The following is a 144,179-nucleotide window of genomic DNA, read 5'->3' as shown; positions in this document are numbered from 1 at the left end:
ACTGATCTAACAGGTCTAATGGTTAGTCTTACAAACTAATCTCCAATGTTTTCACTTTTATCTCTCTAGTTTGCTAAATTTTTTTGCCACTTTCTCTCTAAAATTTTGGTGAATTTTTTTGCGTGTTAGGGTTCAGTATAAATTCTTCCTTCATTGCAACTTTCCCAGGTAAATACTTTGTTACTCTATATGTTTGCTGATTTGTTTCTCCTACTCTCTACGTTTTTGTTGAATTTTGACCTCTTAGGGTTTAGTGTGATTTGAGTTATCGTTGTGTTGTTTTACTACCATTTTGGCTTTTCGGGTTTTAGTTAAACTTGGGAGAAATCAATGTAACTGATTCAGACTTATATTACGCTGATTTTAGGGTTCAAAGAAAGTGTTAGTGAGAACAAAGCCGACCCAACTAAATTCACAGGTAATAACACGCTTCTGTACACAAATTTAATTCCGCCTCTTGAGTTTGAGTTTCTAACATGAACAACTTAGAGGCGAAAGCAAAGATTTATAAAGATGCTTCTTTGAGCTCCTACTATGCGTTTGTGGGTAGTGCCTTGATAGATGTCTAGAAATTGACCCGGGCTTTTTCGAGGCTTTTCGAACCATGAAATCGGACCATCATTCGAGTGGGAGTTTTTGCCAAATTTTCTTCCGATTCCAACCAAATAATTCCAAAATTAATCTGGGCCATCCGGAAGGCCAAAACGGGTTTCTCTTTAAATTGATTTATGAAATCATTAAGAATCGAACCAATTTTTACTCGAAATTGACCGGGCTTTCTCGAGCCCAAAACGGAGTTTTTCTTAAAATTGATTTTAGAAATCATAACAGATAAATCCGGAACGCACCATTAGTCGAATTCTTCGAATTTAGACTTAAGGTCCGTAATGTGACATATGATGTCGACAAAAGTATCTCCCAAGATCATCATGCATATATAATTCTTAGCCTTGATATATTATATGAATGCATATGATGTGAATGCGGGAAACTAGTATGGCCATAGATTTATTTTTTATTCTTGTTTTAAGCACGGATGAGTGCATGCTTTGTAATTAATTTTAATTTCAAGTTTATACGATCTGCGAATCGTTAGAGTCTTGTAATTAGAGTTTAGGGTCAATTAGTCCATTGAAGAAGCTCGAGGAAGGAATCCAAAGGCGAGTGGGAGAAATCAATAGAGGTTCAAAGATGGCGATCTAAGACGAACCAAAAGGCGAAACAAGAAAAAAACCAAAGGAGATTAGATCTTCTAGGTTAGGGGCCATACTAGGATCCATGTCTGCTTGATTTACTTTCTCGCGCGCATTTACTTACTTATTTACGCTTTATGTCGTGGATGTTAGTTAGGCTAGATGGTTCACTATAACAAACGCCAGACTAGCGAAAGTCCCTAAAAGTAATCTTGTGTAAAGTGCCTGTCCAGATTAAGACACCCTTTGCGCCCTTGTTCGAGGAAGGTGGGTCGGCCTTCGCAGAGTACGTCCTCTACCTTGGGACAATGCGGGTAGGTCTATAGAAGAGGCCTACATGTCTAAATTGTTCTACTCAACGAGATCAGCAAAAGAGTTCTGGATACTCGAGGCAAAATGATAGATTAGTCATTCATCAATGAAATCTATCAACCAAGAGTCATAAGGGTGTGATCAGTGAAGTAAGTTCACTCACCTAGAACGACGGAGTCAAAGGGTAGGGCCCTAGTCCGCTTTACTCCGAAGAACTGGGGTCTTGGAATCACTTATTCAATCGGGGACGATTTTATATTGAATTATGTGTGAAAACTAATGTTTTTCAAAAACGATAACGAGTTTTAAAACTTTGTCATTTCTTTATGTAGAATTAAGATGACAAAAGAGAATTTCAACTTCCGCTCACTCCTCGAGAAGGAGAAGTTAAATGAGCATAACTTCCTCGACTGGGAGAGGAATCTGGGAATAGTTCTCAGGATGGAAGGCAAGCAAAGTGTACTAGAAACTCCAATTTCTGTATTGGATGCTACTTCGACTCAAGAAGAGAAAGATAATGAAAAGAGTATTCGGAAGAAGGCAGAGCCAGTAACGTGCTTGATGCTAGCAACCATGGAACCAACTCTTCAAGAGCAGTTCATAGACATGGATGCTTGCTCCATTATTCGACAACTTCGAGAAATATTCCAGAAACAGTCGAGATTGTAGAGGTTTGAAACCTCTGAAGCACTTATGGACATGCACCTCGAGAAAGGAAAACCAGTAGGGCCTCATGTTCGTCACATGATCAGGCTCATTGGCAAGCTCGCCAAAATGGGTTTTCCTTATAGCCAACAGACGGCTACCGATACTATCCTCCATTCCCTCCATAGTGGTTTCAACCAGTTTAAGATGAACTACAACATGAATGGATGGGACAAGACATTGGAGGAACTTCATATCATGCTTCTAACGACCGAAAAGGATGTAGCAATAGTGGAGAATAAAAAGGATGTTCTTATGGTACAAAAGGACAAGGGTTTCAAGAAAGGTGGGAAACAGAAGAAGAAAACTGCGTCAAAAGGAAAAGGCAAACGAGTTGCCAAACCTAAAGACAAAGGTCCTCCTTCTGACACCAAATGTTTCTACTGTGATGGCAAGGGCCACTGGAAGAGAAACTGCCCTAAGTTCCAGGTGAACAAGAAGAACGGAATGGTAGTTTCCGGTTCAGGTATTAACAGTTAATTTTTCAAATACTGTAAAATTCCCAATATGGTATTGGATACCTAAAATGCCTTATTATTGTGAATGTACAGGTGCAGCTGGGAACTGAGTATTTGGCTAAAGGAGACAAGATCCAAGAGGGAGCAGAAGCCTAGACTGCTAAGGATGCTGAAAGGGATCGGAGTCTACTTTAGGCACTAATCTAGATTAAGTGTTTTTCTAGTTTTAACATCATCTCTGTACTAAGTATTATGGAGAATCAATAAAGAAGTTTATTTCTATATTGAGATGTTATAAAGTGCTAATTTAACAATACATACCAAAAGATTCTAAACTTGGTTAAACCTGCAAAGAGACTTATGACTCTCATAAACAGGTTCATCCAAATCAAAGAAGGATGAGGACGGTATGTCCAAAATAACCAAGAATGCTTAAAGAAGCAATGAATCGACTGACAAGAAAGAAGGTCTTGAGTCAGAAAAAGATGGTTGATCGTCGGTGTATTTCTAACATATCCAAATTTGGAATGTCCAAAAGGGATAAAGATGAAATAACACGAATCAAACCCTATCTTCCAAAATCCACTAAGTCTAGACATAGCTTCCTACAAATTTACCGAAAATCCGTCTAACAGCTAAGCTTGTAAAAACGTTACAAAATTTAGCTAAAGTCTGACGCAATTTCTTTAGAAGAAATTTGGGCTTTTTCCACAACCGATCAAGAGAACAAAAGTGTTTGTTGCTCATGATAGTATTCTTATATTAATTAGCATACCTAGTATTCTGGGAGAAAAGTACTAATTATTACAAGAATAAGTGGGAGAAAAGTACAAGTCGAATTAATTCGATCATGAGAAAAATCATGAAGAGTCATGAAAAACAATTATGAAAATTGTACAGGCCGATTAAGTTCGACCAAGAGCAACAAAACTGTTAAAAGACAGTAAACCGCGGTTCCTCGGAAAAAGGACAAGGTGGAGATTGGATCTTAAAACCTACCGCACAAAAGCGAATGTAATTCGCAAGAGAACTCTCAAAGTAGTTGAAAGTGTCTCTAAAGGAAAAATCTCGAAGTAGTTGAGAATATTCCAAATTGTTGTTCAAAAGCCCTAAAAGGTCAAAAGTAAAATCTCAAAGATTCAAAAGATAAAGGTTATTTCTGAAGAGATAAAAGACCTGCGTAGAGACGGAAACTGACTCTAGATTTTGGCTAGAAACCAAAAATCATCATGGAATCCATATCTCATCAAGACATGTAGCTTGATAATTTAAGTCAACGGAAGACCTAAATTAGTTTTCTAGAATAGAAAACTGAGAAGGATGGAAACATTCGAGTTTCCCGAAACTAGACAAAAGGAATTGGATTTACCCAGTCCAGTTATGTCCATACGCATGCTTAAAGAATCCATCGACGGATTAAAGCACGCAAGAGTCAGAATCTTTGATTCATAAAGGCAATCAAAATGGTTTTGATCCCTGAGGAATGAAGAAATTCTTGAATCACGTACTTCAAGAAGGTAAGTGGGAGCAACAAACCTTCCGGGTCCGTATGCAGAGTACATAATTGAGTACGACATAAGATGTTGTGTAACAGTAAACGTACTGACTCAAAAAAAGGACCACACACAAGGATAAAATGCTATTTTGGACATCTAAAGGTCTATAAGCGTAGATCATGAAAGATGATAGGATTAGAAAGACTCATTACGCTGAGACGCTTGAGATCCAAAATCGAAAATCTAAGACTCGAAAAGTCTAAAAGAATTTCAACCCAAAAACTCATGACGAAGAGCGTTGCAAAACCCGGAGTCTGAAAAGACACCGATGAGCAAGCACGCATGAGAGAGACACTTATGTTTGAAAACATAAAGTCAATCATGTTGGACATGATTAGCATTTAGACATCCAAATTTGGATTGGAAAACCGAAACACTACTTATAACATCCTAGACCGCTAAAGGATGAAGTAGTACAAGAGTTGAAACAAGTCATCGTAGCAAACTTCCAGAAATGGAAGGAAAGTAGGCTAAAAGTGTTTAGGCCGGGAATTGTTGCAAATACTACATGAGAGTTAAAAGCCTTAACTCTAGTAAAGGTTACTAGAAATTATCAAGGTTGAAGATAGCAACTTCAAATTAATCGATAATTAGCAAAGTTTAAAACGGACTACATCGGTAGTCAAACTAAACTGTCACTTAAGACAAAGTATGAGACTCATACACAAGTCTAAAGGCATGGGGTACATTTAGAATAGACCTTGACAAGTAAATTGAGCGGGTAAAAATGAGTTTTATGGAAGAGGCTCAAATTTACAGATCAAGTTTAAAGTTAATTATTTCATAGTCGTCTAAGTTTGGTTTAGTACTTAAACGACAGTCCACAGATAATAAAGCATTGCGAATAGGTTTGTCAGATACGTGATCTGATGAATGAAACCCTATTAAGTGAACTTCAAATATTTATTATCATCTCCCTAGTCGAGGTTGTTGCATGGACAACAACGATTAAGGAAGACTAACACGGGATGTTGATGAGATAACGCAGTTTCATGGGCTATAGAATAGGAGTATTCAATTCGACTACATGGGTGTGTAAAAGGTCATACACTGGATAACCCTTGATGTGAGAAGTACATCACTCGTGATGAAACGTCAAAATACTTCTCATAAAAGACAATTGGAGAGATTCCTAAAAACATGAGTGCTCCACTCATCTTATGTAAGGAATGTCCGACTTTGGTTCCGTTAAACGCCGCGCCATAAAAGGAGGTTATAAAGGCGGATACTGGAAAGGACAGGATAGACATGAAGTTAAGTGGGAGCGCAAGAATGGATTGTGTCATCCTAATCACATTAGGTACAAAGTGTCTCAAGGCCACTTGATGAGTAGCAACTGAAAAATGCGTGACCACGCTCAAACGGATTAGGAGTTAATCGTTTGTCTTTTACAGTTGTACTCGGATATCAAGAAAGTCTGGATGACGTGACGTATCTGATGGGATACTAAATTGACACGAGAATCGAGCATTGCATTTCTTCTAAGTCCAACTGGGAGTCTGAAGGAGTTGAAGGAGATGTCCTTCGACCAAGGTGGCAATGCGACAAATTTGTCTGCTAGGACAATTGATGGAGAAGATCATCAAGTCCGGTTGATTTAGGGGTCGTGGAGTTTAAGCTAGAAACCAACCACGATCGTCGAATTACGAAGTAATTCGAGGCTAACTTCGACTGGATCCTACGACGGGTTACACATAAGAGTGTCAATTTGATCTAGGATATGACTAGTGGGAGTGAGATATAATAATGGGAATGCACCATAAATATATCTTATAGGCCTAAAGAGAAATTAGGCAAAGATAGTACAAAAGGCCCAAAATGAGGTTTTGGGCCTAAACCGATTCGGGCACTTTTAGGGCTCGGATTGGGCTGATTTTTGAAGGGACGTTTTCTTATGTTATGAACATTAAATCTGCCAATTTTAGCTGGGTTTGGACGTCATCTCCTTAGGGAATTGAGAAAATATCAACTAGTTGATATTTTCGATAATTTTCCTAAATCTTATTCTAAATGGTGTTTTAGGAAAACTAAAAGGAGGTGTATTCTTAATAGGGTTCTATATAAACACTCTTAGGGAAGTGAATAAGGTGTGAGATTTATCTCTAAGCTTTCTTACTCTACCACATCAAGTAGAGAGGAGAAAGTGAGCTAATTCCTATTACTATCTATCTAGTCAAAGAAGAAAGGTGTTCTTCTTCCAACCACCATTGGTGTGCTAGCTAACAACAAGGTGGGAGATCAAATTGATTGCTCGTGTCCCAAGTATAGGAGCTACGTTTGAAGCTCTTGGTCTTCTCAAAGGCAATTGGAAAGGTTCGAGGGAAAAACTAGCAAATTTGGTATTCATCTTCTAGTTTTACTTAGTATTATTATGGGCTTATGCATGTGATCCTGGGAATACTACTGTAGACATTAGATGTCTTATTTCCGCCATTGACATTAGTATAAGGGTGTAAAACCCAACAATAAAGTCATCTCGGCTAAAGATCTGGTTACCATTTCTAGTATACCAAATGAGGAGGAAATTAAGCAAGTGGTAATGAACATGAACGCATCCAAGAGTCCTGAACCTGACGGATTACCATGTCACTTCTACCAACATAATTGGGACATATTGGGAGCAGCATTCGTAAGTCAGATTTAAGATATCTTTTCTACAGGTACTTTCGAACCTTCTCTTAATAATACCACTATAGCGTTCATCCCTAAGATCAGATCTCCCTCCAGAGCCACAGACTTTCGCCCGATTGCTTTATGCAATACATTATATAAGTTCATCACAAAAATCACAGCTAATCGCCTTCGCCCATTCCTAGAGAATTGCATAAGTTGGACTCAGAATGTCTTTGTTCCCGACCGTCAAATTCTTGACAACATAATCATCACCAAGAACTCTTACATTCCATGCGGATTTCTCATGCTAAAAAAGGTGGTCTATCTCAAGCTCCACCTGTTCCCTATGATCTTCCTGCTCCACCTGTTTACCAACACCCTCTCGAGCATCTAAAGCGTTACCTTCTGAGTTACCATGGCTAACTCATCAAAAGTAACATCTCTACTTATGAGAAACTTCTTCGATTTTCTATCCGAATTCTACAACAGATAACCCTTAACTCGAGGCCCACACCAAAGAAATATACATTTCTTAGCCCTCAGATCAAGTTTACCTTCTTTAACATGTGCATAAGCCGGACAACCAAAGATCCTCAAGTTTTCATACTTAGCAGGATAACCAGAACACACCTCATTAGGAGTTTTACATTCAATAGATGTACAGGGTGCAATATTTACCAGATACGCTGTCGTGTTCACTGCTTCAGCCAAGAACACCTCCGGAGCCCTGTATTCGAAAGCATACAACGAGCTCGTTCCAATAGAGTTTCGTTCATACGTTCCGCCACCCCATTCTGCTGTGGGGTCTTTGTGACAGTATGCATCAAATTTCCTATATTAATTTTTTTCTATATTAATTTTTTTCCTATATTAATTTTTTTCTAAAATATATATCATTATTTCCTATATTAATTTTTCTAGAATATATATCATTATTTCATCTCAATTTGTATTTGTTAATTATTCCATCTCCACCTTGACTTGAATATGCTCCTCTTGACTTAGATCTGCCACCATCATAGCTCAGCGCCTCTGAGCCATCGTCGCTCCAGCCCCGGTAGGGCTCACATCTGGAAATCCCAACCAAGTCTAAGCAATGCTTAAACTTGAAAGTTGTAACTTCCTTGGTCAGCATATCCGCTGGATTCTCTGTCGTAGAAACCTTCTTCATCGTGATCTTCCCTTGTTCAATCACGCCCTTGATAAAGTGATACCTGAAGTCAATGTGTTTAGTTCTCTCGTGATACATTTGATTTTTGGTCAAATGAATAGCACTCTGATTGTCGCAGTAGACCTCTGTCACCTCCTGCTTCAGGCCCAAATCCCGAACTAAACCACTCAGCCATATTGCCTCCTTCACCGCCTCTATTGCTGCCATGTACTTAGCTTCCGTTGTAGATAGAGCTACTACCGACTGCAGCACTGCTCTCCAACTAACCGCCTTCCGCAGAGTGTGAACGTATAGCCTGTCAACGACCTCTTCCTATCAAGATCGCTTGAAAAATCTGAATCTACAAATCCAACTATCGAACCAGAAGTGTCAGCCCTTTTGTCGTAAACCAGACCAAGCTCCGCAGTTCCTCCCAGATATCGCAGTATCCATTTCACAGTGTGCCAATGACCTCTCTCAGGTCTGCCCATGTATCTGCTTACTACACTAACAACATGTGAAATATCAGGCCTTGTGCATACGATAGCATACATAATGCTACCTATTGCATTTGCATAAGGCACCCGAGACATGTACTTCGTCTCGTAATCAGTTGTCGGTGACAGTTCCACCGAAAGCTTGAAGTGGCCTTCCTGCAGTCAAGGTGGTTAAAGAAATGGATACATCTTATTTCCTATATTAATTTTTTTCTAGAATATATATCATTATTTCATCTCAATCTGTATTTGTTAATTATTTCATCTCCACCATCATAGCTCATCGCCTCTGAGCCATCATCGCTCCAGTCCTGGTAGGGCTAACATTTGGAAATCCCAATCAAGTCTAAGCAATGCTTAAACTTGAAAGTTGTAACTGCCTTGGTCAGCATATCCATTGGATTCTCTGTCGTAGAAACCTTCTTCATCGTGATCTTCCCTTGTTCAATCACGCTCTTGATAAAGTGATACCTGACGTCAATGTGTTTCGTACTCTCGTGATACATTTGATTCTTGGGACAAACTACATTGGCAAAAAATCCAAAAATCCAAAAATGACATATGGACTTCACGTCAACAAAGATTGAACCTGGGCCTTAGTTCGTGCACCCACCCGAATACAACAAAGAGGTTGTCCCGCTAACAACCCGATTAGCTTAACGAGGAAGCCCACTAAAACCTCCTCGCCTAACAACCCCAACATGCGTAGCAGGCCCAATAAGAATGTTGTGTTTGCTTAAGCCCACATTCTTAGCATGCCAATTCTAGTCTGCCACGTCAACCCACTCGAACTCCTGCTAGCTACCCACCCACATAAGCAGGTAATTAGAGGTTGAATAAAGCCAGACCCATAGCACTTCGCCACACATTGGAGTCATGGTAGAACATTGAATCTCGCGCTAATTTAAAGGTGGTAAACCATTAAGATATGAAACAGTGAAGACAGTCTGAGTGCAAGATCTTTAGTAAAGGAGTTGAACAACCCCCCATGTGAACGGAGTACATACCGTATATAGATGATTAAATGGTTCCCTTGTGAGGATAGGTAAAGGCAGAGCAGGTTGGATGCAAGAGCGTAGTAAATGAATTGAATCACAGGGATATGATACATAATATAGTCGCCCATCCTTTTGGGATGCAAAAAAGGATTATAATTTTTTTTATTGAAGAATTATAAGTCAACTCTATGCTTGAGCCTCATGTGCTGGGAAGCCCCGTTGGATGCCCGCACTAAAACCCCGCCACGCGAGCCCAAAAATTTAATTACTTTTAAGTTAAGAAACGACAGACACAGAGTAAAAAGGCCTTTTGGTTAAACATTATCTAAAATTTAAATATTTAGGCTCTATCTGACAATTTAAACATTAAATTTAATGTTTAGTAGGAAAAAAAGTAACTTGTATATGATGATTTTGAAATTGCTCTGACAAGAAATCCATAGAGAATGACATAAAAGCTTACGTGATATCTTCTAAACCACATATTTTTATCAAGTATTTTTTGGAAAAATCATATATCTAAAGCCAAATTAAGATACCAATTGTACCATCAACGAGTTGAGTAAGTCTCGTGGGCAACATTAAGTGCTATTATAGCATTTCTCTTTTTCTAAATCAGCGGATGGAGTTTGTGATCTGTACTTTGATTTCTTTAGATAACTGACACACTAAAATCTTCTTTGAATAGAGAGATATGACTATATATAATCATTCATAAATATGAATTTCACCACAACGTACAAGTATGTAGATATCTATAAAAGTAAACATTCGTAAGACGAGCAATATGGCGCTGATTCTTTTTAGATACAGTTTCCTTATAATTAATTATTCTCTCCACCTCATATTTGTCAGTTTCATTAATAAAGTACTAAGAACCAGGGGCGGCCCCACGTAGGGACCCGTGGGGTCACATGCCCCCACGGGCTCATGGTTTAGGGTCGGTTCCTAATGGAGTTGTAACGATTATATAAAATCAACTCCTGCTATCTTTCATGAAACAACACTTAGCGTGTTGGTAGCACCCCAAGCTGTCCGTCTCCTTGACCCATGTTCGAATCCCACCGGCTTCAACCTTTTTTTTGTAGCTTTCCAATAAGTAAATTAGGATATGCCCCCTAGTTTGTAATTAGTTGTGCTTCTAGCCCTATATTTCTTCATTTTGGCCCCTATTTACTGATCAATTCACTTTTTAGTCTTTTTACATTGTAAATTCAATGACTCCCATTAACATTGTTAGAGCTATTTTTCTCCATGTCATTCTTATGCTTTCTTTTTATTTCATTTTCTTAAACACACACACACATATATATATATGTGTGTGTGTGTGTTATTTTCTGACTATTTTTCTAAAATGAGTTTGCCTACCCTCTTTCCTTAACCTCTTTATATATAATTCGAATGTGTATGATATTTATATCGATTTCAATCAAAATAATTCACAAGACAATAGTGGCTGAATTGGATTCGAATGTAACGGTAATGTGCATAAATTACTCGCTTTCACATCACATTAAAAAATTTGGACGATTTTCGGTCTAACTAAAAGTGCCCCCACAACAAAAAGTTTCTGGGTCCGCCACTGCTAAGAACATTCGTATTATTATATAAATATATTGTAGGCAACTAGGCATGTTAGCAAAAGCAAAGAAAAGGACTGAGTAGAATGATTGTAGCAGAACGCGGATCTGAAACCTTTACTGGATTCCCAACTAATAATCCTAGTCTCAAGATTTCGCATTTCCTCTTTGCTGATGATTGCATAATCTTCGGCCGTAATTCTCTAGATAATATCCATATCCTTAAGGATATTCTTAATACTTTTAGTGTGTCATCAGGTCAAATGATCAATTACAAGAAATCTAATATCTTCTACTCCAAGAATTCTCATCCGAAATTCAAGCGTCTTATCATGCGCTCCCTTAAAGTTAAGAATGCGTCCACCTCGGATAAATACTTAGGGGCGCAACTTTTCATTGGAGCAAATAAGACTAAAGCTTTCAATGACATCCTTCTTCATATCAAAGCCAAATTAGAGAAATGGAATCACTCTTTCCTTTCTCAAGCTGGGCGCACTGTTGTTATCTCAACAATAGTTGCGGCCGTACCCCGATACCAAATGCAATGCTTTGCCATTCCTAAAGGCATATGCAAGAGCATTACGACTATTCAAAAGTCGTTCTGGTGGGGTAAGTCTAGAGGCATTTGTACGAAATCTTGGTCTTCCATTTGTATGCCTAAATCCATGGGAGGGCTTGGTATACATCTTCCTGAGCTAGACAACAAAGCTATGCTCAGTAAGCTCGCTTGGAGGATTAAATCGGAGCCCAATGCTATGTGGGTCCGTTTTCTAAAAGCTAAATATTTTCCTCATACAGAGAATCCTGGTCCAGTCAAGCCACATCACTCGTGGATATGGAAGAATATTAGAAAGCAATTACACCAGATTGAAGATTTCACTACTTGGGAGGTCCACAATGGAGAGAGCATCAATATTTGGACTGATAGCTGGATTCCTGACATCAAAACTCCTCAAAGCCATAGTAGTGAGCCCACGGTAACAAAGGTTGCTCAATTAATCAGTAATAACAAGTGGAATGAAGAGGTCCTTACTAGTAACTTTGATAATAATACCTATAACCTTATTAAATCCATCCCCATCGATGAAATGGGGGTGGATCAAAGAATTTGGACGCTTACTAAATCGGGTAAGTTTACAGTTAAATCCATGTATAACTACCTTTGCACTAGTATGAATTCTCCCCCTCCACTTAACCCTAACTGGAAATTTATTTGGTCACTCCCTACTATACCCAGAATACAAAATTTTATTTGGAAAATATGTACTAAATCCCTTCCAGTGAGGAAAAGAATTGGTAAATATATTAACAATAACCTGGTTTGCCCTAACTGTAATGAAATTGAATCTATTGAGCATGCGCTCCTTCACTGTCCTCTTGCTAAAAATATCTGGTTCTATTTCAATATCATATCAGCGAATATTATGAATGTTATAGAATGGATTTTTTCATGGGAGCACACACCTCCTTTCAATGAACCTACTTACCAGAATCTGTTAGCCACTATCATGTGGATCATTTGGAAAATCAGATGTGATCACTGTTTTCAATATGAAATTACTTCTCTATCTCAGATTATTAATATGATTCAGGCTTTTCCAAAGAATATTATTACTCTTCCTTGTATGAATGCTCAATTGCAAGGAAAATGGAACCCTCCAGAACCAAACTGGCTGAAAATTAATGTTGATGCTTCTTTTATCAATGTGCATGAAATTACAGGAATTAGCCTTATTATCCATGATTCTGAATCAAAATTCATAGAAGCACATACGAGTATTACGAGAGGCAGAAATAGTGAAGAAGGAGAGGCAATTGCAATTCTCGAGGGCCTAGTATGGGCGGTAGAACATGATTATAATAATATTATTATTGAAAGTGATAATATAAATATCATACAAAACATTCAGAATTCTAAGCATGAGGTTCAATGGCAGTCTAGAATCCATCTTCGTAAAATCCAGGAGGTAAAACGCAAGATTCATATGGTGAAATTCAGTTACACTAATCGTAGATTCAATTCTCCGGCGGATAAGCTTGCTAAATGGGCCAGAAAGAAGAATAAATCGAAGACTTGGAGCAGAATTCCTTATTTTATGCTTTCTTTCTATTGTAATGACACTTTATTAGCTTAATAATATTTGTATCTCTTAACAAAAAAAAAAAGATATTTTATTGCTTCGATAGGCTGCATGTTCGTTTTATTTCATCCCATTGACTGATCACGTAAGAAATATGTACTCTTTTCTCCTTATCACCTCCTCTAAGATATCGTGAAAATCCTCAATGCAAAGCTTTATCCGTGTCATATAATGCTCAATGTACTAACTGTTCCATACGGAGGTTTCTTCTTGCGAAAGACAAGTATAAAAAAATATGCAAAAATATCTTATGTCAGCCATTTATTTGTGAGAGTGCACGGGACGACGCCCTGACGTTAGCTGCGCAATTCTAACTGATATCAACCAAGATGACTCTAGGGTGTGCAACCGATAAGGCCAACATTCCTCAAACCCCTCCTAGCTGGGAGGGATTAATTGTTGTTCGAAGTGAAGGATGCACGAAATTCGCAGATGTGTGAGTATGTTTGTAGGCTTTTCTTTCACTACCTACTTAGAGAAGTTATTTTGCTTTACTGACTTTTCTTTTAGTGCATAATGCACAAAATTCGTAAAAAACTTTTTTTTTGTTGCAAAAAGTTTGTTAGTAAAGCATGGAAACTCTCTAAAGAGCTAAAAAAGAATAGCAATAGACATACTTACATATCTACACATTTTGTGCATCGTACACTTCTAACAAAAACTAATCACACCTAGCCAAGAGATAGTTGAGGATTATTGGACTTATCAATTGCCGATATCCCAGAGTTGTGTCGATTGATACAGTTAGAACTTCACAACTAACGTCAGACGCCATTTTCCTAACACTTTCACAAAAAAATAAAAGGCTGATGCAAAATATTTTTTCAAATTTCTTAAAATCTTCTTTCTCTCCACTTTGTTCTGTGTGAGAATGTAGATGCATATGGTTCAGTATTTATAACAGTTTTGAGCCCCTCACTCTCATCACTCTCTCGGAAACAATATCTCAAATTTATTGCCCTTCAGATTTTCTATTACAATACAATCTTAAAGATTATGAAAATAAGTCATTGTTTCCATAGATTTCTTTTGTGCTATCATATACTCCATTATTTAATTATAATACTAAACATGGTTACAAATAATCTCCAATTCATGCGTTTGTAAAAGGAATTTTTTATCTTGCTTCCAACAGGAACCGTAATGAACTTGTTTCCTTTTAATTATGCGTTTGTAAAAGGAATTTTTTATCTAGCTCCCGACAGGAATTTATAATTGAACTTGTTTCCTTTTAACTTAATTTCATGTATGACCAAATGGTCGTTTCCAATATCTTTTTCGGAAAAAGAACAAGAATGATTTTATTAATAGCTAGAAAAGAAAGAATATATCAAAACAATGAAACAATATCGACTAAGTCACAGAAAACATGACCTCTCAATTTTGCCTAAAATTGGTAAAAGAAAGACGTAGATGTAGATTCTTCTGTCTTGTTCACTTTTCAAATTTCTATTTTTTTTTACTTTACACAAGTTTCGCGTATTGAAATTGCGAGGATATCTCAAAGTGTTAGATCATTTTAGTGGTGTCTAAAAGGTCGGGCCGGACCCAGTCAACAAGGATTGAAATAGTCCTGGGTCGGATTTCAACCCGAGTTGGCTAAACCTGATCCAACCCGAGATTGGAACCTAAACTGGGCCGGACTAGTAGATCTTTTTTTAAGAAAATTATATTAAATTATGAAATAAAAAATATATAATCTATAGTTTAAAATTGATTTTTTAAAAGATTTTCGACAATGATTTTGGGAATGAATTTTTGGAATAATCAATAAGGCTTTATTTACTTAAATGACTTTAGGAATGATTTTTTAGAAAGATTTTTTTAATAACTAATAGGGAATAATTTACATAAATAAGTTTAGGGTGTGTTTGATATCTCCTATTTCCATGGAACTAAAGGAATTTCCATGGAAATAGGTATTTCCACAGTTTGATACGAAGTATAATTCGATGACTTTAATTCCATAGAGAATCTATTCCCATGAAATAGTCCACTTTTAATTCCTTACTCTCCCTTTAGAATTAGTTTTCATGGAAAGTCAAAACTCAAAATAAAAATATTTTAATACATTCGGATATTTGAAACCTAATATTTATCTCCATATATGTTCAAAATGACATTTTTACCCATAAAAATTAGCAAAATAAACTTTTACTTATATATTGGACAAATGACATTTTTGTCCTTCTTATCAAATGACATGTTTACAAAGTTGTCAAAATGAAATTTTGGCTTTATATAATCAAAATAACATTTTATCCTTTTATAGTATCAAATTCGCATTTTATCCTTAAGTTGTCAAAATGACATTTTTACCCTCGTATAATATCAAAATGACATTTTATCCTTATATTCGTAGAAGTTAGTTGTCAACCAAATGACAAAGTTCGTGATTCCGCAGAATAAGACATGACTACCAAACGAAATAACTCTTATTTTCATTGAATAAATTATGTGGAAGACTTTCTATGGAACTCTTTTATTTCCGTGTAATAATTTCCCTGATATCAAACACAACCTTAGAAAAGATTCTTTAAAAATATTTTGTGAAAATGATTTTAGGAATGACTTTTGGGAAAATATTTAGAGTTAATTCCTATTTGGCCCCCTACTTTGTGACCAGCTTCCTTTATGGCCCCCTATTTTCTGTCAATTCAAATATGGCCTCCTATTTTGAATTAAATGTTCTGACTGCCCTTTCTATATTTATTTTTTTAAAATAAAATCAAAAAGAGAACTTCAATTCCACCTCATTTCCCTCTCCCCCACACATATCTCTCCAACTCACCTCTCTCTCTCTCTCCAACTCACCTCTCTTTCTCTCCAACTCACCTCTCTCTCTCTCCAACTCACATCTCTCTCTCTCTTTCTCTCTCCAACTCACCTCTCTTCTCCGACGAAGGTCGTCGGACGAAAAATTTCCGGCCGGCGACCTTCATAAAAAAAAAACTCATCTCTCTCTTCGTCGGAGTTTCTAGAGAGAGAGATGAGTGTTTTTTTTATGAAGGTCACCGGAAAATTTTCCAGTCGGCGACCTTCGTCGGAGAAGAGAGGTGAGTTGGAGAGAGAAAGAGAGAGAGAGAGAGAGGTGAGTTGGAGAGAGAGAGGTGACGTGGAGAGATATGTGTGGGGGGAGGGAAATGGGGTGGAATTGAAGTTTTCTTTTTTATTTTATTTTGAAAAAATAAATATAGAAAGGGCAGTTAGGACATTTACTTCAAAATAGGGGGCATATTTGAATTTACAGAAAATAGGGGCTATAAATGAAGCTGGTCACAAAGTAGGGGGCCGAATAGGAATTAAATAGTGCATGATTTACCAAAATAAGTTTAGGATCAAATAAATTGTTCCTAAACTTAAAAGGATTTTTTTTAATGATTTAAATTTTAAACTAAAAAAAGGATTTCTTTTGGAAAGAAATCTTAATTCAATATCTCTTAAACTTCAAAAAAATTTTGCTTCAGAAAAAGTTTAAAATAGTTTTTTCAAAATGCATGGAAATTGTTTTTTAAAAAAGGAAAAAGCAAAAAAAAAAAACCGAACCCGGACTTTTACCGAGTCTGGTCCATCGGGATTAAAACAGAGGCCCAACCCAAAACAGGTAGGGAACCCGAGTCAACATGACCCATTTTCCGTGCGACCTGGGCATGCATGTACCCGGTTCCAAGACGACCTTTTAAACACCATTAGATTATTTCAATATGCTTTCTTCTCGATTTACAAGCGAGGATAATTTTTTAAAAGAAACTCTACTGGCATTTGTGTTCTTACAACACACCTACTAAGGTCATGACATAATGTTTAATTACAGCTTAAGTATCCGAGCCTCATCGACTTAGAGAGTGAGAGACAAATTGTATGGGTGAAATTCCATAAACTGACTAATTGTTGGGTTCGACTGCAAACGAATATCAAGGTCGAAGACACATGGCCACTACACAGTACACCGATTCTCCGCCACATCTCCACTTGCCATTCTGGTAAACGCTACCATGGCAATGTAAATATAGCCAACATCAGACTGTCATCGAGCAACATCCTAGACATCAAAACATCCCCTGTATCTTATCAAATGATTAAATGACAACTTCCAATGGCTCTTTCGTTGTTAGTTGTTACTTACCTCGAATATGCACATATGTTATGGAAAGACCCATTTAAAGAGGGAGTTGACCTCTCTAACACCATAGAAGAGGGAGTGAAGCCACTAAAGAAATCATCTAATTTTGACTAAAAGAGTACACATAGCCAATATTTCCATCTTTAGACGGGTAGTCTTGTGAGTAACCGTTCCTTCTCTCTCTCTCTCTCTCCTGAGGAGTGGTTCAGACGAGCTGTTGTTTTCTCTCTCTACATGAGCAAATCGTCTCTTTACTAGTAGATCTACAACCGGGGGAAATGTTTTTCAATTTAGAAGACAAAGCGATCAATTTTCCGGAAATGATGAAGATCATCAAGTATAGTTGTTTTAGGGTCATAATATTTAGCTAGACACCAAGTAAGATTTGCAGCTCATTTGGATGGTCGCGCGCCTAACAATGATCGAATCCTACAACAGATTACACATAAAAAGCGTTGACTCGATCAAAAGATATGACTAGAGGGAATGGGGCATAAGGCGCGAATCGAAAGATATGACTAGAAATCAAAATACTCGGTACAATTTCATTGATACCTTAAATCAAAAGACATAAATAATCAAGCAGCACTGGAAATAATTTATATATAAATCAAAGAGACAACCACATAACTAAAAAAAAATAGAGTAACAAGGCCTTACTCTGTACTGCCGACTATACGACTCTCTAAGAAGATATGAAATGGTGCAGGATGTAAGGATGGTTAAGCTAGTCAAGAAATCTTTATTGCCCAGGGATATGATCCTCTGTGTTGTCAACTGGGTGGCTCCAACGGTTACTGATTACTGCAAAGACTTGAACACACTTGAGATTACTGCTATCAGAAGGAACATGAAATTTGTTGGTTACTGATTGAACATAAACGGTAATAATGAATTAAGATCTCAGACACACAAGTACACGAAATTGTCCATTTGTTGGTTAATCCAAGAGTTATTCAACATCAACCACACAATGTTAAATAAGTTAAGTACTTGTATTGGTTTACTGTTTTCAAACTTGGCAGAGACAAGAAACCAAGTTTTCCACTAATCAAGGGATCGATTCAGTTGAATAGTTTAATCTAAATGGACCAACAATGAGTCCGTGATCCGTGGTTTGGGTTCCTATAAAATTCAAAGACACACCAAAAAATTCTAAAAAAGATATCCTCCCTCCTTATTGTATAGATCTACATATATAAATATCTATATAATATGAATAAAAAAGAAGGAAAAAGGCCATAGGCAAAGCACGATCTACGGGTTGTGCCCTCGGCAAGGCAGGAACATCCTGCCCTTTCATAACCACGATGGGCAAAACTATCTTGTAGGAACTTCCTGCCACGACACGCAGCCAGGAACAACATGCCCTGTGCACATCGATTAGGCGGGATCTTCCCTCCATGCAACGCCTAGAGGAGCACGATGCACCCGTCTTACTGTGCCGTTGACGAAGCTAAGAACGTTCTCCCTACCTTGCCCAGGACAAGGTCGGGTGTCACGTGTCGACCCGCCGACTCACCGAGTCTCGACAACAACCCAGCGTTTTGTTACCCAAATGGGCATGACCCCCACTCGGTTACGCAAGGCACCAATGGCGCATCTCCAGGACATCGGTGCTAGACACGACACATGGCACTACATGGAGCCCTTTCTTTCTTGACTAGACGTATTTCGATCCAGAAAATTCCAGAGTCTCTCTCATATGGGATGTCCCGACATACCAAGCATAACATACAAAACGACAACCATACAAGCCGAAGCTTTCCAGACAGGCTTCCATAACTTCGAGTCCTTATTATTCTCTAAGTTAGCCACTTGCTAACTCAAGGAGTGTGGGACAGATTGCTTAGGTCAAAAATTGGGTATGGGCTTTACGTCAACAAAGGTTGTACATGAACCTTAGTTCGTGCACCCACCTGAATATGACAAAGGGCTTGTCTCCTTAACAACCCGATTAACCTAACGAGGAAGCCCACTGAAAACCTCCTCGCCTTACAACCCCAACATGCCTAGCAGGCCCAATAATCATGCCGTGTTTGCTTAAGCCCACATTCTTAGCAGGCCAATTCTAGTTTGCCACGTCAACCCCCTTGGACTCCAGCTAGCCGCATACCCACGTAACCAGATAACTAGAGGCTGAGTAAGACCAAATCCATAACACTTCTCTACACATCAGAGTCATGGTAGAAAGTTGAATCTCGCGCGAAGTGAAAGGAGAGTAAACCGTTAAAATATGAAACAGTGAGGCGAGTTCGAGTGCAAGATCTTTAGTAAAGGAGTCGAACAACCCCCTTGGACTCCAGCTAGCCGCATAGGTAATGGCAGAGCAGGTTGGATGCTTGTTTGTACGAACATGTGTTCCATCTTTAGCTTCCATTAGCCATCTGGCGAACACGTGTCTGTTCAAGGAAATCCCACTTTTCAAGACTATTTTTGCTAAACCGGATAATCTCTTGTAAGTGGGCTCTCCTTCTCATCAGCAACTATTTCGGACTGAAGCCCACCAGGCCCAATCTTTTTTCTGTCTTACTATGTTTTTTTATCTAGGCGGTCTATCCGGGCCACTTCAAGATTTGGATTCTACGCGATGCAATATTGGTACCTTCCCCCATACACCACAGACAACCCCATTGAAAATCTATTGCAGACAATACAAATTCGGGTTTATTCTCACACTGCTTCAACTTAGATCGTTTCAAGGTTACTGCGTGTGTTGGACATATAAGCTTGAACCTCAATCTAGTTATTTTACAATGAAGGCGTCAAACAACATCTACTCATCGAGATTTTCAGATTCTTATCTCGACTTTGACTCACTTTCACTTCCCTATTTGTACGCAATTCTTTTGCGTTCTTGTGTTAGCTTCACTCAGTACTTGTATGTAGTTGTAGCTAGCGGCCTAAATAACTAAGTGTGTCATCATGGTCTTATTTATAAGCCTTTGGGATACATGATTTCTCTTTTCAAAAGAGATATCTGGCGGGCAACCTTGAGCCTTTCTGGTTCTTCTTCACTGACTTTCCTGATCTCAAATGCATATTTGGGTGTCTATTTCCATCCGTTTAGTCAAGAGTTGGGTACTATGTTGTCTTTGGTCTTCTTTGGTTGGATGTATCTTTCGCTTGCAGGCTTCGTATGCTTAGTCGATTTGTTCAAGGAAGTTTCAATCTGGTTTTTTTGTTGGGAGATGGATCAGTATTGGCTTTTTTGGTCCTTTGTGTTGTCTTCGGAGTATCTTTCTTTTCCTCTTACTACTGCGGAGAAGGATACCAGCTTTCGAGGACACTGAATAGAGAAAATTGGTTTAAATTTGAATGTTATATTTGTTTCTTCATGTCTGTATTTCCATTTTAAGTGATGTAAACGTTCTTGGCTTATAAATAATACTACGATTACCACTTCATAAAAAAAAAAATTTGTTGAAGATTATAAGTTCAAAAATTCTCCCTTCCCTAAGAGGTGGGTAATGGTTGAGTCTCATGTGTGGGAAGGATACCTTAGACGCTTGCACTGAAACCCCACCAAGTGGGGCTCGAAAATTTAAATACCTTTTAGTTAAGAGATGATAGGTGTGGAGCAAAAAATACGTTTTGGTCAAACATTGTCTAAAAATTTAAATGTTTCGGTCCTATCTGAAAATTTAAAATTTATTAATATTTAGTAGTAATAAAAAAAAGTTACCTGTATAGGATGATTTTGAAATTGTTAGACAAGAAATCCCCAAAGAAAGACATGAAATCCCCAAAGAATGACATAAAAGCTTATGTGATATTCACTGGACCACATATTTTCAGCTAATAGTGTGTTTGGTTGCAGGATTCCTAAGTAGGATTCCTATCAATAGTAAGATTTGGTAGAATTCAAGAATCTTTGGTCTATTTGGCTACAAAGAATCTTAGGACTCTTGAATCCTAAGGATTGCTAATTCCGAAATTTGTATTGGACTAAAATCCCACCCTACCCTTACGATTTGCTAGGATTTTGGAATTTAAAATAAATAAATAAAAAAAAAATTTCCTTCTACAAAATTATTATTTTTTTCAGAAACAGCTATTTTTTCCAAAAAATGTTTTTTCCGAAAATCATTTTTTCCTTCAAAAATCATTTTTTTCCCGGAAAGCGTTTTCTTCTCCAAAACTCGATTTTGCAAAAACTGTTTTTTTTTCCTAAACCGATTCTTTCCAAATAACATTTTTCCGGAAATCCGATTTTTTTTTACCCGAAAACATATTTTTCCTTGAAAACTTTTTATTTCTCCAACGCAGTTTTTTGCTTAAATTTTTTTTCCTCGAAAATCGTTTTTTAGATAACCGAAATTTCCGGAAAACTTTTTAACTTTATGAAGACTGTTTTTCCTAAATTATATTTTTCAAGGAAAAAAAGGTTATGGAAAAAAAATGTTTTATGAAATCTCGGTTACCGAAAAAATGATTTTCGAAAAAAAAAATCAAAAAACCGTTTTCGAGGAAAAAATGGCTTTCGGGAATTTTTTTTTTTTAAAAATGGTTCTCGAGAAAATAATTATGAAGAAAACGGAAGATTCTCGAATGAAACGATATTTGAAAATTGAGTTTCGAGAACAAAGTTTCTTCAATATTTTTTGTAAAGAAGTGTTTAAAAATTATCAAATCATAAGATTCTTATTAGTTGCCAAACAAATCAAAAAATATTACTTGGATTCATGAATCCGGAGGACTCATGAATCCGCGGATTCACGATTCCGTCATCCAAACACTTAAGTATTTTTCGAAAAACTCAAATATCTAAAATCAAATTAAGATACTAACTGTACCATCAACGAATTTAGTAAGACTCGAAGGCAACATTAAGTGCTATTATAGCATTTTTCTTTATCTAAATCCGGGGATTGAGTTTGTGATAGGTACTTTGGGTTCTTATATATTCAACGACACACAAAAATCTTCTCTGATAAAAAGACAACGACTATTTATATAATGACTCATAAATATGAATTTCACAACAATGTACAACAGTACAAGTATATAGATATCTAAAAAGTAAACATAATAAGAACATTTATAACACGAGATATGCCATAATTCATTTTAGATACAGTTCCCTTATAATTAATTATTCTGTGCACCTCATATCTGCCAATTTCATTAATAAAGTTGAATAATATTCATATTATTATATAAATATATAGGTGGGCATGTTAGTCAAAGCAAAGAAAAGGAAATAAATAATATTTGGGGTATTCTCATTTGGGTTGACTAGGGGTGGGAATTCTACCCGAAAGCCCGATACCCGTCACGTTTACCCGCGCCCAACAATGTCCATGGACGCCCGCGCCCGAAGATGGGTACTACCCGCCCAGCCCGATGATTTTTCGTGGGCGGGCTCGGGTGAAAAGCTCTGCCCGCCACCCCGCCCATACCCGAGCCCGATATGCTCACTCGACGGGTGCCTATATATGCCAATCACTTTGAGTGTCGATTATACTTCACTATAAAGCCCAAAGTAGATTTAAGGTTTCTCCCAAGATATATAAACAACACATTGAAGCAACCCTAATAATTTACCACATTGAATCTGAGAAATTCGGTAGCATAGAGAGAGAAAAAGAATCTACGTTGTCTCTCTAGCCGTTTCTCTCTTATTTACTAGACCTTCTTGTGCCAACCTTCTTCTCTATTAAATAAGTTATTGGGATCATCTTCCACCTCTATGTAGTGGTCAAATTTTAAAATTATTTTGATGTGAAGGAAGAACAAAGAAGAACTAATGAAACATACAAAGACAAGAAAAAAAGTGGAAGACAACCAAGTCTCATGTTTACATATATAGATCTATATCAGTTGTTGATTTCTTATGTTACGGAATCTGAGTATTTCTTTCATTCTTGATTTATAAGTTTTGTAAAGATTTGGTATCAATTTGTTTAGAGAAGCTTATTTGAACAATATCAAATTACTAGAGTTTCCTGATTTGGTAAAAAAATATCAGATAAAGAAACCCGATGCCCGATCTGCCCGAAGCCCGACTTGCCCGATGCTTTAGTGGCCATGGGCGGGCTTTGATCATAGGAGATTTCAGAAAAGCCCGCCCGAATCCGCCCGAGAACCCGAGTGGGCAGAGGAGAAACTTACCCGACCCGCCCGAGTCCGACTCAGAATTACCCGCGGGTGCCCATACCCGCCCGATTCCCACCCCTAGGGTTGACAGTCTTTTGATCAAGATGTTTTATTGCTTCGATAGGCTTGCATGTTTATTTTATTTCACCCAATGGACTGATCACCTCAGGAGTATGCAGGGGCGGACCCACCAAGGGGCCCGTGGGGTAACCCCCCCCCCCCCCCCCCCCCCCCCCCCCCCGCAGCACAAACGTGATTTTCAAGGAGCAAAGTGTGTTAAGAGAAATAACATTAGTAAGCGATAGCCTAGTGGTTCATTAGCTAGCCTTACACTAATCAGGGTCTTAGGTTTGAATCCAATTGGCACCCTTATTTTTTTCACTCTCATTTCTTGAACTAATTTGGTGTTAGTCCTCTATATTTGTGTATTTTAACTTTTGGCATCAATATATGCCCCCTACTCTTGAGAAGAACTCTTTTTGGTCATTTTTTTGCCAATTCAATTTTGACTTCCATTTTGTTAGACTCCATATAAGCTATTGTAAATACCATATTTTTATCCGAAAATTATCTATGACTTCTATTGGCAAAAAAACATTATGGTTAGTTTCATGCGTTTCTATTATATTCTATCACAGAACAATGATAGGGTAATATTATATTCACCAAAAAATGTCTTCGATTTATAGTTTATAAATGCATACACTGATTTACACTAGCAATTTTAGTCAGGGTTGACCTAAAATCCTGGTTCCGCCTATGAAGGGTTTCTTTTAGTCGATGAGTTTATGTTTATTCTAAACTTAACTCATTTAGTCGACCTTTATTTCATGGGAAGTTAAACATGCACTTACTTTCTCTTTCCTCATTTTGCCGTATCACTCACATTTCTTTAATCAACAAAAAAAATATTTGGTATAAGTTTTAGTTTCCATTTTGTTTAGTTTTTTATTCATATTTTCTTACTTTTCTTTCATATTCTTGTCCCGAATTAGTATTTTTCATACTCACATAAAATAATTAAAAAATTATTCTAAATTTTTACAAATTTAGAACATTTTATGTAATTTTTTGTCCGGAAATGAAATCTCACTATAGTCCAACTTTAATTTTTATCTATCACTTCTAAAATGTGCCCCCACAAGCAAAAATTCCTGGTCCGCCACTGGGAGTATGTTCTTTTTTTTTCTCCTTATCACCTTATCGTGAAAATCTTCAATGTGAAGCTCTCCGTGTCGTATACCGCTCAATGTACTGACTGTTTCAAATGAAGACATGTTGTGACGAAAGAAAAGTATGAAGAAATACGCAAAAATATCTTATGTCGGCCATTTATTTGTGAGAGTGCATGGGACCGTCGCCGTGATGTTAGTTGTACAGTTCCAACTGATATCAACCAAGATGACTCTAGGGTGTGCAACTGATAAACCCAACATTCCTCAAACCCCTCCTGGCTGTCAGCGATTAATTACTGCTCGAAGTGCAGGATGCACTAAATTCGTGAATGCATGAGTATGCTTATGGACTTTTCTTTCACTAACTACTTCGAGAAGTTATTTTCTTTATTGTCCTTTCTTTTTGAAGTGCAGGAGGCACAAAGTTCGCAGAAAACTTTTTTTTTGTTGCAAAAAATTTGTCAGTAAAGCATGGAAACTCTCTAAATAGCTATAAACGTACTCACATATCCACTAATTTTGTGCATCATACACTTCTAAAAGAAACTAATCACTCCCAGCCAAGAGATAGTTGAAAATATTGGGGTTATCAATAGCCCAGATCCTCGAGTTGTGTTGAATGATGTAGTTGGAACTTCACAACTAGCATCAGTCGTCATTTTTCGAGCCCTTTCACAAAAAAATAAAAGGCTGATGCAAAATATTTTTACGTATTTCTTAAACTCTTCTTTCTCTCCACTTTCTCTTGTGAGAAGATGTATAAGCATATGGTTCAGTATTTATAACAATTTTGAGCCCCTCTCTCGTCATTATCTCTCGTAAACAAGATCTCAAATTTATTGTCCTTGAGATTTTTTATTACAATACACTCTTAAAGATTAAGAAAATAAGTCATTTTTCCAAATCTACTTCTTTTTTCATATATTTCTTTTGTACTATCATATATTATTTAATTATAATACTAAACATGGTTACTGATAGTCACTAACTCATGCGTTTGTAAAAGGAATTTTTGACCTTGCTTATGAATTTTCATGTATGACCAAACCGCCGTTTCTAATGTCTTTTCAGAACAACGAACAAGAATGATTTTATTAATAGCGACAAAAGAAAGAAAATATCAAAACAATAAAACAATAACGGCAAGTCATAGAAAACATGACCTCTCAATTTTGCCTAAAATCCGTAAACGAAAGAGGTAAATGTAGATTATTTTGTCTTGTTCACTCTCAAATTCCTATTTTTTACTTTACACAAATCTCGCGTATTGAAACTGCGAGGATATCTCGCAAGTGTTAAGATCATTTTAGTGGTGTCTAAAAGGTCGGGTCGGACCCAGTAAACCAAGGTTGAAATAGTCCTGGATCGGGTTTCAAACCGAATTGGCTATACCTCATCCAACCCGAGACCGAAACCCAAACTGGGCCAGACCAGTAGATTTTTTTTTAAGAAAATTATATTAAATTCTAAAATAAATGAAAATATATAAATCTATATTTTAAGAAAGATTTTTTAAAAAAGATTTTTCGGCAATGATTTTGGGAATGAATTTTTGGAATAAGCAATAAGGCTTGATTTATTTGGAAAAAATATTTAAATAACTAGAGTAATAGAGAATGATTTACATAAATAAGTTTAGAAAAGATTCTTTAGAATGATTTTGTGGAAATGATTTTAAGAATGATTTTTCGGAAAATAATTAATAGTGCATGATTTACTAAAATAAGTTTAGGATTTTTTTGAAAAGCAATATTAGGGATTTCTTAAATAAATTATTCCTAAACTTAAATGATTTTTTTTAATGATTTAAATTTTAAACTAAAAAGGAAGAAATCTTAATTCAATGATTTTTATTGCTTAAAAAAAAAAATTTAAATAGTTTTTTCAAAATGCATGAATTTAAAAAAAAAAAAAAAAATTGAACCCGGACTTTTACCGAGTCAGGTCTATCGGGCTTAAAACAGAGGCCCAACCCAGAACAGGTAAGGAACCCGGTCAACATGGCCCATTTTAAACACCACTAGATTATTTCAGTATGCTTTCTTCTCAATTTACAAGCCGAAGATAATTTTTTAAACGAAACTCTACTCGCATTTGTGTTCTTTCAACACACCTATTAAGGTCATCGCATAATGTTTAATTACTGATTAAGTATCCGAGCCTCATCTCCTTGGAGAGTGAGAGACAAATTGTATGGATCAAAATCCATAAACTGACTAATTGTTGGGTCCGTCTTCGAACGACTTTAAAGGTCGAAGACCCATGGCCACTAGACAGTACACTAATTCATCCTCCACATCTCCACTTGCCATTCTGGTAAACGCTACCATGGCAATGTAAACATATCCAACATCATACTGTCATCGATCAACATCCTAGACATCAAAACATCCCCCGTATCTTATCAGATAACCAAATGACAACTTCCAACGTCTCTTACGTTGTTACCTACCTCGAATATGCATATATGTTAATGATTCAGAGGTAAGACCACCCCATTTAAAAAGTGAGTTGACCTCTCTAATACCATAAAAGAGGGAGTCGAGCCACTAAACAGATCATCTAATTTTGACTAAAAGAGTACCAATAGCGAGTATTTCCATCTTTAGACGAGTAGTCTCGTGAGTAACTATTCCTTCTCTCTCTCTCCTGAGGAGTGGTTCAGACGAGCTGTTGTTTTCTCTCTCTAGATGAGCAAATCGTCTCTTTACTAGTAGATTTACAACAGGAGGAAATGTTTTTCAATTAAGAAGACAATGCGATCAATTTTTCGGAAATGATGAAGATCATGAAGTTTGGTTGTTTTAAGGATAAAAATATTTAGCTAGAAACCAAGTAAGATTTGCAGCTCATTTGGATGGTCGCGCGGCTAATAATGATCGAATTCTACAACAGATTACTCATAAAAAGCGTTGACTCGATCATAAGATATGACTAGAGGGAATGGGCCATAAGGCGCGGATCGAAAGATATGACTAGGAATCAAAATACTCCGTACAATTTCTTTGATACCTTTAATCAAAAGACATAAATAATCAACCAGCACTGAAAATAATTTATATATAAATCAAAGAGACAACAACATAACTGAAAAAAAACTGAGTAACAAGGCCTGACTATGTACTTCCTGATGGAAAATTCATTACTAGTGCATATAAATAACAAAACACAAATAATGAAACTAACCAAGATCTCTATTTGATGAATTAAAGAGATGTAAAAGGTTTTAGGTACTTACCCGAATCCATAGCTTGAAGATACTTGAAGATACAGTAGATTTCCGTGTTACCCCTAAGATTTAGACAAAATCTTCTAAACCTTGAGAATGGACGTTGTTTCTGATTTCTCAAAAATGGGAGTTGGGAAAATCACGTCTCTCTTCTCTGGTTTAGGGATTTGCCTTGAATAATATGGGAACTGCCTAGGTAGTTACTAGCAGTTACCCAAGTAATTATTAAAGAGCTCATTATTCTTTGATAATTACTTTTGAGGGCTCTACACATGACATATTGCTAATACGCTCCCCACACTTCAAACTGATATTTTATGGTCCATAATGTATAAATTGATTAGATCACATTTTGGGACCCTTAAGTGAAATAACATGTATTATGTAATTAATATATATATATTAGTCCACATTAGTCATTAGTTAAAATACTAACAATCTCCCACTTGGACTTTATATGTTTCTCGAATTACATAATACAAGAACCTTAGTGTGCACAAAAATTGTTATTTCACGGCTTCAAATATCACGTACAATCTGGTTCATTAACCACATTAGCAAGGGATCAAAACGGCGTTCGTCGCATTTGTTCATGACTAAACCTTTAATGGTCACATTACTAACGTAATTAACAACATAGATCAAGTGTGGATGTGTAGCATGGAAATTGCATGCAATTGTGATCTAAAACATGTCTATTTCCAACTAATCCAGTGACTCTACAGAGTCCAACTTTCTCCCAATGGTGTCCTCAATAGAAAGTTGATATCCTTATGTTCAGAGCACCAAAAATAATACATAATTTCAGAAGCTACGTAAGGTCAATACAAGAAACCAAACATTTCCAATGAGCACAACCAAATGGATCCAAAAAATTAAGACAACAAACTCCCACTAATCAATGGGATCCTAGAATCCCAATATAAACCACATACTTGCTGAAAACTTTAGGCGGTAAACCTTTAGTGAGTGGTTCACCATATTGGAGTTTGTGTTAATGTGCTCAATGGATACCAAAAGACTCTTAACGTTACCTTTTACCGCAAGGTACTGCACACCAATGTATTTGGACTTTGAAAAGCTTTTGTTGTTATTTAAGTACAACTCAGCTGCCTAATCGTCATGTTAGATCCTCATTGGTCATTTTACGTATCTGACCACTTTCTAACTTAAAGACAAAATTTCAAAGCCAAATTGCATGATTGATGCTTGAAAGCATGTTAAGAACTCTGCTTTCATGATCGAGAAGGTCATAGGGATTGTTTTACACTTTCCAATAATTAACCCTTCAATCACCACAAAAATGTAACCTGATCTGGATTTCTTATGATAAAGATATCCAGTAAATCCGTATCGGAGCAACCCATGATCTCTCTATGATCGGTTCTCCTCAAAAGTGAGCATGTAATATTTCGCTCTTTTGCAATTATCACGTTACCCATCATTCCTTCAACAAATGTCAAATCTTGGGTTACTTGGATATCTACCCAACATTCCTTCAACAAATGTCAAATCCGAACATGTACAAACTTGTGCATGCATGAGACTTCCAACCACAGACGAGTTTGGGATTGTCTCAGTTTCCTTCTCAAGATCGAACTTCACAAGTTGGAGCAAACTAAACTTGCCGTCATTATTCACTGACGTATCTCCTAGCGAATATTTCTCGATGCCATAGAGAAATTTACGATATAGGCTTTTGGGAAAGACCAAGAGTGTCTTTAGGGTGATCTTGGTCTATCTGGATACCCAAAACATAAGAAGCATTTCCAAGGTCTTTCATTTTAAATTCGCTTGAGAGAAAGTCCTTGGTCCAATGCTACAAGCCTTTCAATGTTTGCTAGTAGAATCATACCTACATATAGTTCTAGGATCATAAATTCACTCCCACTGATCTTGAGATATATGCACTGATCGATGATATTTTCCTCATAGAACCGAAAGAGGAATGACCTCATCAAAATTTTGGTACAATTTGTTTGGCTTAGAGAATACTTCGTAAAGTCAGGTGAGAATACCTCTTCGAAGTTTAATCCTCCCTTATGAGTAAAGTCATTGACGACTAGACGTGCTTTATATCTTTCGATGTTACCTTTTGAGTATTTTTGGTTTTGTAAATTCATTTACAACCAATTGATCTTACCCAACAGGTAACTCGACAAGATCCTAATGTTAATGTCGTCCATAGACTTCAACTCTCCTTTCATGACCTCAATCCAGTCATCAGATTTTGAGCTCATTTTGACTTCACTAGGAGAAGTTAAATACTTCAAACCTTAAGTCACAGTTGTGCTCATTAAGATAGACAACAAAGTCATAGTGGATATCTCCTAAGTGGTTCCTTAATTCAAGGCCGTTAATGTCAACCATAATCTCTCTAGTTATTCCTCTGTTTCTTTTAGAAGTTCTTTATTAACTAGTACGAGAAAAGGTTGTTCACTAAATGTGGGATTAATCAACATGGTTGTATCTGCTTAAATACTTTAATTCACAGGCTGAACAATAATTGTATCCAAAAAAAATTTAGTTATTGGCAGTCATGACTTTAGGACGAATATTTGTATACTCGTCTTCAAACACAATCTCTTTATTTTGATTACTCCCACTGTAATTAACATCCTCGACGAACATGAGTTCCTTGATTAAAAAAAAGGTTGTTTGAGCGATCAAACTGTTTCCAGTAAAGGTATTCCTAATGCGATGAGTCATTATTGAAGCAGACAAGACAATGTTTGTCATTCCACGATACCTAAGGGAACGAACCCCAAATATCTTTGTCTGACTCCACATTCGCCTTTATGGTGTTTGATTATATATCTTTAATCAATTTAAGTACTAGAACCCACAATATTAGAATTTAGAGAAGTACTAAATGATCTATTTCAATTGAACAATTAAAACCAAATTTGTCCAAAAGGAAATAGAAATTAGTTCCGTCTGAATGACGGTACATAAAAAGTTTCATCTAAATTCAAATAACAATCAGTACATAATTGAACTACGAATAAAACAAACACTGATTGCTTCAACTACAAGGTTGTTCTACAGCCCACAAAGATGTATCTTTCACCATCAGTCGGCTTTCAATAGTGGAGGCAAACCTTTCTTAGCACGCCAAACGGCGTATTCATAACACATTTTCTTCACGATAGCAGTCCTTTTGCAAAAGAAACAGGAATGCCTTGAATCCAAATTTCTCTTGCCTTTGACTTGTGAAGTTATTGTGTTTGCTATACCTTTATCCTTCTTTTGCTTATCCAGCCTTTTTACTTCTGAAGTTGATGCTAGGTGAGCACTTTCTGCCTTTTCCTGGTTAATCTTATCTTCTTCCTGAACACAACGTGCAGTGAGCTCGTTCAAGCTCCACTTCTCCTTTTAAGAATTATAGGAGATCTTATGTGTGTTATACTGGAGAGGAAGAGATATGAGGACCAAATGAACAAGTATGTCTTCAGACAATACAAGTCTTAATTCCCTGAGTTTGGTCACCGGGTTAGACATATTCATAATGTATTCCCGTATGTTCCCCTTACCGTTATACCGCATGGTGACAAGCTTAGATAATGCAATGCTTGTCTCCACTTTCCCACTCGCTGAAAAGCGATCAGAGAGTTGCTTGAGGAACTCCTTAGCACTCGACTTAGTCAGTCCACTGCTTATCGAGTCTGGAATTGAGTTTTGCATGATCATCAGGCTCATCCGATCAGATCTCTCCCATTTTTCCATTGCAACCTTCTGTTCAGTAGTACTTAAGCTGGACAGAGGCATTGGGCGATCCATCCTAAGAGCAATGTCAAGATCCATGCAACCAAGCACAGTCATCACGTGCTTCTTCTATTTCTTAAAGTTAATGCCGTTAAGCACCGGAATGTTGTTTATGTTGGCAGATATAGATGATACTAAATACAAAAGACAATAAAACACACATGCTCATATTAGAGTTCAATAAAATCATGCATAAAAGTTAGCAATTAACCAAATATTGCAATTTGTGGGCCCATTTCAAGATATCAAGTGTAACATTACTACCTAGTCTTTGGACAGAGATAATAACTTACTAGTGATACTCTCTGATATTGATACAAGATCTGCCAAGTGTTGTGCCTTTCTTTGGACCGACACAATACTCACATGACACCTAAATATATCACATATCTTAGTCATAAGGAAATTTAAGGCTTCCTTTAGACCTGTCAAAATAACCTTCCTTTGGGCCGATCACTTCACATGGACTAAGACATGTTTATCTACACCAACTATGGTATTTTACCCGACAGAGGTCACTTTGGCGACATGTCAGTTCAGTCCCATAATTAATGCAATACCATCTAAGTTCTTGACAAAAATTAAAATCATAATATTTTGTGCAAGATTAATCAATAGCCTAACCTTATGTTTAATGATTATTGACATATAATCACTTAATCATGTTTCTTATTACTTATTAAGTAAAATATCAACATAGATATTATATCCACTAAAGGTTGATAATCCAAAGGGAAATTTTAAAAGGCCCCCCCGTTTTTGTTAAAAGGCCTCCCCGCTAAAAGCGCCTCTCATTATAACCCATTTGGTTATAGGGCCCCCTCTAAAAAAGAGCACCTCCTTCATCAATATTTGACGTAACGGCAAAGTTAACGCCGTTAGGTCAAACTTAACCCAAGACCGGTAATGTGGACCACGCCACATCATCATCTTCTCCGGCAGGGTCGCCGGCCGGCCAAACTTCCGGCCGGCGACCTTCAAATTTTTTTTTTTTTTTTTTTTCTTTCTCTCCTCTCTCTCTCTCTAAGAACTCCGGCGAAGGGTTCCTTCGCCGGAGTTCTTAGAGAGAGAGAGAGAGAGGAGAGAGAGAGAGAGGAGAGAAAGAGAGAGGAGAGAAAGAAAAAAAAAATTTTGGTTTGAAGGTCGCCGGCCGGAAATTTGGCCGGCCGGCGACCTTGCCGGAGAAGGTGATGATGTGGCGTGGTCAAATGATGTGGGTGAAATACACCCTTAAAGGGGGTTTTTTTCACCCATTCAAAGAGGGGGCCCTTTAACCAAGCCAAGTCAAACGTGTTTTACCAAGTCAACGAAACCATGGGGAGGCCTTTTAACAAAAACGGGGAGGCCTTTTAAAATCTCCCTAATCCAAATTACACATATGCATGAAATCATCGTCAAATTACCATAATTAACGATAAACCAAAATCATATGTGCATTATGTAGTAGTAGAAACATGTTGTGGTACCTCAAACACCCAATTAAGGCACTCAACAATAACTCACAATTCATGCATTACAAATAAAACAAATGCATTGACGTGAGATACATACATTACTCCAAATGAGTAATTAGAGGTCTACAAGTGCCCAAATATGATGTTGTATGCATCTAAAATTTCTGTTACGAGCACCCAAACTAACTACTAAAGGCACCCAAAACGATCAGCACCAGGTGCTATAGGCGCCCCAAAACTATAGGCACCCTACAATTGCTAAAGGCACCCAACCAATGGTACAGGCTCGCACAACACCCTAATGCTATAGGCACCCCTGCGAATGCTATTGGCACCCGACAACGCTATATAAACCCCCTGTTGCTATAGGCACCGAACCAAATAATATATGCACCCTAGTTCCTCTACGAATCCTCGGTAATTGCTATGGGCGCCCACACTAGAAACTATTTTATTTATTGTCCGATATATAAGTATGATAACGTTTAATACCTCTAGTACTAAAACAATTGTAATGGTATCAAAATTTCTCTAAACAAATTTGATCTAGTGAAAAATCATGTCAGGAGTAATTAATTGATACCCAATTATCTCTCTAAACAACCGAATAAGAGAGATTATGGAAAGGAGAAATTAAAACCTAATCAATATTTCTCTGACCCAAAATATTTGAACCCAAAAAGTTGACAGAATCTTAAAAAAAGAACAAAATTATACTAACCAATATTTTCTCTGTAAAGAACCTAATCAGAGAAATAAAACTTAAAATTGGTTATGGTGTAATCTGCCAAAAATATCTGTTAACCAATTAATATTATTCAACGGAGAAATGATGGGAGAGGAAATTAAGGAAACGGGAATTTGGTCAAAACTCCCTAAGAAATTATGACTTTGGTTAAAAAGGATTCATCAAAGTCTTTTAGGCTTCACCTCCCTGATGGCAATTTTGTAATTTTCAATTTCTTTAAAAAGACCAACCTAACCCTAGTCTAAGAAAATACCTTGCAAACACTTTGCACTGCCTTGCAAAGCCTTGCAAACACCTTGCAGAGCCTTGCAAACACCTTGCAGAGCCTTGCAAACACCTTGCCTGGTTTTTGTAAACACCTTGGATAGCCTTGCAAACAAATTGCAGAGCCTTGCGAACACCTTGCAGAGCCTTGCAAAAACTTTGCAGAGCCTTGCGAACACCTTGCACGACTTTTGCAAATACCTTGCACGACTTTTGCAAATACCTTGCACAACCTTGGGAACACCTTGCAAAGCCTTGCAAAGCTTTGCGAATACCTTGCAGAGCCTTGCAAACACCTTGCAATGCCACGCTAATGGTTTGCAAATTAGTTTTTGAATTGATTTAACATGAAATTTGTTACAAATTATTATATATTGTCTAATAGAATGTGTATCGAAAAACTCGCTAAAACCCCTAGAAATTCATAATAGTCATTTATTAAGCTCTAGCACCATCATTTTACATTTCTTCGAAAAACTTCCAAAGCTTTCATGAAATTCTCAATTTGAACATAAATACCAATCACGATTGTCCAAGAAAAACTATTTCTCACAGGCATTTCATCTAACAACTTTATAGCTATTTCAACCAACCTAAGTCTTGTATAACCAACTAACGTTGCATTCCAAGCAACAACATCTCTTTCAAGCATTTTATCAAACACATTGCTTGCATCAACTATACTTTCACAATTTCCATATAAATCCAACAAATAAGTTTGAACATAAACATCAAAACTAACAAATTGTCATCCATCATTCATAACTCAATGAAAATAAAGCAATGAAGCAGTTGGATTATACCTTGAAACACTATCAAATTCTCCTTCCATTGAAAGTATATAAAACTTTCTCTCTCTAGAATTTAGAACCAAAAACTAAGTCAAACCCCTTAAAAGCCTCTTCAAACAACAAGCAAATAGATTAAATCACCAAAACCTAAAAACATCAACCTATCTTATAGCCAAAATCGATTCAAACCCCAGAAATTCTAATCGGCGTCGACAATCCGACTCGGTTCGTTCATGAGAAAAACTCAAGTTCCTGATTTTTTTAGTTAGATTATTACTAGGTATTTCTAATTGAATGAAGGGTATTTTTGACTCTTGAAAAGTTGGTGCTTTTAAAAATGTCCTTCAAGCCTATTTTTATAACTTATTTGGGGTCTAGCTAGTTAAAAAGATGGGTTGTCTTTTTAACAAAAAAATACAAGAAATCCTGTTAAGGAAATAATAACTACCCTAAGATTTAGACAAAATCTTCTAAACCTTGAGAATGGACGTTGTTTCTGATTTCTCAAAAATGGGAGTTGGGAAAATCACGTCTCTCTTCTCTGGTTTAGGGATTTGCCCTGAATAATATGGGAACTGCCTAGGTAGTTACTAGCAGTTACCCAAGTAATTATTAAAGAGCCCATTATTCTTTGATAATTACTTTTGAGGGCTCTACACATGACATATTGCTAATACGCTCCCCACACTTCAAACTGATATTTTATGGCCCATAATGTATAAATTGATTAGATCACATTTTGGGACCCTTAAGTGAAATAACATGTATTATGTAATTAATACTTATATTAGTCCACATTAGTCATTAGTATTAAAAATACTAACACTGCCGACTATACGACTCTCTGAGAAGATAGGAAATGGTGCAGCAGGTATGGATGGTTAAGTAAGTCAAGAAATTCCCATTGCCCAGGGATATAATCTTCAGTGTTGTCAACTGGGTGGCTCCAATGGTTACTGATTACTGGATTTACTGCTATCAGAAGGAACATGAAATTTGTTAGTTACTGATTGAACATGAACATTAATAATGAATTAAGATATCAGACACACAAGTAACTAAGAGATCGATCACACAAAATTGTCCATTTATTGGTTAATCCAAGAGTTATTCAACATCAACCACACAATGTTAAATAGGTTAAAGTACAATGGGTTTTCAAACTTGGCAGACACAAGAAACCAAGTTTTCTACTAATCAAGGGATCGGTTCAGTTGAACAGATTGATATAAATGGACCACCAATGAGTTTGTGATCCGTGCTTTGGGTTCCTATTAAATTCAAGGACACACCAAAAAATTCTCTGATAGGAAGACAAAGATTCTAATCACATATAATACTAGTTGAAGTAGTATCAAATAAACAAGAATTTCTTTTATATACCTTCAGTAGGTTCATCACGGTTAGAACCAGAGGGTGGTACAGACCCACGCCTTCTCACATAGTCACTCCTCAAGGGTTTTGGGCATTTGAATGAAAACTGGTCCAAGTTTACTCCTGGATACATTTCTTGATGCTCAAGAAGGTACCTGAAGAACAAGAAACATAAATCTTTTTTACAAAGAGATAGGACACTCACTGGAAGATAATGAACTCACAATAAAAACTAATTTTGAGGCATTAGGATGGTTTTCTTTATAAACAATTGTTTTCTACACCTCTCGTCTTAATATTAGATATGGTGGTATTTTATAGTCCCAAGTCCTAGCACTATTTTTTAAAATGCAGTACACACAAGGTGAACTGCATTTTATAGCCCATGTTTCCCCACACTATTGACTTCGAGAATCTGACAAGAGTATTCTATTATCCGAGTATTTGAGAAGAAAAAATCACGACAAAAATGTGTAGCATAAAAAAAAAAGTAACTAACCTGATAATATTCTAGGAGTATTCTATTATCCGAGTATTCTAGGAGTATACATGTAAATAAGGAAAAATAAGTAATGAAGAGCATAAAAAACATACCTTTGGGTTTCCACAGTTGAGCGCAGCTTCTTTCCCGATGGAGAAACATAATACCTGATAATATTTAAGCTGATCAGACAACTAGTTCTAGAATAGAGAAGCTTAAACAACAACTTTGAAAGGTGAAACATGGGCCAGAAAATATATTTACCTCGACAAGTATATCGGATAGCATACAAAACATATGTACAACTTATACTACGAAAAGGTATTGAACTCGTATGAATATTCACATTGTCAATGAAATTATTTTTGAACATATATAACCCAAACTAGGGGTGGGAAATGGGCCGGGCTCGGGCACCCAGACTGATAGGATTAATCAAGCCAGATAAAATAAAATGATTCAGAGAAAGACAAAGATGGGCATAAGGAAACTTAGTCAGTAAAGCAAAATAATTTCTCTAAGTAGTTAGTGAAAGAAATACTCACACGTCCGCAAATTTAGTGCATCCTGCACTTCGAACAGTAATCAACCGCTCCCAGCCAGGAGGCGGTTGAGGAATATTGGGCTCATCAATTGCCCACACCATAGAGTCATCTTGGCTGACATCACTAGGAAGTGCACAGCTAACGTCAGGACGCCAGTCTCGAGCACTCTCACAAGTAAATGGCAAACCTAAGGTATTTTCGCGCATTTCTTCCTACTTTTTTTTCGCCGGAATAAGCCTCAAATTGAAACAGTTCTCGCACTGAGCAGCATATAAGAAAGCAGTGGACGCTCTGGATCTTGGGTTTTCTCCATTTCGTAATGAAGGTGAAGATGAAGGGAGGTATTCCTGAGGTGAGGTCATCTGTGATAATAAGAAATGACAAAGCAATCAAAGATTAATACTCTAACCTTCATGCAGGAGACTTACGGTGTTTTAGAAAGAAGAATATGATCGTTTATTGGATCCAGATACTTACTTGATCTAAATATCAAGAAACTATATAAGCCTGTAAGAAATCAACATGTGATACTGGCGACAGAAACAACAGATAAGAAAATTGAAAAAATAAATAACGAGAACAGGGTGTGAAGGAGGATCAAAATTTGTATTGCAAAATGGGTGGCCCTTTCCTTACATGTTAAGCAAAACTGTCCGTATTCCATATTCCCATACAATTTTCCTAGTAAAGTATCAACTAAAATGGTTGTTCTTAAAGACGGAAAAAAGGGGATCGAACATAACGAAGAATTTCAACAAAGAGAAATAGCGTACAGGAGAAGCCTGAGAAAGTCAACATAGAAACATCGAAAATCATAACAATTGTAGAGCCTAAGTAATACCCAGAGCCGGCCCTCGCCCAAAGCGCACCAAATTTTTAGGGTCACATTTAAGATGGTGTCACATTTAAGATGGTGTCTATAGAATTCAGCCAATTAAATGTCTTACACCAGGCCCAGTCCGTAATTAATTAGCTTAACTTTAAACTTTTGTAACAAGTGGGCCCCACCAATTAGGTGCTTGTTGATCTTTTGCACATATGGCCCCTACCAGAATTTTGATTACACGTGTCTACTTTTAACAAGTCATCCTTCTCAGGCCCGGCCCTGGCCCAAAGCGAGCAATGCCTCGCTTTGGGCCACCAAATTTTGGGGGCCACATTTGAGACGGTGTATATATAACGTTTGTCAATTAAATGTTTTCAACCAGCTTTCCAGGTCCAGCCCGTAGCTAAAATAAAGGCGCCCATTCAAGATGCCTTGGCGGCTGGCCTCTTTGTTTCATTTTCAAAAATGGGCCCCACCAAAATTTCAAACTTTTTGAACGAGATAACCTGCGTCACTATTTCTCATCCTATCCCCATCTTCATCTCTCAATTTTGAGTTAATTCCTATATGGCCCCCTACTTTGTGACCAGCTTCCTTTATAGCCCCCTTTTTTTCGTAAATTCAAATATGGCCCCCTATTTTCAAGTAAATGTCATTACTACCCCTTAATTCTAAATTTAAAACATTTAAAAAAAAAAGTTATTTCCACCTCACCCCTCCCTCTCTCCACCTCATCTCTCTTTCCAACTCACCTCTCTCTCTCTCTCTCTCTCTCTCTCTCTCTCTCTCTCCAATTCACCTCTCTCTCTTTCCAACTCACCTCTCTCTCTCTCCAACTCACTCCTCTCTCTCTCCAACTCACCTTCATCTTCTCCGATTAAGGTCGCCGGCCGGAAAATTTTCCGGCCGGCGACCTCTAAAAAAAAAAAATTTCCTCTCATCTCTCTCTCTCTAAAAGCTCCGGCGAAGGGGGTTTCCCTTCGCCGGAGCCGTGAACAGACCAGATCGGTCTGTTCACGAGCAGACCTCTAAATTTTTATCTAGTCTCTTTTTTTTTGTTGAAAATTTTTATTATCTATTCTAGAACTGGTTATCGAGTTTCGAAATTTATACAAAAAATATAATTTTTTAGTAGATATGTAGCTTTACCTTTTCATCAGTGTTGGATATAGTTATAATATATTAAGGTTATCATAGTATGAGTTTCACTTATTAATTTCGGCATACCTGTAGAGTAAAATAATTTAGGTACCGTTATTGGACGGCTTTCATATTTTTTGTCCTGCTAAAATTACATAAAACGCGAGTTGGTGAAAAATTAAGGTTTTTCAACCGTTCCAAATAGTACACTTCCTTATAACCAAATCGGATTATTCTCGTCATGAGAGGTCGAGAAGTTTGGCCCCGTGGCATGGTACTTTATGGTCGTCCCTTTAGTGTGTAAAACATAAAATAATTTTTATACATAATGTAGTTAACAAAAATTCAGAATTATACAAGTTAGATAAACTTTATTTTACCATAGATTAATCTAAATGATCATCTTTGTTAGGGGGGGGGGCATCTCATTCTGATTTAATATGAGATCTCAAACGCAATTTTAAGAAGTCGCTCGAGGAAGATAACAAAAATACATCACTAAATCTTATTGCCACTTGACTTCCAAATATGTTATAACAATAGGTCCTGTTTCTAGGTACAAAACGTAGTTTGAGAACTAAAATTACCTCATGCCTTAAGTCACCGAATGAAGCCCTAAAATTTTGATGCCTAAAGCAAGTGATCTAGAAAACCAAAGACAAAATCGTCAAACTATTCTCTAGTCTCATTTTAATTAGCATCGCAAAAAAAGTACACCTATGTCTGTTGGCTAAATATTACGATGAATCGAACCTATATTAAATGGATAGAAATTATATTGTGCAAACATTTTTAAATGGTGGGAAAGATGTTCGGCTTCTATATAATACGAGGGGCCTCATTTTTGGACTTCGCTTCGGGCCACCAAAAAGTCAGGGCCGGCCCTGATCCTTCTGTACCTCTCGGCTCAACCTCTCCCTCTAATCTCTGTCTTCTCTCTAGGTCACTATTTCTCACCCCATTCCCATCCCCATCCGGCCAACCCCATGTTCATCTCTCTACATTTCTATCTATTTGTGTCTTTCTTTTTGCTGTTGAAGATCATCCATATGTGTTTATTAGTATGTTACTATGTACTCCATTGCTTATCATTTTCTGGAATCCTATAATTTTATTGAAAATATGTGGCTTTATTTTTTAGAAAATATTTTAAGGTCATTATATGGTGAGTTGTATAAATTATCTTGTCATACTTTTAATGTAGAATTAATTTGAATATCGATTTTCCATGGTTTCTTTCATTTTTCGCCCTACTAAAGTTGTGTCAAATGAAAGTTACAAACAACTAAGTTTTTTCTATCTTTCGAAATACTACACCTCTTTATAAATATTTCAGATTTTCTCTCATCCAGAGAGGTTGAAAGTTTTGGCCTTGTAACGAAAACTTGTGTGGTCTTCTCTTTGGTAATCTAAAATATAAAATGGTTTTTATCTGTAAAGAAGTTGACAAAAGTTCAAATAAATTAAGTTGAATAAATTTTATTTTATCTTAGATGAATCTAAATGACCATCTTTGTCGGGGTACATCTCATTCTGATCTAATATAAGATCTCATTCATCTCAACTCAATGTTTTAAGATGTCATTCCAGGAGGACACGAACACATTACTAAAAATTTTGTTGCCACTTGACTTTCAAATATGTTATAAACTTATAACGATAGGTCCTACTTTTAAGTGCTAAACGTAGTCTAAGAACTATTGCGATGGATCTAGACACGAGTAAATTGATAGAAATTATGTTATGTAAACATTTTTGAATGACGACAAAAATGTGTAGCTTTTATATGGACTCTATAGAATGGACTCTTGATCGCCTATGATTGTAGAGACGTAAGGTAAACTTTGAATTTGCGGATAATACAAAAGGCCACATTTTTTAGTTTTACTTCGGGCCACCAAAATATCAGGGCCGGCCCTGAAAGATGATGAAGAAGATGATGATATATTTGAAGATGATGCTATATTTGAAGAAGATGATGATGATACATGCAAAGATCGATGAAAAATGATGTAAATGACTGATTTAAGAAGCTCCCTTCACATGAGTATAGAAGAGGATTGGGTGAAGAGAGAGAAAGGTTTGGTTTGTGGTAAGAAATAGCAAAAAAAAAAACTCTGCTATTAGAGAGAGAAAAAGAAAAAGAAAATTGGGTGTAGAGAGGAAAAATAAGATTAACTTTTTTTCGATGAGATATAAATAAGATTAACTTTAACTTTTCAAATATCGTTTTCTCTCTCTGTAATTATTAAAGGACCAAATTTGTATGAAGAGGATATTTAAGGCGATATACACAAAGGACCAAATTTGTATAGATCTTTATGGTTGGGCTTTGGGCTGGATTTTTTGTTCTTTTTGGAATTTCGACCCTTTAAATTTAAGGATTTTTGAATAATTTAAATTTTAAAGTAAATGAATCAAAAATAGTTTTTTCAAAATGTTAAAAAGAGAAGAAGGGAAAAAGCAAAAAACGGAGTCGAATCCGGGCTTTTGCCAGGCCGGGTCTGACCCCATGCTCAAAACAGAGGTCTAGCCTAGGATCTAGAAGCAACCCGGGCCAACCTGGCCCGTTTTCCGTACGACCCGGGCATGTACGGACGGGGTCGGTCCCGACCCGACCTTTTAGACAACACTAGATCATTTCAATATGTTTTTTCTCGAAGCGATCCAGGATAATTGTTTAACCGAAACACTACTCGCATTTGTGTCCTTAAACGCACCTATTAAGGTCGTCGCATAATGTTTAATTATTGTTCAAGTATCGTAGTCTCATCGACTTAGAGAGTGAGAGATAAATCGTATCAAAAATCTATAAACGGACTAATTGTTGAATCCGACTGCAAACGACTATCAAGGTCTAAGACACATGTCCACCGGACAGTACTCCGATTCATCCTCCCACATCTCTACTTGCCATTCTGGTAAAGGCTATCATGGCAATGTAAATATAACCAACATTGGACTGTCATCGAGCAATCCTAGACATCAAAACATCCCCGCATCTTGTCAGATAACCAAATGACCAACCTGTCTTTCGTTGTTACCTACCTTGAATATGCATATATGTTAATGATTTGGAGGTGGGGAAAAGTACCCCATTTAAAGAGGGAGTTGACCTCTCTAACACCATAAAGGTGGGAGTCAGGCCACTAAAGACATCATCTAATTTTGCCTAAAAGAGTACCAATAGCCAGTAAGTACCCCATTTAAAGAGGCCCATGGCTTTGGGGCATCAAAAATATTCTCTAGGGAATAAAGATTTTGGTCAATTAGTTTTGACTTGGGGTAATCTTGTTTTAAGTCCAAAAATTAATCTGTTTGTTTTTTAATCCCTAATCTTCATCTTCCTTCATGTCTTTCTCTCTCTTCTCTGTTCTCTCTCTCTTTCTTACTGTCTCTCTCTAAGAAAACCCTTCCACCATTTTCTCTCAATGAAAATAATGAAACAAAAATTCTAGTTTTGTTTACTGCTTCATCTACTCAAATTGATGAAGAAATGGTCAAAGCCATTGTTGGGTTCGAGATCATGGTAATGGGGTGACTTTGAATTTCGAAATGTTGGCTTAGATTAAATCTGGAGCTTGGGGAATAAGGAGTCATTTGATTAGGGTTTTCTGTGAAGATGTTAAGATTGGAATTTCATCAAATACCACTGCACATGAAAAATTTTAGGTCAAACAAAGGTGTGAGAGATTGATCCATGAGTTCTTCTTTGTTCTTCAAAACAAAATTTGGTTTTTCTTTTCATTTGATTTCTGCCTGGTCATGAGATAATTTGTGGAAATTATATAAGTTTAGGTTTGTATTCAAGAATCCCTCAATGGTAGCGAGATTTCTATTGATGTATCATGTATGATAGTGGATTTTATGAATTCCAATTGCTAATGAGTTTCTCTCTGCATCTTTTTTATTTGAGAAGTATGATAAACTAACGATGGTAAACTGATGATGATAAACTAGTTGTGGTGGCCAGAAGTGGTAGTTGTTGAAGATGAAGATAATAGAGCTAATCGTATCTCTACATATGACTTGGTCATTATATTTTTAAATTTGAAAAGTGGTTGCATATCTGATGCAATCTCAATTTGAATCCCATGTATATCTCAGTCAATGTAAATCTAGTTGTAACTAACAATTCAAATCATTATAAATATATCACTCCCTTGAACAGAAAACTCAAGGGAGAATTCTCTGTTTTCATGGTATCTAGAGCCCACGGTTTCACTTCTTCTCTATAGTTCACCACAAAGCCGGTTCCCATGGCTGCTTCTTCCCAATCAACCACAACTCAATCCCACCTTCCCACCCTTACTAATCTGGTACCTCTGGTTTCTGTCAAGTTGGATAACACTAACTTCCTTACATGGAAGAAACAGATTATCCCTATTATGAAATCACAAGATTTGTTTCATCATATTGAAATCTCGGCTACTCCTCCTCCAAATCAGATCTTTGATGAAGCATTGAGTATGAATATTGTAAATCCGGCATTCATTACATGGACAAGGATTGACCAGACTTTAATCAGTTGGTTGAATACCACACTCTCCCCTTCGGTCTTGGCTCAAACTCCAGAATTTGGTACTGCTCGTGAGTACTATTTATACCTGGATTCTACTTTTTCGGCACAAAATAATGCTCGGAAATCTCAACTATTGCTTCACCTTCAAACTATTCAGAAAAATGCTATGTCCATGTCAGAATATGTTGGAAAAATAAAGGAGATCTCTGATGCTATTGCTGCATCTCATGTTCCTGTTCCTGATATTGAGTTAGTACTACATACATTACGAGGTCTCAATGTTGATTACTCGCCCTTTGTTACTGCAATAGAAACAAGGGAAAATCTTCCCTCCTTCTCTCAGCTTCTACCTCTTCTATATACTCATGAGATGCGTCTTCTTCAACAACAAACACCAACTTACCAATCCACTGCTCTATTGGCCAGAAGTAACTCATCAACTGGTCGAGGAGGGCGTGGTGGAAGGTCTGGATATCGAGGTCGTGGTCGAGGTCGAGGGGGTTGGAATCGGAACAATAACAATAATCAACGTCAGTCGATTCTTGGTTCACCATCTCACACTCTTCCACAAGCACCCTGTCAGATATGTGGCAGAAACGGTCATACGGCATTTTACTGTTATCATCGAAATGATCAAAACTATCAGCCCAATGACGTGCCTCAATCATTTGCTGCCTATCACCAAGGCAATGAATATTCAGATCCTAACTATTATGCTGATTCAGGTGCCTCAAACCATATGGCGCATGATTCAAGTCAAATGGTAAATATGAATACTTTTAATGGAAATGACCAGGTTTCTGTTGGAAATGGTTCGCTTTTGCCTGTTAAGAACGTCGGTAATGTTATCTTATCATCTCCTTCAAATACCTTGACTTTACGTAATGTTTTTCATGTCCCAGCAATTACAAAAAATCTTCTTTCGGTTTCACAACTGACCAAGGACTTAGATTGCTTCGTTGTGTTTGACAAACATCGTTTCTTTGTGCAGGATCGGTTAACGGGGAAGCTGGTCCTTCAAGGTCTTAACAAAGACGGTTTATATCAATGTTCTGCTACAGCTTTTCGTGATTTTCATAAGAGTCTTAGGAAATTTCATTCGTGTCTTTTAGGGTCCAAGGTAGTCCATAATGTATGGCACATGAGGTTGGGACATCCTCATTCTCGTGTCTTCTCCAAAATTATTTCTAATAAAAAGATTGTTCCTTCTGTTCTAAATTCTTTGTGTGCAAATTGTATTATGGCAAAACATCATCGTTTACCTTACAAACCATCAACTACACGCTCTTTAGCACCCTTCTCAAAGGTGCATTCTGATTTATGGGGGCCATCACCAGTTGCTTCTAACTTGGGTTACAAATATTTTCTAATTTTAGTAGATGACTTCTCGAAATTCACTTGGCTCTATTTTTTGAATTCTAAATCTCAGGCCTTTGATTGCATAAAAGACTTTCACTCCATCATACAAACTCAATTTAATGCAAAATTGCAAATTTTTCAAAGTGACAATGGTGGAGAGTTTACCTCTCACATCATGAAAAAGTATTTTCGAGACCATGGTATTTTACAACAGTTTTCTTGTCCTCATACACCACAACAAAATGGTGTTTCAGAGCGCAAAATTAGACATGTTGTCGAAACCGCACTTGCACTCATGCATCAAAGTCACCTACCCAAATCCTTTTGGCCGGAGGCCTTCGGTACAGCCACTTACCTTATAAATCGTATGCCAACAACTGTTCTGAAAAACAAATGCCCTTTTGAAATTCTCTTTTCTCGAAAACCAGATTATGAATTTTTACGTGTTTTTGGTTCACGTTGTTATCCTCTTTTAACTCCTTATCGTAAACACAAGCTAGACTATAAAAGTCTACCTTGTATTTTCTTAGGATATAGTGAGTTTCACAAAGGATAGAAATGCTTCGAGCCAAAATCAGAAAAACTTTTCATTTCACGTGATGTATTATTTGATGAAACTCTCTTTCCATTTGCTTTATCTGATTTACAAGATCATAAACATGAAGTCACGGTTGATGATGCTCCTAATTGGATACCCTTGGTGTTGCCCTCTCCTCATGTTATATCTCCCCAGATCTCAAACCAATCGCAATCCCCCTTACCGGATTTAGATTTACCCACACCATCTCCTTCCACATCAGATTCAACATCTTCTCCTTCAACTAGTGAATCTGTCCAGAGTATGTTACCATCTGTTTCTTTGCCTCTTAATGAACATTCAGGAGATGGAGCGAATATTGATACAAATACATCAATGGCGGGATCACTTGAAGAGTCCACTTCTCCCTCACCGGTCCGATCACTACACCCAATGATTACTCGGTCGAAAGATGGAATTGTGAAGCAAAAGGTATTTAAATCATTATTAGCTACACAATATCCCTTGAATATTGCTTTACTATCTACATTACCATCTTTACCGGCAGAGCCGACTTGTTATAGTGATGCTAAATCTAATCCTAAGTGGTGTGAAGCAATGGCAGATGAATTCAACGCCTTGATGCGTAACCAAACTTGGACATTAGTTCCACGTCATCCATCAATGAACCTGATTGGGTCGAAATGGGTCTTCCGCATAAAGCCCAAAAGTGATGGGACAGTTGATCGGTACAAGGCTAGACTTGTCGCGAAGGGTTTCAATCAACAATATGGTCTTGATTATGATGAAACCTTCTCACCCGTTGTCAAGCCAGCAACGATACGGTTGGTAATTAGTCTAGCAGTCAGTTCAAATTGGAAAATAACACAACTTGATGTCAAAAATGCGTTTTTACATGGCTTCATTGATAAGGAGGTTTACATGTCACAACCTCCTGGTTTTACGGATGTGGTATATCCGGATCATGTATGTAAGCTAAATAAAGCTTTATACGGCTTAAAACAGGCACCAAGGGCCTGGTTTCATCGCTTTACTACTTACATTCGAGAACTTGGCTTTGTATCTTCGAAGTCGGATCACTCATTGTTTATTTATCGAACTTCAACCTCTATCACAATTTTATTACTATATGTTGATGACATATTACTTACAGGTTCGGATTGTTTAGTTATAACAGAATTGATTACCCGACTTCATGAACAATTTTCAATGACAAATTTGGGTGCCTTACATCATTTCTTAGGGATGGAAATTAATCGTTCTGCTTCAGGTTTGACTCTCACTCAAACACGGTACACACTTGAGCTTCTCAAGAAGCTAAATTTGGAAAACTCTAAACCAGTTAGCACACCTTGCACTGTTGGTAAAAGGGCATCAGTTCAAGATGGTGTCCTGTTTGAAAATGTTACTCTATATCGTTCACTTGTGGGTGGTCTCCAATATTTGTCTCTTACTCGTCCAGATATCAGTTACTCGGTGAACCAGGTATGTCAATATATGCATTCACCCACTGACATGCACTTCATTGCTGTTAAGAGAATTTTTCGTTACTTAAAGGCTACCTTAGGTCGGGGTCTGTTTTTTGGCACCAATTCAGTTAATCGTCTTCAACATCGTGAGATTTCAGACTCATCAATACATGCCTTCTCCGATGCCGATTGGGCAGGAGATCCAGACACTCGACGCTCTGTTTCAGGTAGTTGTATTTTTCTGGGTACTCACTTAATCTTATGGTCCTCAAAGAAACAGCCTACGGTCTCACGTTCAAGCACCGAGGCTGAATACCGAGCTATGGCAACTACGGCAGCAGACATTGCTTGGGTTCAGTACTTACTTCGTGATTTAGGAGTTCCAATGTCTACTCCACCAGTTCTTCATTGTGACAATGTGAGTGCAACGTATATGGCTCATAATCCGATTCTACACTCGCGAACAAAACACATGGATCTTGATTATCACTTTGTTCGGGAGCGAGTCACACGAGGTGCGTTATGTGTTCGCTATATACCCACACAAATTCAGCTTGCAGACATCTTCACCAAAGGATTAGTCAAAGCTAGACATCAAGTGTTGTGCTCCAAACTCTCACTTCGTGATCCGAAGCTTGAGCTTGAGGGGGGGTAATAGAGCTAATCGTATCTCTACATATGACTTGGTCATTATATTTTTAAATTTGAAAAGTGGTTGCATATCTGATGCAATCTCAATTTGAATCCCATGTATATCTCAGTCAATGTAAATCTAGTTGTAACTAACAATTCAAATCATTATAAATATATCACTCCCTTGAACAGAAAACTCAAGGGAGAATTCTCTGTTTTCAGAAGATTAGGGATTGAAAAGCAAACAGACTAATTTTTGGACTTGAAACAAGATTACTTCTAAGTCAAAATTAATTTACTAAAGTCTTTATTCCCTAGAGATATCTTCAATTCCCCAAAGCCGCGGCCTTAAAGAGGGAGTTGAGTAACACCATAAAGGAGGGAGTCAAACCATTAAAGAGTCATCTAATTTTGACTAAAAGAGTACCAATAGCCAGTATTTCCATCTTTAGACGAGTGGTTCAGACAAGCTATTGTTTTTTCAATTAAGAAGACAATGCGATCAATTTTTCGAAAACGATGAAGATCATGAAATCGGGTTGTTTTAGGGATCATAATATTTAGCTAGAAACCAAGTAAGATTTCCAGCTCATTTGGATGGCCACGCGGCTAACAATTATCGAATCCTACAACAGACTACACATAAAAAGCGTTGACTCAATCGAAAGATATGACTTGAGGGAATGAAGCATAAGGCGCAGATCGAAAGATATGACTAGAAATAAAAATTCTCAGAACAATTTCATTGATACCTTAAATCAAAAGACATAAATAATCAACCAGCACTGGAAATAATTTATATATCAATGAAAGAGACAACCACATAACTGAAAAAAAACCTGAGTAACAAGGCCTGACTCTGTACTGCCGACTAGACGACTCTCTGAGAACATAGGAAATGGTGCAGCAGGTACGGATGGTTAAGTAAGTCAAGAAATCCCCATTGCCCAGGGATATGGTCCTCGCTGTTGTCAACTAGGTGTCTCCAATGGTTACTGATTACTGCAAAGAATTGAACACACTTGAGATTACTGCTATCAGAAGGAACATGAAATTTGTTGGTTACTCCAAGAGTTATTCAACATCAACCACACAATGTTAAATACGTTAAAGTACTCGTATTGGCATACTGTTTTCATACTTGGCAGAGACAAAAACCAAGTTTTCTACTAATCAAGAGATCGAGATTCAGTTGAACAGATTGATCTAAATGGACCAACAATGAGTTTGTGATCCCTGCTTTGGGTTCCTATTAAATTCAAAGACACCAAAAAATTCTCTGGTAGGGAGACAAAGATTCTAATCACATATAATAGTTAATACTAGTTGAGGTAGTATCAAATAAACAGGAATTTCTTTTATATACCTTCAGTAGGTTCATCACGGTTAGAACCAGAGGGTGGTACAGACCCGCGCCTTCTCACATAGTCACTCCTCAAGGGTTTTGGGCATTTGAATGAAAACTGGTCCAAGTTTACTCCTGGATACATTTCTTGATGCTCGAGAAGGTACCTGAAGAACAAGAAACATAAATCTTTTTTACAAAGAGATAGGACACTCACTTGAAGATAATGAACTCAGAATAAAAACTAATTTTGAGGCATTAGGATGGTTTTCTTTATAACCAATTGTTTTCTACACCTCTCATCTTTGCCAAGTTCGTTAATGAACATGTCATTTCCCAATTATCAAAAATTTCTTAATAAAGCATGAATAATCTTAATATTAGATATGGTGGTATTTTATGGTCCCAAGTCCTAGCACTATTTTTTAAATGCAGTACGCACTGTTGACTTCGAGAATCTGACAAGAGTATACATGTTAAGTAAGGAAAAATAAGTAATGAAGAGCATAAAAAACAAACCTTCGGGTTTCCACAGTCGAACGCAGCTTCTTTCCCGATGGAGAAACATAATACCTGATAATATTTAAGCTGATCAGACAACTAGTTCTAGAATAGAGAAGCTTAAAAAACAAGTTTGAAAGGTGAAACATGGGCCAGAAAATATATTTACCTCAACAAGTATATCGGACAGCATACAAAACATATGTACAACTTATACTACGAAAAGGTATTGAACTCATATGAATATTCACGTTGTCAATGAAATTATTTTTGAACGTATATAACCCTTACTAGGGGTGGGAAACGGGTCGGGCTCAGGCACCCAAACAGACTGCTAGGATTAATCAAGCCAGATAGAATAAAATGATGCAGAGAAAGACAAAGATGGAGATAAGGAAACCTAGTCAGTAAAGCAAAATAACTTCTCTAAGTAGTTAGTGAAAGAAATACTCACACGTCCGCAAATTTAGTGCATCCTGCACTTCGAACGATTATTAATCGCTCCCAGCCAGGAGGCGTTTGAGGAATATTGGGCTCATCAATTGCCCACACCATAGAGTCATCTTGGCTGACATCTGTAGGAAGTGCACAACTAACGTCGGGGCGCCAGTCCCGAGCACTCTCACAAATAAATGGCGAACTTAAGATATTTTGGCGTAGTTCTTCGTACTTTTCTTTCGTCGGAATAAGCCTCCAATTGAAACAGTTCTCGCATCGAGCAGCATATAAGAACCCCGTGGACGCTCTGGATCTTGGGGTTTGTCCATTTCGTAAAGAAGGTGAAGATGAAGGGAGGTATTCCTGAGGTGAGGCCATCTGTGATAATAATAAATGAAAAAGCAATCAACGATTAATACTCTAAACGTTCATGCAGGATACTTACGGTGTTTCAGAAAGAAGAATATGATTGTTTTTTGGATCTAGAAAAGTACTTAATCTATATATCAAGAAAATATATAAGCCTGTAAGAAAATCAGCATTTGATACTGGCGACGGAAACAACAGATAAGAAAATTGAAAAATTAAATAACGGGAACAAGGTGTGAAAGAGGATCAAAATTTATATTGCAAAATCTGTGACCCTTTCCCTACATATTAAGCAGAACTCTCAATATTCCGTATTCCCATACAATTTTCCTAATGAAGTATCAACTAAAATAGTTGTTCTTACAGACGGAAGAAAGAGGATCGAACATAAGGAAGAATTTCAACAAAGAGAAAGAGGGTAAAGGAGAAGCCTGCGGAAATCAACATAGAAACATCAAAAATCATAACAATCGTAGAGACTAAGTAATACCTCTTTGTAGCTTAAGAAAACTCTCTCTGCGGCAGCAATCCAGGGGCAGAAAATGAGTTGCAGAACCTAATGTTGTATTTATATAGCTAGTCAAAGGGAAAAACCTAAAACGGATCTGTTTGGCATACTCCATCTTCCCGATACATGCCCAAAAAGATTCCATATATAACAATTGTCATTAACTCGCGATAATTACAATGCAATTAAACTTGGAACCAAGTCCTGACTAGGCGAGTGTCAACCTGAATAAGTTGATTCCGATCCGAGTTAAATCGGAATTTTGGTTGAATATATTAATGGTATATTATGTAACACTTTGAGAAAGAAAATGTTATAAAAGAAAAACTAAGAGTTCATATCCGATTTCATCTTAAAATGGAGAATCAATGGAGCTTATATTTTTTCCTTTTCCTTCACATTCTTGAAACAACTTTCTCTTATCTAAAATCAGTTGAAGTAAGCATATACAAGAGTCACGAGACCACTAAATATGTTTCCTCTCGCTCTCTTATCACTTTCAGATTCTGACTTGGTGGGAATCTCAGAAACTGAAATTAGTGGTGTTATTTTCGCGTGTGAAAGAGATGACATCTCAAAACTGAATACTTTACCAGGCTATAGAAGTTAGCATCAGTGTTTCTTAAACTCCTAGATCCAAACAGATTTCCCAAAGATTCAGCATTTAAGGTAAAAAAGAATAGACATTTACATGCTCTTGTCTCCAAGGGCAAGTGAAAATTGTAAAGCAAGCAAATGAGAATCACTATTATCGCAAACTCACTAGGATATTGATTGCATTTATACTAGGAAGTCGACCATTTTTTGTTTGAACTTTTTTTTCTTCTTCACATTAACTTGTTCAATTACTAGACAACTGAGAAAAACAAGAAGAAATAAGAAATTATGCTTTCCGAAAAAAAAATTTAACCAACAAAAAATTGGCATAACCAGACACAGTCACACAGATAGAAATAAACAATCAAACTTTGTCTCTAACACTAGATATTTTTCATTTTGAATTGATTAAAACCTAGCAAAAAATGAAATCAATCAATGAAGTATTAGTTGTTAAAACTGCATAAGTTATTACAAAAATTGAGTTGTAGTAGTACTAACCTTGAAGATGATTTTGCATTCCTAAATTGTGTATGGCGAGCTAAATGAACCAGAAATTAATCGTAATCCAGCTGGAATAGGTGAGTCCCCCGATATGAAGTAGTTCCATACAGAAAGGGGTGGGTAAGTTCACAATTATTTCCCCGCAATCTAAAGCCAAATTATATAAGGACAAAAAATATCATGTATAAATACTAAAAATTTACTAAATTTATATAAACACATCATAAGGGGTCCACTTGCCCGCGTATGGAATTTGGAAGCATGAGTAGTGTTTTCACAACAAATACAATTGATACCTCAACAAAATCATCTCACTCTTACCTCTAGTTCCAATGCAACAACTCGCTTTGCTTTGTCTTGCTCGGTTTGTGTACAAGATACAAAAGAATCAAAATGAGAACCCTTAAGTACGAGGAGAACGTTTCCTTGTACATCAATAAAAATCACATTTTGCAAGGAAATGTCCACCCCAAACTTCATTTACTTAACCTGAAAAGTTTCTTAAACCTCTTTTTTTTTTAAGTTAGTCAACCTCAATCGAGGTTGTGGAAGGGAAATAGGGTACTAGAGAAGGAGAATGTTTTTTTTTTCCATTTTTTAATAGTGATTATAGTTTTTTGCCGAGATCTTTGCTCCAATTCGAATTGCATTTATATTTTGTTAACTGAAAATAGAAATAGAACCTGTTTCGATATGAACACATGGACAAATGGAAATATATGTTCCAATTTCAATGAAACATGTGACTTAGCTGTATAATGTATTTGTTACATACTTACATTCAGTACGTGGGATGTCAAACCAATTTGAAACTTGTAACACACATTTAGACAGATTTAAGTGAAATAGATTAGTTCCACACTTTTATTGTTTGATAAATTGTTCATAGATAACGTCTTGTGGTGTTTCTTCATAATGACTTAAGTTATTCCACGAGAGGCTTTTCTCTTTATGGTTGGGCTAGGTATAACACGTGCTTACAACACAGGCAATTTTGGCGAGTGTTCTACACAAGTGACTATGCTGCACCCAAATCACTACTAGTCCCCATAATAGAGTGAACTTGATCCAGCTCACTGGCATTACGAGGACTATGTGCGGTTTTGGTGTGTCGCTTGCTTACCTGCATGGCAACATAACATGCTCAACTGCAATATATTATGCTCGACGGATCGGCCCATACGTAGGAACGTGTTCAACCTAGACCTAGTAATGTTGTTATAAATCATAATTTTCAAGTTCAAATCAACCCTAAGCAAATACTACATTTCTTCTAATATCTGATTCATCCTTTTCTGCTGTCAGAGCACAGGACTAAGCAAATGATTTGATGATACTAACATGAACACCAAGATCCGATTAAAAGTAACAATTATGCCAATAAGATCAAATTCCACACTTGCCAATATCTCAAATTGAAACCCCAGAGCTAAAATTTTATCTGTGGTCTGATTCAAAAAATGAAAAGTGAAATGATAAACAACCATAGTCTTTCAAAAATCAGAATATGTTTTAGATTCAATCAAAAATTGAAACAAGATAAACAAAATAATAATAATTTAAATAAACTTCATATCTATAAATTCGAGTTCATAAACAATAACTCAGATTACAATAAAGAACGGAATAGAAAAAACCTAAAACAAATAAAGAACCTGAAGTGGTAGTTTCGCCGAATGAATGCCTATTCATAGTAAAGAAGAACCGATTAAAACGCCATTTTTCGAATTGTATAAACGATATGTTGCTTCAGACGGGGCTAAGGAGTTGAGAAAGATGTGGTTTTGGTTCAGAATTCATTCCGATGAAGATCACAAGTGGGATGAAACCATAATGAGTTATTACTTTCGCTTTCTTCAAACCCCAAATACTCCATTCCTTCAAGCACTTCGCAGTTGATTGTTCATCAAAAGCCTTTGAACACTTTGCTGTTTTGCCTTTCGCCTTAGACGCCATTGATAGTATTTTTTACTCCTCAAGAAACCCTAAACAGCGTTTTCTTCGATTGTGGGTTTGACGTGAAGAGTATAAAAAGTTGCAACTTGCAACACGCCCTAGACTTGCATCTTTGCTCGCTTCCCAATAGCCAACAACGAGTAGCGGGCTGGAGTCGGTAGTTCAACAACTGGTAGCCCAGTTGGAAAACTGTTTTATATGTTGTCTGTTACTTTTTTTTTTTTTTTTTGAACGGAAATACCATAAACTAAAAGTATTACAAAGTTGTCCAAGAAAATCTAAAAAAATTAAAACAGGACTACTTAGTAACAAAGTTATCAACTATGGGTCAAACAGGCACCAATAACTTTACGTAGGACTAAACCAAGAAGCGGCTAAGTTGTGTGCAAGTTGGTTTTTCTCACGTGGACAGAAAAGGATTGCCACTCTTCGGTTTGAGATTGCTGTTGTTTCTCTGGTTATCAATCGAGAAGTCGATTTCTCTCTGTCTTGGCTTGATTTAGACAGAGTTTCCTTTCTCTAACTTATAGAGAGATGAACTATTAAAGAATAATGATTTATCAATATTCCTTCTTTCGGGCTAACCGAGATAGGTGTTAATGTAGTCGAGGCAAGAATAAATTATCTTTCCTTAAGACATTTTACACCCCCGTAACAGTACCAAACGTTAGGGTGTATGCCTTCGGGATACAACGACTTTCCTTTCAGAGTTTTAAGATGGTACTTCTTTATTCTGAAAGCGGACGAACCTTTGTCAGTATTATGAGCTCTTGGACTAATGCGGATGATCTTCTAGATGCTTCAGAAATTCAAATTTCACTCGAAACTTCTTTCTTCCTTTTTCCAGATATTCTAGTCTAACCAGAACTTCTAAAAATACTTCCTTAATTAGATATTCTAGGCTAACCAGAACTTCTAATTGTTAGAAGGGAAGAGAAGAAGAGAATGAATTGAATTGATGAAAAATGAAGTGGGTTTGGTGGGTTTATATAGGAATTGAATAGGTGCATTTGCCTTTTGGGTTCAAAACACATAGTTGTTCGAAACTAGGGACTTTAACTGAATATTAAGAGTCGGTTCATCTTGGGCCATCAGATCGAGCTTGAAAACGCGGACGGAACGCTGGTCGTCAGAGGCGGTTCGCGCGTGCCCGAGAGATGCCCAACAGAGAAGAAGCTCGGTCGTTAGATGATGATCTGGTGGGATCCCGAGCCTTGCCCGACACGGGATTAGCGCGGACCGTTGGATCCGCGAGGATCCAACGCTTCTGCGCTCGGCCCGAAGCTATCCCGCCCACTCATTTGCGCGACCGTCGGATCTTGCAAAATCCCGCGCATTGAACGCCATCCGTCCAGATTAGGATGTGCGCGCTTCGCTTGAACGGTCCCTAATCTGACTTGTCCTCTTTGACGATTTAGTCCCTATTTCAACCGATCTTCGTTCAAACTTTAACCTTGAATTTCTCATTCATCCGGAATCGGATTTGAGTGATTTTTGGCTCTAAATTGTAGAGCTCGACGAGATGAACGCAATGGCGCGTTCCGTTTCTGAGTTTGACGAGTCGGGTCGAGCCAAAATTGGCTCCGATTCCAACAATCCCCCACATGAATGAAAATTTGAGGTTTTATGCTATGATATATGCAGACTTACTATACTAACAGACTGACACTGACAGAGCTCATAAGCGGAACTTCGCTGCATCGGAAGAAGGTAGTCTTTCGACTTTGAACCTTTCCTAGTGAATAACTACAAGGTCTACAAGGACGGCAGTGAACTTTTCGTCTTGAACTGAGTCCTGGGAATTGTAATCCAAAATACCTATCACACAGCTAATCCCTTACTTACTTAGGTTCTCGGTTGTGTTCATTTCGGTCCTGAACAATCCCGATTTCATGTGTGCTTTAGAGAAGTCGGCCTAGACGACCTTCTCACGGAACCGGCATCAATTCACACACATATAGGTTATCCGTAATAAGGTATCCTGCTATACCTCACCTTAGAGTCAAGTTCTAAGTTTTCGGATTCATTAAAAGCTTAATGCTTAACCTCTCAATGCAGGCAACACTGTTGTCATCCTAGGAATGGGTAAGAGATAGAAATCTCTTACAGTGTTACTGTCGAGTCAGGATATAGCTTCAGTTGCCCTTTGAACCTAGATCGTGGGATCTCCAGTCATCTAGGTAGGGTTTCACCATGCCTTTACTCATTTACTTTAGGCGTTAGCCTCATTCCCCTTGATGATGCAACTACTAACTCTCTAGATAACCCTTTTGTAAATGGATCCGCTAGGTTATCTTTGGATCTTATATAATTTATAGTTATGATCCCTTCAGAGAGAAGTTGCTTAACGGTATTATGTCTTCGACGAATGTGTCGAGACTTACCGTTGTACATCTTGTTTTGTGCCAGTGCAATCGCCGCTTGGTTATCGCAGTGTATGTTGATTGCAGGCACCGGCTTTGGCCATATTGGAATATCTTCAAGGAATTGTCGCAGCCATTCTGCTTCTTCCCCTGCTTTATCTAGAGCTATGAATTCTGAATCCATTGTCGATCGAGCAATGCACGTTTGCTTCGAAGATTTCCAAGATATAGCAGCCCCTCCAGTGTAAACACATATCCACTGGTTGACTTAGTGTCGTCGGTATCTGATATCCAATTTGCATCTGCATATCCCTCTAAGACTGCGGGATATGTGATATAGTGGAGTCCGTACTCCTTCGTCTTTCTTAGATACCGTAGCACTCTCGTTATGGCGTTCCAATGTGTGTTATTCGGGTTACTCGTAAATCTACTTAGCTTACTGACTGAGTAGGCTATGTCGGGTCGAGTACAGTTCATTAGGTACATCAGACTTCTAATAATCCGGGAGTACTCTAATTGTCTGACTGCGTTCCCTGTATTCTTCATTAAGTGAATACTTGGATCTATCGGAGTATTCGCCACTTTTAGGTCATCTTTGCTGAATTTTTCTAAGATTTTCTCAACGTAATGCGTTTGAGATAAACTTATCCCTTCAGCCGTCTTGGAAACCTTAATTCCAAGAATGACCTCCGCCTTCCCTAAATCTTTCATGTCGAAAGTTTTCGAAAGCATCTTTTTAGTTGTATTAATGACATCTAAATTATTTCCCATAATTAGCATGTCATCTACATACAAACATAGAATAACACATCCTTTCGCAGTGATCTTTGTATAGACACATTTATCACATTCGTTGATCTTGAATCCGTTTGATAATAATGTGTCATCAAACTTTAAGTGCCACTGCTTTGGAGCTTGCTTTAGCCCATATAGTGATTTCACTAACCTACACACTTTCTTTTCTTGACCCGGAGCTATGAACCCTTCTGGTTGGTTCATATATATCTCTTCTTCGAGTTGTCCGTTTAAGAAAGCGGTTTTCACATCCATCTGATGAATTTCCAGATTATATAAGGATGCTATAGCTACTAACACTCTTATTGAGGTGATTCGACTAACTGGAGAATAGGTGTCGAAGTAATCTAAACCTTCTTCTTGTCGGAATCCCTTTGCGACAAGTCTCGCTTTATACTTGTCTATAGATCCATCTGTTTTCAATTTCCTTTTGAAAATCCATTTGCAGCCTAGAGGCTTACAACCCGGTGGGAGGTCTACTAGCTCCCATGTATGATTTTGCATGATGGATTCTATTTCACTATTAACAACTTCTTTCCAGAATGGAGCTTCTGGAGTAGTACTCATTGCTTCTGTGAAAGTTTGAGGTTCATTTTCAACCATATAGGTTAGAAAATCAGGACCAAATGTCTTAGCTTTCTTTGTCCTTTTGCCCCTTCGAGGTTCGAGTATTGTTTCCTCGATTTCCATATCATCTTCTTTAGATGTTTCTGGATTTTCCTCTTCCTCATCTCTTACACGTTTTCTACTTTCAGATGAGACTTCTGAGTTCTGTTTGAAAGGAAAGATGTGTTCAAAGAACTTAGCATCTCTCGATTCCAGAATGGTGTTTACGTGTATATCTTCAATTTCAGACTTCTGTACTAGAAATCTATAGGCGCCACTATTTATTGCAGGCCCTATGTATACACAGTCCACAGTTTTAGGTCCTATCTTGACCCGTTTAGGAGGAGGAACTAATACCTTCGCTAGGCACCCCCACACTTTCGTGTATTTAAAGGATGGCATCCTTCCTTTCCATAATTCATATGGAATTTTACCGGTTTTTCTATGGGGTAACTTATTTAATAAGTGATTCGCCGATAATATCGCCTCCCCCCACAAGTTCTGAGGTAAACCAGAACTTATTAAGAAAGCGTTCATCATTTCTTTTAACGTTCTGTTTTTCCGCTCTGCTACACCATTTTGTTAAGGTGTATAAGGAGCCGTCGTTTGATGAACTATGTCATTCTTCGCACATATCTCGACGAAAGGAGATTCATACTCTCCACCTCGATCGCTTCTCAAAGTCTTAATCTTTTTATTAAGTTGAGTTTCCACTTCGGTTTTATAGAGCTCGAACTTATCGATTGCTTCATCCTTACTCCTTAGTAAGTAAACATAACAAAACCGAGTGGAGTCATCGATAAAGGTGATGAAGTACTTTTTACCACCTCTGGTTTGAACCATCTTTAAGTCACAGAGATCACTGTGAATTAAGTCTAGAGGTTATGTGACTCGTTCTATTGATTTGAATGATGTCTTAGTCATCTTTGATTCTACACATGTTTGACATGTTTGTTTTGAATCAATTTCGACTTTCGGAATTAACTCTAAGTTCATTAATTTCTTTAATGACTTGTTATTCACATGTCCTAGTCTTTCATGCCAAATATTAAAACTCTCAGCAATATAAACGGAATTATTAATTTTATTAATAATAGACGCCTTTGGCGTTACAGAGGTTACATTTAGTTTAAATAACCCCCCACATAAGTAGCCCTTCCCAACATACATCCCATTCTTAGACAAGACGAAGTTGTTTGACTCAAAGACTAGTTTGAACCCATTCTTACTTAGAAGAGAACCAGAAACCAGATTCTTTCGGATATCTGGAGCATGGAGTACATCGTTCAAAGTTACTTCCTTTCCTGAAGTGAACTTTAGTATGATCTTCCCTTTCCCTCTGACCTGGGTGGTTGAGTCGTTTCCCATGAACAGGGTTTCTCCTTCACCTACTTCGTTATAAGAAGAGAAGAGGCTTTTGTCACCACAAATGTGACGAGTTGCTCCGGTGTCGACCCACCACTCTCTCTGGTTGTTAACCAGGTTAACTTCAGATACCACTGCACAGAGGTTCAAGTTCTGAAGTTTCTCAGTCACTTCTTCGGCTTCAGTAATCATAGCACATAGATTCTGAGTTTCGGTGTCTTCTACCAGCGAGGCTTGGTCATTCGCCTTCTTATGTCTTTTGCCGGTTTTGGAACGACACTCCTTAGCTAGATGACCTCTTTTGCCACAATTGTAACATTGGCCGAACCTGGTCTTTTTCTTCGTCTTTCCTCCGTCTTTAGACGGATGCTTACGCTTCTTACTTGGACCGGTCTCTACGACGTTCACATTCGAGAGTCTTTCAGAGTTCTTCTCGGCAATGCGACTGTCCTCTTCGATTCGAAGCTTTAGGATGAGTTCTTCAAGGCTCATATCCTTATTCTTGTGGCGGAGATAATTTTTGAAGTCTTTCCACCCCATGGGTAATTTTTCAATCAGAGCTCGGACCTGGAAAGGTTCATTCGTTATCATGTTCTCTGCCTGTAGTTCCTGTAGGAGACTCTGCAGTTCTTGGACTTGGGTCATAACTGGTTTTGAATCAGTCATCTTGTAGTCCAAGAATCGTCCTACGATGAACTTTTTGACACCCGCCTTTTCAGTTTTATACTTATTGATAAGGGTGTCCCACAGTTGTTTAGACGTTTCTATAACCGAATATAGATTATAGAGTCCGTCATCTAAACTGTTCAGGATATAGTTCTTGCACAAGAAGTCTTCTTGTTTCCATGCATCTATTTCAGCGGTACGTTGCGCCTCATCCTCTATTTCTGCATGGGCGGGTCTCTCTTCGGTTAAGAATTTAACCAGACCCAATGTCGTTAGGTAGAACATCATCTTCAACTTCCATCGGTTGAAGTCAGTTCCCTTGAACTTCTCTGGTTTTTCCCCATTGTTGGTGTTAGGCGGAATGACTCGTAGAGTAGTTCTTGTTCGTGTCATTTCGTTTTCTGAAACACACAGAAAGTAAACCAAATTAATATCTTATAACCAGAGAAATAATCGTTATAAAATGTCTTAAGATTGTTGTTTCTCTAGTTATCAATCGAGAAGTCGATTTCTCTCTGTCTTGGCTTGATTTAGACAGAGTTTCCTTTCTCTAACTTATAGAGAGATGAACTATTAAAGAATAATGATTTATCCATATTCCTTCTTTCGGGCTAACCCAGATAGGTGTTAATGTAGTCGAGGCAAGAATAAATTCTCTTTCCTTAAGACATTTTACACCCCCGTAACAGTACCAAACGTTAGGGTGTATGCCTTCGGGATACAACGACTTTCCTTTCAGAGTTTTAAGATGGTACTTCTTTATTCTGAAAGCGGACGAACTTTTGTCAGTATTATGAGCTCTTGGACTAATGCGGATGATCTTCTAGATGCTTCGGAAATTCAAATTTCACTCAAAACTTCTTTCTTCATTTTTCCAGATATTCTAGTCTAACCAGAACTTCTAGAAATACTTCCTTAATTAGATATTCTAGGCTAACCAGAACTTCTAATTGTTAGAAGGGAAGTGAAGAAGAGAATGAATTGAATTGATGAAAAATGAAGTGGGTTTGGTGGGTTTATATAGGAATTGAATAGGTGCATTTGCCTTTTGGGTTCAAAAGACATAGTTGTTCGAAACTAGGGACTTTAACTGAATATTAAGAGTCGGTTCATCTTGGGCCATCAGGTCGAGCTTGAAAACGCGGACGGAACGCTGGCCGTCAGATGCGGTTCGCGCGTGCCCGAGAGATGCCCAACAGAGAAGAAGCTCGGCCGTTAGATGATGATCTGGTGGGATCCCGAGCCTTGCCCGACACGGGATTAGCGCGGACCGTTGGATCCGCGAGGATCCAACGCTTCTGCGCTCGGCCCGAAGCTATCCTGCCCACTCATTTGCGCGACCGTCGGATCTTGCAAAATCTCGCGCATTGAACGCCATCCGTCCAGATTAGGATGTGCGCGCTTCGCTTGAACGGTCCCTAATCTGACTTGTCCTCTTTGACGATTTAGTCCCTATTTCAACCGATCTTCGTTCAAACTTTAACCTTGAATTTCTCATTCATCCGGAATCGGATTTGAGTGATTCTTGGCTCTAAATTGTAGAGCTCGACGAGACGAACGCAATGGCTTATTCCGTTTCTGAATTTGACGAGTCGGGTCGAGCCAAAATCGGCTCCGATTCCAACAATTGCAACACGTAGCTCGTTAATAGCCGTCCATAATCTCCACGGGATTGAAGGATCCACGGTTGTAAGAAGCTCCACCATAACCCTAGAATCAGTCTCCAATATAAATACTTCCACCTCCAGCCGATTATCCAATTCTAATCCTAAAACTATTCCAAGCAGTTCACTTTCAAGAGCAGTCGCCGGGGATATGAGTTTAGTTTCTTGTTCGATTACTTCGCCTAAGCTGTTCCTCGCAACCGCAGCACAAGAACCAACCATGATTGATCTAAAAGATCCATCACAATTAATTTTTATTGTGTCCTCAGGAGGTGGTAGCCATTGTTGTTCCTGCAAGAGATTATTAGATTCATTAAGAGATAAGTTAGGGATCACAAACCTCAGAGACTCCTTCGTTCTTCGCCAACATCCAGCTATGTCTAAGGAAGATAAATATCAAATCGTTCCTCATCTTCCACCAATTCCAAAGAAGATAAGTAGCTTCCAACCATGTATTGTACCATTTTTATCTTCTAATAGCATAGATCTCAAAGATCCAACTAAATCTGTAGTTAAAATGTTTAAGATCTTGATTATTTGTATGCCTAATTAAATCTTTGAAACTATTGCAGCAAGAGAACAAGTGATCCCTGGTTTTAATCTCCCTTCTGTCGTACATGGTACACAGGTTAGGTATATTGGGTATTTTACTACTGATGTTGGTTCGATTAGGTAAACCATCATGAATTAGTTTCCATATAAATATTTGTATATTAGGATTCATTTGTTTCTGTTTCCAAAATTTCTTCCATGGAAAGTTATAAGCTTGATCAGAAAGAATAGGAGTGGTTTTGATCTGTTGATAATAAGATTTTGTAGAGAATTTGCCACTCTCTACACAAGTCCAAATAAGCCTATCATTTTGTGGGTGTTGAGGAAGCACTATATTGGAAATAGCCTGTACTGTTGAGTCTTCAAAATATGTGTTAAGTATCTCTATATCCCACTGTTTAGCCAATGAATCACTCTTTATTAAATCTGCTACCCAATATATGTTGTTTGGAAGTTGTTGTTTAAACTGAAGCTGATGACCTTGTAAATCAGGGATCCATGGATCTAGCTTAATTTTAATACTTGAACCGTCCCCAATTAACCAAAGACAATTCCTGTGAATTGTTTCTTTAGTATGAGTAATAGCTTTCCAAAAATTAGATGTCGAAGTTGGACTAGAAGAAGACTAAAAGTCATCACCCATAATGTATTTTGCCTTTACTAACTTGACCCATGTACTATTTGGATGAGTTAGTAACTTCCAAGTCATTTTAGCTATTAGAGCTTCATTGACCTCCTTCAATGACCTGATACCAAGTCCTCCACTTCTCTTTGGACTACAAAGTATATCCCACTTTATGAAATGTAATTTCCTCTCATCGAAGTCATGCCCCCACCAAAAGTTCCTTTCTACTTTTTCTAACTTTTGGATAACAATCTGAGGTAGAATTTGGAAACTGAAAGGATATGTACAGAAAGAGGATAAAATTGTTTTGATGAGTACCGTTCTTCCTGCTTGAGTAATATATTTCATTTTCCAAGTTGATAGAGATAACTAGGTTTCCTCCCCGTCCTACGAACGGGGAAGATCCCTCTTGGCTAACGCCTAACAAAAAAATAAATTTAAATTTCTTGTAAAGAGGAAAATGAATAGGGAAGAGATATTAACCAATAAATCGATGACTGAAAATCGTGAGGGAGAGAGATATGTGGGTAGTTACGTAGGGATATCCTAACCAATTTTGGTCGTTTTACACTACTACCCTTCTATTTTGACTGGATTTACACGAAAGAGATTTTATAACAACCGTCAGATTGATCTTTATGAAAATCACAATAAAAATGGACGGTCAGACTTATCCCCCGGATAACCGACTGAGTTGTTTTAATATAATAGAGTTCATGACTGCTACAAGCTTATTTTAATCTTATGATGTATTGAAATCGTTTAATTTATGATGTGTTCAAATAAGAAAAAAAATTGTTGAGTAAATTTATCGGATCTTGTTGTATTTGACTTTTCATTTTGATCATTTGTTTCCTTATTGGGATAGATTGAATTTCTAACCACCCAATGTCTTGCATGCTCGATTCGGCCCTTAAAATACCAAATTCAACATTAATCCAATTAGAAAGTTTAGACCCCCAAAGAAGCAAGCCCAAACGCAATATTGCTACCTCTTAGGCAATGAATTTTGATCAAATGTTACTTTGGCCAAGGATGGGGTGGACCAGCCAGACAGAGATCTACTAGGACATTTTGATAGATGAACTACTTGAAACTTGTAGATCAGGGAGTTCGAGTAGATGTCGAATCCCCACGATTTTCTCAGAGTTGTAGAGACAGATTCATGTCTCTAATACTACAAAATGGACTAGCAATTCTGGAAAGATTAATAAAAATTTGCCAAAACAAATGAGAATCGGTGAATAGGGTGGGTCATAGTCATAGACACAATAAAACTCTCTCGTTTGTTGTCTTTTTAAATAGCAATGTTCTGATGATGTGAAGGATATTTTCCCTCGGTCTGAAGGAATGGTATCCTTCCGAAGGAATGTCATTCGACCAAGATGTCATTGCGTACGATTTGGCGAATAGGATCTCGATGACCTTACTCGGAAGATCATCTAGTCCGGTCGAATTAGGGATTGTAATGCTTAGGTAGAAGCCGCTTACGATTAGGGGTGTACACGAGCCGAGTTCTTAACGAGCTGCTTGAGCTCGGCTCGACTATTGCTCGCGCGACTCGAATAGTAACGAGCGCGAGCTTAACACGAGCCCAAAATCATGTTCGTTTATGTAAACGAGCCGAGTTTGATCGTTCTTTAGTGTATCACGAGCTACTCGTGAACAAATCGTTTAACATACTCTTATAATATTGTAGTACATAATTACGTATTAGTATTGAAACTTGAACATGAAATATCAACCATTAAAAAAATTATCGGAATATGAATCATTAATCATTATTATTGTATGTGACAAATGATCATTGAAGTATTTTGATAATTTAGAAAGTTTTCATTTGAAGTATTTTGACAAACGAGCTTAAAAGAATACGAGCTCGAGTTCGAGCTCGAGCTCTTTCAAACTTATACAAACCGAGCTTGAACAAGTGGACAATTACTCGAACGAGTTCGGGCTTGAACTCGAGCTCGACAGTCAAATACACGAACCGAGCTTGAACATCTTACTACTCGGCTCGGCTCGACTCGAGTACACCCATGCTTACGATCGTCGGATAACTTCGGTAATCCGCGACTAACATAGACCGGATCCTACAAGGGTTACACATAAGAGTGATGGTTTGAATGGAGAGAATTGACTAGTGGGAGATAGGTAAATTGGATCCATTATTAGTAAGACCAATTAGTTCGGAGGAGTCCGAACACATACACATACATCCGGGCCCGAAAGGGAGGCCCGAGAAGGCTTTAAGGGGGTCGGCCATGTGATGGCCGGCCATGTCATGGCCGGTTGGAGCTTAAGTGGGTCGGCCAAGGAAGAAGGAAGCCCATAAAAGGGCTATGTTGGCCGGCCACAGTAAAGGAACCCTAAAAGGGTATTTTGGGAAAATATTCTCTAATTAGGTCTTTATGAATCCTAGTTTGGGTCAAACACCTATTCTAGGGATTTTTATATAAGGATTAAATTAGACAACCTAAAGGACAACCAAGACAGAGAAGGAAAAGCTAACTGAAAAGCAATTTAGTTTGTATTTCTCAGAGAGAGAGAGAGAGAGAGAGAGAGAGGGGGGGGGGAGTTGTCTGAGAGAGAGAAAGAGAGTTTCTCTTAATTATCTAGTCAAGATGAAGGAGTTCTTCATCTCAACCTTCAAGAAGGTCCTAGCTGACTCGAAGGAGGGAGTTCAAGTCATACACTCGGTGTCTCAAGTAGATTAGCTACAATTGGAGCTCTTATCTTCCGAATATTGGTCTAGATTTAGTTCGTGGGACAGAGATTAAGGTAATCATCTTTCTGATTCTAGTTCATTGATATGTTCATGTATAGATCCTGGAAACCTAGTGTTATTCATATGATGATTTAGATTTTGCTAACAACATTAGATAGTATCATAAGCATGATAATTGTATTAGATACATACATAACCTAACATGATGTGCCACAGTTTAGGGTGTGTGGCATTCTAAAGATCTGATTGCCTTGACAATGCGTGTTTAAAAATAGGTTGTGGCTCTGCAATTGTTCTATAGGCACGACCAATTTAGCCACGCAACCGTATATACACCTTCTTTTTTGGTAAGTACGTGCCCGTTTTTAAATGAATAGAAGCCGTCAAATAGGATCATGTCCCAATTACTAAGGATGCCACATTTGTCTTTCTACATGTATATCATTTCCATTGTTTATTTTGATAAGGCCACGACTTTAAGGAATAAAAAAGTTCTCCAGGGAATATTGAATTAGTCAATAAAAATTGATTTAGTGATTTAGAGGTCATATTCTTCTTTTAATTCAAAAATTGGCTTCATCAAACATTGCCCCCTAATCTGCATTTTCTCTCGCACACACACTCTCTCACCATCTCTTTCACTATCACTAACTATCTCTTTGTCGTTCTCACTCTAGATCTCTCTCTATCTCTCTCTTTTATTGTAAATCACTCTCATCTCTCTCGTTATAGACATATCTCTCTGTAGATTAGTTTTTCTTTTTTCTCTCGCTGTCTTTATCTCTCTTTCTCGCAGCCTCTATCTCGTCCTCTCCCTCTCTTGCAGTATGTATAGATCTTTCTGTGGAGATTGCAAAGTTCGTGGGCACGAAACGTTTTGCAGCCACGAAACGTTTTGTGGCCACGAAATGGTCAGGGTCACAAAATGTTTTGTGGCCACGAAATACTCGAATGGTTTCGCCAAAAACCTTCCTCGAGGTATGGCTCTGGCAAAGGGAACACTTCCCTTCACCGGAACAGTGTCTGTGCGAGTGAGAGAGAAAAATATTGAGAGATCGATCAAGAAACAATGAACGATTGAGCGAGAAACAGTGGGAGATCGAGAGACATAGATAGGGAGAACAATAGAGAAAGATAGTGAAAGAGAGGGAGGGACCGAGAAAGGGTAACAATAAGTGAGAGAGGAGAAGAAAGGAAAGAGAAGGGGAGGCAATGGTAGTAGTGGGAAGTTGTGGTGGTGATGGTGTTAGAGAAGATGAAGATTAAGGGGCAATATTTGATCAAGTTAAATTTTGGGTTAAAACATAATATTCCCCCGAGAATATACAGAAAAACATGGATTTCCTAGAAAATTTATTTTCCGGAGATTATTCTTTATGCCCCAAAACCGCTGCCTTGTGATAAATGTCATCATTCACTCGTTGTAACAAAAAAGAAAGGGTTAATTTCGTATTTACCCCTAATTTATGACAACCTCACCGTTTTGGCCCCATAAGTGTCCGACAGTTAGATTTGGCCCTCAAAGACCAAATTTTTGACAGAAATATCCCTGGGGGGCAAAATGGTATTATTTCTCAAAAAACTTAAAACCATAAAAGCCACATCACCTAGAAGGTCTGTTGAAGACCTCCGGCGAAGGGAACCCCTTCGTCGAAGGTTTTAGAGAGAGAAAGGTAAGATAGAAGGAAGATATGAAGAAAGAAGAAAATGAGAAAGAAAGAAGAAAGAGAAAGAAGAAGAGATGGAGGAAGGAAAAAAGAAGAAGAGAGAGAAAAGAAGAAAAACAAAAGTTAGTTAAAGGTGGATGACCGACCAGAATTTTTTATTCCGGCCGGCGACCTTTCGCCAGAGAAGAATAAGTGAGGTGGAGAGGAGGAGTTGTGTTGGAGGAGAGATAAGGTGAGGTGGAGGAGAAAATTTGAAATTTGAGAGTCAAAATGAACTGTCGGACACTTATGAGGGCCGAAACGGTGAGTTGGTCACAAACTGGAGGCCAAAATAGAATTAACCCAAAAAGAAAATGTCATCCTTCACATTTTTTAGTTTAATTGATTTACTTTCTTGGACATATTAGTGAAAAAAAGTATTTAGACAACTTGTCTAGCTTTATTTTTTGAAATGAAAACAAACTACTTGGATTACTCTAGACCACCATAACTCCCCCGTCAAAGGAACGGTATCAACGGAACATGTCGTAGCTACTATTTCTTGTCTAGTAATGGCAATAGCGGTGTTTATTGCGTCAGGCCTATCCAACCGGGCTGGTGCATATAGTCTCGGGGTGGGTTAGCTATATCCGACCCAGTATGGGACCAGAACTTAACGCGAGTCAGGTCAACCTGCAATTAGTTTCTAATTTCAAAGAAAATATATTAAATTTTTTTTTTAAATATTAATTAAAAAGTTACCTACAAATAAAATAAAAAAAGGATAAAAAACATAAAATAACACATATAAAAGAAAATATGTTTTGATATATAATTAATTTCATATAAAATTTATGCAAAAAATGACAAATATAAAAGAAACAATCTTATGAAATATAATTTATACTTACTCAAAAAGTAAAAGATAACAAATACAAAAGAAAAAAATATTATGAAATATTATCTATATCATATAGCATTTATATAAATAATTAAAAATAAATAAAAAATGATTTTATAGAATATAATTCATACAATATAAAACTTACCAAAAAGATGACAAATAGAAAAGAAAACGTCTTATGTTATTTATACCATATGGAACTTAGTTAAAAGTAAGAGATAGTAAATGTAATAGATATCTTACGAAATACTATTTATATCACATGAAACTTATCTAAATTTTTTTTTTTTTTTGTTGAACTCAAACTTATCTAAAAATTAAAAAATAAAAGATAACAAATATAAAAGAACTGATACTAAAGAATGTTATTTATATTATATGAAATATAATTTATTAGATATAAATCCTTAATAGAATATTTTTCAATTAGGAAAAACAAGGGTCGGGTCGGGCTTCGCCCAACTCGGAATTCTGTTGCGCCAGGCCTAACTCATCAGGTTTAGTCGTTCAGAATAGAAACTCATCTCAAAAAAAGAAATCCCTCTAGGGCACAGGTTAGTCATATCACAAACTAAAAGATTAAGACTATGACAACCACAAGGCGTGTAGCTCTTGGATTTATTTCAGACAATCTTTTCTGCACACATTTATATCTACCTTTGGTAATAGACTTGTTGTCATATCTTTTCAAATTAATATTCAAACGAAGATTATTTAATTCATTCTTAAGGACACTAAAAAGACCATGTTTAGATGTATCTTCCACTTTTAAGAATCCTAAAAAATTCTTTCACTTTTATTGGAGTTGTTGCAACATTGACACATCTTATCACTAATGATATTTGTTCCTCTTGACTCATATCGTGAGTGCAATCAAGTATTACATAGTAGTACTTGGCATCTTGAATTCTTTCAACAATCATTTTCTTAGTCTCAGAAGTCAACATCAATATCAATTCATTTTAGAAGTTGTGACTAAGATAATGATGATGAATTTCACCATGTTTAATACGTTGAATGTGCAATACTTCATAAAACTCCACGACTCATGCAATAATGCCCAAAAAAATCCATTATTTTCTTCACCAATCTTTGCACTAGTCCGACGAAAGGCTAAACCTCTCCTAATAAGAGTTCTCACAAGAGCAACTATTTTCTTCAATACTTTTTTCCAATGTTCCTTCTCTTTGTTAAGTTGTTCTCGTATATGTTTGTCAAAATCTCGACTCTTCGCAATCCAACATCTAATTCATTCCATTTAGTCGAAATTTCGTAATGGTATTTCCTTTATTCATAACTTTTCATCCTTCCGGTAAGATTTCTACAATCTTGAATAACTTCAAATGGTAATTGACTAGTATTTTCACAAGCTAACAACTTACAACAAAAGCAATATACTTTATTTTTCGAAATTGAATATGCAAGTCATGTCCTATCATACTTATCACCATTTATAGTAGAACGAGTGTAATATGCAGAAGAGAAACATCTACCATACACATCCAACGAAAAATCTAAATTAATAATTCTTGTCGGACCTTTTTGTACCAAAAAGTCTCTTAAATTTTGATCAATGATGCCCCAATGTTCCAGATGAAAGATATTTTTAGGTGCCTGTTCTTCATTAATGAAACATTCATTTGTATTGTTATATAAGGGTTTCAATATCATCAATGCTATCCTCATTCATAATATTATCATTTGTGGTATCGTCTTCCGCACTTTCATCGTTAATGTTTCTATTGTGTCTAACAAATCTATCGAAAACACTAACTTGTAATAGAATTGGTTCTTCTTCTCATCTCTTCCTTTTTTTTAGACCCGAAAGCATAACTAGATCTCCGAAAAGCAACTAAAAAAATTAATCACATGATAATTACAAAAATAATAAGAATTATAGTCAATATATGAATCAATTAAAAAAGCTAGTTAGATTTTATAAAATCTTATAATACTAATGATTGAGAAATCTAAGACTAAGATGTACCATAAAACCTCGTTATTAGAGAAATCTAATCAAATTAAGGGTTTTAAGAGCTTCCCCCTCAAAAAAAATCCGTAATTGAGTTTACCCTCTTCAGGAATTGGTAATTGAGCTTACCCCCTTGAATTTAGATTTTTTTCAAAATTACTAAGGACATGTTTGACATGTGATAATAAAATCATAAATTAAATAATACATAAACCAAATCAATCTTTACTAATCATATTCCTGACAAAATCAAACAATAAAGTATGGTGGAATCTCTACTAGGAATTATATTGAAGTATAAGTCTTGGTAGTCACAATTATTTCGCGTACGCCAAACACAACGTTTTTGTTTTTGTCAATAATAGTAAGTCTAAGTGGGTAAACTCAATTACCCATCATTGAGGGAGGTAAACTTAATTACCGATTAGTGACGAGGAGGTAAACTCAAAAATAACAATAAAATAATAATAATAAAATCAATTACCCTAAAATTAATGATTGAGAAAATTGTAATAATAATAATAATAAAATTAATAATAGATTTATAGATTAGTTAGAAAATTATAGAGAGATAGTAAGAGGTGCCAACAACCTTATTATATAATGATTAAAATTCGGTAATAGATTAGTTCATTAGTTAGAGAAAGAGAAAGAAAAGGATAATAAAGGTTACCGAGATGATTTGGTTCAAATAGGTCGTTAGTATTACCTTGTTGGAACTGAGAATTTGGAATAAATTTCATGTGTAACCTGGTGGTGGAGTGGTGGCTGGGTTGGACGGTGCTAAGTTCGGACTTGAAGGTGTGGAACTTCTTGTTATGGATCGAGTTCACTTTATCTTTGTCTCGTCTTGTTTAAGCCAGAGTCTTGGTTGAAGTGTGGAACTTCTTTTCTCTAACTTATAGAGAGATAGACAATAATAGGATTCTGACTTATCAGTAATCCTTCTTTCGGATTATCCGAAATAGACAAAAAAGAATGGAGTCGAGGCGAGAATAAATTCTCTTTCCTTAAGACATTTTACACCCCCGTACAGTTAGGGTATATGCCTTCGGGATACAACGACTATCCTTCCAGAATTTAAGATGATACTTCTATATTCTGAAAGCGGACGAACCTTCGTAAATAATATGAGCTCTTGGACTGATGTGGATGGATTTTCTAGATACTTGAATATTATAACTTCACTCAGATACTTCTCTCTTCGAAATTTCAGACACACCAGAATGTTTCTAAAATCAGAATTATATTCCAGACATACCAGAATATTGATTTCAGAAGAGAAGAGAAGAAGAGAATAAACGGGATTCACTCGGAGGCTTCTTTCTTCAGTATTCTAGATATACTAGAATGTTTCTAAAATCAGAATTATATTTCAGACGCATCAGAATACTGATTTTAGAAGAGAAGAAAAGAAGAGAATGAATTGGATGATGAATGGAATGATTTTGGGTTGTTTATATAGGAATTGAGTAGGCACATAATTTGGGACACATCTCTTCGTATTTTGGGACAAATCTCTTGGCTTTTTGGGACACAACTCTTTACAAGAGTTGGTTAGATAACTGGTAATGTCGGCTAAATTATAGACTGTTAGGTCTTGCTTAAAAGCTCGGAGAGAACGCCCTCCATCCGATCAGTACCAACGTGTGCCCACAGATGAGAAATCTGGCCGTTAGATGACAGCATAGGCGTAGCCCACCTGCTGCCCGACGTGGGGATGACTCAGTCTGTTGGATTTTTCTGATCCAAAGCATTAAGACGTCGCCCCGAAGAAATCCCGACAATCTTCACGCGTTACCGTTAGATCCACTTTGATCTCGCGGAGTGAACGCGAGTCGTCGAGATATAGGCGTGCTCTCTTCGCCCAATTGGTCCTCAAACTGACTTGTCCTATTTGCAACTCTAGTCTCTAACTTAATCGATCATCGTCCAAACTTTAAACTTGAATTTCTCATTCATCTGGAATCGGAATCGAGTAATTTTAGACTCTAAATGAAAAAGTTCGACGAGATGAACACAATGGTGTATTATGTTTCTGAGTTTGACGAGTCAGGCCGAGCCAAAATTGGCTCCAATTCTAACAATAAGGAGAAGGAAATAGAATTTGAGGCTCCCAATTACTAAAGTTTAATTTTGCAAATGGGTCAACAAGGGGTGGGTTAGACGGTGTGGAGGCCTTTAAACTCTCTTATTTTAAAATGTGTTCCATCTCTTATTTTTAAAAGTGTGGACTCTACATAAATTATAAGATGTGGTGGGCTTTTAAAATCTGCTACTAAAATGTTGCCCCTATCGTGTGGTGGTCCAAAACAAGGCTTTGCGTGCTTTGTGCCCTGACTTCATTATATCTTCTGAAAACCTCACAAGGTTGGTTTTGTGCAATTTGGATATAGGAAGGAAAAAGACAGGTATGTTAGAGGAAGGGAGATCAATAAGAGAATGTATAAACCCATCCATGTCAATTACATAAAGCTATGATCAAGCTCTCTAATTTGTGTGACATCCTTTCAAGACAAGAGACATTCTTAGAAGAATTAAATAGAAGATCATATCAACCCATTCATATCAATTACATTAGACTATGATAAAAAAGTATGCTCCCGCTTTGTTTTAGTTAATCTCTTTATATCTATTTGAGTTATGTATATATGTTCATGTATGTTATTTTGTTTAATCATAATCAGAATGATCGGAATTTGATTTTACCAATAAAATTTCTAACTGGAAGAAGATGAAGACTAAGGATGAATAACATGAAAATTGATGAGAGAGGACATTGATTGACAAAAGAAAAAAAATGCAAAAGGTTGTGATGGAAGAAAAAGAAAATTAAAATTACTGTCTTATATAATTGTTAAAAAAAATTGTTGTTTTAGCTTTTGAGAGTTAAGTGACAAAATAATAACGAAATTATTTAGATAACAAGAAGTTAATGACAAAAGGTGATTGAAATCAAACTTATTTGGTATTGGAGATCTTTTACATTGTTCCAGAGCCATTAGAAATATTACTTGGTGGGAAACCTACTTCCGCCCTTTTGCTCAAAGCAATGGATACAACATAGGTGTACGTTGTCAACGGTTGGCAGCCCAAGTGGTTCCAAGGTGTTGACATAAACTCCAGAAATCCCTGGAGGTCTCAGGTTCAAATCTCAGAAAAGGTGGAATCTTTGGTTATTTGATTTGGGATTATTAGGGTGTAAATAATGTAGTTGGGCTTTAGGCCATTGTCATGTTGGGCTATAGGCCCGGTTCTTGTTTCAGTTTGAGTGGCCAGTTATTGAGCGTATCACATCTTTGATGTATCAATGCCAAATGTAACGACATACGTTGATCGTAGTCGCCTTCCAAAAAAAAAAAAAAAAAAAAAAAAAAAAAAAAAAAACATAGGTGTACGTTGACTAACTTGCAATCGCTTTCCCATTCCCACAATATGAAAAGTACATTATTCTTTTTCCTTTCCTTCCAATTCTCTTTGTAACCATCAGACTGCTTAAAAATATCTTTGTTTTAGTTCCATACCACTTTAATAACAAAACAAAAAACTTTTTCTTATAACTCACTTTTTAGAGGAAGGGTAGATTATATTAACAAAATTAAACTGACTTTTGAAACCAATGGAAGACCCTCTGGTGGTATTCTTTTGTGGGAGGGCCTAAATACCCCGACCAAAGTGTTGTAGGCTCCCAGATTATACGTGGGACCTCTCACATTTTTTGCTTAAACTGAGGCCTACTGCAGTTTGGACGGGAGCCTTTAACCACAACTTTCGGGTATAAAAATATTATAGAAGCCCCGCGACAATATAAAATATTCAATAAGAGAAAAGGGGGAAAAAATCCATCCGTTAAATTTTCTTTTGCTAAAAAGATTCAACATTTTCTTTGATCCAGTCCCTTAGTAATATTTGCACGGGAGTTTAGAAGTTTGTGCACATATTCACACGAAGTTGGCAAAAATTTGACATAGATTTGGATAGGAAGCCGGAACTATGAACTTATTTATCCTGAAATCTAAATCTACAAAATTATTGAATCACAAAATATTGAGGTTTTATTTAATCAAAACCAAAACAAAAATTCAGCACATTCAACAAGATCTTTAAATTGTTTTGGAACTATGGGAAGAAATTGGGTGATGTTTTACACCATTACCTACTCCAAAGGCAGAGTGACTAATTTAACCTTCATCCTAATTTATATGTTACTAATCAAATTCATACTAATTTTGTTAATAAAAGATGTTTTGTCACATTGACTCCAAAAATCTACAATTCATAGGACATGAATAAATCACGAGTAAATACATGAATTGAATAAGTTCGTTAATTACCGTCATCACAAATCATACAGAGAGACCTTAGGCTATCTTGACCGCATGAAAACTTATTCGCACACTTACCTTATTTACGTTTATGAAACAAATAAATAAATGATAGATTATATTTCAATAACATCCGAATTTTGGAAGCCCCGTACTGTTTATATATGTTAGGAATATTCAATTTAAAAATGCCATAGGCCCCACTCCCCATGCCAAACAGAGAACAAGGCTAAAGTGCACTAGGGTGCGCACAGGTTAAGTAACTATCAAACAATTTTGTTTTTATTTTTGTTAGAGAAAGAAGAAAGAAATCATGAAAAAAGCCAGAGACATACAAATCTCTAGTAACTACCCAAGATTCCATTAATGGCCATCTCTTCCCCAAATCAAAACCCTTAATTCTCCCTCTCTCTCTCTCTCTGACTTTTTCTATTTAGATTTATAAACGTTTCCCGTTTAGGCAAGACATGATTGAGAATCAATTTATGTCTGTAACTGGTTAATAGTAGTATCAGATTCCCGATTTATTTGGAATTTCGCCCTTCCTGGTTTTCTAGGGTTTTTTTGGATCCCCTTTTTCGTCTTTCATCTTTTTGTATTGGACCCGTGAAGATTTGGAATGGTTAGAAAAGATGGGTCGAGAAGGGTTAATCGTTCCTGTGGATCCTCAAACAGCTCTTGTGAAGAAAACAGCAGCTTCAAGGAGTTGGATATTGTTGGATTGTACAGGTGAAGGAACAGTTTTAGATGTAGATAAGTATGCTATTATGCATCGTGTTCAGATTCATGCAAGAGATCTTCGAATTCTTGATCCTCTTTTATCTTATCCTTCTACCATTCTAGGTCGAGAGAGAGCTATTGTTCTTAATCTCGAGGTGAATTATTTTTTGTTTATTTAGTATTTCAAATTCCATATCTCTATTTTTTTTGTTTATCTAATTATGTTTTTTAATTTGATAAACAGCATATCAAAGCCATAATTACTGCAGAAGAGGTGAGGTTTAAATTGATTCATGGGTTTGTTTATTTTGAATAATGTGTGTACAATTTTACTAGGAAGAACACAATTTTGTGTATGTGAATACAACAATTGAGCTTCGACTTTCGTCTTCGTAGAAAACCCGTGAATGTTTTTGTTCACATTTTTGTCAAGAGAAGAATAAGATGTTTTTCGATTTCACTCATTCGTCAAATTTGCAAAAACAGATGACATAGAGAAGCTATAGTTATGAAGAACTAGGGAGCTATGTATGTTTCTCATTACGCTCATCGTTTTGCTTTCTGTTGGTTTGATTAACAACACGAGCGCTTTTTCCTAGTTGCAATGTGAAGGAAACTTGTGGGTATAATGCTTTACCTTCTTAGATTTCAACGTGTCGTGCTTTAGGAAAAAGTCAAAACAAAACTGTTTCATTTGCTTAGTTGGGATACAAGAGGAGGGTTCTTATGTAATTGAAACAACTCGGAAGTAATAGAAAATAAAGAATTAACTTACTCTCTGGAATTATGATTCTGCTTTATTCTTCGTAGGTGTTACTTCGAGATCCACTCGATGATAATGTTATTCCCATTGTTGAGGAACTTCGAAGGCGTCTACCTCCAGTAAATGCCATTCGACAGGGAGATGGGAAGGATCATAACGACGTTGAGGTCGGTGAAGAAGATGGTAAGTTAGAGTGAACTACACTAACTTTTGGCTGTTTATTACATTTCATTCTTCTTGTAATGTCTGTTGAAAATGATTTTCTTTGAGAAAAATAGTCTTGGTTCTTCTCTTCAAGGAGTATTTGCTCTTTTAGCTTTATCTTGCTTTGTTTATTAGACAAATGCACGAACAAATTCAATTTGGTTTGTGCTATTTTTAATATATTTCGGTGGTTCAAATCATGTAATGTAGAGTCTCCATTTGAATTCCGGGCGTTAGAAGTAGCACTTGAAGCCATATGTAGTTTCCTTGACGCACGCACAACAGAGTTGGAGACTGCTGCTTACCCAGCATTAGACGAACTAACATCCAAAGTAAGTGAAGATGCATTTCTTTATAATGTTGTACTTCAATCTGTTTTTGTTGATCTACGAAGGAGTTAAATAGTAATGAAGGAGCCACAAAGCCAGTTGTGGCACTGGTAATCCACTAATACTAGTACTGGAAAGAGTCCTTTGGAGACCTCAAGAATATTTTCTTGTAAAATGTAGTATTACTCAAAATGTTTATCAATGAAATGAAAAGGGGAAATAATAAGTAGTTATTTAGCTTAAACGCGACACCACGACTACCTAGGTATATATGGAATTTTGCTTTTTGTTATGTTGCGATTTATGTTTCTGAATCTGTCATTCTGTCAATTAGACTTCTGTTTGCTGTTTTGTAATTCAAACTTTTATTCCTCTGGATATTGAATTCTATTTTAATATCATATCTCTTTCTACACATCCAAGGTTAACAATTGGCATAACTGCAGATTAGTAGTCGTAATTTGGACCGAGTTCGTAAATTGAAGAGTGCAATGACAAGATTGACTGCTCGGGTGCAAAAGGTATGGCACTTCTCAAATATTGTGATAAAGTTTGTTCATGTGTAGTAACTGTAGTTACCTATACCCGTTTCTAGTATAGTGTTTTGCTTTTTGTGTACACTACTCAATTCAAGTCGGCCTTTTCGTTTAATCTGGTTAGTAAAAGAGCATGGCGTTGTTGTGACTGAGAAAGTACTAGTTGTTGTCAAATTCAACCTGTTCAAATTGCAAATTTTGTGCAAATACGATAGAATTTTTGAAACCGAGTATGACTTGAATTTGGAACTGACTCAATAAATTGAAAGCCAAGTTTTGTGCATTTAATCAAAGTCCGGTTGGACTTTTATATTAGATGAAAATTATTCTTGATTTTCCCGTCTTAATTGGATTTTAAGGTATTGATTGGAACATTGCAAAATATTGCTTTTTGTAGCTGTACAAACTTGTCTCTCGGCTGCAGCACTTTCTCATTGTCTTCTTTCCAGTCTGTATATAAAAATATTTCTTCGTCCAGTTTTCATTTTTTGTAGAAAAAGTTTCTTCGTCATTAAAAAATAAATGACTTTAAGGTGTCAGGTGTGTAGTTTGATTGTGGGTTGAAATGATAAGTAGGGAAACTGAAAGTAGAAAAACCTTTTCCTTTTGGTGTTTAAAGGTCAGAGATGAGCTTGAACAACTCCTGGATGATGACGATGATATGGCTGACCTGTACTTATCGAGGAAATTGGCAGGAGCATCTTCGCCTGTCAGTGGATCTGGAGCACCCAATTGGTTTCCTGCCTCTCCTACTATAGCTTCGAAGATATCAAGAGCAAGTAGGGCAAGCGCAGCAACATTCCGTGGAGATGAGAATGATGTTGAAGAGCTTGAAATGTTACTTGAGGTTGTCTCACTAATATATACGTATTTTAATCTTGCTTCTTTGACCTTGTTAGAGACTGAAGTCTAAACCTTTGGAACTTTGTGCGTTACAGGCATACTTCATGCAAGTAGATGGAACATTGAACAAATTGACTACGGTATGCATTACTCTGTCATGCCTCATTGAACAATCATGTTCCTTAATTACTAGTTTTTGTTTTTTTTGCAATTTCTATAGAGATGATTGAACCGTAGGCTACGAGGCTCGTGCAGATGCTATTTGTCACTTTCTTCTTTTTTGATAACTCCTCAATATCGCCTTGGTGGATTTTGGTCACATTGTTTCTTTTCTCTATTTAGCTGATTCTTGTTTGTTTTTCTGTGTTCATGATGTTTTAACATCATAAATTATTGAAAGCAATAAACTAAGCAAGAAATCAATTAGGTTTTGCGCCTCACAGCAGGCTTATTGCCTATTCAAGATTACTTTTCTCTTATCAAAGCGAACTGCCTTGAGGCTTAAATTTGTTCTATTAGAACATTGATTCATTCATGTTTGCCTGTTATAATTGACTTACTAAATAGATGACGTAATTTTGTTTTTGCAGTTACGTGAATATATTGATGATACAGAGGATTACATTAATATTCAGGTAACCACGTAATACTTTGAAGGTCCTTAAAACTACTGAAAGGGAATGTTCTTTGTGAAAGTTAATTGTTTTCCTTTTCCAAATATTATCTTTTTTCTTTTGGGTTTCAGCTTGACAATCATCGAAATCAGTTGATTCAGGTAACATACTTTGATCTCTCTCTGTCATTCCACTTCGTTTGTTTACCATTTTTACCCCTTGTATTTCACCGATTTCTTGATTTTCCCTTGACATTGCTATCCAAGCAATCACTTTATTGGATCATTTCAATCGTCTCCTTTGTTGGCACAGTTGGAGCTCTTCCTAAGTTCTGGTACTGTTTGTCTGTCCATATATTCATTGGTGGCTGGAATATTTGGTATGAACATCCCTTACACATGGAATGATAACCATGGATACATGTTTAAATGGGTAAGTAATTTATTTGCATGCCAAGAATACGTATCAGTCCTCTGACTTTATAATGATCATACTGATCATCTCCTTGACATGTTAACAGGTGGTCATCGGCTCGGGTATAACATGTGCTGCACTTTTTGTACTGATCATTTCTTATGCTCGGCACAAGGGTCTCGTTGGGTCTTGATATTTCTACAAATAAGCTTGCTTGGGTTAGTCTGGAAGAATCAAAAGAATTATATGTTATACTTCCCGTTTATATTGTCTCGTTGGTGCTCTCAAGTTTCAACCTGTTAGAAATAGAACTGTGCTGATTATTATCTACATTGAGGTCAGTAATAAAGCAAGAAATCTTGTTATATTTTCATTCGTTTCTGTCTTCTCCGAGTTGAATGCATCCATAACAAAACAGTCGCCATCCCAACCTCTATTGAGAACACATATGTCGACTGTTTTGTATATTAGAAGAGTTTAGAACTTGCATTGGTACAAATGTCCGAAATCTGAAGTTGGAGTTGTCGTTTACTTGAGGACTCTAATTTTTCTTGTTATACTTACTACGTTAGAAATTTTTGTATCTAATGTCACAGACGAAGCTGCAATCATTCCTCCAAAACCTTACCGCAGTTCGATAGAGATGGTTGACGTCTTGGTCCACCCTGATCTCAAGCATCAGTCAACTATGACCCTGTGAAAACTGCATATGCTACTATTTTGATTTTCAATATTAATTCTCTCTATATATACATACATATATGTGAATCATATAGCATTGTAGTTCAAGATTATTACTTGTAACTGATAACTTCAATATCTAGCAACTAACATGTTTTTCAACAAAAAAAAAAAGCAACTAACATGTTCAAAATTCAAGCTGCTCGGCTGCCCCTAAAGTGCTAGCAGACCGGCAATGGTTTTTTTTGAATTGTTCAGTGTGTGCCTCGAACCTTTGCCCTCTAGGGTGGAAAATTATACCTCTTACCACTCCAACCGATGGTTGTTGGTTAAATTTTTTTTTAAATTGTTCAGCGTGCCTCGCACCCGTGACCTCTAAAGTGGAAGCATATACCTCTTACCACTCCAACAAGGGTGCCATGGTTATTGATCTTGGAATACAAAAACTTAATCGTGTGGTTGGTTGTGGGATTCCTATCAAAAGTGAGATTTCGTATGGAATCAAGAATCCTTGGTCCTATTCCACTACCAATAATCTTAATAATCTTGAATCTTAAGAATTCCTAATTCTAAAATTTGTGTTGGACCAAAATTCCACCTATCCCACAGGATTTGATAGGATTTTAGATTAATAAATTTAGATTTCAAATTTAAAATAAAATATTTTCTACTAAAAAATAATTATTTTTAAAATATTTTTTTTCTAAAAATTGTTTTTTTTACAATTTTTTTTTAGGAAATTCAAAACTTTTTTTAAAAACAAATTTTTACTTAAAAATTGTTTTTTCTCCAAACTCGATTTTTTATCGAGAAAAAAAATTTCTCATGAAAATTGTTTTTTCGATAACTGAAATTTCCTGAAAATTTTTTTACTGCATGAAGACCGCTTTTTCCCGAATTATTTTTTTTAGGAAAAAAATCGGTATCTGGAAAAGAAAAGGTTATGAAATCTCGGTTATTAGGGGTTTTCAAAAAAAAAAAAAAAACTGCTTTCGGGAAAAATTATTTTTGAGAAAAAATCTATTTACGAAAAAAACTGGAAAAGCGGTTCTCGAAAAAAAATTTGTTAAAAGATGGAGGGTTCTCGAATGAAACGATATTTGAAAAACGAGTTTCGAAAACGTTTCTTTATACTGTTTTAAAGAAGCATTTAAAAATACTGAAATAATAACAAAACAGAGAAATTCTTATTAGTTGCCAAATAAATCAAGTTTTGGGGCACAACTTTATATTCTTTTGAGTTTGGGGCATAGACTAACATTGACGGTTTAAATTTAACTAGTTGTTCCTCTTAATGTTATAATTAATTATACTTTTGGTATTTCCCCTTAACATCCGCTTCGGTTAAACAAATAGTGGAACTTCTTCCCGCCGAAACCGAAAGAGGAGATGAGCTTCATCATCTCTAGGGGTGAACATCGGTTGGATAACCGACTTTTTCGGCCAATCTAAAGTCCAAACCGAAGGGTTCGGTTTTTTCAAATCTAAATCCGAACCAATCCGCTCATGGTTTGGTTCGGTTACCGATTCGAACTATGCTTGAACGGTTTGGATCGGTTGGATAACCGAACCACCTGTGATATTTTACCATATATAAAATTTCGCACTTTCGACTTAAAAACGCGGAACTAACTTAACTATTGAATTAAGCTACAACTCTCCACGCCATTTACTTCTGTTACATATGCATTAAGTTACGATATTAACAAACATGGAACTAACTTAACTATTAAATCTCAACCGTTCATCATTCCTATCATTTATATTTATATATATAATAACAATACATGGTTTGGTTTGGTTCGGTTTGTTCGGTTATTCGTCAACCAAATCCATAAACCGATCCAAACCACTCAGTTTTGCCATTTTAACATCCGAACCAATCCGGAATACTATTGGATCGGTATCCAAACCGTTGAAATCTGTTTGGATCGGATTGGATCGGTCGGTTTGATACTAAATGAACACCCCTAATCATCTCCTACCATTATTCTAGAAAGAGGAGATGAGCGTCTCGCCTAAACATAAAGAGGAGATGAGCGTTAAAAATTCGAAAAAATATTTAGGGCATTTCACGTGTGAGACAAACATAAGAATTTACTAACTGTAACTACCGTTACTTTTTGGATGAAAAAACTAGTCAAGATTAAGTCATGCCTCAAACTCAAAAAAAATCAAAATCGCGCCCTGAGTTCATCCGCCGATATTTATGTTTGCCCATTTTATAAAATAACTCAAAATATTACTTGGATTCATGAATCCGTAGAATCATGAACTCGAAGGACTCATAATTTCGTCACCCAAACACACCGTAAATGTTTGGGCATGTTTGGTCATACCAATAAAGCATTGGCCAGCATCCCCTGACGTGATTCTAAGAATGTGATATTGTAGTTTAATGTTTGGTTTGATAAGGAATTGCGATACAAGTTTTGACAGATTTCTAACTTTTAGTGAGTGGTTCGCATAAAAATAAGAATGCAACTTTCGGTGAAATTTTTGCTATACCATTGTTTAATTTACGTAGACTATGCTTCAACTTGTCATTCCAATATAGCTTTTTAGTACGATCTATTAAAATTCGACATAAAGTATGTATTGTGACACCAACTTAAGTAGTATTTAAGTAATTAATATCAAAACATTATGTCCATAAGTCCAGTGGCGGACCCATAAATTTGTCTTTGTGGGGGCACATTATTAAGAACTCTATGGAATTTAGTTATAAGTTAATTGTCAAAAAAAATATGTTAATTTCAAACTAATGATCTCTATATGTCATAACAACTCAACTCTTTCAACAAAAAAACTCAACTAATTAGACTGCGAATTCCAACTATAAATAATTAGGGTAAAAATTATATGAAAACAAATGTGTACGAATTATATGTTAATAAAAAGGTATCTTATCTTAAAAAAAATTAATAATTTATATTTTGTACGGAAGTTAAAGAAGAAAGAAAAGAGAAATAAGAGTGATTTCAAAAAAAAAAATATTGTAAGAAAAATATACATTAAAATAAAGGATGAAGAGAAATGAGTAAAATGGAGATACAAGAAATTCCATTACAAGTTGGATGAATTTTAGAAGAAGAAAATATATGAATTTACAAAATTATATGAACAAAAGAAAATTTGATTAAAAATTGTATTAAAAAGAAAGTTTGGGGTGCCAAAATAACAACTACAAAAAAGGTAGGAGTAAAAAAAACATGGTTAATTTTAAGGGTTATTTCCCTAATGGCCCCCTACTTTGTGACCAGCTTCCCGCCTGGCCCCCTACTTTACAAGAAATACCCATATGGCCCCCTTCCGTTATAACACCGTCACTCTCTCTCCTCCATCATGTTTTCTCTCTCTGCCAACTCACGCCACCTCATCAGGTGGCGTAACAGATGATGTGGCGTGAGTTGGCAGAGAGAGAAAACATGATGGAGGAGAGAGAGTGACGGTGTTATAACGGAAGGGGGCCATATGGGTATTTCTTGTAAAGTAGGGGGTCAGGCGGGAAGCTGGTCACAAAGTAGGGGGCCATTAGGGAAATAACCCTAATTTTAAACATTTTGCCCAAACAGTTATCAGCACCCCCATTTGGGTGTCTTTAAAACCACCCACAGTTCACCTAAAAATACATAAAGAGATTAGAATTGTGGGACTCGAGGCAGCAACCTATGCAGTAACAACTAACGGGCAAATCCACTGAGCTAAGCCTTTCATCTTGATAAGTTGGTCTAATTAGTTTGTTTTTATACGATTAACAGCAGGGAAAATTTAGTCTTGTAGGCATCTTCCTCTTGGAGCCGTGGGGGCACGCGCCCCCACAGGCCCCAACGTGGGTCCGCCCCATAACATTGAAAACAATGCATGATAATCCATAAAATAGGGTATAGAGTATGTAAAATATTTCTAGATGTAATGTTTGTGTATAGTTTGTGTATAAATCTATTACATACAATCTACAAGTAATTAACAAAAATAAGAATTATTGGTGCGGAGGAAATCTGTTGTTAATAAGAGACAACAAAAAAAGAGAGTAGCTATAGACATAAAGACACAAGATAGTGAAAGTTAGGGAATATAGAAAGAATGAAAGAAAATAAAAAGAGAAGAGAAAGAAGAGGGAAGAAAAGGGAGAGGGAGTGATTTATGCAAACACTGTTGGGATTGAATCCATCAGTAATTTAATGTTTGATCAAAGGATTATTTTGTCTATAAGTTTTATAAGACCTAATCGTGGGTAGTGAAAATCACAAACCCACCATTCCTTTTGGGTTCGTCGTTACGTCGTTCAGGAGAAATCATATTCTTCCGTAAACAAGATTCCTCATGCATTTTTGCAAACCTCCAAATTCTTGAGCAACACTAATGTAGAATGTGACTCCCAAAAAACACATTTCATTCCCACGTGACAAACATAAGTTAGTAGTTCATAAATGTGGGCAAAACTCCCAATAATAAATTGGGTTATTTTCCAAATAACCCCCAACTTTGTGACTGGTTTCCTGCCTAGCCCCCTACTTTGTCAAAAATATCCAGATGGTCTCATTTTTCAGATTCCGTTATAACACCGTTAACCAGTCATTATTTCTCTCTCCTCCATCTCATAACCTCTTTTTGCCACCTCACTTTCTGGTCACCTCATCGTCTTCACCGGCGAAGGTCGCCGACCGACCAATTTTCCAGCCGGCGACCTTCAAACATTAAGAAAAAAATTCTTTTTTTTTTTAAAAACCTCACCTCTCTCTAGATCTGCCCATTTTTTTTAGAGAGAGAAAAGAATTTTTTTTAATGTTTGGAGGTCGTCGGTCGGCGACCTTCGCCAGTGAAGACAATGAGGTGGCGAGAAAGTGAGGTGACAGAGAGAGGTTATGAGATGGTGGAGAGAGAAATAATGTCTGTTTAACGGTGTTATAAAGGAATCTGGAAAAGGGGATCATCTGGGTATTTTTGACAAAATATGGGGCTAGGCAGGAAACCAGTCACAAAGTTGGGGGCTATTTGGAAAATAACCCTAATAAATTAACCTTGTTTAGCAGCTCGTGCATATAGGACCAAAATATTACAGTATAACATATTCTCAATACTACAATAAATTAACCTTGTCGAGATGTTCGCATGTAAGTCCATAATCAACAATTAATTGACTAAAAATTTGAAACAATCACATATTTTGCCTTCGGATGGTAATGGAGATCAAGATAACCAAAAATTTGTGACTATATAAATTCCTAAAAGAAACCCTAAAAACTCATTTGACATAAACCTCACTTCAGACGAGTTTCTCTGTCTAGAATCATTTAAGAGAAACTTCTTTTTAAGTCCTAAAAGTCTCGATTTCAATGAGAAATTAACTACTTCAACAAAAAATTGCTTGATGATTCAGTGGAAATTTCATCTCCCTCTTCATCACATCTTGTTTATCTAAGCTACATAACGAAAAATAGTTGAAATAGAGTCAGATAAAGATAAGGGTATTCTTGTAATTGAATATTCAAAGTTTGGAGCTGAATTCAATTATATAATTTTTTGTGGTGCTTAAAGGCATAAAAGTATTTCTTGTCTTTTTGGCTAAGAAAATCAAGAAAATGGGCTTACGACCGATTTTCTGCATAAAGTAAGTAGAGCATAGAGAAATCATGATATTAGATTCTAAACTGTTGTACGAAGAAATTATCTTTTTTCTATCATGTTAGGCTAGTCATGCTCACTAAAAGTATTTGTTCCGCCCCAATGATGTTAGATAAATTTGTCCACCAATAAAAGTAGATTCTTAGACTAGAACATAAAAATGAAATTTTAAAATAGAAAATTTCTTCTGCGACTTATTTTCTTCAAAATACATTTGGATCCATCTATGGTTTTCATCTACTATTGAATTATCTTGCACTTTGTTCAATTTTTATTTGTAATAGTTTTGATGTACGAAAGGCCCAGATTCAAATTACGCAAGGGACTTCCAAATTCCCAACCACAACCTTGACTCTAAAATGCAAGAAGGAAGTGTTGCCACTTAAGTATTTAGGACGGTCGTTACATGGCTCACCTAAGAAGAACTTTTGGGATTCAATAGTTGAACGAATCCAAAAAACTAGCCATATGGAAATGTAAATATCTCTTAAAGGGTGGAAGGTTAGTTCTGTTGTAATGGGGGTCGATTTTGGCTCGACCCGACCCATCAAACATAGAAACGGAATGCGGCATTGCGTTCGTCTCGTCAGCTCTTCAACTTAGAGCCAAGAATCGCTCTAATCCAATTTCGGATGAATGAGAAATTCAAGTCTAAAATTTTGACGAAGTTCGGTTAACAAAGGACTAAAAAGGCAACGAGAAAATTCCATTTAGGGGGAATTTGGGCGAAGCAAGCGCGTCCAGATCTGGACGGCTCGAGTTCAACCCGAGCGCATCTAAGGGTCGCACGATAATTGTCTCGGGATAGCGTCGGGAATCTACCAGGAGCATTGGATCTTTGCAGATCCAACGACCCACGTTATCCCTGCGTCGGGATTAAAGTGGGATCTCACTAGATATCCATCCATCTAACGGTGGCTAGGTCCATCTATTGGGCACTCTTCGAGAAGAATCTAGTATCATCCAAAGGTAGGTGTTCCACCGGAGTTATTTAGCCGAATCAGACGCTTTAGATTGCCACTGACTCTAAATAAGTAGTTATTTCAAGTTAAGTCAGCCATTTTGAAGGGATTTATGTCCATTGGCCCCAAAAGACACATGTGCCTATTCGATTCCTATATATATAAACAAACCAAAATCATTCCATTCTTCATCCAATTCACTCTCTTCTTCTCTTTTCTTCTCTTCTGAAATCAGTATTTCGGTGTGTCTGGAATATAATTCTGAATTCAAAAATATTCAAGTATATTTAGAATTCTGAAGAAAGAAGTCTTCGAGTGAATTTTGTCTATTCTTTTCTGTTTTTCTCTTCTATATCAGTGTTCTGGTATGTCTGGAATATAATTCTGATTTTAGAAATATTCTAGTGTGTCTGGAATTCCGAAGAGAGAAGTATCCAAGTGAAGTTATAACATTCAATTGTCTAGAAGATCCATTTCATCAGTTCAAGAGCTTATATTATTGACGAAGGTTCGCTTGCTTTCAGAATATAGAAGTACCATCTGAAATTCTGAAAGGATAGTGGTTGTATCTCGAAGGCAGACGCCCTAACCGTTGGTACTGTTACGGGGGTGTAAAATGTCATAAGGAAAGAGAACTTATCTCACCTGCTCCATAAATCCTTCTTCTTACCCTCCATTATTTTGTCTATCTTGGTTAATCCGAAAGAATGATTACTAGTAAGTCAAAATCTGTTTATTGTCTATCTCTCTATAACTTAGAGAAAGGAAGTTCCCTACTTCAGTCCAGACTCTGTCTTAATAAAGACAAAACATAGATAAAATGAACTCGACTCATAACCAGATAAACAACAAGTTCTAATCAAAAGTACCTTATCTGTTGTACCTCTTTACTTTCTCTCTATCTTTTTATAATTTCTTGCAATGTTGTTGGAACCGCTGAAAAATTATTCATAACTTTTATTGGGGCCACTCATATGACTCCAAAAAAATTTGGGAGATTGCACAGAGAAAACTCTGCAAACTGATAAAAATGGGGGCTTAGGAATCAAAAGTTTATCATGCATAAATAAATCATTACTTGGTAAATGAGAATGGAGGTATGGTTGCTAGATATAAATATAAACGCCATTTAAGAATTCCAAGTTTGCTATTATTTGTAAGTTCAAGGCGCCTTGGAACATCTTGAAGAGAACGAGTAAGGAGAATTGCGAAGATGAAGAGTCCTCTGTCAAGGAAGTAGCAACTAGCAACATCAAGGACAACTCTATGCATCTCAAGCTTCGAAGCACTACAAAAAATATAGACATTAGGTACGGTCAGAAACCGTCCCAGAACAGATATACCGCCAATAGATACTGGGGACGGTTTAAGTGGAGTCCCAAATGTTATGTGAGATAGTTTTTCCGGCGGATGGTATCTGACCCAAATACTGTGTTTGGGACGATATCCATCTGTCCCTATATTAACTGTTGTTAGGGACAGAAAAACTGTCCCTAAAAGTTTGAGCATGTAGGACAACTGACTCTAAAAGTTTGGCATGAAATTTGTGTAGCATATTTATTTTGAAAAAGAAAATTACATCCCAGGCTTAAAAGGCTATTAATTCACTAAAAAAATCCAAACAAATTTATCACTTCATTACCTTCCCCTAGAATTTTACGTATTGTATTAATAAGGAACTAACGTACATAAATATATGCAACACACTATATTCATATTACTGATCTCAATATTAAATTATCGTAACAATGCTAAATTATTTATAATAATGTCAAATTGTCGACAACAATGCCAAATTTCGATAAAGAATCGGGTTTTCGCTTACCATCAAGACAAATTTTCTTCGGTTATCCATCTTACAAATGCTTCCAATTCGTCATAAGGAAATGAGGGAAATTCCTCCATTTGTTGTCACAAGTACTTTAGTACAATGGCGTACAACGTACTTACTAGCAAGCATCCTAAATGGGAAATTGTAGGAAACAAGAATTCTAATTAGTTGAAGTCTAAATCTTATAAATGAGGTAAAATACAAGTGTCCGCAAGAAAGCAATCAAGAAGTTAAAGCATAGCAGAATCACTAAAGTTCTCGACTCTAAAGAATTGTAGCAACGGTAGTAATAAAACTAGGAGTGAAGGATCTAACCGAGACGGGTAAAAGAAGACAGCCCTTAGTGTTACCAATACTTGTAAAATATATCAGAGTAGAATCATTAGATGAACAAGGAAAATTCTTAACCGATATAAGTTTTCAATTAAAAGCATAAATAAAATACAACTGCTTAAGCTCATTTTGAGAACCAATGAGTAGTGTTCATCTAAATTAATATGGCAAGGGAATGTATAACAAAATCAACTAACGAAGTTTAATTATACTTAACTTGCCAATAGTAAAGACTTAGTACGAGTTAGATGTTATGCGTCGATGATATCTATCCAACAATGTAATGCAACAATAATGCTTTACAAACATAGAACTATATATGTACACAACCAAAAAGGTGAGCATAACAACGATCATACAAAAAACAAAGAACTCCAAAACCTGTGTCTCGTTTCTAAATAGCTCAAGTTCTTATAGACAATTTATATATTTGATAACCGTGAAAATAGTCAATTTAACATAAACTATTATGCAGTTAAACATTATCCAAGAAACTACGACGATGCTCAATTAAGCATAAAAAGCAACAACATGCCGGGAAATATCATGACTCAAATGATCTCGATCGGATTAAATATTCAACTTACAAGATCCATGAAATATTCAACTTACAATGAAACTGTTAGGAAAAATAACCTAATTAACTTGTTCAGGAATATGAAGATAAACGATGTGAAAGTAAAAGTAGAGACACCAAGATTATTTAACGTGGCAAAAAACCTCTCCAAACTAGAAGGTAAAAAACCACGGGACCTAGTCCAGAAATCTTCCACTATGATTAAATAATGGGTTACACAATTCTTCACCAACCCTATGGTGGATAAACCAATTGTTCAAGATGTGTAGAAACACTCTTGGATAACAATTCTTCCCTAAACAAATAGAGGATTAACCAACTCTTCAAGATGTGTAGAAACACTCTCGAATAACAACTCTTCACCAAAACTATGGTGGATAAACTGAACAAAGAAACAAAGAAATAGAAATCTCTTACTCCTTAGGATTTGAACAAATCCTAGATTACTAAAGGTTGAAGAAGATAACCACAAACTAAATTGCTTCACAAGATTAATAATCTTCTTTTCTTCAAACCAATATTCTTCTCTTTCAATCTGTCTTGAAAGAACCACTTCAGAAATCTCTCTTTCTCTGACTTCTCTTTGTTCTGGAAGTTGTTGTGTATAATCTCTTCCCTTTCATTCCCTTTTATAATGATAAATAGGGAGGTTTACCAATAGAAATAGGAATTCCTTTTTAGGCTTGAAAAAATAGAAGTTTCTATTTTTTTCCCTAAACAAGGAATAAGGAAAATCCTATTCCAACTAGGAGTCCTTTTATTATAAGGAGGGACCCCGACAAACTCCCCCTCCCGACTTATGAAGAGAGACCTACCATCCCCAAACCTGCAACACTGCTACATAGCCCATGTTTGCCTTTGGGTAATGGTTTTGTCATCATATCTGAACCATCGTCAGTATGAATTTTCTCGATCTTCAACACATTGTCTTCAAGAACATCTTGGATCCATTGGTATCTCACATTTATATGCTTCGACTTTGAATGGAAACTAGAATTCTTACTGAGGTGGATGGCACTCTGACTATCACTATGAATAACATAATTATCTTGTTTCATACCAAGTTCTTCTAACAGCCTCTTCATCCATAACATCTCCTTGCAACATTCTGTAATGGCAATATATTCTGCCTCTGTAGTAGATAAAGCTACACACTTTTGTAATTTAGATTGCCATGACACTGCTCCCCCTGAAAATGTAAATAGGTAGCCTGATGTGGACCTTTTGGAGTCTACATCTCCTGCCATGTCTGCATCTGTGTAACCGACTAATACTGGCTTATCATTACCAAAACATATACGAGCTTTAGACGTACCTCTAAGATACTTCAGAATCCACTTCACTGCTAACCAATGCTCTTTGCCTGGATTAGCAAGAAATCTGCTTACTACTCCAACTGCAAATGCAATGTCCGGTTTTGTACACACCATTGCATACATCAAGCTTCCTACAGCTGAAGCATAAGGAATTTTCTCCATTTCTTCTTTCTCACTTTTAGTTGATTGACACTGATCACGAGTCAACTTGAAGTGACTGGCTAATGGACAGCTCACTGGTTTTGTCTTGTCCATATTGAACCTTTCTAGAACCTTTTTAGAACCTTCTCAATGTATCTTTCTTGTGATAGCCAAAGTTTTCCAGCTTTTCTATCACGAGAGATATGCATGCCAAGAATTTGTTTTGTTGGACCCAAGTCTTTCATATCGAAATACTTGTTTAGTTCCTTCTTTAACCTGCTAATTTTATTAGCATCTTGAACAACAATCAACATATCATCAACATAAAGCAGAAGTATAATCAAATCTCCATCAGGAAATTTATGAACGAAAACACAATGATCTGAAGTCGTCTTGTGATACCCTTGATCCTTCATGAATGATTCAAACTTTTTGTACCACTGTCTTGGTGCTTGTTTTAGCCCATATAAACTCTTCTCTAACTTACAAACCAAGTGTTCCTTACCTTTAACTTCAAACCTTGTTGGTTATTCCATATACACATCTTCCTCCAAGTCACCATGAAAGAAAGCGGTCTTGACATCTAGTTGTTCAATTTCTAGGTTCATACTGGCAGCCAATCCCAATACTAACCGTATAGAGGACATCGTCACCACCGGGGAGAAAATCTCATCAATTAAATACCCTTCTTTTGCCCAAATCCTTTCACCACTAGGCGTGCCTTATACCGTGGTTGTGAATTTCTTTCTTCGGTCTTGATTTTGAACACCCACTTATTTTTAAGAATTTTCTTATTCTTAGGTTTTTCAACCAACTTAAAAGTGTTGTTCTTATGCAATGATTCAATCTCATCTTGCATAGCTTTCAACCACTCCTTCTTGTGTTCATTATCTAGGGCTTCTTCATAACACTGTGGTCCTCCACTATCTGTAACCATCACATACTCGTGAGGAGGATACCTGGTAGATGGTGTTCTCTCTCTAGTCGATCTTCTCAATTCAGCTGGTGGTTCATGTTGAACTTCCATTTCTTGCACAACATCATCACCCATAGGAACATCTTCATGAGCTTCATCTTCATGATTTTGTTCTTCACCTGCATTATCATGCATAACCTTAGAAGAGATATGTGGATCTAGATCAATGAGATCATTACTATGATTCTCATGCTTCTCAACTTTCCCGAAGTCCTCAATAGTTTGATTTTCAAGAAAGACCACATCTCTACTTCTAGTAATCTTCTTATCGACTGGATCCCATAACCTGTATTCGAATTTCTCATCTGCATACCCTAAAAAGATGCATTGCTTGGCTTTATCATCAAGTTTTGCTCTTTGATCTTTAGGTATATGCACAAAAGCCCTGCAACCAAACACCCTTAAGTTTTATAACTGACTTCTTTCCCAGCCCACACTCTCTCAGCTACATCTCCATCCAATGGTGCTGAAGGTGATAAATTAATCAGATAACATGCAGTACGCATTGCTTCACCCTAGAAGCTTTTAGGCAGCTTTGCTTCTGAGAGCATACATATGATCCTCTCCACAATAGTGCGGTTCATGCGTTCTGCTACACCATTTTCATGTTGTGGAGTTTTGGGAATTGTCTGTTCATGTCGAATACCATGGGTTTCGCAATACTCTTCAAACAACTCGATGTATTCTCCTCCATTGTCAGTGCGAATGCACTTCAATGATTTTCCTGTCTCCCGTTCTACCATGTTGTGGAAATTCTTGAAAACTACAAGTACCTGATCTTTGGTCTTTATGGCATATGCCCAAACTTTTCTAGAAGCATCATCTATAAAAGTAACGAAATACAAAGCACCACCAAGTGTTTTGACCTTTAAAGGTCCACAAATCAGAATAAACAAGCTCCAAAACATTGAATTTTCTTTCAGATGCATTCCTTTGAAAGGAAACTCTATGTTGCTTTCCTACTAAACAATGAGAGCAAGTGTTTAAATTTATACCTTTCATGTTCGGTAAGTCTTGTCGTTTAACAAGGATTTGAAGTCCCTTCTCGCTCATGTGCCCGAGTCTTCTATGCCAAAGATCAGTGGAAGAACCTTTTTCAACTGTATTCAATTCTTCTTTACACAGTTTTACATGAGTCCTGTATAAAGTACAACACTTCTTCCCCCTTGCTATCACCATTGACCCTTTTGTGAGCTTCCACTTTCCATCACCAAAGTGATTGTGGTACCCTTCATCATCTAATACTCCGGTAGAGATTAGGTTATATCGAAGATCTGGTATATGCCTCACATTCTTAAGAATCAATGTACTCCCTGTGCTCGTCTCAATTTTCACTTCTCCAATTCCTACGATTTTTGAGAAACCTAAGTTTCCCATCCTGACTTTGCCAAGGTCACCAGTTCTGTAAGAGTTAAAGAAATCCTTACATGGAATAGCATGATACGAAGCACCTGAGTCAACCAACCATGTTGTTTCTAGTTCTGACTCAGCCATACTTAAGCAAGTGTCTCCACAACCTGAGAGTAAGATAATGTCATCACCTGATGCAACTGCCGCAACATTATCTTGTTTTTCATCATCCTTTTTATTTTCCTTCTTTGGTTTCCTGCAATCACTCTTGTAATGACCCATTTTTCCACAACCAAAACATCTAACTTCTTTCTTTGGTTTTGATCTCCCCCTTGACTTATCACGGTTATGAGGTTTTTTACTTTTACCTCTCCCCCGTCTTTCTGTAACAAGTGCCTCTGAATGAGACTTGTCTGACGATGATTTCCTTCTTGTTTCTTCATTCAACAAACTATCTGTTACGTGATTCATACGCATTATGCCATCAGGAGCAGAATTGCTAAGAGACACCACCAATGTCTCCCAACTATCTGGTAAAGAATTTAGAAGAAGTAAGGCCTGCAACTCATCATCCAAAACTAACTTCATTGCAGAAAGCTGATTTACTAGACTTTTCATCTCATTTAAGTGTTGTTGATCAATTGAGGTTCCTTCTCTATATTGTAATTTTCTTAGCTTTCTGAACAAGTAAGCCTTTTTGGCAGCTGTCTTCTGATCATATAATTCTTCTAATTTCCTCCATAGACTAAAAGCGGAAGTCTCCGTCGATACATGATGAAAAACACTGGGTTCTACCCATTGTCGAATAAATCCAACAACCTTACGATCTAATACCTTCCAGTCTTCTTCATCTATCTTCATCGGTTTTGTACCGTGATTTTCAATGGGTGCAGCTAGGTCTTTGCAGTATAACAAATCTTCCATTTTTACTTTCCACATCAAATAGTTTTCTCCATCTAAACTAATCATGCGATTAGTATTCACTTCCATATTTCTGAACAATAAATCTAACCCTAGCTCTGATACCACTTGTTAGGTAAAATAACCTAATTAACTTGTTCAGGAATATGAAGATAAACGATGTGAAAGTAAAAGTAGAGACACCAAGATTATTTAACGTGGCAAAAAACCCCTCCAAACTAGAAGGTAAAAAACCACTGGACCTAGTCCAGAAATCTTCCACTATGATTAAATAATGAGTTACACAATTCTTCACCAAACCTATGGTGGATAAACCAATTGTTCAAGATGTGTAGAAACACTCTTGGATAACAATTCTTCCCTAAACAAATAGAGGATTAACCAACTCTTCAAGATGTGTAGAAACACTCTTGAATAACAACTCTTCACCAAAATTATGGTGGATAAACTGAACAAAGAAACAAAGAAATAGAAATCTCTTACTCCTTAGGATTTGAACAAATCCTAGATTACTAAAGGTTGAAGAAGATAACCACAAACTAAATTGCTTCACAAGATTAATAATCTTCTTTTCTTCAAATCAATATTCTTCTCTTTCAATCTCTCTTGAAAGAACCGCTTCAGAAATCTCTCTTTCTTTGACTTCTCTTTGTTCTGGAAGTTGTTGTGTATAATTTCTTCCCTTTCATTCCCTTTATAATGATAAATAGGGAGGTTTACCAATAGAAATAGGAATTCCTTTTTAGGCTTGAAAAAATAGAAGTTTCTATTTTTTCCCTAAACAAGGAATAAGGAAAATCCTATTCCAACTAGGAGTCCTTTTATTATAAGGAGGGACTCCAAAACGACTAAGTTGTATAAAATATACAATTGTTAGATTATTAATTTACCGGCAACCCTGACTAAAAGAAGGGATCTAGTTTGTCGACGAGAAGATCCCCTAACCGGAAGAAGAGATGAAGTTAACAATTTTGCTAGTGAACCGCGAGGAGAAGAGATGGAGTTAACCGCAAGAAGGCTGAGAAGGTAGGGATTTGTGTATTTAATAATTGGGACATAAATGTTTATTATCTAAAATAAATTTCCAATTTTACGCATTTACGAGAATAAAATTAGACATTCGTGTAAATAAGATATTCGTGTAAATTAGACATTCGTGTAATACCTAATGTACTTATAAACAAACAATTTAAGTTAAAAATAATGGAATCAGTAAAATATCACAACAATCTTGAAAAATTGGACTTTGTTAAAATTAGAAAGAATTTACGACTTCTAGAAGTACATATAAAGAAAGGACAAAATGTTAAAAACAATGGAATCAGTAAAATATCACTACGATCTTGGAAAATTGAGTTTTGTTAAAATTAGAAAGAATTTATGACTTCCAATGTACATATAAAGATATTACAAAAGAAATTTGTAAAAAAATCTGTCTGTACACAATAGATTATTAGGACAATCTTTAAGATTATGTAATAGAAATTGCAATAGAATCTCCAAGTCCAAAATAGTTTGACCTAAAATAATATTCACCTTAGGGTAGGTAGTGAGAGAGATAGGCTCAAAAATGTTATAAATATTGAACCATGCATGTACATTTTCTCATCAATACTTTGAGAGAAGGTTAGGAAACCATTAAAGATAGTTTCAATTTGCTGAGATCTCTTGTTATTCAGAAGACATTTGACATTTCTAGTGAAGTCTAGTTTGTGGAAAGAGAAAGAAAGTGAGGAGTCAAAAAAGTGAAGTCAACCACAGAGTATGGCTTTTTGTCTAATACTATAATTTTTCTGCAATATTTTTCTCAGATATGATGGGGTTACTCATTAGATTACTCAGAGGATGACCAGTCCACTCATATATCTGAGGATGACCAGTCTTCTGAGTAATCCAATGTGTAACCGTAGCATTCCCTATTTTTCTCTGAATATTAATTATTTTAATTACTTTGTTGTATTGTTATTTCCACATAAACATATAAAAGCAAGAAAAAGATATGGATGGACAAGAACTCAGCCCAAACGGCGAAAATTCAGACTCTGGTTTTCTTGGAAGATCTAGCACAGGTGATGAAAACAATAACAATAATGAATTATTTGAAGATGGTCAAGAAGGAAACAAAGGACAAAAAAGGGCGTACAATCGTCTTACTTCTCACCAAATTGAGGAACTTGAAATGTAAGATTTTAATATTTTCTCCATAAAACAACTCACACTTACTATAGGAAAATGCTAGGGTTACTCGCTGGATTACTCAGAGGATGACCAGTCTACTCATATAGCTGAGGTGGCCTTTTGAATTTTTGACCAAAATCTTCTTCTGTCTTTGAGATTCTTCTTATTTTTGCCTATGTTAGTGCTTTCCAAGAATGCCAATATCCTGATGAGCAGGCAAGAGCAGAACTTAGTACGAGGCTTTCATTGAGGAGTACGCAAGTAAAATTCTGGTTTCAGAATAGGAGGACTCTGTTTAAGGCAAGATTAAACCCTCCCCCTGGCTGTTATTTTCTTCCTTTAGTTGTTGTTTGTGGACAATTTTTGGTTTATTTTATGAACTGAATGAAACTAACGAAAAAAAAGTGTGAAAACAGGTTCAAACCGAACGTCTTAAGCATGAAAAGCGTAAACAAGAGAGTAGAAAGCTTAAAGAGGAAAATTTTGCGCTAAAGCAGTTGTCAACAAACCCTATTTGTAAGGAATGTAGCGGCCCTGCAACGTTAAGCTCCATTTTAATGGAGAACCATTATCTTAGAGATGAGAATGCCACTCTCAGGAGAGAACTAAAACGAGTTTGTGACCTTGGTGGCATCTCGACCTTACCTTCTGTTGATGCAATACTCTCTTCAGCATCAACTGCAGAATTAGACCTCGATGTTGGTATTAATGGGGTTGGTTTGTTGAGTCCTGCACGCGCCAATATTTCAATAAGAGATGATTTTAGCGGGAGTTCTTCAAGTTCATTTCCGATGTCATTCCAAACGTCGCAACCAATGCAAGTTTGTTCAGTACAAGAATTTGAAAAACCAATTTATCTTGAACTTGCAATGTCAGCCATGAATATATTGGTTACAATGGCAAATACTAACGAGCCCCTTTGGATTCCTCCTGGTTTTGTGGGAGGAAAAGAAACACTAAATTGCGAAGAGTACGTGAGGGTTTTTCCGCCTTGCATTGGACCCAAACCTAATGGATTTGTAACAGAAGCAACCAGAGACACTTGCTTGGTGATTGGTAAGAGCTCGACTCTCGTCGGGTCATTAATGGACACGGTACGCTTCATTTAATCACATTTTATGCTACACATCTAAATCAAGATGAAGTACTAGTTCTTGAAGTTTTCATAATTATTGCTTAAAAGAGTTCTAACTTTAATCTTGCATTAAAGTTAATAACATTTTATGCTACAATTAATCACATTTTTTTTGCTACAATTGGATTAGTTTCAATGGAAGGAAACATTTCCGTGTATCATTGCAAAAGCTGGGAGGACCGAAGTAATTTATAGCGGTGAGGGTGGAACAAGAAATGGTGCTCTTCAAATGGTAAATTCTATATACGAAACTTATTGATGCGACTCTTGTTTCTAAAGAAGCAAAATTTAATTCATATTCGTTATATCTATAGATGAATGCAACGTTTCAAGTTATTTCACCTCTAGTCCCACTTCGCGATGTAAAGTTTATTCGTTTCTGCAAACAACATGAGCAAGGAGTTTGGATAGTGGTTGATGTTTCGGTTAACGTCATCCAAGAGGCCTCGAACGTACCCAGATTCATGAAATGCAGGAGGCTTCCTTCTGGGTGTATTATTCAAGATTTGTCCAACGGGTCCTCTAAGGTATTTGACAAAGAGCACTTAACAATATATATTCGATTTTGTTATTTTTTTGCTTATATCTCCAATATTGGTTGATCAAATTGGTAAGTACATGCAGGTTACATGGATTGAACATACAGAATATGATGATGGTGCTATTCATCAACTTTACCGACCATTACTGAGGTCGGGTATGGGTTTCGGAGCACAAAAATGGCTTGCTGCTCTCAAAAGACAATTTGAGAGCTTTGCAATTCTAAAAAGCCCATCAACATATCATTCTGGTACGTGCTTTCGACAAGATCCCTTATAATTAGCAGTCTTGTTTAAGCAAATAATTTAACCGCTCTAATTTACTATTACTATTTTAATGGTGAAGGGACAACGTATGATAGAAATCGAAGCATGTTGAAACTGGCGAGGCGGATGATGATGACTTTTTATGACGGGATATGTCCGGCTACATCAAATCATTGGAATAATATTTATACACCAAATATGGGTGAGGATGTCCAGATTATGACACGGAAGATTATTGTACCTTCCGGTAGCGTGGTGAGTGCTGCAACATCGGTTTGGATACCCGTTTCACCAGACTTGGTGTTTGGTTTCTTAAGGGATTTAAGACTAAGAACCTTGTGGGACTTTCTAATTAGTGATCCAACCATCAGAGAAATATCCAGTGTTGTTAAAGCACAAGATCCTAGGAATGTGGTCTCTGTTCTTTGTGCTAATGTGAGTTTTTTCCCTTTCTGCTTAGGTTAAACTGACAATTTTTTCTACTGTTTAAAACGATCATTTTAACATTACCAACGCTATTTTATCATTTTATGTTTTTTCTTCTTTGTTGGTAAGATTTAGCTTTTGTTAGAAAATCTTTATGTCCATTTTTGTCAACCATAAACTTTTCTTTTTTACATACATTACAAGTTTTGTTGTTCTTTCGAGACCTAATATTTTAACTAAATTACATTTCAGTCCAGTACTTCAGAAAGCGGTTGCAGCCTCCTATTGCAAGAGACATGCATAGATTCAACTGGTTCAAGTCTAGTGTATGCGCCCGTTGACGTACTAGACCTTGATAAAACAATAGACGATCGCAATCCTACTTTTCCAGACTTTCTTCCATCGGGATTCGTGATCATACCAGATGGTAATGACACTACTACCGGTTATGGTGGCGGTGATTTTGTGGTTACAGGTGGTGACACTGGTTTTGGTGGTGCGAGCAGCAGCTCCTCTACCACACAAAGTGGTGGTTCAATAGTGACAGTGGCATTTCAAGTCTTGGTGGGTACTTTACCAGGAGAGGAGATCAATATGGCCTCGGTAGCGACTACAAGTAGCATCGTATCTTCAACTCTAGGGAAGATAAGGGCAGCCCTTAATTGCTAAATATAAGTCCTCTTTTGATCTAAATAAGAACTAATTAGTTTTAAGGTTGAAGTTTGTTTTAAAAAAATTGGAAAGAAAATGGAAACTCAAGTAGGTATGGATTAAAGCTGAGTCAAAAGAAGAAGGAAAATGGTTGAAGATCATGCTAAGGGGTGTTTGGTTTGCAGGTTGAATTCTAAAGAAGAAGGAAAATGGTGTGGGATTTGACTCTTGAACTATCATGTACCAATTTGGTGGACCATGAAAAAAAATTTAACTTTTAAAGAAGGATTCAGGAACTATTTAGTTGTTCTTAAGTTAATGTTTTGGTGTTTTGATGTTGGTTTTTAATTAATGAAATTTTAGTTTGCTTTTTGTATTTCCTCCTGTTTTTATTTTGTTTAAAGCCAATGATCTCCTAAGAGCATCTCTAATGAGACACTCAAATTTAAAAGTTGGAGTTCTGCTTAGAGCATCTCTTCATCTCGATCCGTCTCTAATGTCACATAGCATATTAAGAGTGACATGAGTATTAAGAATATATATTTTAGAGATCTCCACTGAAGACAAAATATTTAGAGTGCCTCGATATGCGATCTGCCTCTAATGTCACGTATCAAAAAGATATGTAGTTAAAATGTTGGATGGATAGATGTAATTAAAAGTCTAAATTTTAGAATAAAGTGGGTAATTCAAAATAAAAATTTGAATTGAAATCATATTTTTCCAAAGAAATATGAAAAAGTTCACACATTTGTGTCGTACATGCACAAACATATGTTTTTTGCACATACAGAAAATACCACAAATGTGCCTTGCACATAAGCAAATAATTTAGGCCCAATTCTTTCATTGTTGGAGTTGAATTTTTTAACAGAACTCTTTTATTTAACTAATAAAAAGTAAGTTGATTCCACGCTTAAGTCCAACAAAGACAATGATCTGAAACTCAACAACTTTATAAATATATCCACATAATCCCAATTCAAATAACTAAAAGTTTCACTTTTTCTGAGATTTGAAAATGAGACCTTTAGGAATTTCTGGAGTTTATGTCAACACGTTAGAACCAGTTGGGCTTTTGACAGCATGCCATCTTTTTAATTAAAGAAAAGAAATGGGTACTTAACAAAAAGAACAAAGAAGCCAATGGAGAAATGAAAAGGAAGGCTACAAAAGACAGAGAGAGTCCATATTTGAGATCTCTCTCTCTCTCTCTAAATTCTCTCTTGCAAACGCAGCGGGAGGGAGAAATCCCAAGAGAGAGAGAGAGAAGGTCTATTCCTAGAGATAGAAACACTCCAACACCCAACACCAATTGAACAACAAGGTTAGAAGATCTAATCCCACAAGCTTCTTTTAAGTATTTACATTTCTAGGACTTAATTTCAAGTTTTCAACAATTTATGACATTAAGGGATCAAATACCCACTTCTTATTTTTCCTGAATTTTGACTTCCTCTAGCTTGAATACAAGAAGGTTCCTTTCTAGGTTATGTTTGTTTTTCATTTTCTACGAATTTAATGATTTTTTATGATGAAACTAAGACTTGGTAAATCAAAAACAATAAACACCCATTCCTTGTTTTACCTGATTTTGTAATTTGAAGACTGTGTCTGAAGGTATGGCACTGAGAAACTCTTGAAGATGACCATCACAAGTTTTCTTGCATTTTTTCCTTCTCAATTTAGGATTTAGATTCTTTCACAAGCATTAGTTTTTCAGTTCTTTTGTCATGAATTCATGTTTCTTTTAGTTGGGTTTTGTTAATTATGTTGATATACAAGTTTAGTTGCTAGATTTTTTTTTCTTCTCATTGTTTCAATTTTAACTTCTCTTAAATTTTTTTTTTCTAGAGATTTGTTTTAGACAATTTGTCCAATCATAAGACCAGTTCTGCATTTCATTGTTATGAATTATTGTTCTTTCAATTTGTTTTCAGAAAGGGGTTGAAGGGACACAGAAATTAAACGAAAGACGGGATGGGTTCTGTGGAATTTGATAGTGATAGTTGGATCTGGGAAGGGGTACACTATTACCCTCACCTGTTTGGTGGAATAATGCTTACAGCTGCTGTGCTTGGGCTTTCGACGAGCTATTTTAGTGGGATTAGGGTGCCTTATTTGCCATTTTACTGGCCACATTTGGGACTGTTCCATAAGAGGAAATATGGAAAGAAACCTGTTAGGGTTTACATGGATGGGTGTTTCGATCTCATGCATTATGGACATGCAAACGCGTTGAGACAAGCAAAGGCTTTGGGAGATGTATTGGTGGTAGGAGTTGTTAGTGATGAAGAGATTGTAGCAAATAAGGGTCCTCCTGTGTTATCCATGGAAGAGAGGTACATGGACATTCTTTTTTTGGCTTTTATTTTTCATAACTTGTTCTGTTATAATAGTTCCTGGGTACCATTTGAATTTCTTTGCTTTAGTTTAAATAATAATTTGGATCCCTAACAAGATTATGGTTGATTAAGATAACACGTTCGATGAGTTCGGAACACTTGAAAGTGCAAACATATTGAATTTTGTTAATCTAGAAATCTCGCGACATTCTTATGTCCAAGTGAGGTAGTCAGGAGCTACTAATCGATTTTATGCTCAACTCAGTTTCCTAATTTTATTTTCCATCTTTACAACTAAAGTACAAAGACTAAAAAATGTTGTTCAATTACATGTTGTGATCTAACATGAAATTTTTATTTAGGCTGGTCCTTGTCAAAGGGTTGAAGTGGGTTGACGAAGTTATTGCTAATGCTCCTTATGCTATTACTGAGCAGTTCATGGATCGTCTTTTTAATGAGCATAAGATCGACTACATCATACATGGTGATGATCCTTGTTTGCTCCCAGATGGAACAGACGCATATGCCTTGGCAAAGAAAGTGGGTCGGTACAAACAGATAAAGCGTACTGAAGGTGTCTCAAGCACAGATATTGTAGGTAGTATAAGTATCCTCATCTATCCTTGAATGAATGTCCGTTACTTTTGTCCAGCCTTCACCGTTTGCTTTTGCACTTTCATGGGTTGCTCTATTATATGATTACGACAAATAATTATGTCCTTCGAATAAGTTCAACATTTTGATTATCTAGGGAGGATACTTTTGTCAAAGAAGGATATAGCAATTGGTGAAAATATTAGTAATGCCTCAGAGCCTGAGCTTCTACCTAGCATGGATGTCGCTCAGACTGAAGAAAGACGTTCAAGCAAAGCCCAAATATCACATTTTTTACCAACATCTAGACGGATTGTGCAATTTTCAAATGGCAAGGTATCAATGGTTTTGCTTTCTATGGTTTTATTTTGAGGGTGACAGTTATGATGGCTTTCAAAGATTTAATCTAATTTTCAAAAAAAAAAAAAGATTTAATCGCGATTATCCCTGTTTTGATTCAGGGGCCTGGACCAAATGCTCGTGTTGTATATATAGATGGTGCCTTTGATCTCTTTCATGCTGGACATGTCGAGGTACTACCGTAGTAGGACTCATAGCTTACCCCATGTTGATACCCAAATTTTGTCTTCCTGCATAACTGATCTGGTATCTGTCGGTTTAGTCGTTATAGTTTGACATTTTCATTTTATAAAATTGCATATAGCCATATAATACTTTTATAAAGATTGAAGTGTATGGTTTGATTTGTCCATTTCTCTTGTTCCTCGCACCTACATGTAGGACATAGACAGGAGTCCTTGTTTTCACTACTTGAGTACTAACTATGTTTCTTTTAGGTTGACACCTAAAGATTTGGTTCCTAGCTGCAAGTTTTATTCTATACCTCTTTTGAAGTGGTCACATAATCCTTGATTTTGTCCGCATGCAAATTCAAATTCGAGAACTGGCATAACCATCAAATTTTTAAGTTGCGTAGGAAATTGAATTGTGATATCCAGGCGTTCTGTGCATCACACAAAACATGTATTCTCATTCGATATTAGTCGATCAATGTGCAACTGCAAGCTGCAACGTAGTTAATGGTACCCACCTGATAAGCCGCCACATCTGTACTAATTCTTTATTGGAATAGTTGAAAGATATAAGATGGATGTACTTAGATACGTCAGACCTAGCCTAGTTAGAAATGTATGTACCAATTCGGAATATTATAGAGGCGTTTGATGGCACGAATATAGAACCATCAAAATGAGCACATAACCGTATCATCTCTGATTTAGTCTGCATCTGAATTCTCTTCTGGTTTTCTTAGATTCTCAAGAGTGCAAGAAAGCTTGGAGACTTTTTGCTTGTGGGTATCCATACCGACCAAACTGTGAGGTATTTCTTCTGTTATACTTGGTTTTCATAATTGCAGGTCTTAATATGAAGTCGCTTGGACATATTCCCTGCAAGCTATAGATATAAAATTTATATTTCTTGCTAAAACTTAAAAGACATGTAAGAATCGAACTTGTTTATCAATGCAGTGAACACCGAGGAATTCATCATCCGATTATGCATCTTCACGAACGGAGTCTTAGTGTGTTGGCATGTCGACATGTCGATGAGGTTATCATAGGTGCGCCCTGGGAAGTCACAAAGGACTTGGTAAGTGAACTTGTTAAATTTTGGCTAATCTTAGTGCGGAGAATGGTGTTAGTGTATATTATTTATGCGATCCAGTCTTTATTTGCTACTTATAAGATGGAGTCGTGTAGAGGATCATGTGCTTGACGGATACATTTATTCATTTAATCGCCATCCAAAAAGATCAGGTAGAGGAAATCAATTTTATAGAGGTCTATGAATCATTGAATTGTGTGCTTGATAGATGAAGCCGATGAAGCTGAATTGTCGAAGTATAGGTGCCTCTCATTACTAGCATTTGGGTGCTTTGCTCACCAGTTTCCCATATTTATAGTAACCCCCTCCTGTAAATTCCTTAATTCGCCACTGCATACATATGATCCTTGATCTCAAGAAAATAAAATGTATATTTTCCTGATGAAATAAATGTGATTCCCTCCTGTGGTAATCCTATATAATTTCTTGTAACGTGTAGTACATATAACGAATCCTTGGTAAGTTCTATATTCTTCAGTTTAGTTTTTTGTGTTGAATAATATGATCTTGTTGGATTGAGCAGATAACAACATTCAACATATCATTTGTGGTTCATGGAACAACTGCAGAGAACAATCCCTTTCTTAATGTAAGTTCAAGCTACTTAAGATATGATTTTCTTGCCGCCTTTCAATTTTCATCGATTTGGTTCAAATACTTAAAAAAGTTATCTTTTAATACTTGTAGGACTCAGCTGATCCATATTCGGCTGCAATGAGCATGGGAATATTCAGGACAGTTGAAAGCCCTAAAAGCATAACAACTAGTTCAGTTTCCGAAAGGATCATTGCTAATGTTGAAGCTTACAAGGTACTTGCTCTCTCTCTCTCTCTCTCTCTCTCTCTCTCTCTCTCTCTCTCTCTCTCTCTCTCTCTCTCTCTCTCTCTCTCTCTCTCTCTCTCTCTCTCTCTCTCTCTCTCGTCCAAATTCCAAAATACTTCAATATTACAGAAGTGGAAATTCAGATAGTTTGGTGCATGGTACTCTTAAAACTTCTATCGAACAGTTGTAAACCCGTATTTGGTGCTTGAAATAGACTCTCTATTCCATCAACAACTTCCTTTACCATCTTACAACTTATGCAGAAACGCAACGCGAAAAAGGCTGAGAGCGAAAAGATATACTATGCAGAGAAGAAGTTCGTTAGTGGAGACTAAAGAAATAGGAAAACAAGATTGCATTTCAGCAAAGTGTTCAATTGGTTCTTTCACATACAGCTAAAGGTCCTCCGTCCATCTCATGCCATATACTCTCTCAGGATGATTGTGACAAGATACATGTTGAATATCTCTCGGTTGAAGAATAGTACCCAATATCACCCTGCCAGTTTGCTTGCTTGAGACAGAGAAATAGAAAGAATAGTTGTTTATATATTTTTGACATGATCATTAAACGAAACGACTTGTGTTTGTATTGCTCTATTGCCGAATTCATAAAAACATCTTGCTCCACCCGTTTTGCAGTTTACTTCTATTTTATTTTTTCCTTTTTTGATGGGGTCGTAACTTATTATGAAACTATACTGTATGGTAACGTGTAACATATTAGTTGGTTAAATACCATATGAGAACGTCGCGTAGATGACTGGTTGGTAAAAGAGCCTGGAAGTAGAATCACGGACTCTGTCGTCACTGACCTTTTTCTCTCTCTCTCTCTCTCTTAGGATGTGTGCCTTACTAGTTACGGCTCTCTTCTTTAGGCCTTGTGCCCTACTTGACAGGGCTCTCTTCTTCAGGTCGTGTGCCTTACTTGGTAGGGCTCTCTTCTTTATGTTATGCAAGGCTAAAGAACACCTTGCGCAGGAAAATGAGAGAGCCTTTGGTAAGTTGCTGTGAGGTGCTTAGCTCTAGGCAAGCTTACTACTAGTTTATCAGCTAGTTTGTGAGAGCCATTATAGAGATCTCTTGATTCTTCCGGCCCATTTTGGTAGTGACCGGTTATAAAACTTCCCAATGAATATTTTGTGACCTGTGGTTAGGCAGACATGTCATAAACCAAAGGAAAAAAACACCGAAACGGAAGATATCCACAAAAGAAGATTTACAACAAAAATATGAAAAAGATCGACAAAATTCTATATGAGATCAATCGACAAAATTCTATACGAGATCAAACTCAACAGAAGACAAATTGAAAAGATGACATCAAATATTGATAATAAAGGAAAAGGCAGCAGCTTCATTTTATAACTAATACCCATCCCAACATTCATATGTCATTTTTCCTGTCCTCAACTCAGAATCCCAATTCTCGCTACCTTTTTACATCTTTCAAAACACTCCATTCCACAACCTCTATGTCTCTATACAACCACAACCTCTCTTTCTCTCTACCTATACCACATTACAGGTATAGGAGAAGGTGTCGTCTGGGGAAGCTCTGGTGGAGTCATGCAATGTTGTTGGTGTTGCTGCTGTAATACCTGCCCTTTCCCTTCATGAGCCCAGCCTACACTATTATTGTTATCAAACTCAATCTCCATTCCAGCATCGTCTACTTGTTCCTCTGCTTCCTCCTCTGCTTCCATAGGCTCTAACAACTCGTCACAACCTACTCCACCTACATCTGATCCTTCTAAGGTTCGAGGGAACTGAGACTCTACCCATGGAATCAGCTCCATGCATTCACCACTCTTCCTTTGTTCTTCTTCTCTCTTTACTACATTAATGAGGTCCCTGTTATTAGCTCTCCAAAACCCTTGATCTGTGCAAATTAAGAAGAGATTAGAGAACTCATAAATAGCTAGAATGTGGTATTTAGGCGAGAAAAATGATACACTTTTCATTGTTTGACCGCAATTTCCATAGATAATCACCGACATAATAAAACAACGCCCAAAGGAAAGTGAAACGCCGAGCACTTGCAAGCATTATTCTAGATAACACATCACCATCCTGTTTGTGCAATAAAATATAGGAATAACGAATTCCACATGCATGCAGGCATGCAGCGGACTCATCCGTCAAAATCAATCTACGTCTGTCAGTAGATTCGGCGTTTCGGTGAGTTAAAGGAACATTAACGACTACAGAATGCAAACCTACCATACTGGCAAATAGTAGTTCACGGGATCAACGGAAAATTTAATCCACAGAACTGTGGTATAGTATGATATGCATTCCCTCTTGACTGTTAATTTGATAGAAACCCGCCACTATGTCAGGAGTTCCCCGCCGATTAGGGACGGAACTAGGAGTAGTAGTCAAGGGGGGCCGAACCAAAAAAAAAAGTGAAAAATCTAAGTCTATGTGCTCGAACCCAGGTCTCTCACGTCCAAAACTCAGACATCTACTATCTCACCCACGCTAAATATATGTTATATGTATGACTCGAACTTTATTTATGCGATAAATCAGAAAGCAATCAGCATTTCTAAAACAATTTACGGCAAGTCAAGGGGGGCCATGGCCCCCTTTGGCCTGCATGTAGATCCGTCCCTGCGGCGCCGAACCAACGGTCAAGCTCAACAGATAATGCAGACCTTCCTTGTTTGCAAGTAGTAGTTCTAAGTAAGTAAAACCTAATCAAATGGAAGACTAAAGGATCCTTTTCGAAGGATGTTTGCATGGAGGACTCACCCAAGTCTGGACATTCTACATTAACTAGTCTTGGATGCAAGACATCAAACTATAGAACAAGTATGTGTCGAACTTTCAGAGGACATCCTTAAATCTTAGCCATTAATCCACATAGAATTACTGAATTATCATACTGCCTAACTTTCAAAAAATCAGAATACATTCTCATCCAGGCAACAACATCATCAAGGATCATTCCCATCAAGTAACAAGACCAGCAAGGAGTAAAAGAAATTTTAATGGCTGAACCCTATATGTATATTTCCCAATTAAACCCTATGATTTCAATTCAATAGAGACACAAACCTTTTCAATACTTCTCATTTTTGAAATGTTATCAATTCAATAGACAGAAAGGGAATGGAATAAAAAGTTACCTTTTAATCCAGGAATAAGATCCGAATTCACAGTGATCGAAAATTCTTGTGAACTAGGAGAAATTTGTAATGGTGTATTCATTGGCTTATAAAGAATAAGAGCTCTTTCCTCATTCGGAGCTAGGGCAAGTGTTTCTTCATTTAGTGGTTGCTGTTCCGGTAAAACTTGATCAAAATTGAAAGAAACTCCTGATGGTTCCTCTTCTTCCATGATCGGTGGAAGCTCCGCATCCTTCATCATTACCAAAATAACTAATCAATAACACGATAAATGAACTCTGAATCTAATCTTACTCTCTCTCTCTCTCTCTCTAGAAATCTCAAAGACGAGATATACTATTAAATCTGAATTTCACAAAAATTCTTGTTGATTTGTTATAAGCTAGGAATAAAATTCAAATTAGAAAAGCAGAAATGAAATTTCATACCAATCTACGGATTTTTCTAGCAGGAGATGACAAAGAGAATTCAGAGAAGTCATCGTACACTTCTTCAAGTTCCTTCCTCTTCATTTTCATTGATAAGTATTCATCCATGTTTTCAAGCTTTCTTCACTATCAAGAACAGTAATCAAACCCCTAAGTAAGCAGAAAAAAAACCTAATTCCTAATCCTCTAACTCAAAACAATCGCGTCTCCATGATCCTAACTTCAGCGAAGTAGATCGAACTAACTTAAGAATCGAAAAATGAGAGGAAGTGAGCACAAATTGGGCGAAAGTATCCGTCAATTTTTCACAAAATGCAGAAAAAATGTCTCTCTAACAAATTAGGGTTTATATTCCTCTCTCTCTCTCTCTTTAATGGTGATGATTTTCCCAAATGAACGTTGCGGGAAATGATGTTATTATAGAGAAAGAAGAAGACTGAAGATGGAACTCTTGAGAGAAACTTCTTTCTCTCTCTAGACTTCTCCAGAAGAAACCCAAGCTGACGAGGATTTGGATTCTACACGGAACAAAGTTCATTTCTTACTGTCTCGGTAAAAAAACGGAAAGACCGCATTCACGGGCGTCAGCGTTATTTTGACGTATGTCTGTCAGTCAGTCTGTGTTTCTCACACGTGTAAGAAGAATATACGACTAAATTTTTCTCTCCCACCCCTTTCATCTTACCTCCAAAGTTTCTCACATTTTTCATGATTTTGTTCTCTCTCTCTCATCTTCTCGGTCTAAATTTTTCCTTCAATGTCAATTTATTTGGAGTCCTCAAATTACAAAAAGAACAACAATTACAAGAAAATCGGGTGAACATCCCCTCACCATTGAAGGGGAACTTCGTTTCAGCCACAGGGATTAACTAATCCGCTTCATCTTTGAAGAGTGCCCCTTTACTAGGAAGAGAGATTGATCCATGATTTATGTTTCGTCTTTTGTTTTCTTTTTGTTTTTTTCGAGATAGATATCCATCCATTCCAATTCTTTCTTTATTCTATTGATTTTGTTTGTTTTAAAAAACATTTGCCTTTTTTTTTTTCATTTTCTTAGTGATTGAAAGGGAGAGAACGAAGAAAAAAGACTAGGGGAAGGAGAGATAAGTATGAAGAAGCAAGTAAATATATAAAAATGATATCAATGGTGGAAATGAGAAAAGAAGATGAAAATGAATTTTTTGTCAAATTTCTAGTTAGGGATGTGATTATGTCAGAAAGTGACTTCCCAAAATTTATCTTTGAACCTTCGACTTACTGTCTTTCGCTTTGGCAACGAGAAGATGAGGGGCTTACTTGCAATGACATTATAACGTCCAAGTCATTTCAGTGTTGCAGGTTGAAAGTCGAGTAATCGAAGGATAAGGGTCAGATTCATTTTCATGGCAAATTTGTATTGTTTATATAGGCTTGTGTAGCAGTAGTAACTCGCTGGCTTTAGGGGACCATCTGGCGGGACTGTTAATATAATCTTTCTTAACAGAAACGATCCTAAATCTTGCAAAGGCAAGCAAATATTCGATGTTACCTAGCCTTTCACATAACATTAAGCAAATATTCGATGTTACCTAGCCTTTCACATAACATTTATCTCGGATAGAGCAGAGACCAAAATGTCGAGCATACTTTCGTAGGCCTTCCGTGCAAGGGTTCAAGTTGCAGAGTTAACTCGAATCCACCAATCTGCTGGCTTTTAAATCACGATAGAGCTTAAGGTGTCAAAGGAAACTCGTCCCAACCTGCCATGTCAGGGCTTAGGCGATAGATCGTCCTTTCGAGTTCACCTTTTTGTTGGTTTAGTTAAAGTCTCGCTCGTGCATATTCAAGGATCCCGCACCGCCCGAGACGATTAGTTGATCTCTCGAGGTTGACCAATATTTGTCTCAGCACAAGTATTCTAGAAAAATCATTTTCAAGGTATTAATAATCAAATTAGTTGTCACCGGGAGAACGTTTGTGTGTCACTTTTAAATATAAAATAAAATTTCGAATGGTATAGGTATTCGAATGAGGGATCGCTGTTAAATTGATGTTATGAGTTTGTATAGATTGTACATAAATGGCACCATAAATTGACTCGATTCTGCGAGGGTCCAATGAATAAAATCCAGATGTATTATTTAGTTCTTCTATTTTCTACCGGGTAGCTTGAGATATCAAAGGAGTGTTGCTTTGTTTGCGTTGTAAATAGTATATGATTGTTTAATTGTCGTCCTTGATGATTTTTCGATTTGATTTAAGGAGTTTCGCCCATTGAACTCTATATGTCTGTATTAGCTTCGTCTTCTTTATTATTTCTAACTCTCCATTTTGTCATTTTTGTCTTGATAATCTGAGGACCGTGATCATGAATGAGTATGCCTATCATCACTGTATCCTTCTTATTTTTCAAATCAACTTGTACATTGATTGGGATGTCACAAAACCATGCCCTACTGGTACCTCAGTTCAACTTGATGGAGATAAGATCCGCATTGAATATCGGTTCTTCCCCTTTCCCAAATCAACTTGCCTCTACTGTCGAGTGATCGATCACTCTCCATTCCCATGCCAAGAACAAGAGATTCAAGCAGCTTCCTCATCCCCACAACCATCTGCTAGAAATACAACTCTTATGCCCACCACTTTGGAATCTCTTCTCTACTCAAACCCAGCACTAATTACATCCATAATGCCTACAACAAATTCAGATATAGGCACCTCCAATACTCCAATTTCAGTAGAAGAAGAAGACCCTCAAGTACCCTTAACCACCACACCACCTATCATCCACACAGCTCGAACCCAAGTCTCACAAGCTATGAAGAGTCTCCCTAGCTGGACAAAGGCCTTTATCAAAGAAACTCATAGTCAGGCAGGAATAACCATGGCTCCTAAAGGTATTCACATTCAAGAGCCAAAGTCATCTTCTAATCAAAATGTGGGAAAGAATCCCTCTTATTCTGGAAAAGGTAAGGAACCTATGCAACCTCTAGATTTTAGCAGGCTTGATAGTAGGGAGAAAAGAAAAATTCTTAGTGACGAGAGTTTGGTAAAAGGGACTATTTATGAAGACACGGATTCTTTCCTTGTTGGATTAGAACAATTATGGAAAAAACACAAGGATAATTCGTCCATTAACCATCTCAACTCTCCTTGGACTTCCGATTTCAATATGGGAACCTTTACTTCGATTGGTATAGACAAACCTTTCTCCTGTGCCCCTTTCACCTCTATAGACATTCCTTATATTCCTACTACTTTTCCGGATGTCAATTTTGATCAAATCTATGGAATGGCCCCATCTCCCACAACCAAACAGAACACTCAAGCAAAGCCAAAAAAGTACAGAACACCAAGAGCAAAAATGTCAATTAGACTCAATACTTCTGCTAATCAGGCTCAAGTCGGTACTATAACTCAGGAACAGAACAATCAGGACAACAACAATAATCAAGACAAAGGCACTACTGTGATTCAGAACCAAACTCCCACAAATGGTCCAACTAGCAATCCACCGAACAGCACACCTCAGGTACTCACCCAAGTTCAGTTCTTAGTTAATTCCTTAGTTCTTATTATATATTTTTACCCTGTCTATTATATTCATAACATAGATCTTTCAGCCATGCATCATTATCCTTTATCTATATTAAGCTGGAACTGTCAAGGTTTAGGGGGGAAGGTAACTAGGCACCATCTTTATAATTTAATTAGAACTCATTTACCTGATTTTATCTTCCTTTCCGAAACAAAACAGAATGATAGTTTTGTTAGGGATGTACTGAGGAAGTGTTCTTATGCTAACCATATCATTCAATCTCCCATTGGGCTAAGTGGAGGTCTAGCTATTGCTTTTAACACAAATTATCAATTTTGGATTCTCCATCAGACAAAGAATTGGATCCATATTACCACTACTACTCCACATGATAATCTACAAATCTCTCTCATATTTATCTATGGAGAACCAAATAATGCAAACAAACTAGATTTCTGGAATAACATCAATGAATATCTTCATCAGACAGAAACACAAATTTTACCACAGCTTATCATTGGGGATTTCAACATCATCTTACACCCTCATGAAAAACTAGGGGGTTCAATTCTCTCAAGTCAGCAGATTAACCTACTCAGCTCTAAGGTGCTTGATTGTAACTTTTTTGAGGTTCCTTACCTAGGTTCTCCATTTACTTGGACCAACAATCAATCAAATACCAACACTATCCAACAACTATTAGACAGAGCTTTGGCTAACCCTTATTGGCTTGATCTCTTTCCTTCAACCATAGTTACTCACCTGCAGAGATTAGGTTCTGACCACCACCCAATTCTCCTCAATACCATCCAAGAGCCTAACCAAAGAACAAAACCCTTCAGATATAATCCAACTTGGTTCTCTGATTCAGATTGTGCCTCTCTCATCCAAGCTCACTGGAGTGATTATAATCCTTCTCATCCAGCCATTTTGGCCCATAACAAATTGATGGATCTTCAACCACTTCTCCAGCACTGGAGTAAGCATCATTACAATGCACTCCTAACACAAATCAAAGATGTTTCAGCCCAACTCCAAGTGTGTACTGATAACAGGCAATACCCTAGTCTCCTTCAAAAACTAAACACTCTGTTAGACACCCAAGAAAGGTTTTGGAAGATAAAATCTAGGGACAATATCATTACTTTAGGAGATAAGAACACAAAGTTTTTCCATGCTATGGCATCTTCTAGAGCTAGAAACAACAGAATCAAAGGGCTTAGGAATAATCAAGGAGAATGGATAGCTACAAATAAAGGTATGGAGTCAATTTTGCTATCTCATTTTCAATCAGTGTTAACAACCCAACAGACAGCCTCTCTAACTCTATTAGACACCCTGTTTCAACCAATTATATCTCTTGAGAGTAATAATATGCTCATATCTATTCCTTCAGCTGAGGAAATTGAGCTTACAGTTCACCATCTTAAGGCTGACAAGTCCCCTGGCCCAGATGGTTACTCTCCATCATTTTTCCATCAAAATTGGAATACTGTATCATCTGACATTATCCACATGATTCAGTACTTCTTTGAGTCAGGAAATATTGTTCCAGAAATCAATGAGACACACATAGCCCTTATCCCAAAGACTTCAAGCCCTGCCCATCCCTCGGATTTCAGACCCATAAGCCTTTGCAACACAACATATAAAATCATCTCAAAGATTTTGGCTAACAGATTGAAACCTTTACTGGATTCTTTCATATGCCCATCTCAGTCTGCCTTTGTTCCTGGAAGACATGGGACTGATAATATCCTGCTAGCAAATGAAATAGCACACTCCATGAAGTATCAAAAAGGAAATCAGAAGTACCTTGGTTTAAAGTTAGACATGAGCAAAGCTTTTGATAGAGTTGAATGGAATTTTCTCTTGGATATACTTGTTAAACTAGGATTTTCAAGCTCATTCTGTAATCTTATTCAACAATGCATATCTACTTCCAAAACTTCAATCCTTCTCAATGGAATTCCAGGGCCTTCATTCACTCCTTCCAGAGGGCTAAGACAGGGAGATCCCATTTCCCCCTATCTCTTCATCATTTGCATGGAAGCCCTCAGCAGAATGCTTCACCATGCTCAATCCCTTGGACTCATCCAAGGATTCAAGCACTCTAGAACTTCTCCTTTCATCTCTCACCTCTTATTTGCAGATGATTGTCTATTGTTCATTAAAATGGACATTCCATCTGTTCATGCTCTTCTGGATCTCCTTCATCAATTTGGAGAAGCCTCTGGACAGATGATCAATTTCCAAAAAAGTGGTATTTTTTTCAGCTCAAATGCTCATAAGAAACATTGTAGGATTGTTTCTAGAATTCTTAAAGTCAAAAGTATAAACAGAAATGATCCTTATCTTGGCACAAATATCTTCATCTCCAAATCAAAAACTACTCCTTTTCTCCCTCTTCTTGATAAACTCCATAAAAAGCTCAGCATTTGGAAGAAAAAAATTCTTTCTCAGGCAGGTCGAGGAGAACTCATTAAATCTTCTCTATCTGCTGCTCCTAGATATCAGATGGCGATCTTTAATCTACCAAAAAAGATTAAGGTAGCCATAACATCTCTTCAGAGAGATTTCTGGTGGGGGAAAAAATCTAATTCTAGGCCTCTGTACTTAAAAAACTGGCACTCCATATGTAAACCAAAATCCCTGGGTGGTCTTGGTTTCAGAAATATAAATGAAGACAATCAATCTCTTAGAAGCAAACTCAATTGGGACATTAGAACAAATTCTGAATCACTGTGGGTTAAGTTCATGGCTGACAAATACAATTTTAATCCAAAGTCACATTTATCCTGCCCCACAAATGCATCTTGGGTCTGGAAGAATATATCTAAACATCAGCAGCTTGTTGATCAACACATCACTTGGGAAGTAGGAGATGGCAAACTTATTGACATTTGGAATAGCTCTTGGATTCCTGGGATTCCACCTTTGGGAAATGCCCACTCAGACATAGAATACAAAAAGGTTTCTCAACTAATCACCTCCACCTCCAACTGGAATCTTTCTATTCTTCAGCATTTATTCCCACCAGAAATCATCACAAAAATCATCTCTATCCCTATAGTCCCTCAACAGGATATCAAAAATGGAACCTATCTCAGGATGGCTTATTCTCTGTTTCTTCAATGTATAAGTCTCTTATCCACATTGGAACTGACCCAAGGCTAACCAACTCATCACAATGGAAGCAATTATGGAGTCTCAGAGTTCATCCCAGAATTCACCTATTTCTTTGGAAATTGGCTCATAACATACTTCCTGTCAGCACAGTTCTCATAAGATTCATGGATAGCATTACAACCACTTGCCCTATGTGCACAGATTCTGATGAATCAGTTTTACACCTCCTTCAAGACTGCAAGTTCACAAAAGAAGTGGTGACAAAGTTTTTGCCTTCACATAACTTTGACTATCACCACACCTCATTTGAAGAATGGTTCCAAGCTCACAATGTAATAGACTCAAATTCAAATTATGATAACTTACTCAAACCCATGGAGATCCTATCTGCAATCATTTGGAACGTATGGAAGCATAGATGTGATATAGTTTTCAGAGAGAAACAGCTAGACCTCACCTACCTTCTATCTGCCATTCAGAATTACATAACTACACAAACTGTTACTCTCAGAACTTACATGCCAGATCATCCTCAGTCTAGCTCAGTCTGGACTCCCCCCCCCCCCCCCCCCCCCCACAAGGATACTATAAAATCAACTATGATGCCTCGATAGATAAAGCCTCAAATCTCACTTACATTGGTATTGTTATTACTGACTTTACAGGAACCCAACTTGCCAAAGGATCCTCCAGGATCCTCAGCAGGACAGTAGACGAGGGGGAGAGCAAAGCTTGCTTTTTTGGAATCAAATGGGCTAGAGATCATGGCCTGAAGCGACTTTTTCTTGAAGGGGACTCACTCAATGTAAACAAGTTTATGAATGGTCGGAAAAACTCGGTGCACTGGACAGCTATACATATTTTGAAAGAGGCTCGGAGCATGGCTTCTTCCTTTGATCACATTTCATTTTGCTATGTAAATAGGAAGCTTAATGGCTCAGCTCATAACATAGCTGTTAGCTCTAGAAAGACTTCGTCTACTTTTTTCTCTTGTCTTTCATCATGCTCATTATCTCACTGTAATATCTATAACAATGGTTTGAATCAATAGATATTATCTTGTCTCAAAAAAAAAAAAAAAAACTTGTACATTGATTTTGAAGAAATGAATAGGTGGGGAAATCCAAATTGCTTGACTGGGCAGTGGTTAAAAATTTGATTCATGTGACATAAATTTATGGGAAATGATGGGGAGGGCGGAGATACCAAGCCTACCCCAGACTTCATCCGACAGGGCACAGACGTAGAGTGCCACGTTGGATGAAAAATCGATTTGGCCATAGGATCAAGATGTGGGATTGAAAATTTAGTGTTAAGTCCTCCATTTCATCGAATTTTCATTCTAACCCTTATTTTTATTTTGATCTCGACCGTCGTCGCACGTGATAGACGATATCGAAACAAAATAAAATTAACCCCAAATCATCACTTTCTTTTGTGGAGTTAAGATGATTTTGTTTTGATCTGGACTATGAATCACGTTTGACAGTGCAGACCAAAACTAAATGTAAGGATCGGGATAAAAACTTGGTGTAGTAGAGGACTTAACGCGAAAATTTCATTCCCACATCTTGATCCAAACGTCAAATAAGTTTTTAATACAAAACATGACGTCATATACTCATTAGAGGTCTGGGTAGGCCTAGAATCTCCGCCCTCCCAATAATTTCTTGTATCTAAAGTTTGTAATAACAGAATGAACTTTTTTTAAAAGAAAATTGGAATTTACATCTAGTTTTTCATATCATCCTAAGAATGATAAGAAAGGTCAACACTTGTGTGGTTGATAGTGTTGACACAAACTCCAAAATTCTGGAGGTCCCAAGTTCAATTCCCCGAAGAAGTTGAATCCAAGAATTATTGAATTTTGATTTTTAATTGTTTGCCTTTAGGCTTCTTTCATTTCTTGGTTTAACTTAGACGGTTTTCATACTTATAACATCTTCATGATGTATAGATGTCTTGTAACTGCTAACGTAATCGATTTTTCAAAAGAATAATGACAAGAAAGAGTGAAATTTGTTGAACTATGTCTTCGTTCTCACTAGATTCACATCAAGTTATCCATTAACATGAAGGTAAGAACAAACCATCAAATAGTTGGAGAATTTATGGGGGATGAGATGATGATCAAGCCGTCACCTATTTTTGAGCTTTTCAATTGGATAAGACCAAAAGAATACTAAAATAGAATGAAAAGTGGGAGAAGAAACAAATTATGGAAAAAATTGAAAAAGAAAATCGAAGTCATAAACAAATCAGAAATTTCAACTGCAACTGCGATATCATCGGGATTATAAGCACCTTATCTACTTAACAACACCTCGGAAGATGGAAAAATGTGGTCCCTACAATTCTAAATCCAACGGCTATCATTAACTCATTTTTGATGTTACTATTTAACAACTAATTTCCTTTTATAAAGACGTTTAATTTTGTCTTCTTTATTGGATAAACATTACCCGCCAGTTTCTCAGTGTGACGATCACCCTAATTTTGTTTCTCTCTCTATCTATATATAAATTAAATTGATTCTGACTTTCATTTCAGTCATAATCTTCTCTTCTACGAATCAAATCAAATTCTTCTACTTCCACGTTTACTCATTGATTTTTTAGGGTTTTAAGCAAAAGAAAAATGACGATCGAACAAACTCTTGAGGTTTCTGCTTCATCAAAACCTCTTGTATTTGCTTATTATATTACTGGTCATGGATTTGGTCATGCCACTCGAGTCGTTGAGGTATCAATTTCGATTTTCTCTCTCTCTCTCTCTATATCTTTGATCAGAACTGAGGAATGTTGTGAAATTTCATTTTTAATCAGATTCTTTTGGATAATTTCAACTCAATCTTGAGTTTTTAATCCGTCCTTTCAGTTTATTTGGGAGTAACTTTTGATTTCTCAACTGGCTTGAGGAAGTAGAGTCATTTCTAGGTTTTTAATGTGTACTTTATGTTTCTCTTTACATGTGTATCTTCTTCTTCTTCACAGCCAGAGTTGATAATATTCCTATGTCTCTTGCAAAAATTATGTAAAAATTAAAACAGAAAATGGGGAAAGTATTTTCATAAATCTTTATTTTTATTCTTTTCGAACAAAGAGGGGGAAATCCTTTTCAATTGGGTTTTCCAGTTTTCTTGGAGGAGAATACTAAATCAAGATCAAAACAGTGTAAAGTAGCTCAATGACGGCTCGCAATTGTTGTTATTAAATATGAAAGATTCCTATTATGGCCCGAAAAATAGTTATGAATGGTAACTTGATGAGGTTATGAATGATTTTCGGTGGTGGACGCTGTCCCCTATGATTTCAAATATAAATTTTAACCATTAGAACAGTGTTGGGTTACTTCATTAAGGTTAGAGTTGTTAGCATTTTCCACATCGATTGGGCATTAAATGTGCAAAGAATGTGAACTAGATAAGCTCTGGGCAATCCTTCACTTGCAATCCGGTTTTCAAGGAGAGTTAGGCTGATTGAGCTCTAACAAGAGTAACTTATGCAAGTACGTTGATATTTTGGATTTGCGAGATCTGATGTTCAAATTCATACAATTTGCAGGTTGCTCGACACCTGATTGCAGCTGGACATGATGTTCATTTGGTTACTGGTGCTCCAGATTTTGTATTTACTTCAGAAATAAAGTCACCACGTCTTTTCATTCGCAAGGTTAGTTCAAGCCACTTGAAGGTTAAGATCATTGTGGGAAAAGTTAATTACAAAAACTCGATAGAATAAAGGAATGTCCTTGTTTCTCCAATATTCTACCATGTATTAGTCATGTTACCACCGATGCTAACAAAATTTTAAGTTTCGATTCTTATATGGAGTTTTTCTTTTAAATGGACTTTTATTTCATTCACCACTGGAAAGAGGATGTATGCTGTATTCTTCAGCTGTGGACGAAATACAAATGCAGTACCTATCTACAACACTATTTGAACTAATGTTTTTTTGTGGCAATTGATTTGTGTTATTTCTTGTCCAAGAATTCACGTTCATGACATGTTTATTTCCTTCATTAACAAATTGAAAAAAGAAGTCACTGCCATTTTGGTCCTCGAGGATGTTGAGCAGAAAATCACAATGTGCAGCTAGATACAGTTTCTGAAATTCCTAATAATATTTTATATCTTATCAAAAATATATTTTTCATTACTTGACTTTCTTGTTTTAATGGATAAAAGGTCTTGTTGGACTGTGGAGCTGTACAAGCAGATGCTCTGACGGTGGATCGCCTTGCCTCGTTGGAGAAGGTACTTCTGTATCTCGAGTATTGAAAGAGTCGAAGACAAAATAATATTCCCTGTAAGTGTGACTTATTAACTGATATCCTTCTTTATCCACTTGTTTTACTATAGTATTCCCAGACAGCTGTAGCACCCCGGGCTTCTATTTTGGCAACAGAAGTTGAGTGGCTGAACTCCATCAAGGCTGATCTAGTGGTACTTGAATGTCTAATTATGTCATTCCATTTGATTTGTAGCTTATGTATTCTTATTACTGTAAATTAAGTTACATAAGTATGTTTGTTCGGTATTAAGTTATTAACTTTTTTTGAAATTTAATTTATTAACTTAAATGCTAAACCTTTTGTGCTTTTGTCAAAACAGATATCTGATGTTGTCCCGGTTGCATGCCGAGCAGCAGCAGATGCTGGAATTCGTTCTGTTTGTGTCACGAACTTCAGGTAACAGTGTTTATTTAGTGCACTACAGGTAACTTATATTGAAGCAGTTACTCTTACGGAGATTAGAAAATACTGATTAGCAAAATTACTGTGACAATTTTCAAATGTTCTTTGGGCGAATGATTGACTATAAATTATCTTTTTTCCCTTCATGGATTTATATTTCCCTGTGCTTCTTTTTCGCCTAAGAAGCAAAGTTTCTTGCCGTTCATCAAATTCACGTTTTGTTTGCTGACACCCTTTTCAGCTGGGACTTCATATATGCTGAGTATGTGATGGCTGCTGGAAATCATCATCGTTCAATAGTTTGGCAGGTGGTTGTCATATTTAATACATCTTATTCATTATAATTAGTTCTGTAGGCACTCGAAGTGTTCCTTTAATTGTTTTTTCCCTTATTTATTTTGTCTATCGACAATTTTATAATTAGCCTGTTTACTTCGCTGGTCATCCAGATAGCAGAAGATTACTCTCACTGCGAGTTCCTGATTCGTCTTCCAGGATATTGTCCAAGTATGTTTTGTGTACATTCAGTGCGTGTATAATATGGATACTGTATCGTGATACAATATTAGCTAAAGTAACCTTTTATTGTCTAAAGCTATTTATTTATTTTGCAGTGCCTGCTTTTCGTGATGTTATTGACGTACCCCTTGTTGTGAGGAGGTTACACAAATCTAGAATAGAGGTCTCAATCGTGCTATGTTTATGGGCTTCTACCATGGTGTCTAGAGCATGATGTGTCTTTAACATTTTTTCCTTTACTGCAGGTGAGGAAGGAATTAGGAATTGGGGAGGATGTTAAGCTAGTTATTTTCAATTTCGGTGGCCAGGTGCAGAATTTATTCAGTTGTTTTCTTTTCATATTACGCTATGGGGAATCAGTATAATAATTTCTCTTATCCAAAAATACTATAGATAAGTGAAACTCATTTTCTCTTTGCTTAAAACATGCAGCCAGCAGGCTGGAAGTTGAAACAAGAGTATCTACCAGATGGTTGGCTGTGCCTGGTATGTTACATTGACCCCCAAAACTTCATTATATTCTATGCTTATTGGTTCATACAAAGTTCTTTCTCCTGAGTTTAGGGGGTTATAATGTGCTTACCGTTATATTTATAAGTGTAAAAATGTTGTCCTGCTCAAAGCCACCGTTGCAGCCTTACCAATTTATTACGCTCCTCTCTTTTTCATGCCATGTCAAATATATGGGTTATAGAAACTAAGATAAGGAAGTTCCTGTGGCATGATCATTTGGAGGAGAAGAAAATTCATTCGGTTGCTTTGGAATTTGCAAACCGTTCAAACAAGGGGTTTGGGAACGAAAGATTTCGTATAACGAATTCAACACATTTATCAAAATGGCTTGGGCAGTTCACTAATGAGGAGGATTATTTAGGAATTAGGATTATCAAAGAGAAATATGGGGTCAATTGGGGAGGTTGGGGACAAGAATTTCAAGAAACTTTGTGGTTGTACGGTGTGACATGGCATTTATAACTGATTGATAGAGTTTAAATACACATTTGTTTCAAGATAGGTGATGGTTTTCAAATCAAATTTTGGAAGGTTACTTGGCATCTCAATGGTCTTTGGAAGAGGTTTTTCCGAGTATAGTTTCCATTTCTAAGAAGAAGCGTGCTAGTATCTTTGATTGCTATGAGTGTTCCGATGAGGTGATTAATTGGGGTCTTGGTTTGAGGAGGAACTTGAATGATTGGGAAGTAGATTAACTCACTACTTTGCCGGAGGTATTAAATGGGATATCTCTTCCTTTCTTTATTACTTCAAATGATTCCAAAAAAAAAGGGATATCTCCTTCAACGGAAGAGAATACAGGAATCTGGATCCCGGTCATAGAGGAAGGTTTTTGAGTCAAATCATGCTATGAGGCATTTTTCTGAAATGGATACCTCCTCGGTAGAAATCCCATTTAAATGGATTTGGAAGGTAGAAGTACTGCTTAAGGTGATTTCTTTTGTATGGAGAGCCTGTTTGAAGAAGAACCCATCTATGGACAATTTAAAGAAACGTTGAGGTATTTAGGCCAACCTATGCATATTCTGTAAGGGGGAAAGATGCTGAATCACATACTCTTACATTGTGTGGTTACTTGGGCGTTATGCAGCTTTTCTATCATTGCAAAAACACAAAGTGGACGGCTCCAAGATCGTTTAGTAGCTTTATTTGGTCGTGGAGAGCTACTATTTTTCCTAAGAATCGGATGAAACTTTGTCCTTACTTCCCCATGCAGTATTGTGGAGCGTTTGGAAATGTGGAAATTGGGTAACCTTCAAAGGGAAAAGAGTCAACTTTGACAATACCAAGCTTTCCATATTATTACTTTTGTTCTTTTAGGCCAAAAAGAAAACTGGGCAACTAGAATTTTCATTTAGGGACTTTAACTTTGGAGATTATCTTTGAAACTTCGCAAATTTGTTATTATATAGCCTCAAAACTATTGTAAATAATGTATACATAAAATTCTTGTTCTTCTTCTTCAAAACAAAATGTGTTTACCTTTTGTTCTATGATGCAGGTTTGTGGTGCATCTGATAACGATGAGCTTCCTTCGAATTTTATAAAACTTCCAAAAGCTGTGTACACTCCTGATGTAATGGCAGCATCTGATTGCATGCTCGGTATATCAGAATGCTGTTTCTTGTTTTGAAGTATATCTACATGGGGAACTTGTGCTTTATACTTATGAGTTTGTTATTTATTTTATTTCAGGAAAAATTGGTTATGGCACTGTTAGTGAAGCTTTAGCGTACAAGTTGCCTTTTGTCTTTGTCCGTAGAGATTATTTCAATGAAGAGCCATTTTTAAGAAATATGCTGGAGGTGTAATATTTGCCATTTATTTTTTCCTTGTTCATTGTTTCAATAATTTCCAAACATCTGAAAACATTTAATCTTTGACAATTTGATTTGTATTATGTTAAACAGTTCTATCAAGGTGGTGTTGAGATGATTAGGAGGGATCTTCTCACTGGACGCTGGGCTCCTTACCTTCAACGAGCAGTCAGTCTAAAGCCATGTTATGAAGGAGGCATTAATGGTGGCGAGGTGCAGCTCTTCTTTTCTAACGTTACTGTTATTATTGTGCATAACTGTGTACCATTATGCATTGGAGAAGATGTGCTCTTAGTGATATCTCACTTAGAATATTATACTCTTTCTTATAGGCTGTAGCATTCGTTTTCTCCTACACAATCAGGCGATTTTAGTCTGTCAAATGAATGTCAGTTGACATATTTCATGTTTCCTTAAAATTTCAGGTTGCTGCATCAATAATCCAGGATACGGCTATCGGAAAAAACTATGCTTCGGATAAGGTAGATTGCACAGCTGTTGCAAGTTTCTAAGTTTCTATTGACTTGGAGACATGTTGAGCTTACTGTGTTTAATATTCTTTCAAGTTTCTAAGTTTCTAATGATTAATTGATATATTTGTCTTGGTTGGTTACAAAGGATTTATAGTTGGTTGAAGTTTGATGGGGCCGTTGGGGGCATAATATAATTTTCAAACTTGTATTGTAGTATAATAAATGTGTATGAGTTAACTCTTCTCAGTTCTGCTGATTGCTGAGGCAAAAGAATCTTCTCGGAAAATCTGTGTTTTGCCTTTCTTTCCTTCCCTAACTGTAAACGTAACCAATTTCCCTGATATATAAAATAGTTCCTTTTTCTTTCCCTAAATGTAGTTAAGTGGAGCAAGGAGGCTGCGTGATGCCATAGTACTAGGGTATCAACTTCAAAGAGCCCCTGGTCGAGATGCAGATATCCCAGAGTGGTATTCAACTGCTGAAAATGAACTGGGTCTTCGTACTGGATTGCCTAGTGAGATGAATGAGAAGACCTCTTTTGCAAACTCGTAAGTCTGAGTTCTTTAGCTTTGAAAAATTGTTTGTGCACATCAACTTTATGTGTCTCTTCTCTTACTTTTGTTCCGGTTTTCACTAGATCTGTTGAAGAATTTGAGATTCTTCATGGAGATCTTCAGGGGCTTTCAGATACTGTGAGTTTCTTGCGGAGCTTAGCGCGATTAACTACGGAACGTGACCTGGGGAAGAATCCCGAAAAACCTAAAACGAGAGAGCGGGTTGCTGCTGCTGGACTCTTTAGTTGGGAGGTATTCTTCATTTCATGATTTTTTTTGTTATTTCTTCTGATATTAACTAATTGCCTTTTTGGTAATCTTAACCTTTTTATGGTTATGACCCCTTCCGTCTATTTGGTGAAGTTCTATAATGAACGATATGGAGTTCAACCAAAGTAGTGGTCTTGATACTGGATTTGTTCTGTATAGGATGACATCTTTGTTGCACGAGCTCCTGGGAGATTGGATGTAATGGGAGGGATTGCAGACTACTCAGGAAGTCTTGTTTTGCAGGTTGGTGTCTTCAGTAGTTGGTTCTCATAATATTTCCATAAATGGGATAGCTGCTTTTGTAAATTTACGCAATGATTGTTCATCTACTGATTATGTTATGATAATTAAGAGCAGTAACCTTCTGTGCAGAGATATAGCATATCTCCTAGAAATACTGCAGTTAAAAAAAATACTAACGATGAAAACCATGGCAGATGTGAAAATCCAATAAAAATAGAAGTTTTTGGTAAGCAAATTTCGTGGTTGGGTTAGTCATTGGCCAATGTAAGGCATATTACAACAAATCCTCATTCTATGCAAAAATGAAAACTAAAATTGACTTCTATAAGTAAGAATTTGTTAGTCATATAATTGGGATAGAGTTGCATGAAGTTGTCTAGATTCCCTAGATGAAGTTATCAGTGGTAAGCAGGCGTGTACTTGTAATTTTGCTTAGCTGAAAGTCTGAAATTGTGTTTTGGGCTTTTGCCACTAACTTAGAGTTCTATCTTTTTGTTCTATATAGATGCCTATTAGAGAAGCCTGCCATGTTGCAGTTCAGAGATGTCATCCTACCAAGCTGAAGCTATGGAAGCATGCCCAAGCTCGTCAACTAGCAAAAGGACAAGGATCGACCCCTGTACTGCAAATTGTAAGTCATGCTTTGTATTTTAAATTTTAATGTCATCATTGTTTTTACTTATATTTCCTGTTAAACACAATTCATCTCTAAATAACGTATGCATCTAGCCTTTGATATTTTTGCAGTAAAATGACACAAATCACATTCTTTTTATTATTTTATATTCAGCTTCTGCTTTGATATCCTTTTTCATGTTTGTAGACTGTTATGCTCATGCTTTGGTCACGTTTTATGGTTCAGCCTATAATATATCTCATCTTTGGTATTTTGGATTTTGGCCGTAACAGGTATCGTATGGATCAGAATTGAGTAACCGTGGGCCAACGTTTGACATGGACCTAACCGATTTGATGGATGGTGATCATCCAATGTCATATGAGAAAGCTCGGGAATTCTTTGGCCAGGATCCATCCCAGAAGTGGGTGCTTATTTTTTGGTTTGTAGTTATTTGATATATACTTTTAGTAAGAAATGGAACTTCATGTCCTGGTTTAACATGAGCCTGCTTTTAGGTGGGCAGCATATGTTGCAGGTACAATTCTTGTTCTCATGACCGAATTGGGTGTACGATTTGATGATGGTATCAGTATACTGGTAAGTCCATTTCTCCAAATTCAGAAGTTTCTGCATTTTGTGTTTAAAGTAGTAGGGACTTCTTGATTCTTGTTCAAGCTATTCTAGTTAACACATACTGCAATCTACTCTCCGTAAGTTTTGAAGATCAATCTCATTTAAGTGATCAGATGTTAAATATATTAACTTTCATGCATTAAGCTCCATAGCTAAAACAAATGTTTCTGTATGTGGAGATTTTATCTTACACACTATCTGCGACCTTTTTTCATTAGAGAAGCGTATTGCTGGGCTAGAAGAAGAAAGAATGACATGGGTAACTTCTGTGAATTACATGAAAGGCTTTGTCTAGTTCCAAAGAAGTTTTAGATTTAGTTCATTGATGTGGTCCCTTCTGTGCAAAACTTTATTAACATTATCTCTCCTTGATGTGGTAGCCTGATCTAATTGATCTATCCTTCTAAGAACTATCCTTATACAATTCTGACTAATTGGAACTGTTAATATAGATTTTTGGAGGTTCAGTGATTTGATTATTATCAATATGAACTCTCAGGTATCTTCTGCAGTTCCAGAAGGCAAAGGTGTGTCGTCCTCTGCAGCACTGGAGGTAGCTAGCATGTCGGCTATTGCTGCTGCCTATGGTTATTACTTTCTTCACTTGAAGCTTTGGATCTTCTAATTTCATATCGTTTATGATTATTAACTTATAGAGGGGTTTCAGCAGTTTCATGCTTACAATTACACATGCCTATTCATCGTCTGACAGCAATCAATTAATTGTGTAACTTTCTCTCTGCAGGGCTAAACATCCCACCAAGAGATCTCGCTTTGCTCTGTCAAAAGGTAGTAATATTATGGACAAGTCTCAATCTGTATTTATTCTTTTGATATTAGTATAAATCTGGCTGTGCTATAATATCTTGACGTATTTGAAAAATATATGACAGGTTGAAAATCACATTGTTGGAGCCCCATGTGGTATTATGGACCAGATGACGTCGGCATGTGGCGAAGCTAATAAACTTCTTGCTATGGTTTGCCAGGTACGCATATGGTGGAGAGTTCAAGTTTTTCCAGTCTTTGACTACTTTTACGTCTAATTCTGTTCGTATTTGATACAGCCAGCTGAGGTCATAGGGCTTGTGACTATTCCCAACCATATCCGGTTCTGGGGTATTGATTCTGGAATACGACATAGGTATGTTCTCTGTTAGTCAAGCTTGCTTATTTTTGAGATGCTTATAGATTACTTTTGATCGTCTCCACCAGAATGTTGATTCTTTTGAATTTACCAATTCAATACTAATTGGCATGATATACAGCATTGGAGGTGCAGATTACGGATCTGTGAGAATAGGAGCCTTTATGGGCCGAAAAATGATCAAGTCAATTGCCTCTTCATTTGCTCAGTCGTTATCAGGCGCTAATCCATCCCAGCAAATTAATGGGATAACTCCCGAGGAGTTTGAGGAAGATAGTGTGGAGCTTCTTGAGGCTGAAGGTTCACTTGATTACTTATGCAATCTTACCCCTCACAGGTAATTTTCTTTTAGTTGCCAGTTTTTCTCTTTTTCAGAACTGTCTTGGTTTTTGTTTTTGTTTTTGGACTGTTATCATCTTCTCTAGGTTCAGTTTGGCACCTATAAGATAATAAAGTTTAGGATACGTATTTGAAAAATGAAATGGAGAGCATGGGTTTTGATTATTCTGATCCCACGTGGTTCATTTCTGAGACAATGTCACTAAAAACATCGAACCAGAAAAAATCCTGTACAATTAGTTTTAGGTTCAAATAGGGGTCATGTCCTCCCACACCCTGGTGTTAGATTTGCTTCTCAACATACATATTAGTGGATTTTTAAGATATTCTCTCGACTATCAAATAATTTTCATCTGTGTAGTTTTATTCCTAGTTGCCCACCTTTTCAAAAATTATTTTGGTTTCTGTATTTGTGCAAATTAAGCTTCTTTTAAGCTCCGTTTTATAACATGATTTTGTTTGTGAAGTTTGTAAAGAAGGTATTTTGTGCATTTAATCTTTTACTGCAGATATGAATCTGTCTATGCAAAGAGGCTTCCTGAATCTATGCTCGGCGAGACATTCTTGGAAAAATACATTGACCATAGTGACTCAGTAACAGTTATTGATCAGAAGCACAGTTACGGATTGAAAGCACCAACTAGTCATCCAATCTATGAAAATTTTCGTGTTAAGGTTAAGTCTTTACTATCATGAGATACTGGATTGTTTTAAAAAACTTTCTTAAGCTCTTGTCTCCTCAGATATTTCCATGTCAAATAACTTGTTTAGAATTAGATCCATTGTGTACTATATGTATGTGTTCACACACAGACATGTTGTGATTATGCCCTATAGTTTCTGCGAGCCAAACAGGACTTGTATCTTATCGATGAGAAGGTCTGCCGCTCATTATCCATCTCAAATTAGTTCGGTTTAAAATTTGATTGGGAATTCAAACGTCAAGACCAAAATTTACTAATTTTTAAGATTTATGTCCATGAGATTTACAAGATTGAGCTAATATAATATTTCACATTACTTGATTCACAGGCCTTTAAAGCATTATTACCTGCAGAAGCCTCAAATGATCAACTTTCTACTCTTGGAGAACTCATGTATCAGGTCTGTTCTTCCAATATTTTACCAAAATGATCTTGAATTGTCTCAATCTTTTATTAGAGTTGGACAGGATTGACCCATAAACATGGGTCAAAACCCACCATATGATCGGTATCACTTTGCACGGTCTTAAAGATCAAAAGTTGATGAATTAACCATGTAAAACTGCAAGTCCCGCTCTTTCCAAACACTTGATTTTGCCTGAGAATGCTTCTTTCCCCTAGAGTCCTCCTATGTGACTAAGGCATCACTCTGGCCACATGATGTCAATTGTTCTTTTATGTCTTAAATAACTTAAAATCAATAATGATAAACAGTATGCCGTCAAACTCTGAGTAAGAGTGATCCGAGTCATCATAGCACTCCTCCATTTTAGTTACTGTTATCTAAGATTAGAGGCTATAATATCAAGCGATGTATTGTTTTGTTGCAGTGCCATTACAGCTATAATGCTTGTGGGCTTGGATCAGATGGGACGGACAGGCTAGTTCAATTGGTGCAGGAAATGCAGCACAATAAGGTATCTAAATCGGAAAATGGAACACTATTTGGAGCCAAAATCACTGGCGGAGGCTCTGGTGGTTCTGTTTGTGTGATTGGGAAAAATTCCCTACGGAGCAGTGAGCAAATTCTAGAGGTGAAATCTATAAACTTCTCACTCAACGACAACGTTAATAAATTTAGAACATTCACTTCCATGATAATCTTACTTACTACTAACGTGTCTTACCGTTTTTTTGTGTGCGACAGATTCAACAGAGATACAAAGCTGCAACAGGATATTTGCCATTTATTTTTGAGGGTTCATCTCCTGGTGCTGGGAAGTTTGGATATTTGAAAATTCGTCGTAGATTCCCTTCTGACCAAATCTAGATAGAATCATTGCTTATATTTTCACTATACAGGTTACATGGTTGTGAATGAATGCTCCTACTTTATTTAATAGGGGAAGCATAAATGCTCCAAGAAGAAATCCATAATCAAATAAAATAGTGAATATGTATTTGGATAAATAAAGAATTGATGTTTTATAATTTTTTTTTTTTTTTTTTTTAAATATGATGTTTTATAATTTTAATTCTATTCTATTCATAGAAAAGACTTCTTTTTGGGTAGCTTATAGCTATGTGTAACCTGCATAGGGGTGGGATTTTGGCCCGGAAACCCGGAACCCGCCCACGACCGTCCGAGTCCGAAGGATCCGTGACCGTCCGATGCCCGAATCGGTCCGTATCCGCCCGACCGAAAGATCTTAAGCGGACAGACGCGGGCATAGGTCTTTACCCGGTGGTCCGACCGAGTCCGCCCGCTTATATCGTCCGCCCGACCGAACCTGTCCACATCCGTCCGTTTATCCTACTTGTTATACCCGCCCGCCTATATGATTGATTTTAAGCCTTTAGATTTGTAGAGTTAGCTACAACCATTAGATTTCAAGAGTAAAAATAAATAACCCTAGAAATCACTTTTCTTAATTTTGTCTTCGTCGTTCTACTTCTCTAGTCTCTATCTCCTCCAAAATCTCAGTATCTCATCAATAACCCGAGAATCCACAATAAACCGGTCGTAATCCATGAGAAGCATAGAAACCGATCATAATCCATGAGAAATCTCAATGCTTATCTTGCGATTTTGAATTCATTTACTTTTTAGAATTGTAAAGTGGGAGTTTTAGAAAGTTGTATTTAGCGACTAAACATTTTAAATTTCGAATAAAAGTTTCTTTATTTGTTCATTAGTGACCGGTGTCCGCCCGACCGATACCCGGTTTGCCCGACTATCAAAACGGTCACGGACGGGCACTTTGTTGGAGAAAAATCCGAAATGTCCGCCCGTTTTGTCCGGATGTCCGAGTGGACACTTAGGACTCGTGTCCGTTCCGTTCGGACCGGTTGAGTTAGTGTCCGTTTCCCGCCCGTCCGGACAGAAATTTACAAAAAAGAAGACTTCTATTCAACGGTTTGTCTACTTATCTCGTGCAGGTTCAATGAGTTTAGTTGGGCAAGAATGGGCTTAGGTTTAAATTCCTAATTTACAATTGACTATAGCCTACAGGTGGAAGGGAAGTTATAGGCACCCAAGGTTTTTTTACTGTGTCCACAGTCCACACAACATAATACTTGACTATGTCTATTGGTTAGGATGCAGTAGTGCTAGAGAACAAGAATTCGGGTAGACTTTAAGTAGAAATCCGATGTGGCTTCCCATGATTAGAGATTCCAACAATTCATATCCACTTGGGCTGGCTCATCGGCGTGGGGTTCGCCCAATTTTCCCTAGCATTTTTCGTTTGGATGAAGTCAGTCATTAATCAACACGAGAACAAGGAGACATCATTTTCATCTTCATTGTCTACACCACTACCACCATCCTCAAAACATCTCTCTCATCTCTGTCTACTTTTAGATGGTGGTTGTGGGTCGTAACAGCGGCGGTGTGAAGAACATTTTCATTTCGATTTGTTTTTTTTTTTTTGGTTAGTATTGGTTAATAGTAATGTTGTGGATTTAAAAAAGTTTTAAGTTTAAATAGTGTCACTTTATTCTTATGAGGGCTTCATAAAATCCTGTGGTACCTAAAACACCTCCCAGTGTGAAATGAGAAGTGGAGTGTGTACTGACAAGTCTTGCCTATCCAAATCTTAGGATGTTGAGTGATCATCTGCCATGGAATCAATGAGGATTCCATTTTCATGCACACCAGTCAAAACCCACACCAAGGATCTGTCAATTTTGGTGTGTGAACAGTGAAAACTCTTTTTTAAATAGGACCATTTGAGGCTGCAGCAACCAGAATTTGATAAGGATGAGACATCCATGAAAATGCTGACCTCTAAATTGACTTGTCAATGGGCACAATCTTGTGCTCCTCTTACTTTTTCGGTAAGGGATTTCAAACCTGGATAGGATAGACATCCCTAATTGGTAACAGATGCATTGAAGGTAGCAATATCAAGACATTTTTTATATTGTTAAATGTCTTGTGGGTTCTTTCTATTGTTAAATGTTTACGATTAAAATTTGAACACCATGTAAAAATGGAGATAATTTTGTTTGATTTATTCACTTAGTGTACCTACCTCAAATTGTTAAGGTCAAATGTCATGCTAACATCGTGTACAAATATAGTTTTGTTGGTCCGGTCACTATTCCAACTAAATTTGTATCATGGTATATGGTCGGACATGATTTAGAGAGAATTATGCGCCGATATTATGTTAGGATAGTTGTCGCATATAGTACTACAATTGTATTTTATATTGCTGAAAGTTCATACGTAACTCAACGATCTAAGTAGGTTGCAATTGCACATAAATAGACAAACCCCACCCTTTCATGTTATGATTACTTAAGATCTCCAAAATATCAAGCACCCATTTGGAGAACTTCATAAGAAGTACATAATCACATGATTATAATCACGTCAGGTAGGCCTGTAAACGGTAGCTTATCGGATCGGATATAGGCATATTCGTACCCGGATCTGATAAGCTATCTGAATACCCGTATCTGATAGCTATCTGAATACCCGTATCTGATAATTATCCGACGGATATGATAAATCAATATCTGAATTTGAATCTGAACATATTAACGGATATTGGATAATATCCGATATCCGAAACTTTAACAAAATTTCAAATTTTTCCTTTAAATTTTTAACCATTAGATCTAAATGATAAATCACAACCATACATTTTATATATTATTATGAATAAATCTAATTTTTTATTATTTTTTATATTACATATCGGATACGGATATTTATCGGATACGGATATTTATCGGATACGGATATTTATCGGATCGAATATTAGGGTATCCGTATCCGATATCCGATAAGGAATATCCGAATCCTTATCCGATATCCGAAATTTTGGATACTATATAATAAAACAGAAGGGAAAACGATGACTGGGACAAACATCTTTATTTAATTACGCATATTGTCTAGAAGCCCTTCTCAAAATTTAAAATATAATCCTTCATAGAAATAAAGTTACCTATTTAAAAAACAATAATCCTTTCCTTCTTAGAAATAAAATAACTAATTTAAGAAAAAAAGAAACAAAATAAATTTCAAAGATTGAAGAAATAAATTATAATCTCTCTCTCTCAATAAAATAATAACTAATTTAAGAGAAAAGAAACAAAAAAATAATACCAAAAAATAATAACTAACAAAAATCTCTCTCTCTCTCTCTCTCACAGTAAAATATAAGATAAATTTCGTAACATTTGATTGATATAAGTGTTTGTGCCCTAGGGCACGGGATATACCCTAGTTTTTGTAAAATTCGAATACGGATGCGGATCAGATGTCGAATATTCGGATATCCATTGACAGACTTAACGCCAGGGCACTGGGCATGCTAGCTTGAGTCTACATGTACGAACAATTATATGTTTTTTTTTCCAAGTGATATGGAATTAGTTTCATGCGTTTTGGATGGACAGAATCGCTTTTTTGATTATTCATGATAACTAAACACACTATAAACATATGCCTTAGGTTAAGTTCGTATCTGAACTCCAAAGTTGCCCCAAAACAATGTATCTTACAAGGAACAACATATCTTGTTTTGGATTTTATCACGTTAGTTGTCGAATCAAAATATAAGGTTTATAAAAAAGTTCAATAGAAAGCGTAAAATTCTTTCCCAGTAATGAAGAATTGAGGTGTCTAATCAACTGACGTAGAATTCTTTCAGACAAGACAAAATAGTAGTATAGTACTAAGATGTAAGAAAAAAAAGCTAAAAGAAATAAGAATCATATGAGCTGAAAGTTGACGGGTTGGGTTGATTCTAGTATACGCTAGTTGCCCGTCCGCATAATTGATTACGATTTTTATAAAAAAAAACGGCTGAGATATATAAATCCCCAATTAGTGGTGTTGAAAGCGAAAAATAGAACCTAACATTAGATTCAATGAGTTTCGAAAACAAATCCTTAAACAACTTTAAACGTGAAGCTCTAATGGTACTAAACTAGAATCTAGTCTTCATGTAATTCCAATTTAACTTATTTTTTGTGTGCGTCTTTCTCTTTCATTTTGGATAACACAAGAATCATGTTAGTCAGTGGTCCACTACCTTCAAAATCATGCATGCCCTATTCATCCCTAGTTTATGTTATTGTTGGTTATATTTCTTGTCCAACTTTTAGCAGGTCTGTTGTTGGAAATTTATGGTCAATTTTAATATAATAACACTTGAAGAAGGACTATGGCCGGCAGCCCGGCGGAGCTGGTGTGTCGAGCATAGATCTACAGAGAGAAAGTATAAATTTCTCTCTCTAAATCTATGCCCGACACGTCAGCCGGTCGGGATTTAACTGAGAGATGTGTCGGGTATAGTATCACGGCTGTAACACGAAAGAAGCTCCAAAATATAATGACAAGTAAAATATATTTGAAATATGAGTCTACCATGGGGGCGATAGGCATGAGGCCCAATCTCGTACATTTTTTCAAATTAGTTTATTTTGCAGGTTTATTTATTTTAACTTTCAAAAAGTATATTCAACCCACCTCTAGGGTCTTCCACTTGAACCGCATGCGAGAGAAACTCTTGTTTCTCTCCTCCCACATGTCCAGTCACGTGGAGAGAGAAACTCTTGTTTCTCTCACATGTGGTTCAAGTGGGAGTCTCAAGAGGCGGGTCGTGTAGCCTTGTTGTTTAACTTTACATGTGAAATCTATTCCCTCTCATATCCACCGTCAAATATTTGTCTAGAGAAAACTTTTACCTACTCTCCCTGCAGACTTGGTTTTCCGTAAAGAAATATTTTGTTATTATATGAAACTTGATTTCTTTTGGTATAAATTCAAAAATGATGAGTTGGACAATTAGAGATGTCTAAAGAGAAAATTTAATTTTTAGAGTTTTTAACCTCCGTCACATCATCTCATATGCCCAAATTGAATTTTGCAAGAGAGTTTTAAAAAAAGACTCTAAAAATCCTATTTTGCACTTGGAGTTTTGAAGATTGAGTCTTGCATTGGTGATGCCCTAAATGGCAAAATAGAAGCACTGTAAACTTTTTTAGGTCTCCAACAGAGATCTCTAAAACAACACTATATCAAATACACGTCACTCTTAAATTTAATAAGAAAAAAGTAGTTAAAATGTAAAGTTTTCTATTGGTTTAAATTTCAAGGTTTGATGAAGTGACCCCTAGACCCGCGGGCTGGACTATCTCGATATCCAAATCACCTTTACATCCATCTCAATCTTATCAAATTTATTATTTGACACATGTATACTTGCAGATGTACTTTCTTCGAGTTCAAAAAATAAGAACTCTAATTACATAAATACACTAGTACTTTCTCAACGGAAAATAAACGTGTTTCTTCCCGCTCTTACGTGGATTTACCAAGTCAAATTGCTTTAGTATTTTTTTTGTTTCAGATTAGTAGGTTTTTTTGTTTTTTTTTTCTTTTGTTGAGCAAGTAGGTCTTTTTGTTTTTTGTTAATAAAGTAGGTCTTTTTGTTGATAACATTTAGATGATATAGCAAATGAGGCTTTCTTGCCAGTGAAAATAGCTTCATGAAAAATGCGTGGACTATATAATACCTGTGTGTGGTTGTCATAGTCATAATTATTAGGAAGGAAATGTGAAATCATAAATAGAAGTCATTGTTTGAGGAAAAGAGATATACATGGAAAGGCCATGTGGTTGTTGAGATAAAGAGAGCTATACATTTTTTTTTTGTGTGGAGTGTGGTCTCCATGGATCACATCTTATCTTTGGTTATTCGGTGAAACCATATCGGTTTTAATTGCCAAACATTCCATTAGAAGTTTATCTTTCTCACTACAAAATCAAATTAATCGTTTATTAGAAAAATTTTGATAATTCACAAGTATCAAACAATGTGTAGAAACCGGATCTGTTTTCTGTCAATTTGGGCAACCAAACGTTGTCCAAATCAAGATCAGGATAGACCATTGGATTCGTCTCGTCGAGCTCTTGAATTTAGACATAAAGTTTGTCAGAATCCGATTTCATATGAATGAGTTATCATTGATTTACTTTGGGAAAATATAGGGATAACTACAACGTGTAGTTTTATTATTAGTACCGTATTGGAAAAATAAGGAAAGTTCTACTTCCTTATATAGACTTTTTCTTATGTTACTAATAATAGATTGGTTGGGATGATGGGACGGTTGGCGTGGTTTGCACCACGCAAACCACGCGCGGCGTGGGCGAATAGGCGTTTAGGGCGCATTGGGCGCTTTAGAGGCGCCCGCACGCACTTTGCACTTTGCATCGAGGAGCGATTGGAGCCTTGGATTTTACGATCATAGATATGATCTGATCTGATGGTCAGGATATTTGGCGCTCTTAAGATAGATCCGTTGATGATCTAACGGTGGTCGTTCAATGCGCGAGATCTTAATAGATCCGTTAAGATCTGACGGTCAACATGGCACCCGAAAACCAACAGTCAAATATGACTGTTGGGAAGCATCCATTCATCTATAGGCACCCATACGAAGTGGTGTCAATACCCCTATAAATACCATGAGAATTCAGCAAACAAATCATTAATTTTTTGCATTTCTGAGGATTCATTTTCAAGCATTAGAGTTTAAGGATCGTTGTTCAGAAGTTCATATTACTTACCAAGTTCGTCAGACTATCATAACTAAGAGGTACCATCTTTACTTTGATAGGCAATCCGTTTTATCCTGGGAGACATACATCATTACTGTTGGTACTGATATACAGGGTGTAAATTGTCTTAAGGACAGAGGTATCCTCGACTCGGATATTTTACATTTGATTTTTCTTTTTTATAATCACTCTTTTTATCTTAATTGTTAGAAGATAACTCTTTCTCTGATTTAAGAGATAGAAAGACAAACAAAAGTGGGTGTACTCTGTTTTGTTAAAAAAACAAAAAGATTAAGAACTATTCTAATAAAAGAGAACCAGGGAAACAACACAATGCAGTATGTAATGCTAAGCAAAAAGATAAAATTGTTCAACAAAAAAAACATAAAATGATTGTACTAGTCTTTCATGCAAATGCCTTGTAGATTTTGGGTTAGAACAAATTCTATACATAAGTACAAAAGATAATTTCATCAAAAAAAGTACAAAAGATAATTTATATCTCAAGGTTTCAAAATTAAGACATATCTGTTCTTAGTTCAGTCTTGCATATATTTTACTATAACTTTAGGTATAAAATTTTAAAGACACGATTTGACAGACTAATTTATGCATCTATTTTATTACAATTTTAATTTTAAAATTTGATTATACTAAAGAGGGACAATTTATACACTAATTTATACTGAACAATTGATGAAATATAGTCATCAACGTGAATTTGAACTTACAAGAATGTTATGCATTTAGAAGAAAGAAGAAGATTTGGCCAAAAAAGTATTCGTGGAGACAAATGCTTGTGGAGATTAATGGTACTTTAGCGGTAAACCCTTGCCGACGTGGAGACAAATGATGATGTCAGTTTGGGAGAATCAAAAATAAAACAAAAAAAAATGACTAAAATTTCCACCACAAAATTTGTTCCCAAGAAACATTTTTCATTTTTCAAGACGGTGGCCTTTTTTTTTTAACCATTGATGCAATATCTACTTTTATTCAAGAATTTTTAGAACTTCCAAGAATAATGGCACATCATCAAGTCCAAGTTCCGATAAACAACTTTTTAAGTAGAAGTAGTATTTGTTTCAACAAAAATATAGAAGTAGTATTTAATGGACAAAGGTATTTTGAAAATATTGAAAAAGAAAAGAACATGACTTAATTACCAATCATAATATTAATAAATACAAGAGTAATAAATATACATAATAACTTTGACAGTTTTATTGATTTTTAAAAATAAGTTTTTGATAATACAATCCATTGGAGTGGTTCATTAAAATTTTTTTTTTGATGAAAGAGGGGTTTATGTATTTCATACAAGTCCCACTAAAATATAACCACCATTAAAATCATGCATGCCCTATTATATTAAAATATAACCACCATTTTATTGCTCAAAGTGTCATAGACATTTTTTTAGTACTTCAAAATAAAGTGAGTTGGTTAAGACACATGGTATCATCGTTTTTTGTTCCTCTTTTCTAGTATTAATAAAGTTTTTTTTTGTTTTTTCTTCATCTTTTTCCAGTAGAATAGAGGTATATAGTATGATGACGATTCTTCCTTCTTCATGGGGTTCTTCTTCAATTTCATCAAATCGAAGATGTCTTACAGAAAGGAAAGAAAGAGGGAAATAATACAACAAGTTCGATTTGATTTTTCAATGAAGATGAAAACAAAAGAAAGACGGATTTATCTTCGCTCAAGAAGATAAAGTTCTTAATAGTTTCAATATTATTTGTATTATTAGTTTAATAATTTCTTTATCGTTGATCTTTAGGGTTATTTCATTCTCGATCTTCAGGATTTTTTTTGTCGACCTTTAGGGTTTTTTTCTTTGCGTCTGTGTCATGTCAATTTCTGTCCCTTCATGAGACACTTTTACATTCGAAAGTTTTATGAATTTATCTTCTGTAACTCTCGTGAAATTGAAGAGAGAAATAAGAATTCTACCATATAACTTCGTGATTATAACTATGAATGAAAGTATGATTTTGCTAAAAAAAAAAATGAGTTGGTTGTGAGACTAAGGACCCAACTGCATTGAATTGGCAATGACTATCTAATAGAAATTTATGGGTAAGTGTTGTCTTTGTGACTTTTCTATCATCAAACTAATTGACAATAAGCTATAATAACATTATTAAATTGTTGGACATTCACTAGGGAAATTTGATGTTGGATCAGTAAAGGTGAAAATCCATAATAGTAGATCTTTTGTAACTTTTTTTTCGAGGAATCGACTATGATCTACGTTAGTCGTTACAAGACATTGATACATCATGAAGATGTGATGAGCACGATAACCAAATAATTTTGTCATTTAGGAAAAAGAATTAGAGACAGAACGAAGAAGTTCTTCCGTTTAAAGAAAAAGGATAATAGGGAAATACCTGGAACTCATTCCACCCAAACAAATGGGTTAGGCCGCGGCTTTGGAGAATAAAGAAAATTCTCCGGGGAATAAATTCTCGAGGGAATCCAGATTTTTTTGAAAATTCTCCTGGGAATTAATTTTTATGGGGAATACAAAATACATTTTTTTTGAAAGTTCTAATCCATCTCATCTGTTCTCTCTGCCACTTCATCTTCTCGTCACCTCATCATCTTCTCGTCACCTCATCATTTTCTCCGGCGAACGTCGCCGGGCGACTAATTTTCCGGTCGGAGACCTTCAAACAAAAAAAAAATTCTCTCTCCCTCTCTAACACTCCGGCGAAGGGATACCTTCGCCGGAGGTCTGGTCTATTCATCAGACCTTGGAGGTCTTTTCACGTCCACGAACAGATCCGGTATGTTCGTGGACAGACGTTGAAGGTATGTTCATGGACAGACCGGATCTGGTCTGTCCATGAACAGACCGGATCTGGTCTGTTCATGGCCAGATCGGACCTCCAGCGAAGGTCTCTCTTCGCCGGAGTGTTAGAGAGAGAGAGAGGAAGAGAGGAATTATTATTATTTTTTTATGTTTGAAGGTCGCCGGCCGGAAAATTGGCCGGCCGGCGACCTTCGCCGGAGAAGATGATGAGGTGGCGAGAAGATGAGGTGGTAGAGAGAACTGATGAGATGAAGGAGCCTTTTTTTATAGCATCTTCTAAAATTAGAAGCTCCTTAGCAATAAAAAAGAAACATAAAAGTCAATCTTATTTGACTAGTTTTAAGAAAAGTCTTTATTCCCCGGAGAATTTTCTTTATTCCCCAAAGCCGCGGCCATGGGTTATTGGACAATGATTATATTTCTCATCATCATTGGCTGGAATCGAAATATTTTGTGAGATGTGGGTCACAATTTGTATCAATTAAACAAATAGTTGGAATTCTCAAAGTTACACATTCTCGAAGAGTCGTATATTCTTCTTGCTGATCAACGATGATTACAATATCAGTCAACCCCGTTATATATCTGATCCGACCCAGATATGTTTACAAGTGATATAATTGTCTCTTCAATATTTTTGCATCTCGTTTTGGAAGGTGGTTGAGTCTTCCCGTCTTTTGTCCGCTCTCAAATCCCTGAACTTATGAAGTCTCGTTTTTGTAGTGGACCAATTCGTTGACATACCACTGAGCCATTTTGTAGGTCCATGGGTTTTAGGCCCAAAATAATATCCAAAAAGAGAATAGGGTCCGATCTTCCCAGAAAATTGAATTTTAGTCCTTTTTCATTTTGGACCAAAATACCTTATTATCGATAAAACGATTTCCGTTCAAATTCCAAAACAACTCCCGCCCATTTTTCGTTGGAGGCGGAACTATCAAATTACATCACATGAAATACCGTGATTTATGCATTAAAAATGGAAAATATATTATTAATTTCTCTCTATTATTTCTAGTGGGCATATCATAATTTACCAACTTGAGTGAATTATATAGTCAACAAAATGCATAATTGATATAGGAAAACACAAAAAATATGATACATTTTGTATAATATTTTGTAAAATTTGTAATGTTTTCAGTAAATAAAATGTTTAATTTTAAAAAGACTTTTTTTTTGTTATGTAATGAAATATTAAACATGAACAATAAATAACGCATTATTTAGGAAGCAAAACAAGAATTAATAAAAAAAAATTGTTTATGCAACTACATAATAACCAGGCAACAAATACGTGTTTTGTTCAATAAAAACAAATAATGTTTTGTAAAAATATTGTTTTCTGTTAAAATAAAATGGTACGGAAATCTGGTTTGGATCAGAAGATGAAGATAACAATAATGAACACAAAGGGTTTATAAAAAAAAATCTAAAACTTAAAACTGATAGATAATGAAAATAAACTAAAAATATGGAGATGATGAAAACATAATCTAAGATGATGAAAGGAACGGATTTAAACATGATAAATACAAGATGATGCATCTTAGAGAGTGAAAACGTTAAGTCGAGACGATTCGACTTCTATAAGCGGCTGAAGTTCTTTTCAGGGATACCAAACTGAAGATTTGACGATGGAGAACAAATATGGATAAATGATGGTGGTTTCTAGAGGTGGAATAAGGTGGAAAAAGATTTGGAGATTCAGTAATGGAGAATCGATAGTTGTTTCAGTTATGAAGTAGGGCTTCGATTTTAGAGAGAGAAAAATAAAAGATTCAGTTATGGTGAGAAGATTGGAGAGAGAAAATGTAAGATAAAAAAGGAAATAGAACTGTGACGATTGATTTCCAAAATAAGGTTATATCTTATAAATAAGGTCATAATGGGTATTATGATTAAATATGAAACATAGAGATCTGTGTTTTCTATAGAGATGAACCCATGTGGACTAGATTTCCATTTTTATTAATATTTTGACTTTAATATTCTATATTATTGTTAGGGTGGACTAAATGTGGGTTTAGGTGTAGATTTTTGGACTATAAACCCAAAAATTCATTATTAACATAATGACATCAATCCTTGTTTACCAACCACACATTATCTAACCAAATCCAATTCTCTCTCTATACGTTCATAAAAAAAAAATTAATTTGTGTACAACTGTTTACGATCAATTCTCTTTTTGTTGAAACTAAAAAACAATCAAAGTGAAGTATAATGTTCGTAATGTCTATTTTTTTTGTTGAAAGTTTGTAATGTTTATTTGTGGGAAAAAGAGAAAATCAAATGTTAAAAAAAAGATTATATTTTACAGGAAAATATAACTTATTGTAATTTAAATCTACTGGATATTGAATTACATTAACTTCTTTTTGGCCTAGTGAGTGGGTAAAGAAAATCGATCATCTAGAACCTACCCCATAAGTTATGAAAACCTACCTAACAAAGAAACAATCGAGGATAGAGCAACTCCAACCTGTGCTCGGTTGAGGCCAAAAATTCAAATTTTTGGCCTCAGTCGGGTACTCCAAGCACAGTCTGCTTGGGCCTAAACCGCCGACTTCAGTTGACCCTAACATTAGGGTCGACTGAAGTCCCCCAACATGACGGTTGGAGATCCCCAACGATCATGTTGGAGATCCTAGCCGTTGGATCAAATCCAACAGCTAGATCTTCTCTTCTTGTCTTTTTTATTTTCCTTTTAAATTTTAATTAGTGTCAACATTTTTTTAACTCTAACAAAAACTCGCAAATTAACATTTAAGATATATCTCACTAATGAATCGGTCTTCGTATAATTCTCTGACTTTGGAAAAAAAATTATTTCGAAAATAATTTAAACACATGTTTGCACATACACAAGATCACACACGTTTTTCGCACACCCACAAAAAATTCACACACGCGTTTCCCTCATGCACAAAATCTTCGCCTCAAAAGAAGTCAGGGTTGGAGTTGAATTTTTAAGACTGAAAATTTTTGATGAAAAAGTAAACTTTTTTGCTAGACATATCGAAATTGGAATTGCTCTAACAATGTGGACAATTAAACAAGTGGATAACTATTAGTGGATACCCTAGCACTAAAGATAACATTTTTGTCTAGCTGATGGGGAACAATGTGACCCATGTAATTATGTTAAGTTTCTCAAAAATGCTCTTCCAATTTCACTACTACTATCCTTCAACAAAAAAAAAAAAAAAAAAAAAATTTCACTACTACTATATTAACTAAACAAAAATAATATTCACTAATATCATTCTTAAATTCATAAATTGTTTAGACTTCCTTTAGTTAATCCATTTTAGAGTACTTTCACTAATTAATATTACCAAATCAATCTCTCTTCAAGGAAACATAAGAAGATATTGGTCTCACAAAGAGGAACTTAAAGCCATTCCAGATAAAATTTAGCTTCTTGTTAGGGTTTTATTACTCTTTTTTTTTTTTTTTGTTGAAAAGTATTTCATTCATCAAAAAACAGGTTACATACTTACATCTAAGTAGTGGACAAAATATGCTAGATTAACTCCATACCTAATGATATTCTAGTACTAGTTTTGGCTAGTTTATGTGCCATCTTATTACGATACTATTACAATACGAATATTTAATAGAGAAAAATGTATGTCTCAGGTTTTGATTTTTTCTTTTTTTTTTATAGTTGCTTGTGATGTCCAATGAATGTTTATTCAAAGTAATATGTGAGCACTTGATTATCACTTTCGATAAGTAACTGATTAAAACTTGGTGACTTTGCTCTTTAAATTCTTGTTAAGAAAAGAAAAAGATAATATGAAGCATTTTGACTAAACCTCTCTTTCTCCACAATCACATCAATGTAGATTAGTAATCCCAACATAATTTTACCTTGCAGGACCCACATGAGGGGTCTTATGAGTACTAGCTAAAATTATAAAGTTTTCTTGTTTTCAGCCTTGTCGGTCAGGTTATAATGTGTGTTTTGGCAAGTGGAGTCTAAACTCTAGATAAATGCCAAATTGGGAATAATTGTTTTGGCCGTATAGTTTTGACTAAATAAATGATAGGAGACAGATCCACCGCACCCAAAAACACAAACCATAGCATATCTACATTCATTCTCTCTTGGCCGTTACTCTCTCACATTTAATCGTATAAAAATATTATTGTTATAGATTTTTGCTAACTAAAAGTTTACCTTTTATTCTTTTCACGATTTAGGTCTTTGTGAAGTTTACTAGTAGTTGCATATATCTGTTTATTGGATCAGGATTCGAATCTTTACCATTTTTAGGTAATATTAGTGTATCTTGTAGGATTTTTTAAATAGAAAAATAACTTTTTATAATAAACAATGGTTTATGATAAACAAGACCAAGAAATGTGTTTCTTTGAATACAAGGATCTTCAATCACCCCCATTTAACAGATATATCATGTAATTCTAGAACACGATGTTCTATCTCTCTCTCTAGCTGGACTAGTCTACCACTCTGTAGGGAAAGAGCGTGAGAATAAAGCATATGCGCTACCCGTCGATCAATAACCCAATTTCGCCCTATGTTCTTCTATCCCTCCATTTAACTCCCTAAAAATTTGTTGAATGTCACAGATGTGTCTTTCTACCACCTCAAAAATCTTAGAGAGGTCTTAGGTGCCACGAAGAATATGTCTTCTTTTGGAGAAAGAAACTTTGAACTAGTAAAAGGTTACTTAAATAATAACATAAGGGAGTCTTATTAAATTCTTTCAGACCAAAATGTCTTTTAACATAGCTCATGTTTCTACCAAATTATTTGAATTGTGGCCATCGAAACCAATGTGATAATGATATGCGATGCTTTCAACAAAAAAAAGAAAAATAGAATGATATCGGATAACTTCTCGCCCGGCCTAACCACCTTTATTAATACTATTCAAAACTCAAAAAATAAATTCTTTTGGGGTGTTCTCCAATTCAAAACTTATTATAGTTTCGAGAGAAGGGTGTTTATGCGTATTACGTAACAACCTTATGTTATATTTGGAGAACTTTCTATCTTGATCGACCAAAGAATGCTAATATCTCAAATGAATAGCTCCATTGTGAATATCACCAATCTTGGTGACCAAAGACTATTAGTATATAAGATTGTCGACTTTGTCACTTGTTTTTCCTAAAAGAAAGTATGGAAGGATCAAGGATAATTTCAACTAAATTTTGTAGGTTTTAACAAATATCGCTTATTTTCAGCCTTTAGGCTCGCAATATATAACGAGTATGAATAACATAATGTTTGGTAATAGAAGATATTCTCCTACAGAGTTATACAGTTTTTTCAACAAAAAAAAAGAGATACAGTTTTGTTATTTAACATGATATCTACTAATATTAAATAAATTAAACAAAAAAGAATGACTTTTTTTTTTTTTGTTAAGGAACAAAAAAGAATGACTTATGTGCCAAAAATTATTATATATATATATATATGTAACATCAAATAATTTCAAAAAAAAGAGTTCAACAAAAAAAAACATCAAATCCTTTAATATTTAGTGAATTGTGGTTGCTTGTTTGAGGGACAACTAAGAGTCACTTGCAAAATTTTGACTAATTGGTAGGTCCAATTCCACAAAACTATCAATGCACATGTAGACCGTTTCATGCACACTTCCAAACTCGAAATTGTGGACAAGTATTCACCCAATCACCCCCCCAACTTTGTCAATTTGACATATTCTCTAGCTTATACATTATTTGACAATATGTTAGAAAGAAAGACAAACTCTAATGGCATTTTATAACAACATATATTAGTGTCCAATAATTGGGGAATACAATCAAACTCTCATAAAGGTGATCAACGAAATATCAAGAAAGAGTCACTGGCATTTTCAAACTAAAATAATATATGAATAATTTTATTTGGATTTTTTTCCCGTGTTTCACTAGGTCTTTTATATTTATTTTATTTATTTTAACGGAAACAACTCAAAGTAGGTGTGGTTGCATTATTAATGGTAAGGCGGCCCCCGTGGTCTATGGAGCCCAACCCACCCTTGGAAGCGGAAGGCTAATAATTTAACTATAACGATAATATTCATCTAGCATATTTTCGAAATACTTTAAACAGAGAAAAAATTCAACATCCGCATGTGACACCAAAAAATTAATCGATCTAGGATATGAAAGTGAAAGATTGAAAGTGTATTTAGTTGAAAATAAGATAAATGTGTAATGGTTATTTTGATGCCAGAAGATTTGAACACAAAACGATGTTGTGTCAGGGATTTTTTCCCTGCCCAATCCAAGTGAGCCAAGTAATTTAATTATAAAGATAATCTCTCTTTCACTCTAAAACTTTGACTCTCTCTATCCTTATTTTTCCATCAAAGGGAAGGTTTTTGGCGTAACCCACTACAGTTTTTCCTGAAACCCTTAAAACCCTCTAGGAGGATTTCCGTTGATACCCTTCTTAAAAGTTTCAGACCACGATCGAGGAATTTAGACCCTCGATCGAGGATAAAGAATAAGATTCAAAGTTAGAGAGAGAGGGGTTGGGGTGGTGGGTAGAGGTGGGGATCAGAGAGAGGTAAGAGGAGATGAGAAAGAAGAAGTTGTGTTTGCTTGTTGTCTTAAGAAAAAAAATGATAAAATCCACAATTCTCCTCTAAAAATTTAATATTTCAAAAAAAATCATCTTTCTCCAAAGCATGGGTCAATCTTTTTACTCT

At 36.4% G+C, this 144,179-nt stretch overlaps 6 protein-coding genes and 1 pseudogene across 8 annotated transcripts; 4 read left to right on the top strand and 3 right to left on the bottom strand.

The window, feature by feature from the left end:
- Window positions 1–48,454: 48,454 nt before the first annotated feature.
- LOC147564445 (methyl-CpG-binding domain-containing protein 2-like) lies at window positions 48,455–53,626 on the bottom strand. 2 transcript variants are annotated; one of them, XM_086646344.1, is made up of 5 exons: window positions 50,882–53,626; window positions 50,039–50,400; window positions 49,603–49,656; window positions 49,105–49,250; window positions 48,455–48,740 (listed from the first exon to the last, which is right to left on the bottom strand). In XM_086646344.1, the coding sequence occupies exons 2-5, from the start codon at window positions 50,398–50,400 to the stop codon at window positions 48,610–48,612; spliced, it is 693 nt and encodes a 230-aa protein (XP_086502470.1). In that variant the 5' UTR covers window positions 50,882–53,626; the 3' UTR covers window positions 48,455–48,609. The 2 variants fall into 2 exon arrangements, with proteins under 2 accessions (XP_086502470.1, XP_086502478.1); XM_086646352.1 differs by having other exon boundaries at window positions 51,998–53,626.
- On the bottom strand, window positions 53,556–54,073 carry LOC147564444 (mitochondrial import receptor subunit TOM7-1 pseudogene; annotated as a pseudogene).
- Window positions 54,074–74,263: 20,190 nt separating this feature from the next.
- Window positions 74,264–79,398, top strand: LOC147564443 (magnesium transporter MRS2-I-like). 2 transcript variants are annotated; one of them, XR_015227341.1, is made up of 12 exons: window positions 74,264–75,042; window positions 75,132–75,161; window positions 75,698–75,833; window positions 76,065–76,186; window positions 76,630–76,704; window positions 77,339–77,566; window positions 77,658–77,702; window positions 78,153–78,197; window positions 78,308–78,337; window positions 78,489–78,608; window positions 78,697–78,927; window positions 79,187–79,398. XR_015227341.1 is itself a non-coding variant. In XM_086646335.1 (11 exons), exons 1-11 carry the CDS (start codon window positions 74,800–74,802, stop codon window positions 78,781–78,783), a joined length of 1,161 nt encoding a protein of 386 aa, XP_086502461.1. In that variant the 5' UTR covers window positions 74,264–74,799; the 3' UTR covers window positions 78,784–78,963. The 2 variants fall into 2 exon arrangements, 1 of the variants encoding a protein (XP_086502461.1); XM_086646335.1 differs by lacking the exon at window positions 79,187–79,398 and having other exon boundaries at window positions 78,697–78,963.
- Window positions 79,399–95,299: 15,901 nt separating this feature from the next.
- On the top strand, window positions 95,300–98,520 carry LOC147564442 (homeobox-leucine zipper protein HDG1-like). The gene is made up of 8 exons (XM_086674100.1): window positions 95,300–95,487; window positions 95,667–95,784; window positions 95,901–96,578; window positions 96,750–96,851; window positions 96,934–97,146; window positions 97,244–97,409; window positions 97,505–97,860; window positions 98,104–98,520. The coding sequence occupies exons 1-8, from the start codon at window positions 95,306–95,308 to the stop codon at window positions 98,518–98,520; spliced, it is 2,232 nt and encodes a 743-aa protein (XP_086530226.1). The 5' UTR covers window positions 95,300–95,305.
- Window positions 98,521–99,555: 1,035 nt separating this feature from the next.
- On the top strand, window positions 99,556–104,518 carry LOC147564441 (ethanolamine-phosphate cytidylyltransferase-like). Its single transcript, XM_086646239.1, has 10 exons — window positions 99,556–99,829; window positions 100,443–100,844; window positions 101,210–101,445; window positions 101,599–101,777; window positions 101,903–101,974; window positions 102,715–102,782; window positions 102,932–103,052; window positions 103,591–103,656; window positions 103,755–103,877; window positions 104,153–104,518. Exons 2-10 carry the CDS (start codon window positions 100,483–100,485, stop codon window positions 104,222–104,224), a joined length of 1,299 nt encoding a protein of 432 aa, XP_086502365.1. The 5' UTR covers window positions 99,556–99,829; window positions 100,443–100,482; the 3' UTR covers window positions 104,225–104,518.
- A 700-nt stretch (window positions 104,519–105,218) lies between these two features.
- LOC147564440 (DBH-like monooxygenase) lies at window positions 105,219–108,012 on the bottom strand. The gene is made up of 3 exons (XM_086646251.1): window positions 107,451–108,012; window positions 107,023–107,254; window positions 105,219–105,770 (listed from the first exon to the last, which is right to left on the bottom strand). Exons 1-3 carry the CDS (start codon window positions 107,556–107,558, stop codon window positions 105,397–105,399), a joined length of 714 nt encoding a protein of 237 aa, XP_086502377.1. The 5' UTR covers window positions 107,559–108,012; the 3' UTR covers window positions 105,219–105,396.
- Window positions 108,013–116,293: 8,281 nt separating this feature from the next.
- On the top strand, window positions 116,294–128,073 carry LOC147564439 (L-arabinokinase-like). The gene is made up of 29 exons (XM_086646223.1): window positions 116,294–116,841; window positions 117,663–117,770; window positions 118,289–118,357; window positions 118,463–118,546; window positions 118,715–118,791; window positions 119,039–119,105; window positions 119,247–119,304; window positions 119,412–119,479; window positions 119,562–119,624; window positions 119,749–119,802; window positions 121,331–121,433; window positions 121,525–121,634; window positions 121,740–121,859; window positions 122,072–122,128; window positions 122,498–122,667; window positions 122,757–122,925; window positions 123,103–123,186; window positions 123,692–123,817; window positions 124,096–124,226; window positions 124,321–124,402; window positions 124,938–125,025; window positions 125,184–125,227; window positions 125,332–125,427; window positions 125,506–125,582; window positions 125,707–125,922; window positions 126,434–126,599; window positions 126,957–127,028; window positions 127,459–127,662; window positions 127,776–128,073. Exons 1-29 carry the CDS (start codon window positions 116,737–116,739, stop codon window positions 127,896–127,898), a joined length of 2,991 nt encoding a protein of 996 aa, XP_086502349.1. The 5' UTR covers window positions 116,294–116,736; the 3' UTR covers window positions 127,899–128,073.
- The last annotated feature ends 16,106 nt before the right edge of the window (window positions 128,074–144,179 follow it).

The sequence above is a fragment of the Eschscholzia californica genome, unplaced genomic scaffold (genome assembly GCF_041429995.1).
Source record: "Eschscholzia californica isolate CP2 unplaced genomic scaffold, dmEscCali1.0.p SCAF_1, whole genome shotgun sequence".
Lineage (NCBI taxonomy): Eukaryota > Viridiplantae > Streptophyta > Magnoliopsida > Ranunculales > Papaveraceae > Eschscholzia > Eschscholzia californica.
The sequence above is the reverse complement of the archived record's forward strand: the minus strand, read 5'-3'. Positions and strand labels throughout refer to the sequence as shown.

Bases quoted from the DNA above. Each gene is read 5' to 3' on its own strand.
- LOC147564445 (XM_086646344.1), bottom strand. From the start codon at position 50,400: ATGGCCTCACCTCAGGAATACCTCCCTTCATCTTCACCTTCTTTACGA. The intron at 49,657-50,038 runs GTGAGTATTTCT...AAATATTATCAG, and splicing joins TGCACTAAATTTGCGGACGT to GTATTATGTTTCTCCATCGG. The intron at 49,251-49,602 runs GTTTGTTTTTTA...CTTGTTCTTCAG, and splicing joins TCGACTGTGGAAACCCGAAG to GTACCTTCTCGAGCATCAAG.
- LOC147564443 (XM_086646335.1), top strand. From the start codon at position 74,800: ATGGGTCGAGAAGGGTTAATCGTTCCTGTGGATCCTCAAACAGCTCTT. The intron at 75,162-75,697 runs GTGAGGTTTAAA...TATTCTTCGTAG, and splicing joins CCATAATTACTGCAGAAGAG to GTGTTACTTCGAGATCCACT. The intron at 77,567-77,657 runs GTTGTCTCACTA...TGTGCGTTACAG, and splicing joins AGCTTGAAATGTTACTTGAG to GCATACTTCATGCAAGTAGA.
- LOC147564442 (XM_086674100.1), top strand. From the start codon at position 95,306: ATGGATGGACAAGAACTCAGCCCAAACGGCGAAAATTCAGACTCTGGT. The intron at 95,488-95,666 runs GTAAGATTTTAA...TGCCTATGTTAG, and splicing joins CAAATTGAGGAACTTGAAAT to TGCTTTCCAAGAATGCCAAT. The intron at 97,410-97,504 runs GTACGTGCTTTC...TTAATGGTGAAG, and splicing joins CCCATCAACATATCATTCTG to GGACAACGTATGATAGAAAT.
- LOC147564441 (XM_086646239.1), top strand. From the start codon at position 100,483: ATGGGTTCTGTGGAATTTGATAGTGATAGTTGGATCTGGGAAGGGGTA. The intron at 102,783-102,931 runs GTATTTCTTCTG...TTATCAATGCAG, and splicing joins CATACCGACCAAACTGTGAG to TGAACACCGAGGAATTCATC. The intron at 103,053-103,590 runs GTAAGTGAACTT...TGGATTGAGCAG, and splicing joins GGGAAGTCACAAAGGACTTG to ATAACAACATTCAACATATC.
- LOC147564440 (XM_086646251.1), bottom strand. From the start codon at position 107,558: ATGGATGAATACTTATCAATGAAAATGAAGAGGAAGGAACTTGAAGAA. The intron at 107,255-107,450 runs GTATGAAATTTC...GTAATGATGAAG, and splicing joins CTAGAAAAATCCGTAGATTG to GATGCGGAGCTTCCACCGAT. The intron at 105,771-107,022 runs GTAACTTTTTAT...TAATTTGCACAG, and splicing joins TCTTATTCCTGGATTAAAAG to ATCAAGGGTTTTGGAGAGCT.
- LOC147564439 (XM_086646223.1), top strand. From the start codon at position 116,737: ATGACGATCGAACAAACTCTTGAGGTTTCTGCTTCATCAAAACCTCTT. The intron at 116,842-117,662 runs GTATCAATTTCG...TACAATTTGCAG, and splicing joins ATGCCACTCGAGTCGTTGAG to GTTGCTCGACACCTGATTGC. The intron at 118,792-119,038 runs GTAACAGTGTTT...CACCCTTTTCAG, and splicing joins GTTTGTGTCACGAACTTCAG to CTGGGACTTCATATATGCTG.